This window comes from Achroia grisella, unplaced genomic scaffold (assembly GCF_030625045.1).
Source record: "Achroia grisella isolate CSIRO2021 unplaced genomic scaffold, CSIRO_AGI_Agris_v1 utg1867, whole genome shotgun sequence".
Lineage (NCBI taxonomy): Eukaryota > Metazoa > Arthropoda > Insecta > Lepidoptera > Pyralidae > Achroia > Achroia grisella.
In genome coordinates this window covers 158,027-284,941 of record NW_026712690.1, presented here as the reverse complement: position 1 = coordinate 284,941, position 126,915 = coordinate 158,027, and the positions used below count along the sequence as shown (strand labels likewise).

The window sequence follows — 126,915 nt, the reverse complement described above, 5'->3', positions numbered from 1 at the left end:
TCGTCATCCAGAATGGCAACGCTTTTTTTTGTCTATGGATGATAATGGAATGGCGTACCCGGCTGCGCTAACGGTTTACACTGGCGGGGCACCAGTGGAGGATGACAAGATGAGCATGAGGTGATATCAGTTAGCCGTCGTGACCAATTCAACAAGAATTTATCACGATGGTTTCCAGGGGGAACCGCGTGGTCAACCTGCCATGGTATATTGATAGCAATGAGATCATCAGTCCACATTACTAGCAATCCCTTTTCCCCACAGAATGGCAACGTTGGAGCAGCAGTGTCACAAGATAAAGTTCTGTTCGTTGTGCTACAAATGTATATATGTATATACTTCCGTAATATAACAAGGAATTCTTTAAAATATATGGAAATAGTAGTTTATTACTAATCTTACATATAAAATTCTCGTGTCACAGTTATCGTTCACATACTCCTCCGAAACGGCTTTACCGATTCTCATTAAATTTTGTAAGCGTATTGAGTAGGTCTGAGAATCGGCCAACATCTAATTTTCATCCCCCTAAATGTTAGGGGTAGTCCACCCCTACATTTTTTTTTTATTTTCAGGCAAAACAACGTTTGCCGCGACAGTTAGTAATGTATATATACACTCAGATATTACTGCTGATCAGATTTGGGTTTTGATTCTTTTTTTTAATTAAATTATTGTGTAAATAAATTAATAAATAAAGGGTCGACCTCCTCGGTTCCTTTGGAAAAATTGTGCATTGTAATTGTTAATTGTTCTAACTGACCGAACTTCATCATAATCCTGTCATCCACCACGGGAGCTGGTGATGGATTGTCGTGAAAGACGAACACATAGCAATAGTAGTTCAATAATTCCACTAGGTAGTAGTTATTAAAATACTCGATATAGTCAACTGATAGTCTATAGTCAACCACTTTACATTAGTTGGACCTTCTGTCTGTATGTATTTTCAGTTACATACAAACACAAACGTCGGTCTATCTGTTCCTCTAAGTATATTATTGAAAAGACTATTCACTTTTAAGCTAAATGAAATGTAAAATCCAATGTACATATAATATTTTCTATTATGCTTAACTTATTCAATATCCACCATGCAAGTTTCAGTATTAACCAGCCATTTAAAGAAGGTCACTTAATAAGGAAGTGTCGATGTAAGCGCGCCGCAATCAAATTTCGCCGTGTAATAGCAGAGAAATGATCGTTTGATACATCCGCGTCTCAGGAGAAATACTTTAATGTTTAAACTATAGTGTTGGGCGTATAACACTGATATCGATATAAAAGTAGTTATTGTTATATCGATTTAAAATAATCATATCCATTTATAACATGGTCCGCTCCGACTTCGTTCGTGCGATCATTACTTCTTGAGTTTTGTATATAGATACTAATGTAATATACAGTATATATACATATGTCATTATATTGTAATGATAAGAAAGTAAATTTCTCGATTCTATAATTTTCATTACTCAGAAGAATATCAACATTGTATTTTTATAACATCGTTGTGTATATAGATCTAAGTTGCTAATTGCTAGCAATAAATTATTCCCTGGATAGTTAATCTTCATGTCTAATTAATCTAACTCCAGACTCATCTTAGTGTGCACAGGCGGAAAACAAGTGGACACTAGTTTACCGCCTGTGCACACTAATACCCTGTAATGCAAGTTGCCGCACCATTGTATAATTATATCTCTCAAAAGATATAATTTAATTATGTTTCTCACTCTTTCTCATGATACAAATGAATCTATTATGAGAGAGATAGACATATTAACTTTTGAGAGATATAAGTATAAAATAGTGCGGCTCCTTTTATTTAATTAATTATTATATCAATATTATATTTATATAGTTTATATCGATAAAGTAAGACGTGCAACACTAGATGGGAGGGGACGAGAGCGCGAAATTGGAGGAAAACTTTCGTAAGGGGAAATGAAATGGGATTGATAAAAATTGGAACCAAGCCGCCTGCCCAGGGGAGGACTTGGCAATTATTTATATATTTACGACATAACTTTTTCTGACATAATTTCATTTGCAAATAAAATTATAGCATGTAAATACTAATGTACCTATAGAAGATTTTTGACCATTTCTTGGACAACCTATTAACGCCATCAATTATTAATTATCGTTCAAAGTGTGAGTCAAATGTATTGTATATATACTCGTACTTTAACTAGGACACATATTTACAACATAACTTTTTCTGACATAATTTCAATTGCAAATAAGATTAAGGCATGTAAACTAGTGTATAATTTTTTTTATCATTTCTTAACCAATCAATCAATGCCATTGTACCTGTCGTTAAAAGTGTGTGTAATGTATTTTTATTGTATCCATATATTTTTTAACAGGGACATATATCATAGTGGAGTAGTGATTTTACTAAAAGGTATTTGCTTAATTGCTTGCTTGCTTGCTTGCGTGTTTTGTATATTTCTAAATATATATATATAATATAAAAAAGTGCCCGTTACTATATAATTTCATTGTACTTTAATCAATCTTAACTTTAGTAACATATAAATATTATACCAAATAAATTTAATACTTACTTTAATATCAATAAAAAATGTGATTAATTATTTATTTATTAACACACTAGCTACCTGCCCCGGCTACGTAAAGATGTAAAGATGTATTTTTTTATAGCTCATATGTGCTTTGTGTTTGTAATTGATTAATAAAAAAATGACTATCTATCTAAAATAATAATAATTATTTAATGGTAATACTATTTTCCATTCTACTTGATTAGTATTTATATATTTTTTAACAATAATCATTTATACCTAATAATATATTATAATATAAGTCAATATATAAAGACGATTTATTATTAATTTTTATTTATCACACGACCGAAATCCGGCCCAGTGTTTTCCGAGGGCTCGAAATTCACTTAGCTTCGTTTGTCGAAGCTTTTCGCCTCTTGAAACTTTTCAATAGCCCGGAATCGAATTCAGGCACCTCACCATCTCCCCTGCCCTTCAGCCACCCCTCGTCGACACCTGCAATGTGTCGATCATGTATGTAAGTAGGTACTATGTTTAATATATAATAAATGAAACGAATGTAAATATGTACATCCTGTATTTATATTAATTTGTGAATCGATTTTGGAGGGGTAATTATTTTTACATTTATTTTATGTGTTTGTAAGAGCGTCGTGGGTTTGTGGTTTATAAATCTGATTTAAATCTAAATTTCATGAATTCAAATCTGACCGAATGAAGAAACATTGTATATTAATTTTTCCATTAACTATTTGGTGATGGTAATACTAATAACAAACCCCCAAACTCAATAAAGGGGGAGGGGGTTGGAAATAATGTGAACCGTACATATATGGTGCGAGTGGATTGTTAGTAATGTGGACTGATGTCCCCATTGCTAGCAATGTTCATGTCAGATTGGCGAAACTATGCTGATAAATTTTGTTATGATGGGCTAACTGATAATGCATTGCAATAAGATGAGCATTGTTGCTCATCTTATCATTCTCCACTGGTGCCCCGCCAGCGCAAATCGTTAACTCAAGCGGGTTCACCATTCCATTATCATCCATAAGAAAATAAAGGTCTGGCTACCTTGGAACTAGATGGCGCTGTCTGAGATCTACAATATTAAATATATTTAGCGAAATGTGGGCGTTAGCGCAGGTGGACGCACCATTCCATTGTCATACTTTCGCATTTCCTAAAGAATCCAAGGAATCATTCCTCCCAGATACATCGTCCCAAGGAAATCTATTTTTTATACACATACCTATGTCGTACTTGTATATATATGTATGTATATATACATATATCTATGTACTTTTAGTTATTAGCTACAACTTTCACTGTACAAAATTCATCTGTCCCCTTAATTTTTTTTGCGATAATAGAGTTCGAATTTTTAGAAGATTTGTTCGGTCGTGGAATGTTAATAAACAGATAAATAAACAAATTTTTGTATTATTTCGTTTATTGTTACCATTTTATTATTAGCAAGTATAAATTGTATCGCAAATATAAATACATCTGTTAGATATAAACAAGCAACAAAAGAAAATCCACAATAACTCGAAAGGCGTATAAACCGAGCAATGGTCATTTCATGAACATTTTTTGTTCAGTCTAAGAATAGGGTGTCCAGCTATCTCGAAATTGCAAGAGTCTTCCGGAATTAAGTGCTAAAAATGTATATTTTCTTTAATTATATTTAGAAAGCGGAAGGAAACAAAATTCTCGGAAATTATTGAAGTGCGCAAAATTTTTAATACTATCATTTTTAAAACTTAACTGAAAAGTATTTTTTTTTCAGTTCCAGACCAAAGATTACGTTCAAATAATATATAAATAAACAATAATTTCCTAATAAAATAATATAAGACAATTTAAGAATAAGACCATGTGTTTTGGAATATCAATGGAATGCAAACTATCACATTGTTTTAAATTGTACATAACAATTCATAATTCCAAAAAAAAAATGTTAAATGGTTTATAAATTTGTCAGTTACAGGCCAATTATTTTAATATAAGTTAACGAAATTAAAATATATAGGTCCTAAATAAAATAAAAATATAGATATATCAAATGATATTTTATCCTCGATTTATATAGTCCAAGAGGTGGCAACACTAGATATTCCCCGCATTGTGTCTCACACTTTCCAATAGTAACTGGAGACGCTTGAAATTTAACACAAAACCGAAACAATGTTTGCTTATTGTGAACTTTTTGTGCACAGTGGTCAGCTACTCGATAACTGTGGAAAAAAATTGTTCTAAGAAGTTTTCGGTTCTATTAGAGGTTTTAGCTTTTGTATTGAATATAAAAGGATTATCCACGTTTATTAGGTCGGCTCTCGACTTGCAGATAGATGGTACTTACCTACTTTGTTTGAAGGTGTTAGTGGTAATCTTCAATTTATAAGTATGTCGCATTATGTTCATTGTATGCTTTCTTACATACATAACACTATAAAAGGAAGATATTTTTATATCATACAGTGATACTATACAATGTAATAATTTATTATAATGACTATCATATGATTACACTAGCTGACCCGCGTAACTTCGTCTGTGTTATCATTATATTTTGCTGAACTTACGTATATTTTTAAATTTTAGCCTATGTGTTATTCTTACATAATTTTAAGCTATATTACTGTAATGTTTCACCAAAATCCGTTAAGTATTTTTTGCGTGAAAGAGTAACAAATGTCTATACTCATAAACTTTCGCGTTACAATATTAGAAAGATTAAAATTTATTACGTGTATAGGCATATTATTTCTTGCTTTATTTCATTAATTGTGGTCAGCGCAGGTCGGTATATCATTTTATTTTATCACAAAGCAAAAATAATTAATTCATTAGGTATAGTTTAATTAAAATAAACAGAAATCCCGGTAAGTTCAATACAATGAATACCAGCCAGTAAGTGATGCAAGTCCTAGAGACCATATTTTGTTTAACATATTATGTTTTTCTCTTCCATTCATCCCTGTTCGAAGTCACTTCGTTATTTACTTCCTTTCTTACCATACCATCTATCGCACAGTCCATCCATATCATTTTCGACCTTCCTCTGCCCTAAGCTACAATAATATATAGGTCTTAAATCATTTTTATAAACAATTTGCGATTCCACGAGCCTGGGAACTAAACTAGGTACGAAGTCTATATCTCATTAGAATTTGAAGTTAAATATAAATTCATTTATAATTTTTTTGGTTTCCTTTACATTCTGTAACTATGTAGGTTACCGAAAATACAATACAATATTCTACAGATGCGGTATACTTATGTCACATAATTACAATCTACACATTGTTAACAAAAAATCAACGTCTAAGTATCAAAATCCTGATTTCAAACATAGATTGCATTGCACAAAGCCAGTAATACCGCTCCTTAGTGACGCACAGACGTAATCTCTACCTTTCTTTGTATTTGCCGAAACGTATAGTTACGACGGTAATATAATACTTTCAATAGAAATAAATACATTGAGTAGAAAACAAATTTGTGTTACAATGTGTTCTGAAGTGAAATTCTCATTGATGAGTTTTGTGGACATGTAAAGAAATTGGCAAAACACCGTCAACAAATGTTCTTATTTGTATAACAAAAATATTAGACATAATAAACTATATTAAATGAAATGAAATCAAAAATCTTTGATTCATGTACTTACCTTGTATTCTACCTTTAGATGCTTAAGAACGTCAATTCTTTTATGATAATATTTTTTTTTCTTACCGTCCAGTTCAATGTACAGATTCAATTGAGAAGAACTGGCAAGAAACTCAACCGAATTTCTTTTTTTTTCTAGTTCATAAGATTCCAAAATACTGTTTGCCATTCCCATTATATAAAAATAACAATAAAATCTTAATATCAGTTAAAATATTTTTGCAAATATCGTATCAAGTTACTATTCTCGTAGATTTTACGCAAAAAATAACTAGTACTATTTTGTTATACTTAACATGACAATCTTTTCGCATAAAGTATATATTGAAATTAAGCCTTTCACCTTAAATATGTTATTTATAATATCTATATTTATCCTCGAAAAGACAATTACTCAAGGTTAACAATACTTTTGTATTTTTTATTTACAAATTTCTACTTTTCGCATTATAAAAAGTTCAATAGAAATGATTCGATCAAAAACCAAACTAGTTTTCGCTTCGCTCCCTCAAAAAGCGGCAATTTGCGCCAATTAAAAACAGAAAAATACAATTCCTCATCTCTCTGGCACCATATTGGGTGAACGCCTCAAACAAATGTCATATTTAACAAATAGCACCAAATTACTCGTGTATCTGTTTATGCAATATTGAATCTTATGTGTAAGCGATAAGAGTGGTTACAATGGAATTAATAAATGATGTCCATGTGTATTTTTTATTCTATTTTCTGTTATTGTATTACAACGTTTATTCGTCGCTAACGAGTCTGCGGGGAGCCAGCGCAAACGAGAGCACTTTAGAAAAGGACAGATGTATGTAATATGATTTGTTTTGTTACACTGTGGTATGAGATATAAAAAAAAAGTGAGCGAAATATTTTTTTATTTATTTTTTAATTGTGACCAGAGTGTGCTGAAATGGTACACTGTGCTGTGTACATGTTCACTGTAGTCAATTCAATTTTTTTATTTCAGATTCCTTTTTTTATTATTTAAATAAGAAATAACAAGTTAAGTAGTTCGTTTATGTATTTTATATTCCCTAAGATAAGTTAGGCATACTTATCTTAGGGAATATAAAATACATAGTAAAATACAGTAGGAGTATTTATATTATAATAATAGCTGTGCTCGGGGTTTTACCCGCATGAAATTTATAGCCTATGTGTTATTCTGATGTATAAGCTATATTTCTGTAAAGTTTAATCAAAGTTCGTTCAGTAGTTTTTCCTTGGAAGAGTAACAAACATCCATCCATCCATTCATACATAGGTACTAACAAAGTTTCGCGTTTACAATAGAAATTAATAATGAAAATGGTAGAGATAAACAATTGAAATGTAATATTTGTTTTAACATTTTTGCGTATCACATGCAATTGTGCTGCTAGTCTACCTTATGTCCTTTTTATATAATTTTTTACTTGTAAAATCTTACAATAAGGTAGAAAATGATGTATTCTACCTTATTGTAAGATTATTTTGATAGTTTTTTTTGTGTAGATAATATTAATACAACTTGAATTATCACTTGGTTTTCTGAAAAAATAGTACATTAAAACTTCTTCTAGCCATATTCAACCTTTATTTATAAACAACTAAATAATAATTATCATAACAACAGTAGGTATTAATATAATAATATAACTTAATGATTTTAATACCAAATAGGATAGCCAGAGGTAACTCAAGCCTGCAAACAAATTCTCATTAAAGGTATTAGTAGCGACCCGACTTCTCACGTGAATTTTGATTAATTTAATCAAAATCTTAGCAAATATAATTCGTATCTATCTAAACCTTCTAAACCTTCCTCTGAAATCACTCTGTTCATTGATGTAAGCCGCATGAAAATGCGTTCAGTAGTTTGTCTCATCCGATCGATCCCCGTCAATTCAAACGGGGATCGATATTACGACGGCCTAAACCGAAGTTCGAACCCCTAGCGGTGCCCTCAGACTACAGTCGTATACATCAGGCGGGAGTTGGCCTTCAGCCGCTCCATAAGTCCTTCCGCGGCTTTGAAGTGCCATCTACACTCGCCCCCTACCGTCCGGAGAAGCTGTAAAGGCCAGCTGCAGCCGACAGCAGTAGAGTAGTCCGAATAAAAAGTTGTTTCTGTGACAATCGCAGACATACAGACAGACAGTAACCGTCCAAATAAATTGTTCTATGTAAATCAACAGAGTAATTAAAGCAATAAATTGTATATTACATTATCATCATACAAAGGGACTAACTCTGAGATGTTATCTCAACAAACGTTCAGCATCCCGGCCGGATTGTTCAAAGGGACGCCTGTTCGCGGCAAATTGCGCGCAATTTCTAGTAAGATCTCAATGATAACATCTTAATTGGATGCTGCGTGTATTAAGAGCTAATATGGTTGGGTGCTTTGTGTGTTAAAGATTTAATTTGTAATAGATTTTGAAATGGTAAGATATATTAAAGAAAATTGTATATTCTTGAAATTTTTATAATGATTTAAATAAGCAATACTAGTTATATTATCTTTTATAAAACTATTTAACTTGCCTTTTATTCTTTTATTACATTTTTAATTGTCAGTATATTTATAATTAATATATATTATAATAACAATATATAATACATGTAATAAAAAAATGCTTTTATATGTATACATGCCACACTAGCTGGCAGGTATATATATATAATAAAAAGGAGACTTTGTCTAGACGTATAAATTAATATCGCTATTAGTAGTTAGTAGCCGATTCTCAGACCTACTGAATATGCATATAAAATTTCATAAAAATCGGTCAAGCCGTTTCGGAGGAGTGTGGTAACTAACATTGTTACACGAGAATTTTATATACAAGATATACATTAGACAGAGCCATCTAAACTATTGTATATAGGCAGAGATAACATTGAGAGTGTAGGAACTAAGCGAGGACGGATCTCTATGAGAGATATTTTAAACGAAAAAACTGAAGAAATAATACAAGGAACTAAAAACTATTACTTTAAGCTTATACAATTAAATTGTATAAGCTTTTTACTAATAGTTTTTAGTATATATACGATTAAAAATTAATTGTTTAAATAAAATATATATAAATAATAATAAATTAAAATAGTAATTGTTTTTAACATTCAGTCCGTCTTTTTACTATTAGTCTTTAGTATATATACGATATACTAAAATATACGATATATGAACTAAATCTAAATATATATAACTCAAAGGTGACTAGTCAGTCACCTTTGAAAGATATCATCGCATAACCCAAACCACTGGACGGATCGGGCTGAAATTTGACATGCAAGTAGATGTTATGACGTAGGCATCCTAAGAAAGGAAACAAAAGTAAAGCTGCAAAAACTATACCTAATTAATAATAATACTTCTTAACGCGAGCGAAGTCGCGGGTAAAAGCTAGTTTAAATATAAAGTGTAATATCCCCCTACAGAAGTAAAGACTATTTGAATCGAAATAGTTAATTTAAATTTGGTTGTAATACAATAAAGTATGGACGTAGTAGAGTTTAACTCGAACAGTTTATTGGCCCCGGGATATGATCACAATAACAGTATTAGTACGACATAAAACACGGGTAAAATTCGAACCCGTGCACTGCCACCCGCTGGCGACATCCCGTCTGCAATGCTAGTGGAACTGAATATTGCTATTTGTATTGGTTCCGTATATCATTTAACTAATATAGCATTGTGAACAATATGACGATCTCTAGTCGGTGTCGGTCTAGTCGGTGGTCTAGTATACCTACCGCTTTACGTCCGTCCGTCGCGGGTTCGATACCTCGCACAGTACAAACATTTGTATTTATGAGTATAATGATTTGTATCGGTCTGGAGGTTTTCTATGTATGAATTACAAAATATATCTATGTAAATACATAGAAATATCAGTTATCTAATAGGTACCCATAATACAGTTTTAGCTAGCCTAACTTGGGTATAACTTGAAATTATTATTATAGTTACTACAGTTACGCGATCTTAAGTTTTATTTTTTGTTTTTAAGTATGATAATGGACATGGACACCCTCCTGCGCTATCGGTGTACCCTGGCGGGGCACCAGTGGAGGATGAACTAAGAATGAAATAAGATGAACATGAGGTTAGATCAGTTAGCCCATCGTAATAAATTCAGTAGGAATTTATCACGATGGTTTCCAGGGGGAATTGCGTGGAGGTGAATCTGACATGGTACATTGCTGGCAGGCAATGGTGGTATAAGTCCACATTACTAACAATACCCTTCCCCCCGCTCTTAAGGTTTGTCCTGTACGATATTTAACGTTTCGTTATAGTTCGTGTATAGTTTAATACTCTCTTACTAAAAAAACTAAAAATCCGTATCTATCTTACGGGTCAGGTTGATAAATCTATAAATATACGATTTTTTTTATACCACGTAGATGGCAAACAAGCATGCGGCCCATGATTTAGTTATAATCCCACGGTACCCTAAAAATTATAACAAAAGAATCACAATAAGTTGTCGCACTAACATCCCGCAGAGCAAAATACGTGTTTCATGCGCGTAATAATACGTTTGAATCATTTTGAGGGTTCCGTTGTATTTGTTGTGTACAATCGGCCGGAATGATCTGATTGAGAATGTATCGTGTAAACTTTTTAAGTGGAGTCTCATTTATATACTAGCTGTACCCGCGACATCGCCTGCGTGGAATATAACTTTATTTTTCTAAAATAAAAGTAGCCTAAGCTACTCCTTATTACATCAGCTACCTGCCAATAAAAGTCCTCTCAAAATCCGTTCAGCCATTTCAGAGATTAGCCGGAACAGACAGACAGACAGACAGACAAAAACTGTAAAAATGTTATTTTGGTGTATGTACCGTATTTATATTCATATGCATGTAGTAAAAAACGGTTATTTCAATAATACAAACAAACACTGCAATTTTATTTATATCTATAGATGATTACAAAACTATATACCTATAAAATTATCGACGTGTGTTTCTGTTTGTTTCTCTCCAGACAACAATACTCCAACACAATGAGTAATAAATAATGAAGAGAATAATAATGGCAAATATTATATATATTTGCCATTTTTTTTATTTGTATTATAATTTTATAGAAAAACACTTTGACGGTCTCAGTGCTCAGTGGAGTAGCGATTTAGTACATCTATGTAATAGTAGGGTACTGGCACCAGTAGTCAGCCTTTTAGTGGTAAGTCTGGGTTCAAACTTATATATTAAAAGAAAATATTAGAAAGAGTAAATTGAAAGTCTTTTGTATAATTTAACTTACTCATTTATTCAACTTTGTTACAAAATTAACAAAAATTACAAATTTATCCTTTAATAAAGTGAAAAATACTTTTTAACAAAATAAGGCACTTTTCACCAGTGCTCAGCCGCCAAAAACTAGTACTCAGCCATATTGCCACCAGTGGTCAGCCTCTCTTAAGATCAATAGTTTCAAGCTTAAAGATTAAGAACATTAATAAATAATTAGTCCGGTCATAGAACCTAAAAGGACTTAACTGTGCCCTAACAATCACAACAATCAAATACCTATCTAACTTATATTTAAATCAGTCGGAAATTTCTTTAGTAACATCAGTATTTAAAAAGATTTCAAGTTCTTCTTCTTTCTAAAAGTCGCCAATTAACAATTTTTTTAGGAGCGTATCTTCCTTACAGGTTTCTGTGTCAGGAGTTTCAGGATATAGAAGTTTTTAATTTTTATTTTGTTTTGATTTCCACTAAATCACAGCATGTCTTCTTTGTGTATTTTACGCTCAATTCCTTATCATAATCATAATTTTTCTTCTTTGTAGTCTCCTTCACTTTACTTTTGGTAGAATCTAGAGCTTTTTTTTGTATAAAAAACCATATAAAAAACAATTTAAATATGGACGGTTGAACACTGGGTCTAGTCACCAGTACTCAGCCATGTAACAAACTCTAACTATTTAAGTGGCCGACTTTTGGGTTTTTGACAAACAGCGTATATATCAGCCAGGGGTTTTAGATAATGTATATAAAAATGGGACCCAGTAGTCGGCCACTTCATTATTTAATAATTCTTAAGAAAAACATGATACTTTTCATTGATTACAATGCCAAAAGTCTTAATTAATGTAAATTTTAATACAATGTGGCCTAAAATTAACAAAAAAATGAAATAAATTACCATTTCTGTGAACGCTTCTCACTAATAAAAAAATGGCGCGCACGCCGCATGTCGCCTCGTCAGCCGATGACTTCGAAATAGATTCATATTTAATGTACTTCGCAGCCACGTAGCTATTATGTTTGGATTTAATTCTAGCAACGAGAAGTCATAGAAGCTATTTAAAATAATTTGATTAGGTATTTTCTGTTATAGCGCTATTCCTATTGGTTTTAAACCGAAAAAGGCTGAGTACTGGTGCGGGGCCGAACTAGTGCCAGTACCCTATATGGTTCGATTCGAGATACAAACGTTTAAATTTGTTAGTATGATTGTTTGTATTATTCTTGATGGTACTATGTATTATTTTATTAAATAAATGTTTAGCTAGTAGTATCCACGAATAATATATATTTTTTAAAACATAGGTTAATTTTACTTCAATATTTTCGTGACTATGTACTGGCCGAGATGCTATGACGTATGCTTCGCAATTATTTTGAAGGAAGTCAAATAATTGTCGCGAAAGACAAAAATAATAAATTAATTAAATTCCAGTAGGTACTTACATAGTTTGACGGTTCGATAGTATAGCGGTTGAACACACAACTATATGTACTTCCGATGGTCGCGGATTCCCACGGTATAAACATTTCATGAGTATTATTACTTATATCGGTCTGGGGGTAATTTATGTATATTATATATTTACATAAAAATGTAACTAAGTATTAATATCAGTTATCTAGTGCCCATAACATAAGCTCTACTATGCTTCGGACTAGAAGGCGTTGTGTGGATTCTCTAGTATTATTATATTAGTTATAAAAATAGTATTGTAATATTTTATCTACAAAAACAGAGTCGCGTGTAATCCAATCTTTGTTTATTGATGTGGAGCGTCATCGTATTACATAATTTACTTTGCCTGAGGGGACTCCATGCATTTCTATATTCGCTAAGTAACATAAAATGACAAAAATTGCTCGCCAAATCACTGGCGTTTTTTAATAATTGTTTTATGCTCTAACAAATGAGTTTGAAATTGGATCGGGCTCCGAGCGCTTACAAAAATGGATGCTTAAAACGATTAGAGCGAGAGGGACGCCGATATGTGTCGAAAGGAGACGAACTGATCCCTGTTTTGTCCGATGACAAACTTTATTTTTGTGATTCTCGCTGTTAAAAATGTTAATTATTAACCTTGTTATGTATTGTTAAAGTTGTTTAACGCAGTTAATGTTATATTGAAGTTATTATACGAAAATAACAATTTGTGAATTTTTTAGAAGTAATCACAGGATCTGACTTTTTAATAGGTAAGTAGAGTAGTAGTTTATGGTGAAATGAGAGGGAAGGAAACAAATTTATGCTTTCCAGTAAACTGATTAAATACTGGACAAATCCAAAATACTAAACTGAGTCTAAATCGGATTTTTTTAATAGGGTTATGACTGTACAGAATTATGAAATACGAATGCATTATTTTGATTTAATCTTTGATCTTTTCTTGGCTTGTACTAAACTATAACATGCTTGTATTATACATATAAACATTCCTTTTAAATCACTCTATCCATTGCTGGAAACTGTATTAAAATCCGTTGCGTAATTCAAAAGATATAAGCGAACAAACAGGGGCTGCGACTTTGTTTTATAATGTGTTTTATTTTATATGTATAAAAAATCTGAATAAGATCATAAAAATGTAACGGTTACTTCATATTTAAAACTTTTAAACATCCTTCAAATTTATTGATTTTATTTAGTCTTTTTTTATATTTGGGACCTTTATTATTCTAATTTTGTAGATTGTAAAGTTAGAAGCGTTTTTATTACAAAGGAATGGTGTAAACTTTATCTTAAGTTCTTCGTTTTTAAATCAAATCTTTTCATCCAAAATAATAGTTACATTACCACCGCCCATGGATACTCGCAACACTAGAACAGTGGCGAGTGCATTGCCGGCCTTTTAAGAAGAAATAAGTTCGATTCCAGAAGATTTAAACATAACGATTGTGGCAAACTAGCATGCGGCTCATCTGAATGTTTCAAAATAACCGACATAAGTGTATTGCAGAAAGCAAGTGTGCATCAAGTAAATATTAAAGTATTTAATTTATTAACAAGTATTTAATAGAAATAGAAATAGTCTTTATTCAAATAAACTTAATGTAAGTTATTTTGAATAGTCATATTTTTTTTTATTCTACCACTCATTCTAAATGCAGACCCATCACAAGAAGAACGGGTACTAAAGTTGCGTGTTACTCTTTTAAATTATTTAAAGTAAATACAGATTAATAAGAAGGAAGCATAATAATACCTAATATTTAGTAAAAGCGTTAGAAATATTAAATTACTGTTAATACATTTTTCTATGAAATTGCAAAAGGTACTATTTAATAGGATTGCCGCCTTAACAGCTGCGAGTGGAATCTCAAGGCGTCAGTAATTACCCCCTCTACACCCCCACCGGTCAAGGGTGAGACGCGGGGAGGCAGATTATATTGTTCCCACTTAATAGGCTTTTTATTGTTTTATATTGCGATGGGACACTGCTGGGTTTATTTCTGTTTTGTAAAGTTCGAATCGAGTATCTAAATTTAAAAGTGTGAATTATAGCTATTCATGGTATGATCTTACCTGCACTAATGGATTCAATCATTAAAAGAATGAGGATTATGTTTAATAAGTGATTAAACATAATCCTCATTCTTTTAAACCTATAGTAATCAATTTTCTAGGAATTAACTCCGGCGGTTTCCGAACAGCAAATTTGCAGTTCTCATCGTCATCACTTCAAATCATCCTTTTCTCCACGATGATCGGTCCTGCGCTGCTCGCATCGAATGCCTTTCAACGATCTTCATCAGATCGTCAGTTCACCTTGCAGGAGTACTTCCCACGCTGTCCTCCGGTTCACAGCCGCCAACTTGCAGTTCTCAAATAGTAAAAAATAAATAAAACGCTCCAAAGTTTCTTTTACAACGACAGTTGTAATTACTATCGCCTTTCGCAAATTTAGAAGGGACATGATTAGCTGCCCGATTGGTCGAGCAGTCAATCTGCTACTGTTTAACACTATGCCATGTGTGTTTGTATGTGTTTAACATATTCTCATGCTCTATGGATTAGTATAGTCGTTCCAACTCAACTTAAGAGAAGGATACTATGAATATGATGTTCGTCCAGTTTACCTAAAAACTATAAAATTAAGAAATCCATGCTAATATTACTGTATATATAACTGCGAAAGTGTATTTATATTTTAATTACTTTTTTACGACTAAATGGCTGGACCGATTATAGCTATATTTTATCTATAAAAGCAAACGAAGTCGATGACAATAGCTAGTATAAATAAATAAATAATTGTTATATTCAAAATAGTATTACCGAATGCTACCCATTTGGGACGCGCCCTAAAGCTCTTTTGCTGAGCAATTGTCTACAAATTAGTCTGTGCTTTTATAAGATTAGAGAGAGATGCTCGTTCATTATAAATGTCATTATCTCGCGTCTCCCTCGCACAGCTTGTCTTACCTAATTTTCAAACAAGTACCTACAGAATTGTGCGATTCTGGTGATTTTATTAAATTGTTTTATTTATATTTTACTAGGTTCTACTACTGTACTACACTACTAGACGTTATTTTATATTACACTTCAAAAGGATGAATAAAAAGTGGCATATAGGCCACGGCCATCTTCCTGATACGTCACGTCAAATATTCAGATTCGTTTATTAGTGAAAATGTTACAGACAGACTGTTGTTATTATTATAGAATAATAATAATTATCGAGACAATTAACACAGCATATTGCGCCATCTAGTCCCAAGTTAAAGCTTGTGTTATGGGTACTAGACAACTGATACTAGAACATTTAAATAATTTTTATTTGTGAATACATATATTATACATACAATATATACTGGCCTCGGTGGTCTGGCGGTTTAAGACACCGATGGTTACGGATTTGATGCCTCGCACGGCACAAACATATGTATTCATGAGTATGGTTGTTTGTATCTGTCTGGGTGTTTTCAATGTTATTAATTCTATTTCTATGTATATTGTTATCTAGTATAACTATCAGTTATCTAGTACCTGAGCTTTAGATATCATAACTAGAGTCTAGATGGCGCTGTGTAAATTGTCCTAAGATTATTATTATTATTATAAAAAAATCGTAGACCAATACAAACATATATTAATGTAATACATGTTTAAAATATGTTATTCATAGTTAAAACCAAATGAAGAGGTTTTTCAAAACTGTATATTAAGGATTTTTAAATTCAAATTCAAAAATCATTTATTCATGCAGGACATTTTAGCCACTTATGAACATCAAATGGGTCGGCAATGCGCATGAAACCCCTGGTGTTTCAGACGTCCATAAGATACGGTAACTGTTTACCATCAGATATGCCATATTACCAAATGCCACCTTCATGGTATAAAAAAAATATTAAAGGTATATTTAATGCTGAGTGATAGAAAAATAGGTTGTACGCATTATTTGCTTGTTGCCTATTGAGAATTTCTATCGAATTGTACACAAAAAGGGTATACAAACATTCATTCAATAAGAAAGGATTATAGATCATTCATTTCATTCAGTGTTACGTAGAAATTATTCATTCACAATAAATGTATGTCGCGAAATGCGCAGTCCCATACAACAAACAAAATCTTAAATATATAATGCTGAACAACATCATTATATTAATACGTATGGCAAAAACTTTGTACCCCTTTTTACGAAAATTGTGCGGACGAAGAAGTATGACATTTTGCTCACTTATACTTTACTAGCTTTTACCCGCGGCTTCGCTCGCGTTAATTTATCCCCTTAGGGGTTGAATTTATCAAAATCATTTCTTAGGGGATACCTACCCCGATCGGTTTAAAATTGACAAACTTTCATCTTCTATTTTATCCCCTTGGGGGTAGAATTAATCAAAATCCTTTCTTAGTGGATGCCTACGTTATAACATCTACCTGCATGCCAAATTTCAGCCCGATCCGTCCAGTGCTTTGGGCTGTGCGTTGATAGATCACTATGTCAGTCAGTCACCTTTGAGTTATATATATTTAGATATGAGACGGAATGCAGAATGAAAATATTGTCCAAAACATACATATACATAAATTAATTAATTAAAGTGTGAATAGTAATATTTATAAAATTTTACTGACTACATTTAGTGTTTTTTTTTATATACTTACGCCCTTATTGATGATTCAGGAGGAAGGTTTATATATATAATCATGCATGTACACCCGTGTGAAGCCGAGGCGAGTAATAGTTCTATTATATATCGCAATCTTATTAGACGCATTTCCTTTATCTCCGTATTTATCCTCATAAAACCCTCAATACCTCTCACTCATCAGACGCATCAGATACCTCCGCTTCACTTGTCATAATTAAATAATAATACTAAAGCAGGACAGTTCACACAGCGCCATCTAATCGCAAGCTGAGCAGCTGAGCTTATGAGTACCTACTAGACAACTAATGTGTACATACATTAGTCAATAGTTCAATACTTTTTTGTCAATACATGAATACAAATATTTGTACCGTGCGAGGAATCAAACCCGCGACCATTGAAAGTAAATTGATGTGTTAAACCACTAGACTACCGAGACTGTCTATAATAGTTTTTGTATAGTGTATATTGTAAATAATATGAATGAAATGAAATACACTTTATGTTTTATCGAATTATAAACACATTTGTTGAGATGTCAGCATTACGCTGTTATGCCATTAAGCCTTTATATACAGGCTGTTCAAAAATATATTATTGTCTTTTTATACTTTTTTATATCTTGGTATTTATTTTCCAACAAATAGGCTCTATAATAACGAGTTTTTAGTTTTTAGGGTATCAAAAAAGGAAGGTACGAAAATTTTTGTAGATTTTTTAGTAGGTACATAAAATTTATTGAATTATGGAAAAACATAAGAAATATATTTATTTTCCATTGACTTATGTACTTATACTTATTTGTATACAATTATTATAATTAACATTTAAAAATATAAGTCGATAAAGTCTACTTTTTAAATGTATCAGTAGTATGGTATAAACGTTTTTTTATTCAAGTCCAATGACAAACAGACTGACGACATCGAAAAGTGGTAACCAAAAAACAACCCGATATATTTGCTACAGTGGTTGGTAGGTTGTTTTACTCCCCCGAATTCTATACATCACTGATGCACGTATCCGTCAGGCGGGAGTTGGCCTTTAGCCGCTCCATAAGGCCTTCCTCGGGTTTTGAGATCTGCACTCGCCCCCTATCATCCAGTGAAGCTGTAAAGATCAGCTGTGGCCAACAGCACTAAATTAGTCCGAAAAAAATCAGTGATGCAGTTCTTTCCGGCATTATGGCTTCAGCCGCTCTATAAGTCCTTCCTTTGGTTTGGAGTGTCATCTGCACTCGCCCTCTATCGTCCGGTGAAGCTGTAAAGGCCAGCAGGCAGGCAGCATTAGAGTAGTAAAAAAAAATGACGGCATCAAAATCTGGCAAGCAATAGACAATCCGACATATTTTTATTATTATTATGGCTTGAAAGCCATCTAATTATATCAATCATATTATATCAACCTGTATATTTGAAAAAGTATCTCATTAAACGCGTGTTACTTGAAAAAACAAGCTGCAATCATGGCGGCTTTCGGAAAAAACTATAATTTAGTACTTTGGCACTCAGGCGATCGTGGCCCACTCGTTGAGTCGTTTTAATTCGATTGTGTTTGTTTTTTATTCTGTTTCATTGCTACAATGCTAGTTACCATACTCCTCCGAAACGTTTTGACCGATTTTTGATGCATATTCAGTAGATTTGAGAATCGGCTAAGTTTTAGCCAGCCCAGTAACTTAGCTGTGTTTCAGTTACAGGCGGTGAAATTACAGGATAAGAGGTATTTGCATTGTATACCTCACAAATGGCAACATGCGTTGCCATTCATGTAGGACGAGGTGGCCATTATAATTACATAAAAAGAATTAAAACAATGGCACTAGTTTTTGTTTCAAATATACAGCATATCTTTTAGGTCCTAATAGATTTAAAAGATAGAAATTTTTAATCGCGAGAAACCAAATAAACAGATATACTTCAGGATTTATTACATTAGAATGGATATTAATTTACATAATTACACATTGTTATATTTCAATAAATAAAAAAATGAAATTTATATAATTATAAACATAACACTGCATTTCTAAAAGCACTTTAGATACCATTCGAAATAAATAATTTTGTTAGAAACAATCCGAAAATTAGCATAACTAATAAGCCTATATTATATCAATCCAACGCGACTTGACCTGTTAGTTTCATTTACGAATATTTAGATATGTATGCGATATTAAGGACCAAGATATGGTGGTGGTTTTTTTTAAATCCATTTTTGAGTGGGCAGGTATTAATTTGAGTGGTGGGTTATTATGATCCATTGTGATGGATTGGATGAGTAAGCGAATATTTGTTTTGAGTTTTTTTGCCGTTATTGGTCAAATGTTGGTCGATGAATGTTGGAAGTTGGTAGTATTATTGGTACTAACCACTAATTTGTGAGCCGCCCTGGCTTCGTCTGGGTTCTGATAACTTTGTACAATTACTGAGAATAATGCCATATACAATTCTCTATCAACTAATCATTGGGTAAGAATAGAACGCGGCAGAACTATAGTAATAGAAATAGATATAATCTTTATTCAAATAAACTCAATACAAGCACTTTTGAATAGTTATATTTTTTTTATTCTACCACTGGTTCGGAACGCAGCCTCATCACAAGAAGAACGAGCGAGAAACTTGTGTGTTGCTCTTTAGAATAAATGTTATTTTAAATAAATACCATACTGTAACAAGTAAGAGGCATGCGATAATAAACATAAAAACCACTAAGCACTTATTCTTAGTGCAATTAGATAATATTGTCAGTACTATGAATTTTAAGTTTTTTCTACAAAAACATTATCATTATTTACAAACTATTAAATTTTGTAATAAGCTTATTTTGTGTGTTGGGAAAAGGTTTTTTTTAATATTTACCTAGCAGAGGTAAATATTTCAATACTAATATGCTTACATAAATATTAGTAGTAGTAGTTTGAAGAATTGCGAAACTGAAGTGCAGGGCAGGACACATAGCTCGTAGGACAAATGGCCGTTGGGGCAGTAAAGTCCTCGAGTGGCGACCGCGGACCGGAAGATGCAGTGTGGGAAGGCCTCAGACAAGGTGAACCGACGATCTGGTCAAGATCGCTAAAAACTGTTGGTTGCGAACAATCGTCGTGGAATTATTTGGAGGGGGCCTCTGTTCAGCAGTTGATGTTCTCCAGGCTGAAATGATGATGATGATGAACAATAAATATAAGTACTTCAAGTCGTGTAAAAGCTAGATCAAAAGACTATCTACGGGTAAGTACGGGTAATCTATCTATCTATCCCTATCTTTTACTTTTCTTATATCCTTACTCCCCGCTCTTATCATTCATTCTCTGGTTTCACTAAGTACGTGTTTTTATTATTTACTAAAAAATCTTACTTATAAAAAAGTTTTGTTTTCATAATTACAGGTCCTCTAAGTATATCTCCAAGGTATCTTAAGAGCATAAAAACGTCTCCTCTACTTTACAAAGTTTTTGTCCTTCTAAAATGGAAAGTGTATTTTTTTATTTGATCGTTATCATTTCACTTATGATATTAGCAAATGTTTAATGTTTTGCATGTCATCTCGTAGGCACGAGCCTTGGCGAGGGGATTTTGTTTTATTTACAAAATATATTTTTTTTGGCCTTGAATGACAAACGAATGGTAACCGCACATCGGTTACAGATGATAGCAGATCTGTTTTTTTTATACTTACTAGTTGACCAGTCAAACGTCATTTTGCCATATAAATAAATATCGCTATTAAAAATAGGGGAGGGAAAAAAAAATTAGGAGTATATGTATTTTTTAATACCACATCATAAAAATACACATATTAAAAATTTTATCAAATAATAAAAAAATAATTTAGGGGTGGGCCACCCTCATTACTTAGGGCATATAAGTAGATAACAATCTTTTCTCAGACCTACCGGGTATACATGTAAAATGTCATCAAAATCGGTCAAACCGCTTTGGATAACCATCTTGATAAATTTATCACGATGAGCTAACCAAAATTCCGTCGGCCAGTTACGTGGCCACCTATCATCCTCCACTGGTGCCTCGCCAGAAGGGAATGTAAATCGTTGATCTCAGCAGATGCATCATTCCATTATCATCCATAAAAAAATTTATCACATGAGCTAACCCAACTAATATATCCTTTCATCCTCCACTGGTGCCATTGTAAACTACAGCTAACAGAATAAACATTTTATATCAGTATGACATTTTAAACATATTGAGGGAAAGATAGAAGGAAAGAGGAGGAGAGGAAGATCAAGACACAGCTACATTGAGCAAATTAAAGACAGAGTTGGAATCCTGACGTATCACCATTTAAAGAGTATGATGGAAGATTGTGAAAAGTGGCAAAAGCTTTACCGACAAGAGCGTTGCTTTGAAATCTTATTAATATTATAAGTTTTTTTTTATACTACTATGGTGGCCAAAAAGCATACGGCCCATGTGATGGTAAATAGTTACCGTAGCCTATGGACGCTTGTAACACCAAGTATGGATGTTTGTTACTCTTTTGCGCAAAAACTACTGAACGGATTTCAAACTTTACTGTAATATAGCTTATGCATCACACATAGGCTATATTTTTTATTGAAATTTATATACCTACTGAAATTTAACGTGGGTGAAACAGGTTAAAGTGTACGCGGGCACAGCTAGTTATGAATAAATGAGATTTTATTTCGTTATCACATCATTACAGTTTCAAGCAAATTGTATTCAGTTACAGCACTATGGCACAATGGGAAGCTAACTACACGGCACGGCGGCAAGCTACCTGCAGTGGTCAGTTTGTTACCACTTACTTGTTCCACGTCTTGTGATTACGTGTTCGAATTTTACAGATCAACGCAAAACTTCAGATGCTGCTATTCTCATGACCTATCTTGTACGAAATGGATTAACACAATCTCTGGACAATTCACACAGCGCCATCTACTCCCAGACAGAGCTTGTGTTATTGGTTACTAGACAACGGATATAAATACTTAGATATATTTTTAAGATAGATAGGTAGGTTAATGCGTTATTCATGAATTACAAACAGCATAACAATTATCAATTATAGCATATATGAGATATATAAATTTTATATATTAAAAAATGGACCTCCATTTTTTAATATGTAAAATTACATACATAAAGCAACCTGGTTTTATGTGTCGCAAAAAAGAACTCAGCATATAACTGCAGATAAATCTGCAGGGCTGATGTTCCGTTGGTGCCTATAATTAAATATGTATGTATGTGTTTGTATTACACTTCGAGCTCTTTAATAATTTTGACTGAATAATTAAGTGCTATGGTAGTTTGTATTCACACATTAAAAATGTAATGTTACAACAATAATTTAAAAGAGCAATATGCAAGTCCCTTACTCGTTCTTCATGTGATGAGACAGCTTTCCGAACGAGCGGTAGATTAAAAAATAAGTATGACTATTCAAATGTGCTTCATATTAAGTTTATTTAAACAAAATATTTTCGATTCCAGTCCTATTCAGTTCAAAGAATCATCTAGAAGGGGATGAAACACGCGGTCAAAGATGGTGTAAATAATTTATCTGTTTATTGCAGGTACTCTGTGACGTGTCCTAAGCCGGACAGAGTAACTGTGTCATAACTCAATTGTAAGTCGAGATAGCCTGCACATTGGCAGGGGACAATCTTGCAAGACCATCACCGAGATGAGATAGTTCAATATGCTGTTAATTGGAGATTTGTTCGTATATTGCATTCGACACTCGTGGTTTAGTAATTTACCAGATGGTTGCGGGTTCGACCCTCACACAATACCTATTCACTAGAATAGAGTAGAATTTATTGTCACGTATTGACATAACAATAATAACATAAAAAAATAAAGAGCAATGTAACAAATAAGTTACAAACAAAAGAAACAAACATATTATAAAACAGAGTCAATGTGTATCGTAGCATAATTCTAGAATCTAGTTATATATATCCAGTATTATTAAAAAAAAATCAAATTGTCACTAGATATCTAATATTAAAAATACGAAAGCCTGTCTGTCTCTTTATTACATTTTCACAACTAAACGGCTGAACAGATCTTCATTAAAAATATGAAGATATATTGTATTAAGAAAACAGACATAGGTCGTCTTTTATCTAAAAATAAGTAAAGTGGGATGTAACATCTAGTCCAGAATATACTAACAAATGAATTGAAACGGTTGCTTACAAAAATAATAAAAGATAAAGATAAAGCGACCGCTGGTGTAATTAATAACATAGATTGCTATTTAATATTGGATACAACAGAAGGCAATGCAGTGGCCACACGTTCTGTTTGTTCGGGACCGGGACAGAACCCGGAATAATTAAATCCGCCGCTAGTGGAAGTTTGTATGCCTTTGTCCTACTAATTCGATTAATTAATCGTTAAAGTGACCGAAACTACGATTAACTGTGTGATAATTAATTGAATACTGACCGTTTGAATAATTGTTATTATTAATGTGATTTTTGTAATTGACTTGTTTTTGTTAAAAATTTTGTTATTCATTTGAATTTGTCGTGTTTTTAATATAAAATTATTTACGTTGTCAATCAATATATAAATAAAATTTAATTAATGTAATTAAATTTGTTGGACCAACACAACTTTTGTGTTGGATTGTTTAAATAAATAAATTATAATTTATACCTAATTAATTATATTATAATTCATTTATTAATGTATTTTTGTGTATAAATCACTATCATAAACTCCAATATTTTAATTATCGACATTGAAACCTTCACGAAAAGAGCTTACTATCATTTCCTATTCTTGCTGTGGGTGTTCATGGGCGGAGGTACATACCATCAGGTGAGCCGCAAGCTCGTTTATCTCCTACGGTATAATGAAAATATAACAGGCATACTAAAATTACAGCAGCATTAAATCACTGTACGTTCTAGACCAGTGATTCCCAAAGTGGTCTATACTGACCTTCAGGGGTCTATGACAAACTGTAGGGGTCTACGACAGCGGTCATCTTGTTGTTTTTACTGTATGATTTTAACACTAAACTTTAGTACAATTAGAAATTTAAGTTAGAAAGTTAGGAAAAACTCAATACCAGGTAAGAATGGAGGTCTGCCCAAAACCGAAAAATATGGCAAGGGGTATACAATACAAAAATGTTTGGGAACCTCTGTTCTACATATTTAAATTACTTAATTAAACCGTACTTTCCAATAATTATAGAAAAAATAGTACATATAATAAGACTTGCGTAAGACTGAAATGTCATGCATGAATAAATACATTTCGAATTTAAACCTAGTATAATATATCTGCTAATAGCAATAACTATTTCAACAGCGCCATCTAGTCTCAAGCTAAACACAGCTTATGTTATGATTAGTAAAGACACCTGAATAGACAATACATATAAATACTTAGATTTCTTCTTGTAAATACACACATAATATACGTAGAACCCCCAGTGCGAGGAATCAAACCCACGATCATTGGACGTAAAGCGATGAGCTAAATCGTTAGATCGGCGAGGTCGTGCGTCGTATAAAAACCTTAACTTGCATAAAAGACGAAAATGTCCTACATTAATAAATACATGCATTAATAAATAAATCTCATTTACAATTCGATTTAAAATTCGTAACTAAAAACAACATTTACTTCTTGGTCGTTCTTGCAATGGGTCTGCATTCTGACTGAATAAAAGAATCAAAAATTTTGACTATTCAAAAGTGCTTCTATTAAGTTTATTATAATAAAGATTATTTCAATTTGAATTGAGAAATATTAACAAAATATAATGAGCATGGTCACCCTACAATATCTGTCCTTGTCACACTTTGATCTCAAATTAGCCTTTAGCCAACAAATCGTTATCAGACCGCCCGCTCATGATTGTTAACTACTAATAGCCGTTTAACGTTATCAAAGGGTTTAATTTCACGTTAATTAACGTTAACGGTTATGAAGACTGTATTTATTTAGAACTTAGTCTGAGAGATGTCTTTTATAATTCATTTAGATAAGTCACCCTACATCTTAAGTTTTATCTTAAGAGTAGTTACTCATCTTAAGAGTAGTTACTCATCTTAAGAGTAGTTACTCATCTTAAGAGTAGTTAATCATCTTAAGAGTAGTTACTCAACTTATGAGTAGTTACTCATCTTAAGAGTAGTTACCCATCTTAAGAGTAGTTACTCATCTTAAGAGTAGTTACTCATCTTAAAAGTAGTTACTCATCTTAAGAGCAGTTACTTATCTTAAGAGTAATTATTTATCTTACGAGTAGTTATTTATTACTCTTACCACTCTTAGCGGTTTCGCATACCGCCTTACTTTCGACAGTCACAGCTTCTATTCCTTGTACGGTACAAACATTTCTACTCAGGAGTATAAGTGTTTGTATCCGTCTGGGTTTTCTCTATATATAATATGTATTTGTAAAAACAGTATTTATATCAGTTGTCTAGCACCTACCCATAATACAAGCTCTTCCTACCTTGGAACTAGATGGCGCTATGTTAATTGTCCAGGTTTATTATTATTCAAGAATATAAAATAAATAAATAAATATTAATACTAAACCTGGACATTTCACCCAGCGCCATCTTATCCCAAACTAAGTAGTTTATGTTATAGGACAACTGGTATAAATATTTAGATACATTTTTATGTATCTAATTTTGTTGTTTATTACCTATTACACACGCGCTTCTTATATTGGGACTAGATGGCGTGGTGTGAATCGTCTAGGTGTCTTATTATTATATAAAAAAATCTATATTGTAATCTAGATAAATTTAGTATTTTTATATTGGCTACCTATAGGTACTAGATCCACAAGGCAAGCCCTTTACCTCGGAATTAAGCGGGACCGCAGGGGGTAATGGGTGCGGGTGTACGGCGAGAGGGGGAGGGGAGTTCAAAACCAATCAATGTTGGTTAATTGGCGCTTTAATGCTGCCTCATTCAACAATTACAGAGGTCGCTGTCAACTCTGCCAGTTGGGTAGTGATGTGCCGACATGATATCTATAAAAAAATCTTATTCGATACAAATTAAAATTGAAAAATCTAAAATTCATTATATAATTTAAAAGTCGATTGGATTCTAAGAATTTCGGTAAAGATTCGGCAAGTACTTGTATACTACTAGATATTATTATTGGAGTATTAGTGATTTATTGCTGCACTGCTTGTACGGACTGGTCTGTTCGGGTTACGAACACTTATTAGACTATTAGCTTTTGCAATAGCATATGCTGGTGGTCACTCTATTCTTCCAAATTTGAATTTAAAATAGAATCTGTGTTATTGTAAACATGTACCTACAACATTTATTTAAAAAGAATACGAGCTAAGTTTCTTGTCAGTTCTTCTCATCTCGAAATCACTCCGAACTGACGACGGTAGATTTGACATATCATAAGTCTGTGATAGACCTACATGAATAAAGATATTTTTAATTTGAATTAAAACCAGGATCTATTCATAAAATGTTCTGGTATATGTCTATCTCATTTCTAGGCTCCATTTTTTTTTGCTAAGGGATATATAAAATTTTGTTTGAGATAGACTTTGGCGTAGAATAAAATCATCGATATCGATAAACTGCATTAATGTTAACATTCCTATACACAAATTGTTGTATGGTCGTAGTAGATTAGCGTGTCCACCCTCTCCCCTTCCCCCCACTTATCCCAATCAATCTCGAACGCAAACTCGCTTAATTTAGCGATGAATTTCCAATTAACCACTCGTTATTATATCATCGGTGCTCGCTTTTGATCTCGACTGCGTCTTTAAAGGGTATAATGATATTTCATTACGTTATTGCTAATTGTTTTTCGTGTATCGATAAATCGATATAATTATGAAATAATTGTGGAAATCCCTTAATTTAAAATTGTTTTATTGACACTAATTATTTTGATTCAACGTAAAAAATATTACTATATCAGCAAGTATATTGACAATAGTATTGTTTCCATTATAGTAAATATACGAAACGGTATATATAAAGCCAATTGTTATTTTAAGTATCATAGATTTACTTATTTTATTATTATTACACCTATGATGGCAATCAAGCATTCGGCCCATCTGATGGTAAACGGTTACCGTAGTCTATGGACGCCTGAAACACCAGTGGGTGTCACGTGCGCGTTGCCGACCCTTAAGAAACTTAAGAGTGTAAAGTAAAATTAGTTGTTTAATGTGCCATTGAAGTAAAAACAGAAAGAAACTTTGATATATCCTTCTTGAAAACCCCATTCTGTAGTCTCTTGAGATACTTAAATATTATTTCTATTTCTATTATCTACATGTAATGTATGTAATTTTTATATCTTTATATATTTAAATTACCTACGTGTCATATTGTTTATCCGCGATGGACTCCTATATTACTTTGATTAGCACATTGTGTGCAATTTGGTCCAACTTGAAAGACAGGATAGCTTACATCTCAATTTATAGTCGCAATATTATTTTATTCAAGAACCTTAGCCACGGCACCGCATGGCCGGGTCGGCTATTATTATTATTATATCATTTATTTCGGATATGTAATGTTAATAAACAACTTATAAACTATGTTAGTAAATTACAATTTTATTCATTTCATTGATATATTTATGTCTATGGCCACGTTCAGAAGCCCTGGGTCCGCAGCAATGCAGCGATATCCAGTGCCCCTGGAGTGGACAATCCGACATATTTAATATGGTGTTTAGGAGGTTGTTTGCGCTCCCCCGAATTCTACACATTAGTGATGCAGTTCTATTTCGCATTATGGCTTCAAAACCATTTATCCGCGCTGCTGCAAACATCTCTGATGCGCTACAGAACCGAGAGAGCCCAAACAACATCCTAAACCTATTATTATATTGTACGCGAAGAGCGTTGTATGCCCTCTGCTTATATAACTACAATATACATACATGGTAGATATTTACAATAGATGTTAATTTATTACATAAATATAAAAACTACAGTATACAGCGGGCCCTACAATACATATACTAAACAACGGTGCAGTAATACATTTACGTGATTGCAGCGTCCACTGAATATTTAACGTGAACAGACAATTAAATCGAAAAACTGTTCACATGTTTGTTGCACGCTAGTCGCCAGAATGGGTTTTAATTATATGTTAACTTTTTAAAAGCAATTCAATTTTGTAATGTAAATTTTTCATTAAATATCTGATATTCGTGTGTAGTGCACTGTACTTTTTTATGTAGTATTCTTTATAGGAAAATGCTTAAATTTATTATTTTAATCAATTTGATTTGAGGAGCTGGTGTTTGAAATAGATCACCATTGCCTTGCCTTTATCCCATTGTTTGGGGTCGGCGCAGTATGTCTTTCTCTTCCACTGCTCTCTATCGGTCGTCATATCTGAACATACTCTACTATTATTCATATCATCTTTCACACAATCCATCCATCTTTTCTTAGGGCGTCCCCTCCCTTTACATCCATCCACATTCATGAAATAGGTATAATCTGTAATACACATTACCAGGCCCCCAACCGAAATGTGATATAAGTTAAATAAATTATGATGTTTATAATACACTAAATAAACTATATATACAATGTTTAGAGATAATAATGTAATTATAATAATATTTATTAGGTAGAATTAATGTTACTAACATTATAAGCGCGAAAGTTTTTAAGTATTGATGGATATATGGTCGGATGGATGTTTGTTACTCTTGAATGGATTTTAATGAAACTTTACAATAATATAACTTACTAGCTTTATTTGTGTAGATCTTTTCATTTGCATCACACTTACTTGATATTTATATGTATCATATTTAGATTTATATATAAAATTCTCGTGTCATAGTTTTCGTTCCCATACTCCTCCGAAACGGCTTGACCGATTCTCATGAAATTTTGTGAGCGTATTGAGTAGGTCTGAGAATCGGCCAACATCTATTTTTCATCCCCCGAAATGTTAGGGGTAGTCCACCCCTAAATTTTTATTTTTATTTTATGGCAAAACAACGTTTGCCACTGGACATTGGACAGCTAGTATTTAGATAATATTATTTTTATTGTAACCTAAGCTATACTACTGTAAAATTTAATCAAAATACCTTAAATAATTTTTGTCTGAAAGAGTAACAAACATCCATCTATACTCACAAACATTCACATTTATAATACAATATTAGTAACATATATCAGAGATGGTAAGGAAAAAAATATAATATAAAAAAAATTACGTTCATAAGCAGCTAACATGTCCTACATGAATAAATGATTTTTTTTAATTTGAATAGAATAACTCACTCTATAAATTTCACGCGAGTAAAACCGCGGGCAAATAGGTACCTACTAAAAGTTGACAAGCCTTAGTTCTCCAGACTACATAAGAGGTATTAAAATGTCCGGGATACTGTTCCTGTAGGTCTCGATTATGTACGTAAAAATACCACTTTCCACCAAGTGGGTCGCCAGTTGAAATCTGTAAGACTTTCGCCCAAATCTTATAGATAAATGCAAAATATGTATTATTAATGCGAATATATGTCTGTGTGTTTATCACATTTTCACAACTAAACAGCAAAGTGGATCGTACTGAAATTTAATATTTGATACTATATTTTAGGTATATCAATAAATAATCTAGAAAGCTAATAAATAAGGATTCAAAGTTTGTGCAGACCAAGTCACGTGTAACAGCTAGTATTATATAAATTAAATAGATACAGAAAAAATTAAGTTATCATAACTTAGTTATCTCATACAAAAACCAGTAGCTTATTCTAAAGTTAACCCGTCGACTGCCGCTGCTAACAATCACTGAATGTGAACGCTCCAACAAAAGAAACGTAACGACAAAAGAAATCGCGGGAAAAGAAAAAAAAGAAACAAGCCACGCGATTGGTCGATCTGCGCGTGACGTCACGCTCGCCCCGCCCCCTAGCAACGGTCGCTACACCTGAGATGAGAGTGAGTGAGATAATCGTAAGTGCGAATAAGATAAACTTATATTGACGATGGGATATGTACGTTATAGAACGACACATGTCTCTGTTCTCTCCTATTGAAAATGAATTCTTAAATACATTACCGAAAGGTACAAATTTATTTGTCAAAATAGAGTGGTTTGTGATTATTATTGATGTTGAAGTGGTCAGTTGGAAAAGCTGTTATTGTTTGGTTACGGGTTAACCGATTTGGTTAAATTTGTGTGTTAACAGGCAGATGTCCGGTGATTCTCTGTCTCTTTTTAACTTACGTATGCTAATTGAATGACCTCTTGATTGGGGTATTGATTAATCTGATTAATTTCTATTGAGTTAGTTAGCTTATTAACTAGCTGGCCCGCGCAACTTCGTCTGCGTATTCTGGTCTCATTTTTCAATGATGCTTCATATGATATATCTGTACAATAAAGAATATATAAGAATATATATATAGTTTAGCTTTCCTTGAAAATAATCTATGAAATAGAAAAAAAATTCAATTCGAACCAATAGTTTCAGAGACATGCACGTTCAAACAAATAAAAAACTCTTTAACTTACAACATTAGTCTAGATTTAAATTAAGTTACCTATTCAGTTGCTTTACTAACATAGGTAGATAATAATGTCAACATCATACAAGAAGTATTTCCGAAATAATAAAAATATAAACTACTAGACTAAATAAAACCTTATTTCTAAATAAGAAAGAAACATTCAAAACCCCGAATAGATACAACCATCACACAAAACGTAACAAAACTGATAAACTCCCTGAGTGCCCTCAAAGAAATCGCTAACAACTCCCGGCAAAGCTCTAACACCTAGTACAATCGACCCAATCAAACCGAAAAAAAAAACTATTCAACCATAACCTCTCAATACCGCTCAAAGAAGTTCCGAGGGGAAAATGCTAATACGCTGCTTCTTGGTTCTTACCAAACAAAATCACTTCGCGACCCCAAATTTCGCACTTTCAATGGGCAATTTCGTTTACCCCCCTTTCTTTAGGCCCCGCCTCCTCGTCTACCCCGTACGGGGCACGAAAACGCGCGGCAGTGACGTACGAGAACCGAGTCGTCATGGACGCGTCCGAGGAACGTTACTTCGGCAACCAAACGCCGGATCGCTCGGAAAGCAACAGTCCGCGATCGCAAATGAGCAGTCCAAACTCAACGTCATCAATCAATGTGACTGATCAATCTATATCGTTGACACAGCATCAGCAAAATTTAGAGACGCTAAACCGTATGGGAATGTTCTTTCATGCACAGCAGATGCATCTTAACCAGAGTTTCGACGCCGTTAAGTCTAGATTGGGTTTGACACAAGTGCCTACAAGTGTTAATCAGGGACCGAGGCATACGATAGACGCTATATTGGGACTGAACGGTGGACGGCAAGTTAGTAGAGTGCAGAGTGAGTTTGAACAGAGAAGAGAAGAGAGGGAGTGCGAGGCGGTGCCAGTGTCGCCGGGAGCTGTGGAAAGTGCTGGTAAGTAAATTATCGTTTAGATAAGCAGAAGTATATCGTATAATAACATATCTGATTTGACGGCATCTGTGATCTTTCGGTTTAGTGCACTACTTTACTTCCGATAGTCATGGGTTCGATCCCTCGCACGGTACAAACATTTGTAGATTATTTATATAGGTATAAGTGTTTTCTATGTATATTGTATATTTATTTACCTATATATAAAAATATGTCTAAGTATATCTATCAGTTATCTAGTACTATTAACTCAAACTATACTTAGCTTTAGACTTTTTGACACTGTGTGAAAAATCTCCAGCAGGGATATTTTATTATGATATTTATAAATACGAATAATTCCATAATTACAAATAATTAACATATAAAAACCATAACATATACCATTAAATTTGATTAAACATCTTTCTCACTCTACATTTCAAATGTAGTGTCATACAACATGTAGGTATATATTTAGGTTAATTTTATATAGTTATTTTTAATTATTATTTAGATATACTACTAATATTATGACTAAAACCCACAACTAAATATTTTTCTCACATTTCATACCTACTTGTGGTGTGACTCTATCATACCACACGTAGGTATGAAGTTGAAGGATTCTATCTAATTTTCGTAGATTATTTTTCCAATTTCCGCAGTTTATTTATACCTACTAATATTTTAAATTATAGTATAAGTTTATACCGAACTACGATTAAATATTTTTCTTAAATTACAAATGTAGAGCCATACTACACGTAGGTATAAAGTTCCCGGTAATTTTCCAATTTCCACAGTTTATTTATTCCTACTAATATTTTAAATTATTATCTAGGTATATGTCTATCCACTAACACAGGTACAGTTTGTCTTAATATATGTAATGGAGGTCATATAAACCTTCTAGAAGAATAATCGAATCTGGGTATAATAGTAAAAATATAATATTAAAATCCGTCGCGAGGTTTAAAAGTAGTAAGCAAGGAAATAGATGACAAAGTAACGATTCCATTTTTTACTATTTATATTATATGAACTAGTAATTATCATAATATATGAATCTTAAATTTTAAAGGATTCAAAAACTGACAATATGATTTTTCAAGTCTTGCATTGGCGACTTTTAATTTGAAAGAACTTGAAACTTCAAATAACTGATTTATATGTAAAGAACATTTAAAAAAATACTTATCTATGTATTAAATATCTAACTATTATACTTATATTAAAAAACAATTTGTCTTCTTTCATAAATATATATTTTTATTTACATTTAAACTAGTCCGTGTTATTTAAAAAAAAAATCTATTTTTAAAATAATTTGACCCGTTATGTAGTTTATAAAAATACTTATTAGAAATTACCTATCCATATTTTTTCTCGCCAAATAAAATATATATGACTAAACTACCTAGTTAGTGTGATTTATCGCTAACTACACGACGGGAGTCAGAAATATAAATCCTAAGAAAAAGCTGGGATAAGTTCAATTTTCTTTTATCATGCATTTAAAGTGAATATAACATTTATACGTTTGTTTTTCTTTTTGTATATGTCTTTTGTTTTCTTGAATATTTACTGTATATTTTAAATAAATTTGCCGAAAGCATCTCGATTCTCGGTTTAAGTTACAGTAAAAGTGGCCGTAATTTTATTTATTATATGTTTTTGTACTTGTATAATAATTAAATTTAAATAAAAATATGTCATACCTATTTTTTTTTCTGAATTGACAATAACTTTATTTTGTAATAACCAACAAAATAGGGTCATGTATCTAGCTGTGCTCGTGATTTCACCCGCTTGAAATTTATAGCCTATATGTTATTCTGATGTATAATGCTATACTGCAAAGTTACATCAAAATCCATTGAGTAGTTTTTGAATGAAAGATTAACAATCATCCATCCTTCTGTACATTCATACTCATAAACTATCGCGTTTATAATATTAGTAAGATAATATAGAATTATTAACTATTTGTTAATAAAATGCCTATATGTTTATTATGAATTGAAAGTTATAGATTAATATTTTATTCAGGTATTTCAGACGGCATCCTACGACTACTTATCGCTATAGTATCACTTTCGCGTTTATTATACTAATAAGATGCATCTGTGAATCTGTGACATGCAATTAGTTCACAGACAGATAGATTGATTGATGCAATTTCAAGTTATTGTACACTTATTTTCTAGTTGTCGAAAGAATTTAACCAAATTTATACGTCGGGCTTTTAGTATCATTGTACTGGTTTGTGATATGATTACCCACATCGCTTATATTTTTAATGTAATTGGAATGGCAAGCATTAAGATGGCCTGAATAGAAAAAGAGATAGAGGATATGGACGACTCGTTTTAGAAACAGTAAAACGAATATAAAACCTGAACGTAATGACAAATAAAAAAACTTCTATATTTTTAAAAATTGAGATGTAAAAAGAAAATTAAAATTAAACCACAATAGAGGACGTCCTCCAGTTGCCTGGTAGAGCAGCGTGAGTAATCTTATTGCGACGGAAAAATTGCCCAACTCTAAACCCAGGACAGATTGGTCTGGAGACGCAAATTTAGGAGAGTCAACCTCACATAAAGTGCAACACTTCAAAGAAGAGAGATAGCTACTTAAAAAAATGACGCGGTCATTATTTATACGTATAATTAGTAAATAACGGGATCTCACCACGTTTTATATTTATTGAGTTCCCGATATTTCGGCATTGTTTCAACTACCGGATCACGGGTAAACTGTTTACCCGTGATCATGGCGATTGCTATTTATACGTTTAAAAAAATGAGTATCCGTATATGTACATCAGATATATCCGGATAAATCCGTCGGAGCTATACCCGGGCGGCGGGCTACACCGGGCGGCGCAATATCCGTACCGCCTCTATTCCACTTATTTGATCTGCCTACCTACCCACCTACTAGATATGTGTGACAGTATATACATACTAGCGACTCCCCCGGCTTCACACGGGTGCATTACAAATCTTTGACTTTCTAGGTTATATACTATACAATATTATATATACAAACCTTCCTATTTAATCGCTCTATATATTGCTGAACTGTATTAAAATCATAGTTGTTATTATTTTGAAAAGAAAAATTTACCTACTGCGAAAGAAATACCTTCAAAGTGGAAAATTTAAAATAATATTCAAAACTACGGAGGTTTGAAAATTATATTAAATTTTCCATTTTATTGTATTATTCTGTCATGTGATCATTTTGGTATGAAGAATGCAAGAATTACCTACTTTCAGATTTGCACTTTCCGTTTCTTGATTAAAATTTTGTACTTTCATGAATTATTGTAAACTTTACGACTAACCTTGTACAATAAATACTATGTTAAACTCAAGGTACTTTAACAACACGGTGATCTAGCAGTTTAGCACACTGCCTTACTTCCGATGGTGGCAGGTTCCATTCCTCGCAAGATGCAATTTGTGTTCATGAGTATGATTATTTCTCTTCTATGTATATTTTCATATACATCTATGTATTTACAATATATACAATAAACAATCGGTTACCTAGTACTCATAACACAGCTTTGCTTACCTTGGGACTAAATACATTCATAATCATCCTTACATAGTATAAAACAAAGTCGCTACTGTCTGTTCGTTTATAGCATTTATATTACTTAACGTTTTTAAATACAAGATATACTGATTCAATAAGAAGGTTTAAATGTATAATACATGCGTGTAGTATAAAATAAATCGAGAAATTAAAAGATTTATAATGCACCCGTGCGAAGCCGGGTCAGGTCGCTAGTGTCACATAAAACTCGCTGGCTGTATAGACATCGTTCTGTCTTAACTATGAATATTAAAATCGCATTAGTATAATTAAAAAAAAAATTCCATAAATACCTTCTTAATTTTAGAAAAACTTTAAATCTATAGCACTGACAATATTATCTGATTACATTAATAATGACTGCGTAGTGACTTCTATGTTGATTATCGCATGCCTCTTACTTGTTATACTGTAATTATTTATATAAAAAAAAAAACATCTATTAAAAAGAGCAACACACAAGTTTCTTGCTCATTCTTCTTGTGATGAATCTGCATTCCGAATGAGTGGTAGAATCAAAATATGACTATTCAAAAGTGCTTGTAATGAGTTTATTTGAATAAAGATTATTTCTATTTCTATTTCTTTCATAAGAACCTTTTCCTCACAAATAAAAGAATTTTTGAAATCGGTCCAGCCGTTCACACGATGCCATGACCAAGGGAAATAATAATCTTTATATATCATCAACATCATCATCTTCTTCCTTATCCCATTTATTTGGAGTCGTAATATATTTTTCTCTTCCATTCGTCCCGTTCGTAGTCATCTCGTTATTATACTCCCTTTCTTACAATATTATTTTTATATATATTAGCTAGTTTATATATGTGGGATTGGTATGTAACGGAACGACTGTGTCAATTGAATGATGTGGATGAATTGAAACGTGAATGACGAGAGAATGGATATATAAGTGAAGGGAAAAGAATGAACGAGTGAGTTGAAAGGTAGAAGGAACGACGAATATTTTTTTTTTTACTGTTCACACAGCGCCATCTAGACCCAAGTTAAGTTAGCTAAAGCTTGTGTTATGGGTACTAGATAACTGATACATACACATAGATATTTTTTTTTTGTAAATACATACATATTATACATAGAAATTATCCAGACCGCTACAAAAAATTATACTCAGGAATACAAATGTTTATGCCGTGCGAGGAATCGAAACCGGGACCATTGGTCGTAAAGCGGTGTACTAGACCGCTAGACCACCGAGGTCGTCATATTTTTTGCTGGATATTAGTGCTTTCTTGTAATATCTGAAATTAAATTCGTAACGCGCAAAAGTTCTATTATTTCGACTGTCCGAACCTACATATATATAAATAAAATCAAATTTATTTGCGATCAACATAGGTATACGTAGGTTATAATCTATACATATAAATAAAATTGGAGTGTCTGTTTGTAATATTGAAATAACCGTTTTTTACTACATGCATCTGAATATAAATACGGTATATCTGTCTATCTGTCTATTTGTTCCGGCTAATCTCTGCAATGGCTGGATCGATTTTGACGAGACTTTTATTGGCAGGTAGGTAATGTAATAAGGAGTAACTTAGGCTGCTTTTATTTTAGAAAAAAAAGTTAAATTCCACGCGGACAAAGTCGCGGGAACAGCTAATTGTAAAATATAATGTCTCATTGTGTTTTGGCTCATTATATAAAGATTATTTCTACTATGATCAAAGCTATAGTATTCATTGCACAATACATAGACATCAACAGAGAATCCGTTACGCATTCATATTTTGCACGATTAAAAAAAAAACACAAGAAACCTAATTACAGTTCGGCAGTAGCCTAAAAATGAAATTAAAAAAAAAGTTTAGTGATACTAATAAAGCATAATGCAATAATAGTAATTCCGTAACCGGATACACGATCTATCGATAAATCAATCGGTAAATCTATCGATCAATCTCGGATACCGATCGAGTAATGCGTTGATCAACACTCATTGTGAATGATTCGTTTCACAACAAATCAATATTGGAAAGCTACTGATGATGGACTGGATCCGGTGCTGTGAATCATTTTAGGGTCCCATATACAAATGACTTAAGAAACTGTTGCAATTCTATTCTTCTATAGCTATTTAATCTGCTTCGTTTTATTCTCTACTAGCTTTTACCCGTGGCTTCGCTCGCACTGAATCAAAAACATTTGCATTATTTTTAAATAAAAAGTATCCTATGTTCATTCTAATGCAATCTGTGTACAAAATTTCATGATGAGCTGTTCAGTAGTTTTTGCTTTCACATTTATAGGTAATATTATTAAGGATTAAGGATATAATATAATTATTAATGTATATATTATTTATTAATATATTAATAATATAATAAGGATAAAGGATATAATATTATTATTTAATGGATTTGACAGCCTCTGTAGTCTAGTTGTTTAACGGATCCAATAAAATAATACCACTTCCTTTCATCCACTAGTGTTTAATATTAATTAATTTACAAAATAAAAAATGAATTATTAATACGCCATGTTATGGTATCAAACTTTTGTTACAATAATTTTCAAATTTCGAATTTCGAATCATTACGTAAATAAAAAGTAAAATATACTTAGATGGCCAAGGAGGTTTTATATTCATATTTAATCATACCGCCCACCAAGGACAATATGGCAATATTATCCTTAATTCCGCCCACCATGAGTATATATGGGACCATAACTACATAACAATAATATGATGTAACTTAGATTAGGTTAAATTATCATAAAATATCTTAACAATAGCTAAACAAATAACAATAAAAGTTACAAGTAGTTCAAATCAAAAAGTTTTAGTACACTTATTTAAGACAGTTAAACTATATTACAATATTTATTTAGTCAATGGTAGGAAACAAAGTTTTGAGACAGTCCTTTTTATTATATTATTTTTACATCGTAAACTGACTACTCGAGTAATACCGTCCAATCCAGGATGCTTTTGAACCACAATACCATAAAGCCATTTTGCAGGAGGAAGATCACTCTCCATTACTAACACAATATCACCTATTGAAGGTTCTGGTGTCTTATGAATCCATTTGTAGCGATGATGAAACTGAGTTAAATATTCACGAGACCATCGTCTCCAGAAATCTTGAACTAATCTCTGAGTAAATTGCCATCTTTTTAACATAGTAATTGATGATTTTTCATAATTAGCATCTGCAGGAAGCAACAAAGGCTCCATTACTAAGAAATGTCCAGGTGTTAGCGGCATCGGATCTTCTATGTTATTAGTAATTTGAGAGATTGGTCTAGAATTGAGGCATGCCTCAATTTGTGTCAGGACAGTGGCCATCTCTTCATATGTCAGTGTTGTGTTGCCGATAATTCTTCTTAAATGATGTTTTGTAGACCTTACTCCTGATTCCCATAACCCGCCAAAGTGAGGGGTATGCGGAGGGATAAAGTGCCAATTGGTTCCATTGTTGGCCAATGCATTTGCAATTTCACTTGTCATGGATGACATTTCCTTGCCATACAGTGTCTTTAGTTCCCGTGATGCCCCAACAAAATTCGTACCATTATCGCTCCACACATCAGCACAATGACCGCGACGAGACACAAAACGTTTGAAAGCAGCTAGAAATCCTTCTGTCGATAAATCGCTCACTGCTTCCAAGTGTATTGCTCTAGTAGACATACATATAAATAAGCATATGTAGCCCTTATAAGAACGATGTCCTCTACCTTTAGAAACACGAAGATTGATTGGACCCGCATAATCTACACCACTTTGATAAAAAGCACGATTGACTGCAGTACGACTTGATGGTAATTGTCCCATGAAAGGATTTTTAATTCGACTTGAAAATCTCACACAACGTACACATTTATGAACATACTGTTTAATTAATCTTTTGGCACCCATAATCCAGAATTTTGAGCGTAAATAATTGAGCATCAACTGAGGACCTCCGTGTAAAGTTTTTTCATGAGTATCTCTCAACAATAATTCGGTAAAATGCGATTTTTGTGGTATAATGTAAGGATGTTTTATATCTTCACTAATCTTAGTACACTGCAACCGACCTCCTACTCTTAAAATTCCTTCTGAATCAATCCATGGACTCAAGGAGGTAAGTACACTTTTTTTATTAATCTTTCCCTTTTCTTTCAGATTTTTCAATTCATCGTAAAGGTAAGTCTCCTGAATTATTTTTATGCATGTTTTTAAACTAATTTCCTTTTCAGTTCTTGATATAAATTCTATTAACACATTTTGTTTACGACAACGATATAAAAATCTTCTACATAGTGCAACAACACGCAACAATCTATTCAATGAAGAAAATCGCAGTATCATTTCATTTTCAACTCTGTTTTCATTTTTATTTGTACAAATATGTGTTAAATGTGTTTTCATCTTCTTTTCTTCTAACTTAGTTTCTCCTACAGGTCTATCAAAATTTATAATTTTATCTTTTAGCCAAGAGGGACCATATTTCCACAGACCTTGATTTTCTAAATCCATCACACCACGAGATGCGCAATCAGCAGGATTATACTTTGAACTAACATGAGCCCATTGACTTGGTTCCAATGAAGTGATTATCTCTGATACACGATTCGCTACAAATGTTTTCCACCTAGTAGGTCTGCTATTAAGCCATGCTAGTACGATGGTTGAATCCGTCCAAGCATATGTGTTTGTCTTATTTAACTTCATAATCTCTGCTACTTCAATTAGTAGACGTGTTAGAAGCACTGCTCCACACAATTCTAAACGCGGAATAGAAATTTGTTTTAAGGGCGCTACTTTGGTTTTTGATGCAATTAACATAACTTTTATTTCACCTTGTCTATTGACTACACGCAGGTATACTACAGCTGCATATGCTTCATTGGATGCGTCGCAGAAACCATGCAGTTCTTGAAGTAGATCATCGCTGTGAGTGTTAATCCATCGTTCAAACTTAATGTCGGTAAGTTTGTGTAGATTTTCTCTGTACAATAGCCACTCATTTAACAGGTGTGTAGGTAATTCATCATCCCAGTTTATACCAGAAAGCCATAATTTTTGAATAAATATTTTTGCTCTGATAACCACTGGAGCTAACCATCCAAGTGGATCAAAAATACGAGAGATGTCAGATATAACATTTCTTTTGGTTACTGGTATCTTCAGTTGAGGTAACTGTACAACATATTCGAATTCATCACTACTTCGATTCCAAGTAAGTCCAAGAATTTTCATTATACTATCTACATTTAACTGTATATTTCCTTTCAAAGCTATATTTTCTTCACTAATTTCTTTCAATAATTCTTCACTGTTACTACTCCATTTCTGTAATTCAAATCCTCCTCGCTGTAATAATTCATTCATCTGCTTATAGATTTGTTTGCCTTCTTCGACAGATTCACAACCAGTTAGCATATCATCCATATAAAAATGATTTAGAACTCTTTCTGTAGCTAGAGGATAATTAGCGCCATCATCATATGCTACTTGATGTAAACATCGAACAGCAAGATAAGGTGCGCATGCTGTACCAAAAGTTACTCGTAGTAGTTTTAGATGCTTTAAATCACTGTCCGGATCATCGCGCCAGACTAAACGTTGAAAATTAGTGTGTTTTTTCTCCACCTTTATTTGTCTATACATTTTTACTATGTCAGATACAAGACATATTGGATAATAACGCCAACGCATTAAGAGATGACGCAATTCTGGCTGAAGAGTTGGCCCAATTAATAAATCTTGATTTAATGAGATGCCATTGGTACCAGGACAACTCGCATCGAAGACAACTCTTACCTTTGTGGTAGTTCTATTTTCCCGCACTACTGCTTGGTGTGGTAAATAGACTGCTTCAGGATCGTTATATTGATCTATAGGTATTTCCTCCATATGTCCTAACTCTATATATTCTGATATAACATCAGCATATTTCATTTTTAAATCAGAATCTCTCAGTAATCTTTTTTCCAGATACAAAAACCTTTTTATTGCTATATCTTTAGAATTTCCATATTTACAACTAGGATCATCACTACGGAAAGGCAGATTTACTATGTATCTACCTGAATCATCGCGCTTCGTAGTGTTTGTAAATATCTCCTCACATTTCTTATCTTCGTCAGTTAAATGCTTGTTTGAATCTAAACAAGTATCAGCTTCTAATTCCCAAAATCTCTTTAATAACTCATCTTCATTTACATGAGAAATGTGCATACTTATTGGATTTTTTGTCATTGATGAACCTATATTTACAGAGCCAGAAATTATCCAGCCAAGAGAAGTTCGCTGAGCCATAGGTACACCTGGAGGTCCTTTAATTACACCATCTAACAAAATCTGACTGTAAACATCAGCTCCAAGAAGAATGTCGATTTTGTTTGGTTTCCGAAATGATGGATCTGCTAGTTCTATGTTTGAGAACTCCGACCATAAATCTACAATAATTTGCTTTTCAGGAAGGAATGAAGTTACTTTACTCAAAACAAAAGCCTGTACTTTAAATGTAAAGTTGGAATCAAGAAGTGACTGTAGTGTAACCGAAACCATAGACTTAGAGGTCAACGAATGACCTTGATCACTCCCTAATCCTGTAATAATGCTTTTGTGTGGTACCTTCCTTATATTAAGCAATTGTACTGCAGATTCTGTAATAAAACTAGCTTGAGAACCTGGATCTATTAAACACCGAAGTGTGATACCATTACCTGATTTCGACTGTGCGCTTACTAATGCTGTTGCAAGTAATACTTGACAGTTTGAGGTCGAAAAACAGGCTGTGACACTAGTGGCTTCATCTTGAGATGATGATGATGTGGACGCGTGTGCTACGACGTCTTGTTCAACCGATTGATTAGCAATACCTGTAGTGTCGGTTGAATTATGATTGGTAATATTTTTTGGATGTAGCAACGAATGATGCTTCCGCCTGCATAAACGACAACGAGAAATCTGACGACATGCAAATACCGAGTGCCCTAAACCTAAACAATTAAAACATAAACCCTGAGATTGAACGAAATTACGCCTAGTATCTGTTTCATCATTAGAGAACTTTTTACAATGTGACAAACGATGATTTTCAGAACAGTAAGGACAAATAAGTGTGGCTGTATGATATACTTTAGGATTACTATGAACAATATTACTCTTATGTACTACATTGGACTTAGACAATTTTGGATCTATAAACTCAAATGCTCTAAATCTAGTTTCTATGAAGGCTTGAAATTGTTTCAAAGTAGGTAACTCTTCAGAGAACTCGCTGATTTTTAACTCCCATTGTTTCCGAGATTCTCCGTCTAGTTTTTGGCATAATATATAAATTACAAGCACATCCCAGGTACTAGTGTCTATACCCAAATTGTTAAGACCATGAAGACATTCGTTAGTAGTGTCTAGCAACTCTTTTAATGCACTGGCTGACTCAGTACCGATGATTTTCTGACTCATAAATCGTTTCATAATACAGTTCGATAAATATTTTTTGTTGTTATATCTTCTCTCCAACTGTTCCCAACAATTTTTATAATTATCATGTGTGATCGGTACATGTCGAAGCAGTTGCTCAGCTTCCCCAATTAATAATCCCTTTAGGTAGTGTAGTTTTTGTACTTCATCTAAACGTTTATTGTTGTGTACTAACGATATAAAGAGGTCTTTGAAGCTAAACCATTCAGAATACTTGCCCGAAAATGGTAAAATAGAAATTTTAGGTAAATTAAAACTACAATCAATATCTTTACTGTCATTATTTTGTCCGGAACAACTTGCATTTTCAATACTATTCTGCTTTAATTTACTCAAACATTCTTTTAGTAGAAATTTATACTCTATATACAACTCTTCAGTGGACTCATAGATGCTATTACTGACATAAGAGCTAGAATTTAAAACTTTTGTGTCTGTACTTTCAATAAGTTGTATATGTTTTGAAGTAAAAGTTTGCCATAATTCTTCTAAAGCTTCTAATCTAGTGTTAATATAATCCAAAGAACGAAGTCTCTCCTTTGGTGACTTTTTAAAATTAGACTTTGCTTTGTTAATTCTCTCATTTAAATCAAGTTGTACTTTTATATATGAATCCATTGCAAATGTAAGAAAGTCACAAAATAATTTTATGTAGTATAAATTTCGTACTTGTATTAATTAATAATTATAATAAATCTGTATTCTTCTATAATTAAGTAGGTATAATGTACTCACAGTTCAGCAGCACTTATTACTCACAACAATAATTCCAATACTGTTCCGATATCTTTACGGCACAATTACAATGGCGTCGCTATTTACTCTTTACAAAAAAGGTTTACTTTTGTCGTCAGTCCTCGATAATCCGGCTCGAAGGACCAATATGTTTAACGGATCCAATAAAATAATACCACTTCCTTTCATCCACTAGTGTTTAATATTAATTAATTTACAAAATAAAAAATGAATTATTAATACGCCATGTTATGGTATCAAACTTTTGTTACAATAATTTTCAAATTTCGAATTTCGAATCATTACGTAAATAAAAAGTAAAATATACTTAGATGGCCAAGGAGGTTTTATATTCATATTTAATCACTAGTAGTTTAGCACACTGCCTTACTTCCGATGGTTGCGTGTTCGATTCCTCGCACGGCACAAACATTTGTATTCAGGAGTATGATTGTTTGTATCGTCTGGGTATTTTCTATGTATAATATGTATGTATTTACGAAAAAAAATCTACGTATTTGTATCAGTTAACTAGTACCCATAACACAAGCTTTAGCAAACTTAACTTGGGACTAGATGGCGCTGTGTGGATTGTACTGAAATTATTATTATTATTGTTTAGTTGTTTGTCATACTAATCACTATGACTGATTTAGTCTTATTTACTTACTCAACCGGTCAGTTATGTATATATTATTTTGAATTAATTAAATAGTGCTAGTTGGTAGTTTGTATTCACACATTGCTACTTAAAATATAAATTTCAACTAGGTATATTATTAAAAAGAGTAACAGAAAAGTTTCTTGCTCATTCTTCTTGTGATGAGACAGCTTTTCGAATGAGCTTAGACTAAAAAACTATGTAATGACTATTCAAAAGTGCTTAAATTTAAGTTTGTTTAATAAAATAATTGTCTATTCTATTCTTTTATACATCATGATTTTTTAACTACTCCAGTTTAGAAGAAGTGGGAAAGCAAATATGCTTGTAATATTTTCTCCTGCCTCCCTTATTCCCCTAAATAAAATTCGGGCTACAACCATTCTTATCAGTCATGAAAGACTAAGATATCTAAATACAGGTTTTAAATACTGAACCGTTATCTGCGCATCTCTGATAACTAATGGACCCGTCCAGTCTCTAACTTACACGTATACAGGATGTACTCAGTTTTGATTAAATTAAGGGAACAATATAAATCCGTTATTTCCACCTTCAGCTCACATACAATAAAAAGAGGAAATCATAATATACCTATAAGAAACTGTTTAAATAATGTAAAAACTAAAAACGAACTTTTATCGGAAAAATTTTCTCGTAACAACCTGTATATTATCAATTGAAATTGAAGTATAGATGCTGAATAGAGCGGATTCTGCTATAATTAATTTAAATTATTATAATCTAATTTTGAAATAATAAATTAAAATATCAGTTTTCTAGTACCCATAACACAAGCTTTATCTAGCTTAACTTGGGTCTAGATGGCGCTGTGTGAATTGTCCTGAGATTATTATTATTATTGTTATATTTCTGACTATTAAATTGAAATTTATTTAAGAAATTGATTGAGTAGTTTACTTTTTAAATCATTTCATAGGACATGCTTCTTACTACAAATTTGTAATGGTAGAAAAACTACTTCAGTTTGGTTATTAAATCCAACCCTAAAAATGTTTCATTCATTGCTATAATAATACAAGTAAAAACTTTGTATATAGTTCCCAACTGTCTTCTTCCAACTATATCATGAGATGATGAAAAATAGTGATGAAACCATGGTAGGTAACAGAAGTCTATAAGGAATACAGTCCGTTGTATGTATGTAGTGTTTTTATGTGTTTAATTATATTATACTATCTACGGGCATGTATTATACATATAAACCTTCCTGTTGAATCACTCTATCTATTGACAAAAATTGCATTAAAATCTGTTGCGTAGTTTAAAAGATCTAAGCGAACAGACAGCGCAAGTGTATTCATTTTATAACGTGTTCAGATGTACATATATTGTAGTGCTATAATCCTAACATACCATATTTAAATGCCTACTTAATACCTTTAATAGGTCGTTTAAACATATTGTTATAACGTTATTACTATATGTAATGCTCGTAACATATAATATATTGTATATAAATGTAGTAAATTCGACAAACAATATGTTTTTATTACTGTTCTCATATTAATTTTACTGGAGGTAGAGATTCTTATTTTATCTAAATACTAGCTGTGCCCGCGGTTTTACCCGCGTGGAATTTATAGCCTGTATGTTAATTTAATGAATAAGTAGTAATATATTAGTGTAAAGTTTCATCAAAATCCGTTCAGTAGTTTTTGCGTGAGTAACAAACATCCATACTTACAAACTTTCGCGTTTATAATATTAATAAGAAAAGATGTTGTAGTAAATATTTCATTTATACCTACACACTGTACATCTTTACTTTTAGTTTGTTAACGATGTTACCATCATTAGAAAGTCAGTCTGTTTCAAATAGTTTTATTTTATTTCTACTTTTACAACGAGTTTTTTTACAACGAAATTGGCTAACAAGCAACATATGATGGCTGAAACAGTCGAGTCTGTGGTACTTACTCATACAGATGACTAGGCCACAAATCAAAACTGAGTGATTCTCCACACTGAGCTATGTTCCAGTTTTATATTGCTGTAGCACACACATGCAGGTTTACCCTTACTGTATTATTTATTATACTTGTTATGTAACGTCATAATAGAAGTTATATAAAAGTTACTATGTATCTATATATCTGTCTAAAACATAAAATAAAATATATCTAAATATGTAAAATGTAAAATATATCATAAAATGTATCTTTGCATTGACTGTGTGTACTAAGACACAAAATAAAAATTGTTATGTGTGTTTACATCTAAATAAAACATAAAACAAGGCAAAAAATATGTATCGTTGTTTTAACCGCCCCCTGTATATGCGTGCCAGCCAGTAGCCACTTGTCTTTAATGCAAGCCTCATTCATTCCACAGATTACTATCATTAAATGTATTTCATTATATATCAATGTTTATTTTCCATTTCACATTTCAATATTATTGCGATTGGTCATTCTGTAGTCTATACTTTATTATATTAGTAGATATATTACTAGATACTACCAAAGATCGGTTATCTATCTCTTTAATTCCCTTGTCTAGGCCTAGGTGGTCTAGTGGTTTAAAACTCTGCCTTATTTCCGATGGTTGCGGATTCGATTCCTCGCACGGCACAATTTTTGTATTCATGAGTATGGTTGTTCTATGTATATTACGTATATATTTACAAAAAAAAGTATCTAAATATTTATTTCATTTGTCGAACGCCCATAACTAGCTCTGCTTATCTTTGGATTAGGTGACGTTGGAAATATATCGGTACCTATGGAATTTCATTTTTGTTTGTGTTCATCTGGGTGTATTCTATGTATAATATGTATGTATTTAGAAAAAAAAATCTATGTATATGTATCAGTTATATAGTACCCATAACACAAGCTTTAGCTAGCTTAACTGAGGGCTAGATGGCATTGTGTGAATTGTCCTGAGATTATTGTTATTCTTTTATATATGTTTTATATATCTTCCTTTTTACGGGGGTAATACTTTCATTACCTATTATTTTTATTATCCCCGTCATATCGCTTCCATTGTAGAGCATTGACAATCTATAAAAAAATTACCAAGATATAACCACTCACTATCACATTGTGGAATCATCTTCCACCAATGGTATTTCCGAATCGATACGATATTGAAACCTTCAAGAAATGAGCTTAATCCTTCTTTGAAGGCCGGCAACGCATTAGCAGACCGTTTTTGATTATTCTTCTTATATGCTTACTAAGTTTTTTTTGGTCCATACTGAGAAACTGAAAGTATATGCTTTTTCTACCTACGACGTATTTATATATTTATATATTAACGTATATACTATAATTACATTTTGACTTATATCTTATAATTTATTTATGTACTATTTATGTATGTCTATTAATTCTTATAGTTAATATTATTAGAACAATATTTTAATATCTCCTTTTTTTCGTACACGTACGTATGACTATTCTAGTTAATACACTACAACATTTTCTAGGTTTGCTGTAAGAAATCTCGTTTTAGAGATAAGCTCGCCCGTGTACATTACATATATTGTATTACTGTTTTTTTCCTATGTGTGTGCACAATAAAGAATATTTATTAAGGTATTTATTATTCCATTATTCCATGCGTGTTAAATATTTATCACAATAATTTGAATTTCGAATTGAACAATCGCTATAATAATATTTAAAAATGGAATATAAAATTAAACAACTACTTCATTAACAAAGAAAATGTAAATTACTTCACAATCCAAACCTGAAAATAGTGACCGAAACTGTCGTGTAAGCATTCAAACTCGCTCACGTGAACAGTAAAAATCTGATTAATAAATAAAACAGTACAAAATAAGGCCAGCCCGACTTGGAGGTCGTTATAATTTGTGTGAAATTATTAATTAGCTAATCGAGTTACTGAGTTATCGCGGGATCTCTAGCGTGCCGCATACAAAACGCAGGCCGAAAGTTGTAAACAAAATGTGTGCCCAGCATTGGCTGCGTGCAATTCAAAAATGGAACGTTTGATATTGTTCTAAATACAAATAAACGTGCTGTTAAGAATATGGAACACAGGTTTGTAATTTCTTTTGTGCTAGGTAGGCTAAGGAACTATTCTCATACAGCTTGAATGGAACCTTTAAATTTCTATAAGCATGACATTTGACTTAGATTCAGTATATCCATATAAATAATGAACTATTTGTTACTTTATTAGTATTTAGTTCTGAGCTTGATTTCACTAAGAAAAAATGTGATATAAACAATCTTTCTTATGAATACAAATGTTTGCGTGCGAGGAATCAAACCCGCGACTATAGGAAGTAAGGCGGTGTGTTAAACCGCGAGACCGCCGAGGTAGTCAATAAAATAAAATAATAATCAGGGCTACATAAGTACTTAAAATGCAAATAGATCGTGTCTATAGGTAGAAATACCGTAGAAGCTATTAGCAGTGATCGAATGATCATTCACCGCGGTCAGCGTACAGTACAGGGGGGCATAATCGAATACTCGTCAGTAATAGCGATTGCGAATCGATTGTAAGCCACACAATCGAGTTGTCGTCATCGAGCGGTCGTAATGAAGTTTCCGATTAATTCCAATTTGCAGGTTTGTTTGCCGTTGCAATGCAATGTTTTTTTATTTATATCCTGTTGTAATAATGTATTTTAACAACTGTTTCCCCAGATGGGGTAGTCAGAGATATTGTCAATTATATATTTGAATGAGCATACTCCCATAAAAAGTACTAATTATGGTTAGCTGTAGACGTTTTTATCAGCGTAGAATCAGCTAGAATTACAAATTGTGAAAAAATGTTTGTACCAAATTTGAACCCACGACCTTCGTTATCATTTAAAAAGTACTCGTAACTAGCATCATGTATAGTAGGCAATTATCAATTTCTATATACTTCGATTATAATATAATATTTCGTAGAATTCATAACGATAGAGAAGGTACGGTTATCTAAACTGAATTATAAGCTTAACATATATTCCAATTATTGATATACGCAGGAGAAACTTAAAAAATATTTTTATATTAATCAATAAATATATATGGCGGCTTCAAAACTTACAGGCTGTATGATGTGATATCTTGCCTTTTCACTCACGGATGATATATATTTTTAATTTTATATTTAAAAAATAATTTTCTTTATTAATTAATATATATATATTCATCAATTAATAGATACATATGGCGTCATCAAAAATTATAGAAGATTAATTTTTGCTGGAGGAATATTACTATATTTAAGTTATTATAATATTGAAATAAAAAATAGTTAGAATTTATTGTACACTGAATTTAATAGTGACGTCACGGAATGTTCGAGATTCTTCTCGAACATTCCGTGGCATAGAGTTGGAAAAATGTCTATAAAGTAAAACAAAACAAGATCGATGTCCATGCGCGACGTTCCAAATTTGAATTTTATTTTTAACTATATTATATGGCTATTTGCGATCGCAAACTATTATCCGGTACGACGTTTCCAAATTTGACTCGATTTTTAATAAAACCTACTATGCAGGTACGTTTTAATAAACATCTACTTAACCTACACATGATACGTACCTAATTATATTTTCATCTAAATATCACACTACATTCTAACAGAAATCAATTTACAATCTCAATTAATACCACACAATGAAATTATGATTAACATATCGAGTCATTAAACTGTCAAAGTGAACGCATTAATCGATGCGCCGGCATTGGCAAAAACAAAATCGACTTAATCAGTACCAATTAATGATCGAAATCCATCGAACATGGCCGATAAAAAACTCAAACAATGTAGCCACCATTTTGAAAATTCATTAAACCCGCGAAGAGCTTTAATACGGGCCAACACACCAAATCTGACACGTGATTAGGGTTGCCACATTGAAAAAACAACGAGACAAGCCATTATGGACGATAATGCTCGCGAGTGTTGCTAGATTATCGATAATTATTACAAAAAATAACCGCTGCCTGTAGATCATATCGCGATAAGTGTAAAACGTCTTAATGCGTTGCCCATAATATTTTTATTTGTTTTGTATGCCAGCTTGTAATCTGTTTCTGTAATCTAAATGTTGTCTCTCTCTTTTTTTATATAAACTCTTGCGTGCGAGAAGGATGGACGTAATGTTATTAGTCTTGTTTTGACTTTTGAACGCTCAATCCTCTATGACATGAGTTGTACAATGAAGGTACGTTTTGTCACTTTTGTGTATCGACATTTTGATTTCTTAATCGTCTTCCCGAATGACAGTGACATCTCGATTAAATAATTCTTTGTTTGTAATTTGTTTCTTGATACAATACTGGGTTGCTTTTCTGAGAAGAATCGATAAGAGTGAGGAAGAACTACCTTTTAATGTTGTCTAATGGAATGACTTGGAAATATCTAGAACTGGTTTTCAACTTTAGCATGATTGATCAAACAGTAGCCTTTAAAAGTTTACTAGCTTTACCCGCGACTTCGTCTTCGCAAACTTTCATCCTCTTATTCACCCCTTTCAGTTTTTTGTAGACCTTTGATCCAATAAAGATGAGGTTTTTTTTAGGTAACAGACAGCCTGTGTCCATCGTAACGTTATTTATTTAATTATTTAATACAATATAAACTTACAGCTAATTACCAACACTTTATATTTTAAAACTATTCTATATTTATACACTTATATTTTAATATATTATACTTAACTATATAAAGACAGAAACTTACTTATTTCATTTATTATAGAAGGCAAGGCTTCTGTGTACACGTAAGCATCTTGGACGTTACTATCTTCACGTTAATTGTATAACGTGTAGCTTTGTAAGCCCAGTTTCGATGAAGTTATCTCAATAAAGAAGTGAAATGACAGGCTATGGAGTTTTGACATTTTTATCTTTCGAAAAGGTATTGCTGTTTTGTTTTGTTCATATATATAGGCGATGGTTACCACTTACCATCAGGTACCCTGTCAGCTTATCTACGGACCATACTAATAACATAAAAAACTATATGAATGTAATAAATGCCTTTTATTACATTTACACAGTGCTTCGATCAATCACGCGGCGTGGACAAAATAATGAACTTGATAAATGCAGAGTTTCCGCAAACAATTAGCCCCCTTTGATTCCCCTTTGCGCGCCTTTAATGTTCTAATAAAATTCCCTAAGCCATTTCTACTTAAGTTTACAATTCTAAGTATTAAACAGCTGATGATTCAGCTTTTAACACTTAAATAAGTACTTAATATAATACATTTTGATTTTATAGTAGCCCATTTCAAGTATGACGAGTATTTCATATATTATTTGTTTTGTAATTAAGTTATTATTTTGATATATTTAAACTTACTATTGGAGAGCGTCAATGTTTAGTGTTTTTTAATTTGTTTATTTATTTAAATTTTCATCAATGTACAGTTTTGATGGAGTATTGACTCCCAAACTAGTGTAAGATGTACATCATCCGTTAGTTTTATCCCGGCTTATTGACGAATACCGATGTAAAACGAAAAAATATATATTAGTGATTTTTCTTGAGGACTCACAGGTGATGACTGAAATAAATTTATCAGACGAGAGATACGTCTTCAATCTGACTGTTCAATTATACTAAGTGAATAGGTGTATGTATGTAGATAAAAAGGTAGATAGGTAAATCATTTATTTGGGTCCTTAGCACACATACAACAATATAATACAGTAAGTGCTTTAAGTCTGTTATATGCATCTTTATCTATATTATTGTGCATTAAAACTTTTATGTAGTAAATAAAAGATGAAAATAAAATATACACCAAAACATGTCAATACCATTCACAATGTCAGCAATTTAGAATACCTCTGACTACTCATTCTGGTATTATCGTCGTGAAGATAAATTTTATTTAACACTATTACATTTACAAATGGACAGTCCAACAAAACAAATAACGGAAAGCCGTAAAATGATAGTCGAGGAAGTCCGACGTTGGCTGATGGTGCGATACGCGATGATCTACGATCCAATTATAAACATACAGTATTTATACGAAATGTACTGCTTTTAACTTAAACCGTAATATATATGGTTTTTATGGTGATGTATACTTCGTAGGGTTGTGGGTAATAATTGGAAGAGAAGGGCTGAAGAGTGTGCCTTGAGAAAGGCCTACGTCCGCCAGTGCTCTGATGTTGATGATGATATTGTGTGTGGTAGTTCTATTTTATTTGTGTATAGGTAAAACGAAAAGACTAGGTAGACGTATTTATAAAACTATTGACATAACAGATTGAAGTATAAAACCAAGAAAGTAATATAAAAGAACTGTAAATTTAATACAAATTTGGAATAAAAAATATATTTCTGATTAGCAAGATACAACACTTTGTTAACAATATTCTTAATTTTATGTTAGAACTAGTCATACATCATGATCTCTTAGCGATTTAACTACTACTTCACAGGTCGATGGTCGCAAGTATTCATGAGTATGACTATTATTATTGTATAGGTTTTGTAAATGCATAATTATGTTATGTACTTAAAAAGTTGATTTTGATTATACTTCTAAGTTATTTAAGCCTTTCTTTATATATACCTAGTAACTTTAAATAGTATAAGGTCTGCTCGATTTGAGATTAAATGTCTCTGTATAAAATATATATATATGCACGTTGATTTTTTATTAAATCAATCTAAATAAATATTTATAATTTATTTTGACCAGCTTACATAGCCAACCGCAACATTGTGTTAAAACAATGCTAGATTTGAATATAATTGTGATATCCTCAACACGTTTGCATCGCGTATATTTGCATAAACAAATACACAAATCGCCCACTGTTTGATTTATTGCTCGCGGATAAATGCTGTTTGATAGTGATATAAATTCAGACGGTCTCGGGTTCAATTCCAGTACAGTAAAAATATTTTTCTTTATTCATTGGTCTGAATATTTTATACGTACCTTCATTAATACATATCTACCTAGTTACTATATTAGCTTTTGCCCAGTGTTCGAAATTTTATCATAATTAATTCCAGTTATATATTTAAACATTACTAAGGTTCTATTATTAAAGTTTATATGTATGTGTGTAAATAAATGGTAGTGTTTGTAATGTTTTTTTACTGATTTAATATATTATTGATGCATTAGTTAAAAAAATATTAACATTCTACACTCTTTCTTTTATGTATAAGTGTGCGAAATTTCATACTCAACCGTCCGTGCAATTTTCTTAAAAAGGGTACTAAGTTTTTATTCATCTATATAGATATTAAAAATATATATTTGCGTATTTCTTTACCTTGTTTAAAAACTCCATAGAAGAACCGCTCCACACACATTTTTTTTTTATTTTGACCAACTCAAATAAACAACCACACCACTGTGGTTGCTACAGAGCTAGATTTGAATATAATTACATTATCCAATACACGTTTGCACCGCGCATACTACAGTATATTAGCATACACAAACACACAAATTGCGCACTGTTTGATTTATTGTTCGCGTTTCCATGTTCCTGGCTAATTGCTGTCTGTCTGTTGGTCATATAAATACCGTATATGGCTACGTGTTATTGTAATACAGTACGATAAATACTAGTATTTAAAGTTATATTACAAAGAGAAAGGATTTGATTTTTAACTTAATTACTTGTAATTAAAGTAAGTTTTGGTTTTGTCTAACTTCAAAGTCCATCGCTATATCGTTTTTTTTATTTACGTCAATCAATATCAATAATAATCAATTGTTCAAATTAAATAGTTGTTTTTTATTATTATTTGTAGGCATACTTTATTGTTACTCTTAGTCAGGTCAGCTAGACATCATTACCTACATAGTACAAAACAAAGTCGCTGTTGTTGTCTGTCCGTCCCTATGTATCCTTAAATCTTTAAAACTACGCAACGGATTTTGAAGCGGTATTTTTTAAATAGATAGTGATTCAAGAGGAAGGTTTATATGTATAATACATGTACACCTATCCGAAGCCCGGGCGAGTAGCTAGTTGTATAATGTAAGATAGAACATTCTAGGTTAGTAAATGATTTTGACGCGGTCAATAAAAATGGACAAATTTTGTTTGTTTGTTTGTAACACTTTATTGTACAGTAAATACATTTAAATTAAATAAGGTTATAACGATCTTAAAATTGTACAATAGCGGACTTATCCCAAATGAGGATTTCTTCCAGTCAACCTTTGAATGACTGAAAGGAATGTCAACTTGTATAAACCAATGTTAACTATTGTTCTAGCAAATAAAATATTCTATCTCTCAAGGTTAAATATCATAAACTACTTTACTGCCTTATGATAAAATCTACAATTGAATACTATCTTTCCAGGTGAAGGTTCCTGTAACAGCAATGATGGGTACAGCCAAAGAACGCCGCCAGATGACAAATCACCTCCTGGTAGTGACGATGACACCCCAAGACCAGGGTCTGCAGCAGACAAGAAGAAACACAGAAGAAACCGAACTACTTTCACGACATATCAGTTACACGAACTGGAGAGAGCGTTCGAGAAGAGTCACTATCCTGATGTGTACTCCAGAGAAGAATTAGCTATGAAGGTCAACCTGCCAGAAGTTAGGGTACAAGTAAGTGGCTTTTTTTCTCACACTTTATCTTCTTCTTTGTACAATAAGCATCTGTGTCTTCTAATTTTGTTGCGTAAGACTCTTGCCATTTTCCACAATCTTTTTTCAATTTCTTTGGTGAAATGGCAAAACTCCACTGATAAGAATGCGGCTCTTAAATTATAAATGTATGTATTTAATACATACATTTATAATTCTACCTTGGCATGGTCAGATCAGAAAATTAATAGAAATACAATATAAATAGAAATATAAAGAATCTTTATTCAAATAAAGTCAATACAAGCGCTAAATAATTACACAACAACAAGTAAGAGGCATGCGATAATCAATATAGAACTCATTCTTAGTAAAATCAGATAATATTGTCAGCGCAATTTTTTTAATTTATAAATAATTGTATGTAATAGTAATAATATATAGAAATAAATCAAAACGGTTAAGTCGTTTCCGAGTTTAGCATGTACAACCGCAAAGGACAAATTAACAAAAATTCTAATACTGTTTTTTTTTACTCCGGTAAGTACAGACTACTTTACTAGATTTTTTTATATTAATGTTTACATAGGTATATTACTCGTAATTTTCAGTAGGAATTTATCAATATGGTTTCCGGGGAGGACCGCATGGAGGCCAACCTGGCAAGATACATTAGTAATGGGTTCATTAGTTCACGTTAAAAATACAATTCCGCCACATAGATACATTATATATATATATAAGACACACAGACCGATACGCATATCTATATAGTGATCAAACATTGAATTTCTGCATATATTTATAGAGTTACAATTTCATAGTTGTTGACAATTTAATTAACATAAATAAATTTGTTAGTATGTGTTTGAATAATGACAAAAAGTAACCATGTAGGTATGTTTGTTAACTATAATGAGCCACTTACCAATTTCTCAGTTTGCCTTATGCTTGACTGGTAGAGAACGCCCTTTGGTGTTAAGTTCGCCATATTCAAATATATATATTGCAGTTTATTTATTAAATACAATTTAATATTTAATTTTTATATATTCTTTATAAATAAATAATGACTCAGTCCTGCTACTACCAAGTAGATCAATAGTTTTAATATAGATTCAAATCAAACTTAACAAAATTTCGCGTTACTGAAATGAGAATGTTCGCAAACAAAACGAAGGGCCCTTAGAAAAGGGTAAAAGGACAATAATGAACCCAAAGGGCTTATGCCACTCAATTCCCTACAGCTTCGCGAGACGAACATATGTCAGGCGGAACGACCAGCTTACAAAAACCTTCGCACCCCAGTGTTTATATAACAAAACGAGATTTTGCAGTATAACTAAGAGTTATACGGAGGTCTAGTTAAATTTGTCGCTTGCTAATTGCTTTCTAATACGACAAAAACGTTTTTAAGTAAAAAGAAATTGTTTTGGTTTTAATTAGGTTCATAATAAAGATAGCATTGTCTACTTTCCAACTTAGACCAAAATGTCTCAGTTGAAATCTGGTCGACATAAAAAGTAGTAAGTTTTATTATTATTAGTATTATACTGTACCTAATATTTTATTTTACGTTTATCTGGCAACCCGTCGAATAAAATATTTTGATGGCAATACATCGGTGAAAGCTTAATTCAATTCCATGCAGTAGTGTTGTTGTGATACGTCGTACAAACGATGTGAATATTTGTATTATACATACAATCTTTTAGACATACAAACAAAATATAATATTTTTTACTTCTCTCTTTTACGTCGTATAAAATAAAGAAATGAATTATATTATATGTATAGATGTCCTTAATAATTAAAACCTAAACTATCATTAGAAATCTCTATATTCTTTTATGAAAATTCCTTCAGCAGTTTTTAAGATTATTGTGAATATACAGATATACGCAGCTGAGGCTTTCTTTTATAATATATTAAAGACTAGCTTTTCCGCGCAACTTCGTCTGCATCACACTTACTTGACATTCGTCATGATATTTTGCCCAATTTACATAACATCTTTTAAAATTATAGCCTATATGTTATTCTTATGTATAAGCTATATTACTGTAAAGTTTAATTTAAATCCGTTCAGTAGTTTTTGCGTGAAAGTTTGTGTGAAAAGTGAAAGTTACACGCATTTATAATATTAGTAAGATATATTTTCAGTTCGTTTTGCAATATATAACATATATATACATATATTTTGAGTCAATGACATTACGAACAAAGGGAACATTACGAATCCAGAGTATTTGCGGAACATTAGGAAATGTTATGTCAATTTATCTTTTCCCTTAAAAGACATTTTAATCAACCAACCCCTTTTGTAATTATCTTGCCATTCGGCGGTCATCAGTTTATCTCCCACGGCAATATAATCGTACTTACATATAAAAAAAATAAGTAAACATTAGACGTATGTCTATAGCAGAATATATGAAATTTAACCGCAATAATAAATATAAAATCTTCAGTTTGTACTATAAAAAGGAATAATATACATATTTATATATGTACATAATAATCACGACGGCCTCGGTGGTTCAACGGATTAGGCACCGGGTTACTTCCGATCGTCGCGGGTTCGATTCCTCGCCCATTCCAAATATTTTGCATTGCAAGTATAAATTGACAATCTATACATATAAATAAAATTGGAGTGTCTGTTTGTAGTATTGAAACAACCGTTTTTTACTACATGCATATGAATATAAATACGGTGTATACATTAAAATAACATTTTTTACAATTTTTGTCTGTTTGTTTGTTTCGGCTAATCTCTGAAATGGCTTTACCGATTTTGACGGGACTTTTTTTGACAGGTATCTAATGTAATAAGGAGTAACTTAGGCTACTTTTATTTTAGAAAAATAAAGTTAAATTCCACATGGACGAAAACGCGGGTACAGTTAGTACGAAATATTTGCAATGTCCGAAGCCAGAAGAAAAAAAAATTGGCAATGCAACTGTTCTATAAGTTCCATTTTTGAAATTCCTTTTTTTTAATCGGTTGCAACTTTTTTTTAATCTACAAACGTTGGATGTGCTTGTAAATTAAACGCGTACCTTCATATCGAATCTCGTACCTCGTATAGGTAGGTTACGTCTACTAGACGTGTTTAAACGAATTACCGGCCGCTTCCGTTACAAACGGTAAAGCCTCTAACGATAGTTCCAAATGAACTAGACTTGAATGTAGATAGTTCTATTGCAAAATTGGTTTGATCATAAAAAATATTTGTTTATGATTCATACTAGATATAATTTATTAAGTAACTAGCTACTCATCCCGGCTTCGCACGGATGTACACGTATTATACATATAAACCTACCTCTTGAATCACTCTATCTATTAAAAAACCACGTTTAAATCTGTTGTGTAGTTAGTTTAAAGATTTAAGCGTACATAGGGAGTTAGGGACGGACAGACAGCGACTTTGTTTTATACTATGTAATGACTAGCGAAGCAAATATTTAGCTAATTAAATATTGCTATAAATAACAGAGTTAAAGGGTGAAAATCTGAATTTGTATGTATTTTTCAATGCTAAATTATAATAAATTAAAAATAATTCTCATTATTTTTAATTTATTAATAAAATTGTCAAAAATGGGCTCCTCTAAATAATGTAACAAGTATAAGAACACACATGTATACCTAGTTTTTTTTCTGTAACTGTAGTGCCATATTGGACTACAGTATACTACCCGTATTTTCCGTTAACACTTAAGTAAAAAAAAGGTATAAAATGTAACTCTTCAATCTAATCGCAAAACGATCCTATCTGATCAGCTACAATTAATCTATACCCGTCTTTATAAAGGCAGTCACACATAAACACTTCACTATTGTCACCGCATGTTTTATAAAAGAACCAGTATAATTTGATCTCTTGCAGCAAATAATCTCATATAAATGATAGTTCCACAATTGAATGTCACATTTAGATTAATTTAGAGCTGTACAAAAAAGTCCAGTTTAAATTGATATATGCGATGTGTTGAAGTTGTTTGGCTAGAGGGTTCTATTGTGTTTGGACGTAATACAAAGCATAGAGTCCATTAAACGGCGAAGAGACAACAATGAGAAAGTGATGGTAATCGAATTCGCTACGTTGGACACGTCGGGAAAGATGTAGGGTGACTATGAATTGGAATAGAATTATTTAAAAATGGAACTCCATTCAAATATTGATAATACAATGGATTTAGCAATAATGCTTTTATTCTAATTTGCACCATGCAGGCATATACTTAATGCTTACTCTAGCTTGAATGACCTCTATGTTGATAAGATCATTTGAAAGTGAATTAGTATTGAAACAAAACATTATAATTAGTAGTGATGGCCCAGTGGTTGAAATTCGAACGTTATTATTTATCTGAGTCACTGTTCATAGGCCGCCATTTTGTGCCTCATTACTCTAGAAAAACCGGAAGTGACAACATAAGTTCTCTAACTTATGTTTTTTCTCTAACTATGTTTGTGTGTGTTTGCCAAATACTGTACTTTGTGTAATGTTTTTTTTTACTCATTGAACCTATTTTTTATGCATTATTTAAAAAATAGTACTCTTTATTCCTTCTCTATATAAATTAAATATATAAATATATGTTTGTGTGTGTGTACGAAATTTCATATTTTTATATATTTTACCTATCTTTCATTCCATAAATCTTCGTTCAAATAAAGTTAACATAATTACTTTTGAATAGTCTTCTAATAATACATTTATTTTATGCTACCACTCATTCAAAATGCAGACTCAGCACATGAAGACCAAGGACAAAACTTGCCTGTTGCACTTTTCAATAAATATAGCGGCCAATCAGTAGAAATTATGCTTTTCGTCATTAAAATAAGATAATTCTTAAATAATTTAAAAGACAGCACTGTCCTCAATAGTACGTCACATGTGTACACCGTAGTATTCAATAGCTTGTCACTTATCAGCGACACGCTCGACTTGCCGCAGAAATGTGCTAATAAACGTTTTTGTACTAACACGCCCCGTCTGTTACACCCTTTATATTTTAAGTATAATGCACTGCAATTTGAACATTATCGCGCATAGAATAAACTTTAGATTTCTCTGCAGATCATATTTTATATGAATCCTTAGGTCGGGAGTAAATTTTTTCTGTTTATTTAGTAGAATAACAAATAGTGTATTGTTATTCCGCTGCAGTAATTTCAGCTAAATTAACTAGTATAATATAATAATATTCCTGAATAATTCACACAACGCCATCTAGTCCCACGGTAAACAAAGCTTGTGTTATAAGTACTAGACAACTGATATAAATACGTAGATACATTTTTATTGTAAATGCATACATAATATAGATAGAAAACACCCAGACCGATACAAACAACCGACTTATGAATTCAAATGTGTGTGAGGGGAATCGAACTCACGAATATCAGATGTAAAGCGGTGTGCTAAACCGCTGGACCATTGATACCGTTACTGGACCCTAGTAAATACATACTAGTACTATAAATGCAAAATTATCAGTTAATCTTACCTATTTCTTAGAAAGAAGATTTCTTAAGAAGAATATTACGCTATTTTTAGTTGTAGAGATTAGATTAGACAGTAAAATTACAGGATAAGAGAAATAAAATCTAAGTCCGTTTTTAAAAATATATAAACGAATATATAGAAACGACCAATGAATGTAATTTCATACCTATATGGCAACTGGCAACCCTAGTGCCAGGCCCATATTTAAAAAACCAGAATTGAAAGTTCAAAAAACCAGGACTACCCAGTTTAAAAACAGAACGCAGTAATAGTGTTGCAATAGTTATATTAATGTGTAGTAAAATTCAAGTAATTAATATAATCATTTTAATACATTATTTATTTAACTTTAATGCACAAAAACAAAGTCTACATATGACGGACTTAACACCTTGCGGCCTTATCTACCAGGCAACCATGAGTGGTCCAGAGAAAGACCGTATTATTGCTTTCTTGATTCAATTATTTTAGAAATATGAGAGCGTAGCGGTTTTTGTATTGATTGCCGCATGCATTCTTATGTGAAATGTGAATAATATAACCATCAGATGGCAATTGTGAGTAGCTATGACGTGGTCTGGTGTTTTGAGTAGTCATGCTCACTAAAAGGTCCGGACTTGTAGCGGCGTGGTGGGCCGGGTCATTGGGCTCCCTAAAATATGGTCGAGCGCAGTGGTGGCTGGCTCATCCGTCATACTCGTGAACGGGTGCTGCTTGTGTGGACTGGTCTGCTCTAATCACTATGACTTATTTTCTCTTATTAATTGTTTAACCAGTTGTTGTATATTGAATGTTTTTTCTATTTTATTATTTCATTGATTAGTGCTAATCGGTGGTTTGTATTCACACACTTAAACTTAAATTGTAAGTAAGAATTATAAAAATAAAATATTTAAAAGAGCAACACACAAGTTTCTTGCTTGTTCTTCTTGTGATGAGACAGCATACCGAATGAGGGGTAGATTAAAAAAAAAATGTGATGACTATTCAAAAGTGCTACAATGTAAGTTTATTTGAATAAATGATTTTCTATTCTTTCTATTCTATGTATGCTATTATATTAATACATTTGAATAAAAAGTATTTGATTAAATTATGATGTATAAATCACGAATTAAGAGGCGCGCATATTTTAAAAGCCCAGCACGCAGCCAAATAACTATTCAGAACTTTCCAGGACACTTCGAAAACTAGGACATGTCCTGGGAAAACAGGACGGTTGGCAACTCTACCTATATCCAACAGAATAGAATAGAAAATCATACTTTTATTTAAGTATTTTTAAATAGTCATAACATTTTTTTTATCTACCGCTCATTCGAAAATCTGTCTCATCACAAGAAGAACGAGCAAGAAACTTGTGTGTTGCACTTTTAAATAATCCTTGTAAGTTCACATTTACAAGTCGAAACGTGTGAATACAAACTACCAAGCAGCACTAATTTGTTAAGGTCAAATATAAATATACAACAAGATTAAACCAGTCCCTACATACAGCACTCGTTCACGAGTATGACGGATGAACCAGCCATCACTGTCTTAAATAGTCTTAATACACATAAATCATTTAGTATGAAAAACCAGACAACAGTATATTAGTAGCAAAAACGTTACTAATGACCGAAGTCATTTACCCTTTCTTGACGAAAGGATAATTATTGTATTTCAACTAAATTACTTTTCTTTTGTCTAGTGCAACTAATCATGTAATTAGTTGTACGAGTCTTCTATCTCTTTCTGTCGATTATTCTAGAAACAAAAATTGATAAAGTTCACATTTCAATCTTATTGTAACGTAATAAGATTATTAATCTTTACATAGTATAAAATGTAATTAGTTGTAAGAGTATTCTATCTCTTTCTGATTATTATTCCAGAAATATCAAATTTCAATCTTATTGTAATGTAATAAGATTATTAATCTTTACATATGTAGTATAAAATGTAATTAGTAATAAAAGTATTGTATCTCTTTCTGTTAAACGTTCCAGAATAAAAATTGATAAAGTTCAAATTTCAATCCTAATGTAAAGTAATAAAGTGCTTTATTGAATTATAAATAACTGGTTTTGACTACCACTACTCACGTATACTAGTTTGCGGGTTTAGATAATCATTTAATAATAATAATATCTCTGGATAATTAACACAGCGCCATCTAGTCCCACGGTAAGCAAAACTTGTGTTATGGGTACTAGACAACTGATATAAATATATAGATATTTTTTATATACACATGGAAAACACTCAAATCGAAACAAACATACTCATGAATACATTGTACGTATGATATACATACATGCAGAATGTTAAACTACTAGACCAGCGGGGCCGTCAAATAATATCATATATCACGGTCACATCTATAATAATAATAATAATATAATAACGATAATAATATATCCTCAATAATCGTTTAATGCGTATAATCCGAGACCGCGACGGATCCTACACATTTCCCGCGGATTATGGACACCCTAGCGTGGCGGCGCGAACAACAGCTGTTCTGTCCCATAGAGTAACAAGTGACGTTCCTTATATCTATCATTTAAATAAGCAAATACATCTATGTAGATATATCAGTATAATTGAGAGTATAAGTGAGATTAGTGCGTACACTCGTGTTCCCCATATATCTCTACGGTGCGGAGACGTGGACCCTGCGGGATATAGAAAAGAAAAAGATAGACGCTCTGGAAATGTGGTGCTGGAGAAGAATGCTTCGGGTATCATGGACCAAATTTAGAACAAACGTTTCTATACTCGAAGACCTGAGCATTACACAGCGTCTATCAGCAACAACACAATCACGCATTATTACCTCCTTCGGTCACGTTTCACGTAAAACGACGCATCCATAGAGCGACTTGTCATACAGGGTAGAGTTGATGGTACTAGACCCCGTGGACGATCATCCATGCGATGGACCGAGCAAATCAAAGCAGCAATAGGCGGTCCACTCCACGAGTGTACCAGAATGGCAGACAGTAGAGACAAATGGCGAGCTGTCGTGCGGCGGATGATATCAGCCTCACATCCCACTACATAATGATCACGACCGTTCTGACAAGAACGAAGCGAATAAGAAGAAGAAGAAGAGATATATCAGTGGCATATCATGGACGGATAGTAAATTAGATAAATTTTAAAATTATTTCTGAGTTAATGCAATTTATTTATTTTAGGAAGAAATACAAAACGACAAACATACATACATGGCAATAGTTGTTTATACACGGGATTTTCATTTTGACATACATGTTTGACATACATAGATACCTACGTAGGTAAACAATGGAGAAATACTGGCTATTATAAAAAATCAGTTTAGTTTCTTGCCAGTTTTTCTCAATTGAATCTGTATACTGAACTGGACGTTGGGGAAAAAATATGTATAGAAATTTGACGTTCATAAACGGCTAAAATGTCCGACATGAATACATGAAAGTCATCATTCATGTTGATTTATTGATATGACTTGATTAGATTAACTATATAATTTTACATGTTACCGAATGGAAACGGCAACGCATGAGCAGTGTCACAAGTGTCATAGGATGACATATAACATGGCACTCTTCTTGACGAAAGTTACAACTTATCATCAGGTCATCCGTCAGTATAATTGTCAGTCTAATTACATTAAACAAAATTATATAAAAAAAGTACCAATTATAAAACTGCCAAAATCCATAATGGAACAACACCATAATGACTTAACGGGGTATGTCGACATTCGATTAGCGACGCGACGCGACGCGACGCCAGCGACAATCGAGTTAGAGCTCAATTAATAACTATTATAACTTAATCCCATACGCGCTAGCCGACTCTTTGAACTAGAAAATATACTAGAAGTGGCTGCAACGGAACAACGTCCACCCATGGAGTTCTATTTTCAAATCCTATTTTTTATTAAATAATTTGCAAATGGAATTTCAGTCCACCAGTAGAGTTCCATTTTCAAATTATATTTTTTATTAAACAATACAAAAATGGAACATGTTTGATATTTACCACAGAGATTTTAATATCTATGTACTAAGTTTTATAGGAATTGGCACCTATTCATTGTCAGAAAAAAAACACATTCAGTTATTTCATTATACACTCATATATTACTAGCTGCGCCCGCGGTTTTACCCATTACATTTATAGCCTATGTGTTATACTGATGTATGAGGTATATTATTGTAAAGTTTCATTAAAATCCATTCAGTAGTTTTTGTGTGAAAGAGTAACAAACATTTAGCCATCAAACCACACTCACAAATTTCCACCTTTATAATATTAGTTCAATTATATTAAATTCAAAGAATCTTCCAGAATGTTCTCAGTTTATTCCGCGTTTATATTTTATAGTATTAGTAAGATTATATTAAATTCATAGAATCTTCTAGAATGTTCTCAGTTCGAGCGTGGAACCCGTGAGTTCATGTAATTCACTTAAGTGTGTCGACTAACCCGGTGTTAACTTGTGCCTCGCACTGTACACTGCGTTGCACTAAAATAAACATCATCATGTCTAGTTTTGAAGTTTTAATTGTATATGCAAGTTATTAGCAATTTAACATCAAACTCTACAACTCAAATGGCAAAAGTTGGTCATATCTCACGGGTTAGTGATGGCAGATGGACAATCAAAACTACAAAATGGAAAGGACCAGAAGGAAAAAGCATTGTATCTGGCTAATAAGATTTTTTTAATTCTAAATTTATATTTCTTTAAATGTACATTCTTTTATATGCTTTAAATTCTGTCTTGTCAATAGTTTATATAAAATAAAATTACAACAAAAAGGAAAGTTAGAAGACCAATAAAGCGGTGAGCTGATGATATCGTGGACTATATAGAAGGATAATATTTTAAGGAAGGTGTTACATATGGATGTGGATGGTTATAAGGGCAGAGGAATAGAATAGTATAGAATAGAAAATCATTTATTCAACACTTTTGAATAGTCATAATTTTTTTTTATCTGCCGCTCGTTCGGAATGCTCTCTCATCACAAGAAGAATGAGCAGGAAACTTGTGTGTTGCTCTTTTAAATAATCCTTGTAAATTTACATTTACAAGTCGAAACGTGTGAATACAAACTACTAACCAGCACTAATTTTTTGGGTCAAATATAAATATGCAATAAGATTAAATCAGTCGTAGTAGCAGACCAGTCCCTACAAGCAGCACTCGATCACGAGTATGACGGATCAGCCAGCCATCACTGCACTCGACCATATTTTAGGGAGCCCAATGACCCGGCCCACCACGCCGCCACATGCCTGGAAATTTTAGTAAGCATGACTACTCATTCCACTCGACCACGTCACAGCTACAAAAATTACTATATGGTAGTTACAGTATTCGCACTTTACATGAGGATGCATGCGGCAATAGATCATAAGAAAGAAAATATGCTGACCACATTTTACTTTTATTTGCAAAAATAACAGATGATATGGAAATAAAAAGGCTTTTATTATTATACATGTATAACTTACATATATTTTGACCACTGAATGTTACAAGTTTGACGTGTCTGTGTAGATACACATGTGTGTTTGTGCGTTAATCTGTAGCATTGTAGCTCCAAAACCAATAGACTGATTTGAATGCGGTTTTGATGTTGGTAAGCTGATGGAATCGTGACAGACCTATGCAGGCATTTCATCTCATGTCATCAACTTTTTTTTTAGGTTTACATGTGTCGGTATTTATTAAAAACCTAATAATTTCTTATTTGTTTAATCTAAATATTTATAATCACACTGCTCAATTTAAACCAATTACGGATGACTATGATATATATGACTATGAATAACCAATGATTTTCAATAGAGGTTCGAAAAATATTGAAACACAAGTAAACACGATACGCGTTCACTATCATGACTTATGCTTAATTGGAGCCAATAAAACAAATATTTTTATTGTATTTCATTCATTTTTCTATTTATATTATTCATCTATTCAAAAAGCAACAGACAAGTTCCTTGCTCATTCTTCTTGTCATGAATTTGTATTCCCAATGAGTGATAGAATAAAAAATATGACTATTCAAAAGTCGTTATGTTGAGTTTATTTGAATAAAGATTATTTCTATTTCTTTTCTTACTTAGATATACTTGAAGTTCATTTATACATTACGCTATGTTAGATCCAACACAACATAAGACGTGTGAGAGTCACCGAGTGTCTACAATTTGCGGCACACAACCGGGAAATTGTGTTTATTGCTATCACATCATTTACCGCCTCTTCTCATTTCATCCCCTCCCTTCCGCTCGATAATGTCGTTTGTGGTGAGACGTTTTTTTGGCCCGATGTGTACGATGTCGGGTCATTTTATTAGTTTACGGTGATAATCATTTTGAGGACCCAACGTAAGATATTTATTTACTCTTTATTTTTTATTAACTGTGCTATAGACTTATATGTAACATTCTTCTGTCATAATGTTAGTTACCGTACTCATCCGAGACGGCTTGACAGTTTTTTTTTATATTTTATATGCTTGTTTAGAAGGTCTGAGAATCGGCTACTATTTATTTTTCATGTCCCATTTTATTTTTATTTTTTGGACAATTTTTAGTTCTTTCAAAATTAAAAAAAAATTAGAATATCTTGAATTTTTTAATGTCTATTGACTCTTATATAAAATTACCGTCAGTTCGGAATGATTTCGTGATAAGAAGAACTGACATGAACTTAGCCCGTATTCTTCTTTGTAATGTGGCATTAAAAATACATACAACCCTAAATTTTCATTCTTCTACCACCAACCCTTTTTTTAATAGCGTTTTTAATTTATATGTCAAAACAACGTTTGTAGATTCAGGTAGTATTTGTATTATGATGGTTATAACTATAACACACGAAGCGGAATTTCATCTCGAGTCGAAGGCGACGGCCATAATAGAGCTGAGTGTGTTTCCGCACGTACATCGTACCTACAACGTTTTTCAACACACTTGATATTAAATAAACTCAACCATAAAACTGTAAACCACACTGTTGCATTCCCGCCATTTAACTTTTTTAAATCAGCGCACTGCCTACTGGCTGGCGGCGCGCGGCGGACAGTTCGAAATTTGAAAATAAAAATATCAAATAGTGCGGTTATAGAATATAACTTCACTATTTGCGTTTATATACACGTGTGTTTTATAAGTTGCTTTATATGTATATTGAAAACCCGCGAAATTTGATCCACTTAATAAACAAGTGTGTTGGTAAAGTTTTAAACCCAATGTACGAGATATAAAACCTCTTCCATATTTTGAATTTGGAATGCGTAAAATTAATTTATTTTATAAATAAAATTATTATTACAAAGATGTGAAATTACCGTCATGGCGTTTTTATTTGTTGCCACAATTTAAATCTATGATTTATACACGCAGGACAATTCACAGAGCTGTATCTAGTCCCAAACTAAGCAAAATTTATAATATGTGTATTATAAAGTGATAGATATACCTAAATGTCTTTTTGTTACTACATACACAATATACATACAAAATACCTAGACCAATACAAACAATCATACTCATGTTTGTATTGTGCGAGGATTAGAACTTGCGATCATTGGAAGTAAGACGGTTTGTTACTAAACCGCTAGACTCGTGATGCAATATATCTACATTAAATTCAATTTAAATTAATTACATTTAAATAAATAAAATTTAAGTATAAAGTAGATAAAATTATGACACAAAAAATATAAATATACCAGTACAGTTTCTTGCCAGCCGAATTAGCTAGCTTAAGTGGTGTAACACCAATGTTAAAAATATAAAGATAAAATAATAATCCTATCAAAAAATACTCTTGTAATAATTAGGTTTGGGCCACTCTTATCACTCATGGATATTAAAAATAGATAACAACCTATTCTCAGATCTACCGAATATAAATATAAAATATCATCAAAATCGATTCGAAGAAATATACCAAGTATACTTATACTAACACGAATAATTTTTTGTATTAAATGAAATACATACCTATAATAATTATATTAAATGGACTTATTAGTGAATTACATCTTTGAATGCGCCATACAAAACCCATAATCAATAATAAAAGGGTCTAATAGGACGTAATCATAACTTACGTCTATTGTTATAGAATAATTTGATTAAAATTTGACATCTCCTTCCTGTTTAAAAAAAACTTGAACAGGAAACTGAACTATAAGGGTAATCGAATTATAAGAGTACAAAACCATTTTAAGTTGACCGCTCAAAAGTTAAATTATAATATTGTTTGTTTAATGCAAGGGAGTCGAGTTATACTGGTGGTAGCACAAAGAAATTTTTCTATAGTTAAATGGGGTTCTTTACGTATCATATCGGTGTTGATTACGAGATTGGCCGGCGGAACCCTATACATGATATTTCCGTTTCACTTTATAGGATTTATTGTACACTAGCTGTACCCGCGACTTCGTCCGTATGAAATTTAACTTTATTTTTCAAAAATAAAAGTAGTTAGGCACTTACTTATTACATCAGATACCCACCAAAAAAGTCCCGTCAAAATCGGTCCAACCATTTCAGAGATTATCCTAAAATTGTGATTTCAATATTACAAACAGACACTCCAATTTTATTTATATGTATAGATTACGTACATTTGTCGATTGCAAAATCGTTTAGGTTCAACATATTAGAAATGTTTAAAGTTGTCTAAACATATTTTCCTTTTTTTAATACTGGGACTTCATCGTTGAGTCGAGGAAATTCCACATGTTCGCGTGGTCACTGGTGCTGACGCCACTGGCGCCACTGGTGCCCCGTCAGCATATACTGTTAGCCTACGCGGGTGCATCATTTCATTATCATCCTTTAAATATATGTGCATATAGCCTGAATTAAATTGCTCATCCGTCATACTCGTGAACGAGTGATGGTTGTAGGGACTGATCTGCTCTAATTACTACGACTGATTTATTCTTATTTAGTTATTCAACTAGTCGGTTGTGTATTCAATATTTTCTCTATTTGTGTATTTAACTCTATCGAATTAGTGCTAGTTGGTAGTTTGTATTCACACAGTTCAACTTAAAATGTAAAGTTACAACTAAATTATTAAAAAGAGCAACACTCAAGTTTCTGACCGTTCTTCTTGTGATGAGACATCTTTCCGAATAAGCGGTACATTAAGAAAATATGTGATGCCTATTCAAAAGTGCTTCAATGTAAGTTTATTTGAATGAATGATTTTCTATTCTATTCTATTTAAAAAAACAGAAGTATGTTGACATTGTCACAAGTTCACACACACACATACTGCAAGTAAATGGTGATAAACTTAAGTTAATATCTTAATTGATTGTTTTTTTTTTCGTAATATGTAATTCCAGTAATTGTAAATTGTTAGAGAAGGGAACTGGTGCCTAAAATGCAAGTTTCTACTTAGTATATTTATACGTGTAAGTACAAAATACAGTGAAACTTGCTATTTCATAAGACCTTTGTAACCTGTACTTCAGAAATAAAAGAATCATTACATAGTATAAAATAGTCGCTGTCGCTGTACAGAGAGCGACAGCGACTATTTTATACCCTATGTATGCTTAAATCTTTAAAATTACACAACGGATTTTGTAGCGTTTGGGGAACAATTCAAATTGTAAATAATGGATGCAAAATAAAAATTATTATTATTATGACTACCTCATTTAGAATAAGAGTCGTGAAGATAATGTATTTAGCGCCATTACTACGCCTTTTTGTACAATAGCGCTTGCGCAAGGCCAAAGAGATTATCCATCCAATTTAACAAACAATCGACTATACGATTCGATTCAATTCAATCGAGTTACATTCAATTCGGCATCGAGTGTCGGCTCCAAAAAGCTCTCAGATTATCACGTACTAAGAATTGCGTACGGTTAATAATGAACTTTGTGTCCTTAAGAATAGAGTGTTTAATTAAATAGTTCGTGTTGTGGATCTGTTCTTTGAAATTTGAGACTGTGAGTGAGACGTTTTCGTTGCATTTTTTGTGCATTTGTGCTGAATATCAAAAGATTTAAAGGTAATATTACATTATCATCCCTTCTAACGTTAAAAAAATTATCTAACTTAAAAATCTAACTATATTCAGTATAGATAGATGGAATGAGAAATCTCTACAAATAAATAAAATTGAAACGTCTTTTTGTAATTTCAAATTAACCGCTTTTCACTGAATCCATATGAAAGTATATGGTGGTTAAAGCGAAAAAAAAATTTTAAAAGTTTTTTTGTCTGTCTGTTTTATGCTAATCTCCGAAACGGCCGGATCGTTATTGACTAAATTTCAGTCACAGATAGTTAATATTATAAGGGTCAACTTAGGCTACTTTTATTTTTGAAAGTTCATTTATTTTAATAAAATAAAAGTTAAATTCCACGCAGCTATCTTGATTTAAAAAAAATGAGGCAAACGTAAGCACATTTCTGAGCACTTTGTGTTGTTCTGACAACTTCCAAACCTGACCAAGCGACTACCGATGGTCGCGGATTCGACTCTTCACACGGTTTTTCGCACATTTATATTCATGAGTACGGTTGTTTGTGTCGGTCTAAGTGTTTTCATTGTATATTATATATGTATTTACAAAAACAAAATATCTATATCTAAGTATTTATATCAGTTGTCTAGTACCCATAACACAACCTCTGTTTACCGTGGGACTAGATGGCACTGTGTTAATTATCCATATATTATTTCTATTACACCACCTTTTGTTATTAATATTTTACTTACTGTTTTTCTTCTATAAAATATGTACAATAAAGAGTTTTTTATACATTTCAGATTCTCGAAATTCGGTATTATAGGTTAGAGTTACGGGTCATATTGACTAAGTACTATTTTTATTGTTTTGAACAATAATAAAAATACACACCAGCATTGTAAATCATCACTTAATTACCTAATTACAGTAATTAAGCCAAAACCCGTGAATTAATTAACGTCGTCGCCGAGATCGTTTAATGAGAACGCGCAAATGAAAGATTCAGAGGCGCAAGTACCCTCTTGTATTAAGAGGCCGTTTGACTTCTAATTTGTTATTTAATTACATTATTTCTATTTCTATAAAACGTAGCGCAAAATTAAAAATTATTACAATATACGTATAATAGGAATTAACGTAAACACCTACATAATATGTTAAATCTGCTCTTAAAAGTGAAACAGTTACATCAACTTTTCTTGTGTCGTCCAATTGAAATTATGACTATTATTTTGTGAAGTGATATAGTTCATCCACTAAGCATATATAGGTTATAATAACAATAATAATAATATCAAGAACAATTAATACAGCGCTATCTAGTCGCAAGCTGAGCAGATTGTATTATGGGTACTAGACAACTGATATAAATACTTAGTTTTTACTTTTTGTATATACATACATAATATATAGATATAGAATTATAATATTATACAGTCAGAAATTATTAAATCAAATCAAATCAAAAATCATTTATTCGTTTGAGACATTTTTGTCACATATGAATTAATGCCAAGTTTTTTTTTGTATTAATACTTTTTTCCCTACTTTCCACTTTAATTTACATATTCAGTATATATATAATTATATATTATACTATGTTATTATACCATATTAAAAAAATAGTAATTTAATACATCTTAGGTAGGAATTCTTTTCATCAAATTCCTCTCAATTTTTATTCCTTAAAACTAACTAACTAACTAATTATAGGTATAAAACATGAGAGATTTTTGATACAGCATAGAAATCCATTTTTACTATTATAGCTCTGTACGTTTAGGTAAGGAGAAAACAGCTTGAAATTTGAGAACGGTATTTATTATAGCTAAGTATTAAACGTTTAATATTAAGTAAAATTGCAATCTTGCAATTACTTTATTTTAATATTACTAATCTAAGACGAAACATTTCAAAAATATATACATACCTACTTTGTTCCTTGACCTGTATTATATGTAGTATGTTTTAGCGATATTTATAAAATAAAATCTGTAAATAGATAGGTATGTAGGCTTGTATTTTAATAACCTAAATGCTAATTAAAGTTATAAGAACAATTCCTACCTACGCCATTTTATTACGATCAAATATGAATTCTACGATTCCTAGTATTAAAATGTTCAGTCGTGACCTTAACGCTAATGAGAAGTAAAATTCACTTCGACATAAATTTGCTGATGCAAATTGAACTTTAAATCGTGCTCTGAAAGTTTATATTACCAGACCTGGAAATGGTGGTTAGAACAATTCAGTCGTGTAATCGTTAACTGACAAATACTAAATTAAGCTCTTAGCTAGGTAAGTATGGCGATGGAGTTGGCGTTAGTACGAAATTTAATTAACAATTCCTTAGTTTGGGCTAATTATTTATGGATTTAAACTGGATTGACATCAGCTGTCTAGCGGTTTAGCATACCGCCATATTTCCGATGGTTGCGGGTTCAATTTTTCAAACGGTACAAATATTTGTATTAATGATGGTTGCTTATATCAGTCTGTGTGTTTTTTATTATATGTAGATTATGTATGTATTTACAAAAAAATGTTTTCAAGTATTTCTATCAGGTTTCTAGTACCCATAACACTAACTCTGTTTTGTACTCGATAGTTCCGCAAAATAACACCTAATTCGATTAAATATAAACTCTGTTTAGCTTGGGACTAGTTGGCGTTGTGTGAATTGTCCTAAAATAATATTATTATTTCTTATAAATATAGATATTGAGTTTCTGTCGTATACATTCATAAATTTAAGAATATTTGTTTATTCTTATATCTGTATTAAAATAATGTAGGTATGTTAAACGACTTATATATTGTTTAAACTATAATTATACTTATATCTACTTATTTTTTATACCTATTACATTTATGCTATTTGAACTTGTTATTACAATTACAATCAAGCATAAAATTTTCTATCTTTACTATACTTGCGTCTTCATTTATTCATTCATATATAGTTAATGTGTTGATTAAATGGATTAGGAATGCGTGATTCTTGCAGGTACATAAGCCACTGATACCACTTACCATCAGGTTGGCCATTAACTTAGTTCAGTAACATAACAACCTGACCTACCTTATTAAATGTTTCACATATTTCCTTCTAGAATAAGCAAATAGATTCTAGCGTTTTGCTTTGCCGTTATCGAGTAAAAATTAGTTAAATATTCAAATAAAGTTGAATTAATGCAGTGAGTTACTTCCATACTTTTATAGCCCGGCATGAGCAGATTAAACAAATTAGCAGGCCAGTGCCAGCACAATTTGTGTTTTTTTGTCTTTATTTCAACGATTCGCTGCGCCCGCGTCTCTCTATCTCTCTATCTCACTCGCGTTAAATTTCAATATAAAATATAGCCTATGTGTTCCTCTGATGCATAAGTTATATTATTGAAAGTTTCATCAAAATCTGTTCAATAATTTTTGCGTGAAAGAGTAACAAACATCAATACTCACAATATTTCGCATCTATAATATTAAGATTAAAGTGTTTAAACATGACCCTAAAATCAGTAGCGATATGGGAACACGCTGTGGTTGAGAACAGTAAAATATTTCTAGAAAAATTCAATGTGGAGAACCGCAATTCATCCAGACTATCAGAATAGTATTTTAGTTCCTGGCGGGTACTACGACGTGTCTATAGATACCTACTTATACAGATATACGTACAAGTAAACTCCCAAGACAATTCGTAATTGAAACTCGATATTGCAGTGTTGTTACCAAATTGGCCAGCCTGTATATGACATCGGGTAACTTCGACAGCTCTCGGCTGCCATGTAATTAGACTGGGTCACGTGACCGCCACGTGGCCGCCCGCCTAACGTAATGCGGAGCATGATACTGTTTCTCAATTCGAACAGAGGAATTTAAAATTCGAAATTTAAACTTTGACTTGTAACTATAAAACGATTGATAACTACGAAACGATTTGTAACTATAAAATACTAGTGGAGAAAAATATTTGTATACTAGCTGTTCCCGCAGATTTATCTGCATAAAATTTATAGCCTCTGTTATTTCGTTGTATAAGCGATATTATTGTAAAGTTTCATCAAAATTTGTTGACTAGTTTTTGCGTGAAAGAGTAACAAACATCCATCAATCCATCTATCCATCCACACTACTAACTTTCGCATTTATAATATCAGTAAAATTATAAAAAAGACAATGAGGCTATTTACTATAAAATGTATGTTGCAATGAATTATTTTTGATTAGTAGATAATACGTCGTAACCTAGTGATTTATTACCTTAAATTACGTCCAAGAGAGAGGTCACAAGTTCATATCATAGCCAACAGACAAAAAAATGTGTGTCAATTATATGACCAGTGAAATGAATGATGAAATAACAAAGAGAGTATGTATTCTTTATTCCTGACCTTATATAGACATAGATCAACGGGTAGGTAATAATATAATGGTATATATAAGGATCTTAGTTGATTAATATAAATTAATCTATATTATAGATAGATAACTCAAATTTAGATTCAAAAATCATGTAGTACATTTTAGCCGCTTATAAACGTCAAATTAAAATTATATTTTTTTCTCTACCGTCTAGTTCAGTATTACAGATTCAATTGAGAAGAACTAGCAAGAAACTCAATTGAATTTCGTATTGTTTTTTTAAAATGCCAGTTTTTTACAATGTTTATTTATATAGGTCTAACATTAAAAATTCTAATATTCTATTTTTTTTAAACTCAGTTTATTTACAATGTTTATTTATATAGGTGTCTTTTGTTTTCTACTATGTAATATATATATATATATGTGTACATATATATGTATACTAGCTGTTCTCGCGACTTCGTCCTCGTGGAATGTAACTTTATTTTTCTAAAATAAAAGTAGCCTAATTTACTCCTTATAACATCAACTATAACTTATCGAAAAAAGTTCCGTCAAAATCGGTTCAGCCATTTCCGAGATGATTAGCTGGAACAAACAGACAGACGGAAAAAAATCGTATCAAATGTTATTTTGGTGTATGTACCGTATTTATATTCATGTAGCAAAAAACGGTTATTTCAATATTACAGACACTCCAATTTAATTTATATCAGGATATATAGATAAAATTTAAATAGTAATAACTACCATTGGATAGTCTGTTAATTATTTGATGATCATTATTATTATCGGGACCTTGTTATAGAGAGGGGGACGTTCTGGCTAATAGTTAATGTGGATGCGGTGAGAACAAATTGCAACAATGGCTGCATACATGAATGGAATCGTGTTTGTGTCACGTTTTTCGTTTACTGTTACACTATAATTAGGTACGAAACTTGTACTTTAAATAATTATGTATAAAACCACATTTAAAGAAGCTCCATATATAAACGATACATCCTTTTTGATCATTATGATAGATAGCTGAAAAAAACTGTTCTCAAATAGTTTTATAAAACGAAAATGGAAATATAGGAAGTTAAAAAATATATATAAGATCATAGAACATAAGATATGAAGTATATATATATAAATAAGCAATGAAGTATGAACGAGTACTTAATTTCATTAACTACTCATTTGTACTTAAATATCATCATAAATAATAATCACTCATAACCATTCATAACAATATTATCTACAAAAAAAAAAATCAATTCCTACTTAGAGTATCTATAAAAGAATCAAGAATCAATGATCTTTTAAAAGTAAGTTTAAATGTACCTATTGAATTTAATGACAATAAACAATGATGGTAGACTTTCTGAAATGAGCAAATATATGGTTGTTTCTTTTTCTGTAAATTTGCTAACCGAATATCGTTCATAATTAATTTCCCTGTACACACATCGTTATTTCAATTCAGACTTTTTTTCAATACCAACAATGTTGCTAACGATTCAATTTTGTTTGCTGTAAGTAATTTGTTTTCGATTGATTCACTCGTTTCATTGAAAACTCACCGCATTGTCGCATGAGGTTATTAACTCTCTTTACACTACACGTGCTTTCACGCGCGATCAATTTGTTATTCTATAAGCATTTTATCAGCTCATTACACTCATCGCTTCACTCAAGGCACTCGTAGCGTCTAATATAAAGTTCCAACAGAGCTATCGATCCTGTATTTCTAAAATCTAAAAAAACCACTAGTGCCTGTTTTACCTCCATCCCGCTCTCGAGCATGTGGCGCTGCAGTCGATATCGAGTTTCACAGAATACCAATGTACAATCTCAACGCGAATTTAACTTTGTGTTCACTCTTTCCCGCGTGATAGCGCTCATGTTTCATATGATTTCACTATCTTTAATAATGTTATTATTAATTCACAGTCCAAAGACGTGTTTAAAATTTATAAATTATCAATAACTCTATAATTATGTCTTTGCTCCATAGTCAAATGTCCGCCATTTTGCATTGATAAATAATTTGTTACAAAAAGGCGCTAAAGAACGCATGATTGTAGAATGCGAGAATGCGCTCACTGGCGGCACTCGGTCTTTCTCGTTCCCTTTGTCTACATTTGCATGCACATTCTTTCCCGCGTGAAAGCGACTCGCGTGAAAAATCGTACGCTTTACACATACATGTAAAGGCAGCTTTTCGATTAATGTGGTTTCGTCGGGTTTTTGTGACGGCTCAATTTATTGTGCTCACCTATCGGTTTATAATTTACTTAGTACTAATTTATTGCTAGCTGCTTGAATTGAATTGGAATTCGATATCAGTAATAGAGTTATGTAATTTCAATTTTCAATTAATTTACTTTTTGTATATTACAATGACAGGTACGATTTCGCTTTGTAATGTTTTCTTTATAACTTATATAATAGTTTGTTACACGGCGTTGCCTTAGTTAAATGACCATGCATGGCAATGATTGTTCATGCACGGGATTTTCATGTAATGTTAGACAGGGATAGTTATATAAATACATAATGTAAATAAACTGACTTTAAAAAAAAGAAATTCAGTTGAGTATCTTGCCAATTCTTCTCTATTGAATATACTGACCTGGAAAGGAAAAATAGTTAATACAAAAAACTTCGTTCGGCTAAAATGTCCTAAGTACATGAAGAAAGATTTTTGATTTAATTTGTTTTAGTAAATAAAAGGATCTTACTTATATGTTTGTCTAGGATTCGAGAGCATCTTTTATGTATATAATACATGCATAATATAGTGCAGTAAAATATTAAAATTACAAGATTTAGAATGTATACTTGCGAAGTCGGTCAAGTTATAATAATATGAAAGTAATACAATGTGATAATTTTACAAAATCCAAAATTGATGATGTAAAGGAAGATGTAGAAGATTTTTTATATCTGAATATTATTACATTTCTGGGCATCATGGTGGAAAGTAAAATTTTTTGTATTCTACGGAAGTTAAATAGGTCTATAGATACATCTCATTATATAAGAAACTGTGTTTTCTATCTTATTAATATTAAACGCGAAAGTTTGTGAATTTGGATGGATGTTTGTTGCTCCTTCATGCAAAAACTACTGACCGGATTTTGATGAAACTTTACAGCAATATAACTCATACATAGGCTATAAATTTCATGGCACAGCTAGTCCTATATAATAATTAAATACATCCAACCAAATTAAACATGAAGCACCAAAATTTAAAAGTACGAGGCACCCTCCGTACAGATAGCAAACAAAACACGCGTGCACACAAGTTAATAGTTCTCATATTATCCAGCACGCAATTACTGGATCTGATCCTTTGTGCAAATAAATAAGTCGTTATTAAGTAGTCGGGCGCACTCTCTATAAACAGAGGGCGCCACCCTCGGCCCGAGACTGCCGCGCTTACCCTACGTTTTAGATGCGTTATGCAATAAAGGCCTATAGAGGTTTCTGAGTTCTGTTTGTTTATTGAATTCGATATCTATTCGATTAGTTTTATAAATTTTTAATCATATGTTAATATTATTTACTGAATATATTACAGTACCCGCGACTACGTTCGCGTGGAATTTAACTTTATTTTTCTAAAATAAAAGTAGCCTACTCCTTATTATATCAGCTGCCTGCCAATAAAAGTCCCGTCAAAATCGGCACAGCCATTTCAGAGATTAGCCGGAACAAACAGACATACAGACAAAAATTGTAAAAGTTATATTTTGGTGTATGTACCGTATTTATATTCATATGCATGTAGTAAATAACGGTTATTTTAATATTACAAACAGACACTCCAATTTTATTTATATGTAGGTATAGATAAAGGCCCATAGAGTATTGTAAGCTCTATTTGTTTATTGAAGTCGATATCTATTAGATTAATTTTATAAATTTTCAATCATATGTTAAGAATGTGAATATAATTATTAACTTCTTAATAATTGCTATAAAGTTAAGGTTACTACACACTTTCCATGAAATGTAACTGAACTGTTATGTTATTCTTCTTCTTCCCCGTGTCTTATTCATCATTGTTATTTATTTTAATATCTACCTATATATTAATGCGTGAAGCAAATATGTTGTACCGCTCGAAAATTAAGCGGATGATGGAAAATGAAATTTCGAACAGTTATAGTTTATATAGAGAATACTAATGTTTATTTTAAAATTCTGCATAAAAATATATTAAATCATGAAAAAAACATTACATAAAGAGTATGTATATGTGTGTCTGTTAAATATACAGCATCCACGCATATTCTTCGCTCTTTTATTTACTATTGAAGTCTGTGGTCACATTGACAAACAGTTTTTGAGAATATAACCTTAATAACGTTCAAACATATAAATTAAATTAATTATAGTCAAATTAAGACTACTGGGCGACCACTCTATTTCATCTACATTTGTTCTGTATATTTTATTTGTATTGTATGAAAATTAGTAACTTAAGCAGCTCGAATAATTTTATAGCTTATGAAATGAGAGCTGACTGAAAATCAGCGCTGTACAGCGTACGTGTAAACGTCACGCTCACAGCATTAGCTGAGTCAGTCCCTTTTGCTCAGAATATGCAGTGAATATACACTAGTATATATATAGCAATGGTATATACTAAAATAAGATTTAGTATCTAAACTTAGACATTTTACGATTCCATCTGAGCGAAATACAATGAACCTTATTACCAAGAACATTACACCTACCTATGATCTTTAATGTATAGGACAATTTAAACTCCGAAAGGTTACAAATAAAATTCGATAGAAAAATTGCAAGTCTTAAATGTCACAGAATAATTATGCTTTATTGCCAAGGTGTACAGTTTAAATTACGCTGTCCTCAATGAATTACTTACGTCGCTTACAAACTGTATAAACACTAAATGATGTGAAGATAGAATGAAATCAAGAGATAAACGAACACTTCATTTCTAGAGTAAATCTTACGCCACCGACATAAAGTCCTTTTTTGAATTAATAATCTCCCCCAATACTAAGAGGAGCTTATTTGAAATTGGACTTTACTGAGTTAAGTTTAAGGACTATAGTTGTCCGTATAAGGTTTATGTTAAGGGCGCGTTGTCGCTTGTTTGTCGAGAGTTAATTTAGTTGTAGATTAACTCAGTTTGAGTGATTGATGTTTTTCGGTCCGCTTTTGATGCGTTTTGCGGGCGTTTAACGCTTTTGTGGACTGTACTCGGGTGGATGGCTCGAAATGAGATAGTTTAACGTTCAATGCGTGATTTTATTAAAGGTTCTTTGAAATTATCGAAAGTACAGTTGAATACAATTAATTAAATTGTATTTAGGTATGCCTTTGTAATTGTCGATTACAATGTTATCTCAACATTTAAAAAAATAGAAGTTGAGATTCGACTGTATTTTTTGAGATATAATTTAATATTGCTAGATAAGAAATTAAATAATTTTAGTTATTGTTGGTCTATTCACAACGGAAATGAAATATTGGAAACAATATTTTTATTTTCTTTGTAAAAGAGCTTGGAGTCAGATGTTAAATAAGTGTTTTAATTTTAACATCAAGAAATAAATAACGGGTATTTTACATTTCAAAATCAATTTCTTTTGCTAAGTATAGCATAGCATAGAATAGAATAAGTAAGTATAAACGGTTTATTATCGCTTGTGTCTTTACTCACAATATTCTAAATGCTGTAACTATATACTATTAACATGTTTTTTAACTAATCTATAATAGGTATTAATCCTAGAAATGCATGGTTTTACAAAAAAAGAAAAAAAAAGAGCGAAGCTTAGTCGCCCAGTTACTACGCATAATTAGATAAGTTCTTTACAAATTTGCACCCTAGTGTAAATATAAACCTTTGAAGTTGGTTAAATCTAATGAGAAATAGGCAACAAATACAATTTCAAGTTAATAGGCCAATATTAGAGGCCACTTCAAAACCAGACACCCATCACAATGGCTCCCTTCCCGGGCACACCGTCATTATCCGACGTCAAACCTCCCCTTAAGAACTTCCCTAACCTCTGACAAACATTATTATTAATTTCACCTCAGATGTTAAAAAAAATATTCCACTTTAATAACTATGTAACAAAGTCTAAATCACTTTGTCTGCTTAGTTGGATATACGCTGTTTTGCGTTGCACAATAAGAGTTATTGGCTAACTTCTGGTCCACGGGCTGCATCTAAGATGGCGATGTCTCCCCATCCCGTTTTCACACGTACAATTTGTATGTAGCTGTCCTTGTTGTTTTCTTGCGTAATGGAAAGAAGGCGAAGTACTTTTGTTCGTGTTTGTATAGGGTGTTAGAGGGAGAGGGCATGTCAAAAGTCAATTTCGTTTGTTGTATAAATAAAGAGGTATTGGAGTACGATCGATAGAGCTCCAATACCTACCTTTTTGGGTTTGTTGCCAATTTGCTAAATTGGTAAAAAAATCTTTCTTACAACAAATTAAAATGCCTTATTTCGTAGTGGCACTACCTACCACTAAAAATAATAGTATCACAAAAAATAACAAACATTAAAATACATCTGTATTAAAATTATATTCCAGATGATTATATAAGTTGATTTAACTTAGGATGTTTAAATCTAACATAGATACTACATATATGGGTAAATTAGTAACACAATAATAATATTATATTTTAGTGAATTGTCCTAAAATATAATATTATTATCGCGTTATCTAGTTTTAAGCTAAGCAGAGTTTGCGTTATGTATTAGACAACTGATACAAATATATAAAAAATTTTTGTTATGTGAATACATATAATGTACATAGAAAATACCCAGATCCATACAAACAATCAGACTCATGTTTGTACCGTGCGAGGATCGAACCCGCGACCATCGATGGGCCAACTGACCTGAGTTCATGCTTAACTTATCATACTCCACTAGTGTCCTGCCATTATCGCAGGCGGGTGTAACATTCCATTATCATCCACAAAAACTGTAGATTGCACCTAAAACAAAGTAACTAATAAAATAACACCCAACATCCTAGATTTCTACCTACATCTTAATATTTAATTTATTTATACCCGTTTATTTATTTATTTATTTATCCTTTTGCATACAGAAAAAGGAATAGGTATATAGCGGACTTAATAATAATAATAATAATAATAAGAGGGGAGATGAGATATTTGGAAAAAAAAAAAATAATAATTTTATTTCAGACAACCTAATCCATTTTGTTAGTAACGGATTAATGACATAACTTATCCTATGTTAGTAGTAAAATATAAAATAAAAATTTACCTTTTAACATATTACCTGTCCCACCCAGTGTCTTAGAATGGCACAGTCTACTTTACAAGCAATTACCTTCAGGACACTGTTGGAACTCGCCAATGTTAATAAACTCGCTGTGTTAATGCTTGATGGCATTCTCTATCAGTCAACCGTCGCGCTGATCAGAGATAAGGCGATGCATTTTAATAATTAATTAAAAAATAAAACAATAAAGTAGATACACAAAACTAGTGCGTAGCGGTTTCTATGTTGATTGTCGCATGCGCAATCCTTGTTGTTAATTAAATATAAGTAAATCAATATTTATTTAAAAGAGCAACACACAAGTTTCTTGCTTATTCTTGTGATGAATCTGATTCCGAATAAGCGGTAGAATAAAAAAACTTGACTATTCAAAAGTGCTTATATTAAGTTTATTTGAATAAAGATTATTTCTATTTCAATCTTATATACGTAGGCAAATATATAAAAGTACTAACATACCCGTATAAAACATATATGTTTATGGATTACATACAAATAAAATATAAAATTAAACTACATATAATAAATATTCATATAATTTCATGGAGTTATATCTTGATAGAAGTTTCGCTGAATACTACTAGGGAAATTTCGAATAATGTCCACGCAAGGATCTCTTCAAGGTGAATTTGGTTTGACATCTTCTGAGGCTAACGGGAAGTGCATTCCAAAGATTAATGTTAGAAATAGTGTAGGATTGAGATGAGAAATTAGAGCAATGAGAAATAGAAGAAGGAGAACAAAAAGGAGATTAGAAGAAGAGCGAAGATCACGAGAACGTGATCTACTGATTGTGAAGTTAATGTTCTTTCTTGACAGCCTTGGTTCGGTTCGAACCAAGGCTGTGAAATAACAATAAACATATCAGCTTGTAAGACATAGAACTTCTCCATTCGACTCTGTTTCTCTGTCCAACTCTTTTTTTCTCCCTGTTGGTCCAGCCTGTCTTTATATCATCCTCCCAGCTCTTTTTCTATCGCCCTCGTTTTTTTCATCTCTTAATATACAGATATTCAATTATTTCGGAAATAAAAGGTGAAAAAGTCCTTTCAATAAAACGAATAGGGTAAAAGTGACAGTTCTTGTCACAGCGGCGGGCAATTTGCGAGTCTGTGGCTTGAGGCTGACGTGTGACTGTGTACAGTCGGCACCCTATTTGTTATATACTCTCGGAGTTATAGCTTTATATTTACATAGATAGCTGGTAAACATAAGTGCTACTTAACACAGATTGGTCTGTTTTGATCATTTTTATTTATTTTTAGAAGGGTAGGTAAGTAGTAGGTATAAATAAATGAATAAATATACTAGCAATGACAGAATTATGGCCAGTATATTTATTCATTTATTTACTTATATATACATATACTTATATGTTGATAGACTTATAGCTACTTTAATTTAAATAACATTTTTTACTATTTTTGTCTGTCTGTCGGTCTGTTTGTTCCGGCTAATCTCTGAAATGGCTGGACCGATTTTGACGGGACCTTTTTTGGCAGGTAGCTAATGTAATAATAAGTAACTTAGGCTACTTTTATTTTAGAAAATGAAGTTAAATTCCACGCGGACGAAGTCGCAAGTACAGCTAGTAACGAATAAATTTACATAAGAATTGGCCTTTGGCCTCATTCCTTATACAAATATGAAGAAGTTTGAAAGTGGACTAGGCTGTACGGTCTAAGGATGTTCCATCATTGAAAAGGAGATGGACGAATACGGAAAAAAATCGAATGTTTATGTTTACATAATACCTTTATATAATACTAGCTGCACCCGCGACTTCGCCCGCGTGAAATTTAAGTTTATTTTTCTAAAATAAAAGTAGCCTAAGTTACTCCTTATTACATCAGCTACCTGCTAAAAAAAGCCCCATCAAAATAAGTCCAGCAATTTGAAAGATTAGCCGGAACAAACAGACAGACAGACAGACGGACAAAAATTGTAAATAATGTTATTTAGGTGTATGTACCGTATTTATATTCATATGCATGTAGTAGAAAACGGTTACTCTCTCTCTGTAGGCGGTAAACATAATAGTATATTTGCGTGTAATAAAATGATAGTGTGTGTAATGTTTTTTAACATATGTATTTATTTTTTTATGCATAATTTATAAAAAATATTAGCATTCTGTTCATTCTCCTTATACTTAAATTATACAACATTTCGTACCTATCCGTCAGCACAGTTTTCGTAAAATGAAGTACAATTTTTTTTAATTTAAGTTATATTTTATTAATATTATAAAAGCAAAATTAGTGAATATGGATGGATGTTTGTTACTCTTTCACGCAGAAACTACTAAACGGATTTTGATTAAAATTTACATTGATATACATCAGAATAACAAATAGGCTATAAATTTTATGCTAGTAAAACCGCAAGTGCAGCTAGTAAATAAATATTTTTAGTATTTATATTCCTCATAGAAATTTATTACATTGTCGATTCACTCCAGGTATACCACAACCTGACGTCACAAGTCACTATTTTCCACGCTGCATCTTTTTTTTTCAATATACCTTTTGCTTTTACTTCCATGACAGGCCATCATTGGACATGACAGCAAACTGTTGATTTGGAAACTAAAAAATGCTAACCACATAGAAAAGATACAAGTACCATGGTAACCTTTTGACGGCCTCGGTGGTCTCGCGGTTTAATGCACGGCTTTACTTCCGGTGGTCGCGGGTTCGATTCCTCGCTTGTTACAAACTTTGGTATTCATGAGTATGATTATTTGTATCAGTCTGGGTTATCATCATCATCATCGTCATCGCAGCCCGGAAGACGTCCACTGCTGAGCATAAGCCTCCCTCAAAGATCTCTACGACGATCGGTCCTGCGCTGCTCGCATCCAATGCCTTCCAGCGATTTTGACCAGATCGTCGGTCCACCTTACTGGAGGCCTTACCACGCTGCGTCTTCCGGTCCGTGGTCGCCACTCGAGGACTTTACTGCCCCAACGGCCATCTGTCCTACGAGCTATGTGCCCCGCCCATAGCCACTTCGGAGTCGCAATTCTTCGGGCTATGTCGGTCACTCTGGTTCTTCTGCGGATCTCCTCATTTCTGATTCGATCATGCAGAGTAACTCCGAGCATAGCCCTCTCCATTGCCCTCTGAGTGACTCTGAGCTTGTTCATGGGGCCCATAGTTAGCGACCACGTCTCTGTGCCGTAAGTCATCACTGGCAACACACATTGGTCGTAAACCTTCGTCTTGAGACAATGTGGAAATTTGGACGAAAAGATATATCGGAGCTTCCCGAACGTTGCCTGGGTGTTTTTCACATCATCAGTCTGGGTGTTTTCTATATATATTATGTGTGTATTTACAAAAAAATGTATCTATGTATTTGTATCTGTTGTCTAGTACTCATAATATAAGCTCTGCTTTGATTGGAACTAGATGGCGCTTTGTGAATTGTTCTGAGATATTATTGTTATTATTGTAACCTATATGCTTAGTTGCTTAGTGGATGAACTATATCACTTCACAAAATAATGGTCATCATTTCAATTGGACAACACAAGAAAAGTTGATTTAACTGTTTCACTTTCTAGACCAGATTTAACATATTATGTAGATGCTGAATTCTTGTTATTTATGGTAATATTTTTTTGGAGTTCGCTAGATTTAGTATTTAAGTATATCTATCTATCTATGTTCACACAAATCTCCGAAATATATCTCGTTAGGCATCGGAAGTGTCGGTGGCTGCGCCCCATCCCCCTCCACGTCTCCCTCCCGCTTGTATCCTCTTGTTTCCGATTTAATAAACGAAACTGTCCTTGGAGAGTTTAGGTTGAATTACGGAGCTGTAAGGCTTAGTGAGGTACAGTCGGCTTCATATTTTTATTATGCATATTTCAAGTGAGCGAATGACTGAATGACTGAATGTTAAAGTCCAATATCAATCGAGTGTTAGTTATAGGTTGGACATTTATTTATTCTGTTATGATCCTTTTTATTTTCTTATCTTGGTAGATAGAAACAAAACCCTTCAATTAGTTATATTTCAAGTGAGTGAATGACTGAATGATAATGCTCAATATCAATCGCGTGCTAGTATATAGGTTGGTCATTTTTGTTTTATTTCTTCTGTTATGATCCTTTTTATTTTCTTATCTTGGTAGATAGAAACAAAACCTTTCAATTAGTTATATTTCAAGTGAGTGAATGACTGAATGATAATGCTCAATATCAATCGCGTGCTAGTATATAGGTTGGTCATTTTTGTTTTATTTCTTCTGTTATGATCCTTTTTATTTTCTTATCTTGGTAAATAGAAAAAAAACACTCCAATTAGTTATATTTGAAACTAGCCAACCCGTCTTTCTCTACGTCATAATTTCCCCGTTTTTATATTATTTTTCAATGATACGCCATCTTTATTTGCGCATTTCTTGATAAATGGTATGTTCAATATTTATATAATTTTTCAATTCGATTCAATAGTTCTTGAGAGTAACGTATTCAAATAAATAATCAAATTTGTTAGCTGTATTATATGTATGTACCTAGACAATATTTCAAAGTCCTAGGAAATACTTCATTTTAGAAATTGCTTGTTTAACATCATGGTGGTTTACCTATAAAATATATTTTTATTTAATATAAGTAACTTTCGTATACAATATGTCAAATTACAATAATTTCTCATACATGTAAAGTATAAAATAACTAATATGATTCTAAACAACAAAGCTTTAATAATTATAACTAATAATTATTTTTTATACAATTAATTACATTCCAGTATAACAACATAAAACACACTAAAATAACAATAGTCACACCATATCAACTGTAACGCTAAACTTACATGCGTGTGCCGTGGGACCAATTAGTCTAACAATTCTAAGCACGAACTGTTTAACCGACTTAATTTCACCCCAACAACACGTTAATTCACCCCTCCTACCACCTACAAATACCTACCTATAAAAATATTTTTTACAGAAAAGAAAGTCTGCCAATTTAAGTACGTAATTCTATCAAAGACAATATTAAATTAAAAGAAAACATATATTTATACCATTGAAACCATTAACCACCTGATGGTAGGTGGTAACTGGTCCGTGGATTCTAATAACAAAACAGCAACAACAATTTTAAAATATATATTATTATCTATGGTAATTAAAAATTTTAATTATTTACGGCTGTATAGAGGCATCATTATGCCTTTCCCTGAACCGAGAAAACCGAACTAAAAAAAATATAACTAAAAAATAACACATTACCATGTTCCATTTTTAAAATCTATTTCCGTCAAACAAAAACATTGTACAATCATATTGTACTGCCAACTCAATTCATTACTCAATGGATGCTAAACGGCATGTAAAATAATTGTGTTTTAATCAAATATAACAAACAGCGGGCTTCATTCGAGATAATCGAATAATATTGAAATCAAGTGGCATCGACCAATCGCCGCGCGCGATCCGAGAAGCGCTCCAAATCTGACATCTGTCATGTTTGCGCGCCATTGTTGTGACATTTTGTTTTTTTTATTGCGGAATGGGACAGTTGGCGAGGGCGTTTCTTTATTATTCCGTTTTGTTACATTTTATTCAATTAATAACAAATAAGACAAACCGTCATATCAAATAAAAAGTAAAAGTCTCGTGATTAATGCAGAGTCACAAGGGGTCGTTTTCACTTGTCTACATTAATATGTTTCGTGCCGGTCTAGTGTAATTTTCAACATGGGGTTTGTTTGATAAAGACATGTTTATCTTGTTAATTATTAATTATAACTGTATGCAAAGGCTAGTTGACCGTGAACTGTAAAAATAAATGTGAGGTTGTACACTTTAAAACATTAGGTAATTATTTTTATTTATTTAAACAGTCAATGTATATGACATTGCCTGCGACTTCGTCTGCACAAACTTTCATCCTTTATTTCAACCTCTTTCAGATTTTTTTACGTAGTATGTTAATGATTGACTCTATGTGCGTCCTAGTGATTTATTCTATCTTCATGTAAAGTTTGATATTCAAAATAATAAAAAAAAAATTATTAGAATAAATTCATCTAAAGACAATAAATCGTATAAATAAATATATCTAATCTACATATGAATTGAAAATCTCCTCCTTTTTCAAAAATTTATCAATTTTAAACTGACTTCATTAAACTTGAACAAAACTTTAATTACTTATTCCATAAAAAATCAAACGGAATAAACCTACTTCAAGTATTGGTCTACTTTGTCATTTTCATTCCTGTTGTCCTTATTTGAGAGAAAGTGACGAAATATTGTACTTAATGGTTCACAAAATTTCAAAAGGAGATTTTAGCTTTGATTAATAAGAGGGTAAGTCTATTGTCCACGGAAACGTCATAAAACAAAAAGTATAATAGTTAATAAAATGTCACGTAGCGGTCTTTAACTCGATTAAAGTAATCAGTGTTTTTCAAACATTTTGAGTGTGTAACCCCATTGTTAGTTAAAAAATTTAGACTGATCTCTAAAGCCCTATGCTTAAATATGTATATCAGATAGTAGTGTTTAACCAAATTAAAGTACTATACATCAGTGTTTTTCAATAATTTTGAGTACATAACCCCATTGTTAGTTGAAAATTCTGTCTGGCCTCTAAAGACCTAAGCTTAAAGTATGATCTATATCAGACATGTTAGTGTTTAACTCGATTATAGTACTGTACATTACTGTTTTTCAAACACTTTGAGTACGTAACCTCATTATAAGTTGAAAAACTCAAGCGACCCTCTAAAGCCTTAGGCTGTCTGATCTATATGAGACATGTTGGTGTTTACATCTATTAAAGTACTATATGTACATCAGTGTTTTTCAAACATTTTGAGCACGCGACCCCATTCTAAGTTGAAAATTCTGGCTAACCTCTCAATCTGGCTTAAACTATGTTATATATCAGACATGTTGGTGATTAACTCAAAGTACAGTATATCAGTGTTTTTCCAATATTTTGAGTAGTCGACCCCATTGTAAGTTAAAAATCCAGACAAACCCTAAGCCGTAGGCTTAAACTATGATCTATATCAGAATTGTTGGTGTTTAACTATATTAAAGTACTGTACATCAATGTTTTTGAAACATTTTGAGAACGTAACCCCATTGTAAGGTAAAAAGTTATGCGACCCCCTAAAGCCCTAGGCTAAAACTATGATGTGTTTACCTCGATTATAGTACTGTTACTTCAGTGTTTTTCAAACATTTTGAGTACGCAATCCCATTGTAAGTAAAAAAGTCGGGCGACCCTCTGAAGCCGTGTCTTATCTATGTCAATGTTCTTTTCTTATTGTACTACCAATAAATCATTATCTTTTTTTTTTTAATACTGACATTAGACAAATACCCAAACTTTGAATAACTCTGGAATACATCATAATCATAAATTCATATCATTTCCAACACAAAGACTAATTAATAACACAGATAAGTAGTAAAAAATGTTATATTAATTCAAAAAAAGTAAAATTAAAGTCGACAGCATTAAATGGCTAATTTCAGACGTTTGTTTGTGATATAATAAGTTTGGGCACGCGAGTGAACGGGTCGCGACGCGGTGCCGGCAATTGGAACATTTACCCTACTTTTTCAATTAAAATATTGTGCTTAGTACATACATTTATTTATTTATGGATGATATTGGAACGGTGCACCTGTCTGCTCTAACAGTTTCGCTGGTGGAGCTCAGTGGAGGAACAGTGGAGGATAATAACATGAACATAAAGTCAGGGCAGTTAGGTCATCTTGACAATTTCTCTAAGAATTTGTTATGATGATTTCCAGGTGGAACCACGTGGAAGGTGACCTGATATAGTGCATTGCTAGGAATGGAGTAAAACAATCTCTTCCCCTAACTATTGCTATCACAACGTCAACATGTTCCTACCCCCTCCAGAAATACAATCGCATAAATACTAGGTGTATCTATGCGATTGTATTTCTAGATGGGGTTTTTAATATCTGTATAAAATATAGAATAAAATTGAATCAACAATTAATTAATAGTTTACGTTGAAAATTATAATGTTTGATAAATAGATAGATAAATGCTTCATTCATCAATTACAAACTAACAGCATATATGAGATACAGAAATGTAAATTTACAAATTAAAAAATGGAGGTGGAATTTATCACATTCAAAAACACAATATCAAAACCATTGGTCAATAACCACAAACTAAACCAAAACAATATCACCCAATTTACTAGACTAGAACTCCATCTAGACTTACACACGCATAGATATATACCTATTTTTAATATCTTATTAATATTATATATGTGAAAAATTATAAGTGTGGATGTTTGTAACTCTTTCACGCAAAAACTACTGAACGGATTTTGATGAAACTTTACCGTAATATAGCTTAGGCATCGGAATAATACATAGGCTATATTTTGTATTAAAATTTATATATTGCATCAACAATTTTCAACGTAAACAATAAATTGTATATATTAATGTATGCATTCCAAAGCACAATATCAAAACCATTGTTCAATAACCACAAACAAAACCAAAACAATATCACACAATTAACTAGACTGCACCGATATTGTATAATTCATTTAACAAACTTCATGAGCACGTTTAATTTGAATACAGTGAAACAATATTTTCGAATAACATTCTTGTTAAAATGGCGCGAACCGACCGACTTCATGGCACCGCCCGACACCATACTTCATGTCTTATTGCTAGGGTTGTCACTTGAAAGCTTTATTTAATTGAGCAACCGTTAATGTTAGTTGTATAATATATATGTTTATGATATTTATTTATTCATCCAAAACAATATAATATGTGTGGGATGACATAATAGCAACTTATACACAAAATTTTTGTCATAATAATAATTACATAGTACTCGTATAATACAAAGTCGCTGTCGCTGTCTGTCCGTCTCTATGTATGCTTAAATCTTTAAAAGTACGCAACGGATTTTGAAGCGGTTTTTTTTATAGATAGAGTAATTCAAGAGGAAGGTTTATATGTATAATACCCGAGCGAAGCCGGGACGAGTAGCCAGTTATATTATAATTCTTTTAGCCGCATTCAAGTATCTCTACACATCCCAAATGTTGACTGGGAGATTATGCTATAGTATTAAATACACATTCTGACCAATATTCGTGCTCAATATGGCAAATATGTAAATAAATAAAAACTTAAGCAATGACTCTCATAATGTCAGCTAGCATAGTGCAATAGGTCAACTGAAGTCTTTATTGACATCATTATAATAGTTATCTAAGGAAAATAAACACTTATTCAATAAAAGTATCCATAATCTAGTCTAGTTTAAGTGTAATACATGTATGAACTTGATATATTATATCTATATAATGCGCAAAACAAAAACCTTGTATCCCTTTATACGAAAATTGCGTGGACAGAAGAGTATGAAATTTCATACACTTATAGTTTATATAGAGATGGAGTGCAGAATGCTAATATTTTCTTTAGTTATGCATAAAAATACATTAAAGCAATAAAAAAAAACTTACACACACTAACCTGGATTGGACACACACATCCATGAAGCAAATGTTTTTAAAGAAGTAACAACAAAGTACTCTGTTCTTATTTCTTTTACTACTTGCCAAATAAATATATTAATTTTGAACTTTACTTTGTTTATCAGCAAAAATAAATAAGAACTATATTACCTACGTATTGACACTTTCTACAAAGTTTTAATTACAATTATATAAATTGAATATTTACAACCAATATCAGTGGATCCGTGACCAGGACTTTTGTAACAGCATCCAAATATAGCAATCTCATAAATTATATTCCTACTAAATATGGCATACCCATAATTATTACCTACCAAAGTCGCTGTCGCTGTCTGTCCATCCCTATGTATGCTTAAATCTTTAAAAATACGCAACGGATTTTGAAGCGGTTTTTTTTAATAGATAGAGTGATTCAAGAGGAAGTTTTATATGTATAGTACATCCGTGCGAAGCTGGGGTAGCTAGTTATTATTATAATACGTTTTATATAAAACAGAAAAATATACAACAAACTAAATTATAGAGTATGAAAATAGATTAGGCGGTCTTATCGCTTAAAATGGCTTAAGCGATTTCTTCCAGACAACCTTTGGGTAGATGAGAAAATACAGAAGGTGGTGGATGGCGTATAAATGGAATGTAAGAAACGTAAATAACATTAACGCCACACCACGCCAAAAATCCACGCAATTTTCATAAAAAGAAGTACATAAAAAAATACCATCATCATCATCGCAGCCCTGAAGACGTCCACTCCTGGACATAGGCCTCCCCCAAAGATCTCCACGACGATCGGTCCTGCGCTGCTTGCATCCAATGCCTTCCAGCGATTTTGATCAGATCGTCCACCTGGTCCACCACAAAAAAATATATAATTATAAAAATATATTCATAAGAATGAAAATAAAAATAATGTAGGTAGTATTAACTCTGCATAAAATCTCTCTAATAAAGTGAACCAACAAAATATTTGTATGACTGAACCGAGAATCGAGACAGAATATTTCCTGAACTATTTGATATTACCACAAACAGACAGACGGCGACGGCAACTTTCTTTTTTATTAAGTGACAATAATCACGCGACGAAACTAGTAAACAACTGTTGTTATGACCAAATTAATTTATCGCTTATTGCTCAGTTTAACTTTGTTCATTATGAGTTTTGTTTAACTATTGTTTAATTTATTGTGAAAAGAAGTTTTGCCTTTTATGTTTGGTACCAATTAATTGTTGTTAAAGTAGGCAATATAGTATAGTGTCTGCCTATATTGTATAGAATAGAATAGAAGAGAATAGAAATTGTAATAAAAGGGATGAAAGTAATTACAAATCGTTACTAATAATTCTATTTTATTAAAATACTATTATATATTTATGTAAATTACATTAGATATAAGTCGACGGCCTCGGTGATTTCGGTTATCACACTGCTTTACTTTCGATGGTCGTGGGTTCTATTCCTCGTATGGTATTTACAGGTATTCATGAGTATAATTGTTTGTGTCGGTCTGGGTGTTTTCTATGTATACTATGTATGTATTAACTAACACAAACTCTACTTAACTTGGGACTAGATGGCACTATGTGAATTGTTCAGGGAAATTATTATAAATTTACTTAGTAATTTACTATTCTAAAGGATACTTTGTAATAGGAAGTTTGTCTTTAAATTTGATATTAATGTTGAAATATAATGAGCGAATTGTGAGCATACCAGATGTTGCGTTCACCATATCAGCCACAGTTAACAATGTCTCTGACTACCTCATTTAGGATAAAAATCGTGACTGTGTGTCTTTTGTTTTAAAGAGAAATATTTTATGGATCCTTTCTAATTAATGTATCACCATTTATTAAAGTATCCAACTTTACAACCCCCAGCCACAATAAACCTCTAAAAGGTTTACGCTCAAACAATAAATCAGAGAGCACGTCACTTCTAAACAGTTCGTAAGGCCAGACATAACAAAACTAACTTTGAATACTGTGAAGCATGAACATGAACGCAATCATAGAAAACGGTGTACCATTATTGTACCATCCACCCTGTTACCCGAAATAAACAGCGGAATATCGTTTTTATTGTTATCAACGATATAGTTTATTTTCGATCGCCGATGTAGCAGATACATGATACAAATGTGGTGTCAGAATGTAGTGTGAAATGATATATTCAGGGGGGTCGGTAGAACGGTAAAAATACGTGGAGTTCGCGTGATCACTTCGATTTCACTTCGGAGTCAGCAGGTTAGGGACATGCAACATTTGATAGCTTACCTGTCACAAGTATTAAATATGTTCAACAATAGAAACGAACGAGCACAAAACAGAGACATTTTATGATGAATTCCTCGAATATAGAATGACGAACGATCGCAGTAAAGATTGTCTCTAATAATAATAATAATCTCAGGACAATTCACACAGCGCAATCAAGACCCAAGTTAAACTAGCTTGGATAACTTATACAAATACATAGGTTTTTTTCGTAAATACATACATATTATTCTTAGAAAACACCGACACAAACAATCATACATATGAATACAAATGTTTGTACCGTACGAGGAATTGAACCCGCGACCATCGGAAGTAAGGCGGTGTGTTAAGCCGCTAGGCCATCGAGGTCATCAAAGTCTTCATTTGGCAGACTGTTGTCACAGTTTTAGATATATATGTTCAATTAAATATGCAAAAACTAAAAAAAAACATATCCAATAATGTAGAATGTTAAGTAATATTGCATAATTAGACCATTATAATCATTTCTTAGGCGTCAATAGCAACATCTCGCCAGGTTAATCCAGCATTTAGTGACTCCAACACCATCTAGTCTCTATGTGACATCAACGACAATTTATTTAAAATTCAGTAAGACTATAGACAAATAATATTAAAAGCAAACAATATTAATCTATCTTCGAGTCTGTGGTCAGACTTTAATAATAAATAAAAGAGTTGTATGTCAAATACGTTGTATTGTGTTTATTGTTTTTGTTTTATTGATTTAATGTATTTTAATGCACAACTTTAAGAATAACTAGCATTCTTCTCTCTTTCACTACATAAACTATAAATGTGCGTGTATCTATACCTACTACTTAACCCGCGGTCAATTTAGATCCAATTCAAAATAACCAGCAAAATTTAAGCTTATCAAATGAAATATTGAGTTCACCACGACGTCAATAAATAGTAATGTTTCCGATCACATCATTCGTGATAACAGCCGTGATGGTGTGTTTTTTTGTTAAACCTACAATGCCAGTGAGGGCAGTTTTGTATATTCTTTTATCCATATTTAAAATATGATGTCCTTTATATACAATTCGTGAACGTGAACGAGTGCTGCTTGTAGGTACTGGTCTACTCTTATCACTACGAATGATTTAATCTTATTGTGTTTTTATATTTGAGCCTAAATAAATTAATGCTGGTTGGTAGTTTGTATTCACACGTTTCGACTTGTAAAATGTGAACTTACAAGGATTGTTTAAAAGAGCGTTTCTTGCTTATTCTTCTTGTGATGAGATAATAAGCGTCTATTCAAGCATCTCTCTATTTGTTTTAAATATCTCTCTTAAATATTTCATTTATTTTTAATGTGAATCGAATCTAATAACCTGCTTCTTTACTTCCAGGTATGGTTTCAAAACAGACGAGCCAAATGGCGTCGTCAGGAGAAAATGGAGGCTGCCAGACTAGGTCTGTCAGAGTATGGCTGCGGAGCTGGGGGAGGCATACCCCGCCTCAGTGGTCTTGGGTTACCAGTAGACCCCTGGTTGGCGCCACCGCTACTAACAGCTTTACCTGGTAATTTTTTTTCTCTTAATAGATGATAATGGAATGGTACTCCTGTCTGCACTAACGGTTTACGCTGGTGGGGCACCAGTGGAGTATGATAACATTAACATGAGGTCAGATCAGTTAGCCCATCGTGACAAATTCACCAGGAATTAAAAAACATGATGGTTTCCAGGGTAATCGCGTGGTAAACTTAACATGGTACATTGCTAGTAATGGGGACACCATCCAGACACTCTTTTTTGTAAAAAAAAAGAATATATAATAATAATAATAATAATTTATAAACTACTCTTTTTTTTCGAAATATCTCAAATAATTTGGAAAGTATACACTCTATCCTGAGGAGATAAAAACCATCGCTCTTAAGAATGTCCTTCAATTATTATCCCTGACGGGCATAAGGTAGCGAACTTTGAAAAAGGGCGAGCACAATAGATTTAGGTGCAGGTTGCAGTCTTAGCAATAGCCCAAAAACCCCAATAAAAAAAATTCTTCGGTGAAGCTGTAAAGGCCAGCCAAGAATATTACCATAGTTCAAGATTATCATCAGCCCATATAATCAACAATTTTAAAAACTGTTTCATTGTTACAGGCTTCTTAAGTCACCCACCTTCTGGGTACCCAAGCTACCTCACCCCACCGGCACCAGCGGCGCCTGCACCACCGGTACCCCCTGATCCTCGCTCCTCATCCATCGCAGCACTAAGGATGAAGGCAAAAGAACATGTCGAGAGTCTCAGCAAAGGTCTTCAGATGGTTTAATACATAAAGATAGTAATTAGAATAATGCATTATTAATATATTTAATTAGGTCTTAACACGAATTTACCTCTCTCAATTAGCTTTTGATCTCAGCTAGTGCAAACTATTTGAAACGTTGCGAAAGGTAAATAATTTTATTTACCATAAAATTATTCGTGTTATAACCCGAATAACTATATACTAATGTGTGTTATTAGACACAAATGTTTATTATAAATAAAATAATGCAATCATATTTATGAACGAGCTTTAAACTCTCGGGCACATTTTTCTTTGTTACAGTATATGATGCACAAATGCATATAAATGTATATTATGAGTATTATTTATTTTTACTTTTTTATTCTCGAAAATCTTATTATTATTATTATTATTATCATTTACATATATATCCCGTTTTACGGGGGTAATACATTCAAACTTTGTCCTGTAGTTAACGAAATACTGTGTGAAAGTTTTATCCTAATTTTTCCTGCTGTTTTTATAAAAAAACCATGATACCATGTCACATGATGACGCGAAGTAAATGGTGCTGTTCATGTATATAGTCGATGGTGACCACATACCATCTTGTGGAATACATAAAGGAAAGTCGTTCGTAAATATTGATAGGCATTTTATTTCTGGCTAATGTGCTCAGATATTCTGGAATTAGTTCTGTAAGATTTACAACTGGCAACACTTGCTCGTTGCCTATATAAAAAGCAATAATTCTGTACATATATCTATATATCTATTCATAACATCTGAGTATATTGGTTTATTATATAATGTAATTAAAATTTATAGAAATCAACACAAAACTTTTATAGATTTAATAAAAAAACTGATTAATTGTAAAATGATAAATTACATAGTTTTTTTTCATAATTTCTATATTTTTTTATAAAGTATATACCTACTTACGTATTGTACTATAACAGATATTTCAAAGATTTAAGAAAAAACAATTATTTGTTCAAACAATAAAAACATAAGAAAATAATATTTCTGTAAAGCTCTGACATTTTCAAATATTTTTATTCATTTTTCCTCATTTTATCCTTCGATAAGAACTTAGAAAAAGAACATAGAGTATTTTAAAAAACACAAAAAGAATTAAATTCTCTAAAGTTGAAAATGTCTTGAATGTTGAGCTATGATGTGACGAACGAAAATACGGATTCATTTTTATATATAAACATGTGAATAGGTATATACTTTAATAAGATATATAAATCCATATTGACTGAAATTTCTAAGACATTTTATATTGTATTTTGGTCTTTCTATAAAACAATGTTACACACCTATGCAAAAAATATTTTATTTATATTAAATATAATTTTATAAATGTTTTCTCACTTTGTTCCATATGTAGTTATTTATTATAATAGTTTACAGCATTCTCCATATAAAATATATTAAAAAAACTTGTAAAAATATTTCATTAATTTAACGTGTGAAAATGATTTTCCTATAAGATATTATAATTTTAAGATTTATGTAATTGAACTGTATTTAAGGTATTAATTTAATTGTAAATGATGTATTTATAAAATGTACACTAGTAGATAGTTCTTATATAGTAAAATGTATTTATTTCATTATTTCATATACTTTATGGTAAACTTGTGTCCTTTTACATACGAAGTTAAGAAAATACATTACATAAATAGCTATTCTTTTTTTAAATTTTATTGAAGCTGGCAACAACAATCTTTGTCCACTTGGAATTTTGTTATCTATTATAGCAACACCTATTCTAATTATTTATTAGCCCAATTTGTGTACTGGGCTAAGACCTCCCACTCACTACCTTTGATTTTATATCTGTATATATGTATTGTAATGGACTCGCTACATAAGTTGGTATATCTCTATTTAGATAATTTGAAAGTAAGTCACAGAAAAAGTATTGTAAAATTCTCTTAACAAAAATAATACATTTAAAAGTTTTGTTTTTGTTTCCAATAAAAGCATATCAAATTTTATATAAATTAAAAAAAAAATTTAATAAAAAATTACACTATTATAAATTTACGCTATACATTTTAATGTAAACAGTTCTTTTGGTGTTCCTGTTTAGTCAATATTCTTATTATTTTATTTTGTAAATAGATATAAATGTAAATAAAACTAAATTATTACTATTATATAATTAGTAGATATTCTAGTGTGGTTCATTGATACATACTTTTTTTAAATAAGTACTAATTATATGAGGCATTTAAATGTTTAAAATATTACTTTAATATATATACTTTCTATTACTAATTATTCTACATTCTATTTATATTCTACACGACCTTCCCCTGGCTCTATCATAATCTGAACAACTGAAATCAGAAAGTATACTTTCTTGAATCCTTTTTGATTTGATTTCAAGTTAAAATATAAATAAAATGTAGTTTAGAATAATTCCGTAATGTAAGTACTTACTTGACTTATTACTTGCCTCTTGGTAACATGTTTATGGAGTGTTTTTATAAATTTTAAATTTAGCCATCGTTCTTTTATATTTCACTTGTTATGAATATAAAAGATTTTCTTAGTTTTATCAACGTGCGCAAGACACGTCCAATCCGTTCGCGCGTTGCTCGTGAAATGCCTTTTTTGGTCCGAGTCACTCACTGTTCATCCGCCATCTTAGGACCCACTACTCTCGAAAAACCGGAAGTGAATACATTGCTAAATTATTATTATGTATAGAAAAGATAATATCTCCATTTTTTTTTTATAATATAAAATAAATAAAAATATTATTTTATCGATTTTTAATTTCTCTAACATGTGGAATATCATTGCGTAACATACCTAATTATATTTTACTAAAAAATATCAACACAATAATTACATCGATGCGAATGCGAGGCGGATTACTAGTTTAGAAATTGAACATATTTTTTTTATCGTCTTAAACTAAAGTAATTATAATACTCATTTTTTATACTGATTAGTACTTAATTTAGGAGATGAGTACGACCGTTACGAATGCAAGTTATTTTATTTATTTTTATTACGGACTGCAAATTATTTTAACTTGAACTTGTTAAAAATAAATGCCTATAATTTTTGTTAAAATTACATTTTTTTCGAACTATTCTAATGCTATTGGCCGCAGCTGGCCTCACCGAACAATAGGGGCGAGTGCAGATTGCTATCTGCATTCCAAGACTGCGGAAGGACTTATGGAGCGGCTGAAGGCCAACTCTCGTCTAACGGATACGACTTTAGTCTGAAGGCACCACTAGGGGTTCAATCCTTGGCTCAGATCATAATTTCGATCCCCGTTTGAATTGCACGGGGGATCGATCGGAGGGGAAAAATAACTATGTTTTTAAATAATCATAATTATGGTATGTTCTTCTATTTATTTAAAGGACTGCCTTTAATTCGTGTTTATTTTAACCGACACTGTGATGTAAATAGTATAATGTAATTTATATAAGGACTGTATATATGTGAGTGTACGTAGTTCATGTATAGTTGAGTATCTATACAGATAACTTGTATAATAATGAGAGATTAATAAATGTGCCCTTTCATTAATTTTTTTTTATTATTTATCAACCTGTATCCTCATTACTTAGAAAACATATTTTCCACACTGTTATCCCAGATGGTAGAGCACAGATAGTTTTGACTACTTTATTCATATATTTTATTTATGGTAACAATTGGTATATACCATACAGGATGTCCCAAAAGTCGACGATAAACCTAAAGCACTAGATAGAACAAGTCATCACAGCTATCAGAAAAATAAAAATATTTTTTAATCTGTGGTTATGAAGCAAAAGTATTTAAAAAAGCTAAAAATCAACATCCAGTGATGATCATATGAACCTTGTTGCTACAAATAAAGGGGGAAGGGAATTATCAGTGATGTAAACTAATAAACACATTGCAAGCACGTCAGGTTGATCTCTACGAGGGGTTGGATTCACCAGAATTTATCACGTTCCTAGGGGGAACCGTAAATCCTGGTGAATTTGTCACAATGGGCTAACGAACCTAACTTCATTTTCACAAAGCGTCATTTAGTCTAAAACTAAACCGAGCATATGTTACGGATACTAAACTACTGATATAAATATATCTTTTTTCTTTTTTGGACTAATCTAATGCTGTTGGCTTCAGCCCTACCTTTACAGCTTTACCGGACGTTAGGGGGCGAGTGCAGATGGAAATCCAAACCCGCGGAAGAACTTATGGAGCGGCTGAAGGCCAACTCCCGCCTTGGATTGTAAATATATACATATATAATATACCTACATAGAAAACATTCAGACCAATACGTACAATCATACTCAATAATAATATATATGTGTATGTCGTGCGAGGATCGAACCCGCGACCCTCGGAATTATAGCAGTGTCTAAACCGTTAGGTCAGCGAGGAATTATACAAATAAACTGAAAATTAATAATGTCTGAAGTTGAGAATTTCTTGTCAGTTCTTCTCATCTCGACATCATTCCTAACTGACGGTAAATTTGACATATCATAAGAGTCTGTAATAGACCTATGTACATGAATAAAGATATTTTGAATATGAACAATGTCTACGTGTGGGTAGTTGAACTAAAACTATATGGGCGGCAACAGACTAATAATCAAATATATACATTATTTCGTGTAATTTGTTTGGTCGTTATTTGCATAAGGGAGCGCTTAGCTTTAACTGAATCAACAAATTAACTTGAACTGTAATAAGAATTATAATTTTATACTCCTGGAGACATGCTTAGGTTGATTATAATATTTAGACTTTGCATAAAACCTACGTAGACTTTGAACAAAGTCGTCAGGATTATTCATATACGTTATTTATATTTCATTGTCTTATTCCTTAAGCACTATTACATATTTACTATGTACCTCTCTTTAATCTTACATGGTAGGACGCACAATTTAAAAAGTTTCTAATTTGATTATTGACACAGTTTCTAATTTGACTTTAGTCTATTATTACCGACTGAATTTCACTTTAAGATATTCGTTTGATCTTATATTATAGTCATTCCTAATACTTAAGCCAAATCTACCGTCAATTCGGAATGTACGACGAGAAATACTTTTTGGCGATATGGTATTAAGTTCATAACAAAACCAGATTAAAGCACCAAGTATGTGTTTATTATATTTTAATGTGAGGTCACTAAGTACCTAAAGATACACAACAATACATATATAAGTTAGGATCTCAACAACTTACAGTTAATATCTGGTATGTGAGTTACTCAAAGACACAATATTGTATAGTAAATATCTTTAGTCGCTTTCTTAGACACATATTTTTATTATGCTCTAACTCTTTCTATGTGTATGATAATGATAGTCCATGATTATAATTATAAGTATACATATAACTATATAAAATTCGAGCTGGTATTAAACATTAGCCTATCTGTCTATTAATCATTAATCAATAGATATATATAAAATTTTATTTATTAAATTAATAAAATATAAATACTCTGTACTCTGTCCCTTAGACTACGTGAGCAGTTGGTAATTATACTGAACATGACTGTAATCACGAGAGGCGCGCATTAACCGTAAACCGGCGTTAATTAATCGCTGAAATTTGTCTAATTTGTAGAAAACAAAATAGTATGTTTCCAGACAATAAATATTACGAATGGCCAAAGTTTGTGAACTGTGCCTGCTATAATTAACTATTGTAAGTTGTATTGACGACCTTCGTGGTCTAACGGTTAGCACACCGCCTTACTTCCGATGGTCGCGGGTTCGATTCCTCTCACAGCACAAACAGTTGTATTCATGAGTATGATTGTTTCTAGCGGTCTTGGTCTTTTCTATGTATAATATGTATGTATTTACGAAAAGAAACCTATATACCTGTATCAGTTGTCTAGTACCCATAACAGCAACTACAAGCCTTAGCTAGCTTAACTTGGGTCTAGATGGCTCTATGTGAATTGTCCTGAGATTATTACTATTATTGCAGGTACCTACATCTGCCATAAATAGTAAGTAGTAGTTTTAAGGTAGCTATGATTTTACAAGTTTCTAGATGATGGTAAAGTTCTTCTTTGAATAAATAAAAGATTTCCGTCATACTCGTCAACGGGCTCTGCTTGTGGGGACTTCCTCAGGTTACGAACACTGATTAGATTTTTTGTTTTTGCAATAGCAAATGCTGGTGGTCACTCTATTCTCCCAACTTTGAATTGAAATATATATGTATTATTGTAAACATGTACATTTGTTTCAAAAGAATACGAGCTGAGTTCTTGTCAGTTCTGCTCATCTCGAAATCATTCCGAACTGACGGTAGATTTGACATATCATAACAGCCTATAATAGACCTACACGAATAAAGATATTTTGAATTTGAATTGAAATTGAATAATATTTTAAGATTTTTAGTGTTGCAATTTCTATTAGCGACATCTGTTATCGAATAGGCTTAGTTAAATCAAACATGTCATATATAAAGATTAATTGCCATTGTAACTCGTTAATTTAAAATAAAAACATGTATGAAAATAATATCTCAGTAATATAAAGATTTAATTTAAAATTAAAATTCATTTGTAAGTACTCAAGTAAATCAGGTTCGTTGAATATTAGTACCGCTACTCGCCGCTGTAGCGCTACAAGAATGTCTGATTTTTAATTACGCCCGTGCCCCCGGGCGGCGGTGGCGGCGGCGGGCGGCGTTGACAATTTGCAAGTCAAAGCCGCTGAAAAAACCCTAAAACACCCGACACACAGCCCTTTGGCACTCGGTTACGAACAGAGGTGGCCGTGGAGTTGTCCAAAATTTATGTTACAGCTTACAGATGTTCAAAATGATTGAAAATAAATAATTTCAGTCCAGACATTTTAATATGTAATTTTACATTTTTTAACAATAATGACTAAATACTATTGCCAAATTAAGAGCATCGCGGCGTAGTGCTTTGATATCACGACTTAGATCGAACGGTTGTGATAGAAAAACACAAATTCTTTGTGTACCAACCTTTGTGAACCAATTCACGTTCCTGATTGACTTCCCGGTGATGGAAACACAGATATCAAATAAAATCAATCAGATAGTGAGCCGTAGATTCGCCGGGTGCCACGTTTGATTGAAATATACCGAGCGAAATGTGGCCTTCAACGCAATTTCGACAGTTGCCAACTCCATCCGGAATAACATTAATTATTTTTTTTTAGTTAGTATTGTTGTTATAATTTATATTATAATTATTATTAACAGGCTGTTTCCAGCGACTGCATCATCTACTTTTCTTAAGATAAAAGCCCATATACGCACTCGGGATACTTTGAAGCTTCGTGCAAAATTTCGACAATATCCGTTCAGTAATTTAGTAGTAAAACATAACAAACAGACTGACGAACACACTACCACTATAAATTATAATATTAGTGTGGATTATTATATAAAGAAAAAAAATAATGCATCTAACAGAGTATCCATAGCACTCATGTTCCGTCCTCCGATCTCGCTCGGAGGTGAATTTCGTTAGCTCTCATTTGTTTTGCAGTAATTGCTCGAGATATGAGGGTTTATTGAGGCACCCCCCTCCCCCGCGACCCCGCCGCGCCCCGCCCCGCCCCGCCGCGTTATTGGATTGCTTTATTGGCTACAGAGGTGTAACCACTTACTTCATCTTAAAGATGCAATGACTCTATGCAATCTCATTTGATTTGTCTTATTTTAATTCGACATCTTACTTGTTCTTTTTCTTATAAATGAAATTGTTTACGGCCTTGTTGCTCTCGCAGTTTAGCACACCACCCTACTTCCGATAGTCGCGGGTTCGAATACTCGAAACATTTGTATTCGTGAGTATGATTGTTTGAACCGGGATGGGTGTTTTCTATGTAGACTAAGTATGGATTTACAAAAAAAAAATATTCTATGTATTTATATCAGTTGTCTAGTGCCCATAACACAACCTCTGCTTAGCTCGGTACCAGAAAACGCAGTATGATATGTCAAAATATATTTGAAAATTGAATAGAGAGAGCTAGTATTCTATGTACTGTATATTAATGATTTAATTGAAATAACTACAAATAAATGCATTGTCTTTGCAGATGACATTTCTATTATAGTAACTACTGATAAAAAATATAAAACATTGAAAGACCACGAAATTGATATAAATGAAACTATAACCCTAATAATTAAATGGCTTGACATGAATAATTTGACAATAAATGTAAATAAAACTAATTATATTAATTTTAATAAATTGAAAAATGAAATCTGTCATCTTAATGTTAACTACAGAAATATACAAATTGAATCAGTTAATGAAACAAAATTTTTGGGTATAATGATAGATCAACAACTTAATTGGACAAAACAAATCGAAAATATTAGTAACAAAATTAATAAGTTTATATATGCAATGAAGCGTGTTAAAAACATAACGAACAGAAAGACTGCACTCACTGCATATCATGCATACGTGGAATCTGTACTGCGTTATGGACTATTAATATGGGGAAATGGTACAAATATTAATAGGGCATTCATTGCTCAAAAAAAGTGTATTAGAGCATTGTGTGGTCTTGCACCGTACGAGTCATGTCGAACACGTTTCAGAGAAGTTGGACTACTGACACTTCCATCGCTTTATATATATGAGGTAGCTGTTTTTGTAAAACAAAATTTAAATTCATTTACGAAAGCAAAGGACATTTATCCAAGAAATACTAGAAATCCTAATAGATTGGTACTTGCTAAAACCCATACAATGACACAGTACACAAAAAACTGTGAAAATATGTGTATAAGAATTTATAATTGCATTCCTGAGACATTAAAGACGAATAAGAAAATATTATTTAAGAAGACATTACGAGAATGGTTAAAAAATAAGGAATTTTACAGTTTAAACAATTTTTTTGACAATGTATAAATACCGACTAGAGAGATCCTATTTAACTATTATTATAATTATTATTATTATTTCTTTCTGTATAGTTAATTATGCATAATTTTAAACAATACTATTTTGCATGCCATTACTATGGCAAAACACATGATACTAAGTTTTAATTACCATCTTTTATACTGTGTTTTTTTAAGCAAATAAATTATTATTATTATTATTATTATTATGATTAGTCAGGCCAAATGTGTCTGTTCTGCTTATCTATGCTTTGTAAATTGGAATATTCTATCTATTAATGCAAAATATATGTGAACGGTATTTAAATAGATACGCGTGCCAAAGCAAGGCGCCTCTATATATCTACCATAATACATAGATCGAGTAATTATAAATAATAGTAAGAGATATGCTTTCATACGTTTACGTAGAGTGTAGTGACTGAAATGTAGGTACCTATGTATATAAAAATAAATAGAGTTATTTGTGAACTCATTTTGATGAAATTTTGTATCTATACTCGGTAGGTCTGGGATAAGGTTGTTATCTATTTTTTATATCCCTAAGTGCTAAGTAAAGTGTGAGTGTGTTACTCAAACTCAAAGAAAAAATAGTTTTTGTACAAAATAATTAGATAATTTTAATTGATTTTTATACCCATACCAGCTGACCCGGCAAACGTTGTTTTGTCTTATAAATTAAAGTACCTACTAATATCGCAATTAAAAATAGTAGTTGATGGTAGAATGGTGAATATTGGGTTATATAAATTTTTTAATGACTAATCATAACAATTTTAAATAAAAAGTATGTCAGTGAAATTAATAAATCTATTTTGGAGTGAGCCACACTTATTACTCAGGGTTTTAAAAATAGATAACAGCCTTTTCTCAGACCTATCAAATATACCTACATATAAAATTTCATCAAAATTAGATCACATATAACTCTATTGTTTTTATATATACCTACTTCTGTTTTGGTTTGAGAATAGGTTGTTATCTATTTTTATTGCTATATTTATTTTTATATCTATTTTACACAACAATGTGTTACAAATATTGTAACACATTGTTGGATTAATGCCACTAATACTGTGACAAGAAAATTTCATATAAAACTATAATATACGATAATCATTATTTCTAAATGTCAAATTGCAACCATAATAAGAGCAATATATATATATATATATATATATATACAGTATATAACAAAAAAATACAGAAAAAAGCATATAACTTACAATTTTTACAGTTACAGCGTAGTTAGCAGCGCCATCTAGATTTTTTTTTCAAATACAATAGAACATCACGAAACAGCAAGTGGTTTGGTGTTAAATTACCGCCATCTAGCGCTGAGTAGCTGTATTGTAAAGTACTTTGTTCTATACATAGATGGCGCTCGTATTAATAGTAAGATATTTCATTTCCAATATATTAATATTCTGACATAATGGCACATATTCAGATGAATTTGGATACTTGTTTGCACCTTAGCTACTCAAAAACTGTAAAATCTAAAGACGTTTCTGAAAATTATTGGGTTAAAGTTTACTGGTGTAGCTACCTAATAAAATTAACAAACAACACAGGTACTTTTTATTTGAACGAATCTAGTTCCCCATTTTAGCGTCGGAGAATAAAAAGATAAATTGCAAAATATATTAATTCATTTAGATTTCTGTGTAACTAGTAACTTTCATTAAATTTCGTTCCGCTGATGTTTTTATGTCCTCACCTATTTTTGTAAAACAAATTTCTTGTCACTTTCTCTATTAACAATTGTTTAAACCTAGCAAATAAGTTGTAAGTTTTAAAAGTATAGGTAAATATGGATTTATCTAAACCCAAATTAATTATAAAAAGTAGGTAGTGAATAAAATTATAAAAACAACCATTTTATATTTTTATTCACTACCTAGTTTACCTATTATGACTATCATTAAATTTCGACGCAAATTCAATATTATACTAATTTGATTCCGTAAAAAGTCGCCGTGTAGACTAACTAAAGCACGCCCGATCCAGGGTTGCCAAACTTAAAACACTTGGTCTAGGATGACATAAAAAAATATTTCAAAATTCGTACATGAGCTCAATCTGCCTTTTCTTCTTCTAATTCTAAACTGATTATATATACCGACCTATTTTCGTAGGTCAAAATCTCGTATAGTTCTCTAACCCAAACCTCGTAAATAACGTAAATTACAGTATTTTGACCAATTTTATTAGGTCTTAGTCCTTTAATAATAATAATAATATAATTTATTTGCTCAAATAAATTATTATTATTATTATTTATTTATTTCTATGGTCTGTACGGCTTTGTAACCTCGTAAATTACAGTATTTTCACCAATTTTCGTAGGTCAAAATCTCGTACTACTTGTATCGACTGTAAAAGTCTTTGTACCGTAGATCAAAAATCTCGTATATCTATGTACGGGAATCTACGTGCTGTTGCCATCCCTAATCCTCTGCTTTACCCCGTTAATAAACAGAAAGACCGAACTGAACATTTTTAATTACGAAGTTGCTTCATTTAATGCAATGAAATGCGCACAAACTCATTATTTTGTTTTGGTGTTTGTTTAACATGCGGATATGGGTGGGGCACATGGAAGGGAGATTTAAGACCTTTCAATACCGAAGGCGAGGAATGTCATATTAATTAACTATTATATTTTATATATATATATATTCATACGTGAAACAAAAACTTTGTACTCCTTTTTACGAAAATTGCGCGGAAGGAAGAGCATGTCTCACACTTATCGTTTATATAGAGAGGGAGTGCAGAATGTAGGAGTACAGTGCAATTGTGCATAATAATAATATTAAATTAATATAAAACATTATACACACACACACTCATAAACAATGGAACATTAAAAATGATCAAACTCATAATTTTAATTCATTATAATCCAATTTCGACCACTACTAATAATAAACTCCACTACTAATAATAATAGTTCACACATTTCTTTTATTATTGGGAAAAACAGCACATGGAGAAACCTGGACAATTCTCACAGCGCCATCTAGTCTAAAGCTAAGGAGACCTTGTGTTATGTATACTAGACAACTGATATAAATATTAGTTATTTGTATTTACATAACATTGAGTCTAAAACAAACGACATACTCATCAATACAATTTTTCGTACCATGCATGGAATCGAACCCGCGACCGATAGGAAGGCGGAGTGCTAAACTGCTTGACCACCGAGGCCGTCAAAGTATTTCATAATTAGAACTCATCATGATATATAACGAAAGGCATATCTATACTGTCTACTATAAAATAATTATCTATCTATCTATCTACTGTGATACGAAATAAATTAAAAATAACGTTGCCGTGTAAAATAAACTTTACGTTACAGTCAATTCTTAATAACGTCCCGTTGGAAGAGCTCAGTGGCCGAGTGCACCCCGAACTCGGCATTCGGCTCCCGCTCAGTGTTGCCACCTTGACGATTTTAGCATTATAAAAAATGATGAGCGGTGTCGAATAATAATATTAACCCTGTGTCAATGGGAGAAAGGGATGTTATTAATGTGGACTGATGACCCCGTAGCTAGAAATGTACCAAATCAGGTTGACTTCCACACGATTCTGTCTGGAAACCATCGTGATAAATTCCTCATGAAGGGTTAGGGACTTAACCTCATGCTTATCTCAACATTCTCCAAAGGTGATCTGCCAGCGTAAACTGTCAGCGCAGGCGGGTGCACCATTCGCTCTGGGTGGTAGCGTAATAATGCCTTCGAGTATCTTAATGGCTAATAGCCCGATGTGAGGAGCGCTGTAGGCTGGGTCAAGTGATCCGGAATCCGGGAATGAGTCCCGGTTCATGCCGTGACTCTGCCTGTTGTAGAGACACGTTCGGAGCGGCCTAGTCTCTGTGTGACTGCCAGTCTCAGGGGTTCAAGTATGCCGTCTACAGAACAGAAGCCGAGATGGGAGAAGGCGCCTCCCGTATTCCGGTGTCTCTCCCACGGTGGGCGGCGGCGAGGAAACTATAGAGGCGTTGAGTAGGCCCCGTTTGAGGGCAATCGTCGCTAAAGTAGCGATCGATTCTGAACTCGACACTGCAACCCCGGCACTATAGCAGCGAAGGGTTTTTAGTGAGTAGGAGTCTCACAGTACCCGTCCGTCCAACCCCTAAAATGAACGAGTCTCCACGAGGGATCTTCTACACGTAAAGAAAAAAATCGATTTGAACTATCGCACAGCACCGTCTCAGAGGTTGGACGGACGGGTCTTCACGAGGGATTTTCCCCACGTAAAGAAATAACGTGGACTTGGGCTAACATTGTTGGCAACACTGCCCCGGCGCTCGGCGCTCGGCGTTGGGCGCTCGTGGACGGTCGTGGGCGCTCGGCTAATGCGGCGACCCTAACGACAATTTAATAAAGTAAGCTAAAGCGGCGCGCACACCGCCGCACGACAGTAATAACGTTTGTAAAAATATATCCGCAGACACGCCGTTAAGGCCAAGTATCGTTTTACTACTTAGTATTTTTAATACATGTTTTTTTTTTAAATAGAGTATGATGAAGTGGTGCATCCACCGGCACTAACGGGGCACTAGTGCAGGATGTTAAGTTGAGAATGAGATCACGGCAGTTAGCTCATTGTAGCGACAATTAATAATCCCTTTTCACCATCATTTCATAATTTATGTAATAAATTTATATGTCATATAAAATAATAGGAAAAATCAAAAGACTCTTACGATATGTCTAATCTACCGTCAGTTCGGAATAGTTTCGAGCTAAGAACTCATGAAACTCAGCTCTTACTATTTTGAAATGACATGAGCTTGTACTTGTTTACATCGATAAATATACCTTTTTGAGCAAGTTGCAACATAACATCGTCATCTGATAAATTACAGCCTCTTGTACCTCTCCTATACTGTCATTCCTGAGGAGTAAACCCCAGTTTTTTTAATTGTTTTTAAGATGGCATTGAATCCAAAATGAAAGTCAAACTGAAAATCAAATGTTTATTTTTGTATGATTTTAGCACTACCGTCTAGACTACAGTTTTAGTTGATAATGCCTCTGACTACCCCAACTGGCATAACAGTCGTGATGGTAAACCATATGTTTGATAAATTATTCATATTTCGTATAAATATATTTAAACACATGGTAGACAAAATCTGCAGATTTTGCCAAGCTGAAGAGAGAACGCTATTACACATGTGGTTGTATCTCACTCACAAACGAAACGTCTCTTTTGGAAAGTTTGCACTGGGGACTATCCTGGGGAGATAAAAATCATTGCTCCTAAGAATATCCTCCAATTCTTGTCCCAGACGGGTCTAGATAACGAACTCTGAGAAATGCGAGCACAATAGATCTTTGTAGGTCGCAGCGCTACACGTCCAAAGCACCTGACAATAGCCCCAACCCCCCCCATAAAAAATTAGAAACAGAAATAGAAATAATCTTTATTCAAATAAACTCAATACAAGTACTTTCGAATAGTAGTAATAATTTCGGAACGCAGATTCATCACAAGAAGAATGAGAAAGATTCTTGTGAAAAATTGTCGGATAAAGTTGCGAGATGGATCACACTTCGCCTTAATAACTCAGGGATGCGGTCTCATACAGTTTTATTTGCACGTCGCCTTAACCCGCGCGCGCTCCAATATTAAATTCTACCCTCCCCCCCACCCCCCCACCACAGACGACAGAATTACATTATGTTTACTAATGTACGACTTAATAGTAATATTTAGCACTCATACTTACAGTTTAATGTGGTTTAATTTGGAGAAGACATTGTTAGTAATCGGGTTTATTAAGACTATTACAACATCTTAGATTGGCTTCAGTTTTTTCAATTAACTATAGTTAAGTTAATATATTGACAGTTTAAAAATTTGCGATTACACCAGAAAAAGCTTGCGTAATAACAACAAATTAGTTTTACCTAAGTTGACGGCCTCCTTGGTCTAACGGTTAACACACTGCCTTACTTCCGATGGTCGCGGGTTCGATTTCTCGCACAGGACAAACATTCATATTCATGAATATGATTGTTTGTGTCGGTCTGGGTGTTTTCTAAATATATAGAATATATATGTATTTACGATGGTATATATTAAAGATAAAATTACGAGGATTTTGAAGAGATAGAGTGATTCTAGAGGAAGGTATCTATATATAATACATGTACACCCAGACGAAGCGGGGCGAAAAATATAATATGTATTTGTATCATTTATCTAATACCCCTAAAACAAGCTTTAGCTAGCTTAACTTGGGTCTAGATGGAGCTGTGTAAATTGTCCTGAGATAATTGTTATTATTGCTTAGTGCTATTTGACGAAAGATAGTAATTCGTGTTATGGAAATTGCGGAAGGTTTTACAACAAACTGCCAGAGTCTGTCCTCAATCTGCCAGAAAAATATTCAAAAGTCTTATAAAACTCTTTCTTTGCTATAATGCTTAATATAAAATTGAAGAGTTTATAAATAATAATAATGTTTTTGTAGAAAAAATACATAACTATATAAACAATCATGTATAAACAGATTTGAAAAGAATAAAAGCTGAGTGTCTTGTCAGGTCATTTTAGCTCGTAAGCACTCCGAACTGACGATAGATTTGACATATCATAAGAGTCTGTAATGCAAGACATATGATTAGGAGTAAGACAGATAAATGGTCTAAGGATATTACAGATTGGTGCCTGAAAGAATACAAAAGAAGGAAAGGGAAGATGATATTAAAAAAATAGCGGGTATTAGCAGGAAAAGACAAGCGCAGAATCGAATTCGATGGCGTACTCTAGGAGAGGCCTATGCTTGACAGCAAGACTACTTTCAGATACCGGTGTCAAATAATGAAATAAGATTGTTGTAACCTTATATTGTAAAACAGATTATTAATTATAGGCTGGTATTATATATATATATATTAATTATTATTATATATACATATTAATTATTATTATATTCTGTTTTTCACAGCTTAAGCTGGTGACTAGTGCCGAGGACGGGACATGCCAAGTGTCTCGTTACTTTATTTTGCTGGGTGGCTCATTCTGTGGCATTTAGAAAGCGACAGACTATTGTACATGTATCTAAGATAACAGCTTTTTGTAGTGGAATGTAGATTCGTTTATTTAATTTCAGATCGTCTATTGCTTTATGTAGTGTTATTATTATTATTATTATTATTATAAACTATTATTATATATATTAACACTATTCTTTATTTATTTTAAATTATTCGCGTTATAAGTTAGAGTTACGAGTCGTGCAATGTAATACTAATACGTTTAATAAATTGAGGAAACTGTATCTTTCTGTAAAAGGAAAGTGTTACATATGAATGTGGATGATTATTATGGCAGAGGAAAGCCAAAAAAGAGATGGATGGACTGTGTGAAAGACGATGTGGTAATAAAGGGAGTAAAACTACAAAATGACTGCGAACAGAGATGAATGGAAGAGAAAAACGTACACAAATAAATGGGATAAGAAGCAGATGATGATTTTCCTGTAAAAAACTTACGCACGAATCGACATGTATTTAATAATGCTGCTAAAGTGTGTTACACGAATAAAAAAAAATTAGTTTAGATTAGATTAGATTTGATTTGTAAGGGACAGTCAAACTTCTTAACATTCCATGGATTCACGGTGCGGGTGTCGGGTCCATCGTATGGCAGAGAGGGAAATTCCGAGCAGTTCCCGGGACTTGTGACCCGGGTGTAGGTTTATGGGGTCCCCGACGTACATCAACAATCACCTTATTTTTACTACTTTTCTAACTCGGTTTGACGGCCTCGGTGGTCTAACACAACGCTTTACTTCCGATGGTAGCAGGTTCGATTTCTCGCACGGTGCAAACATTTGTATTTATGAGTAAGATTGTTTGTATCGTTTTGTGTTTTCTATGTATATTATGTATGTATTACACAAGCTTCGCTTACCGTGGGACTAGATGTCGCTCTGTTAATTGTCCAGGGTTATTTATTATTTATAATTATTATTATTAACTTATATAAAACATAGCCCATAACACCTGTAATACAATAAATACATATAGGCAAAAAAATTAATAAATCTCATACCTGAAAATGTTTCATACCACTTTATAGAGAATTTTCTGTTTGAACTTTGAACTGAAATGGCTATTGTGTTAGTGTAAAAAAGATACAACAATGGCAAAATTGAAATCTAATATTGTCAGTAATAGTTCAAGAGCTAGACTGCTTTATAAATAAACATCAAAATAAAATATTATCACTATCATTTCTTCACTGAAAAACAGTGTCACGATTATAGGCAGGGTAATTTCTTCATCTGTTTACTGTGAACGTTGTTATTGTTGTGTCGTGAAGTGGATTGTAATAAATACATAACAACAACAAAAAAATCATACTTCTAGATGAATTTACTGTTCACCATCAAATATATAAAACTAGCTGTTTCTCACGACTGCTTTTATGAAAAAAAAAGTCTATGTCCACGTAGGTGTAGCAATTTATCTTCCTGCCAAATTTCGTTAAAATCTGTTTTTTTATTGGTATCCCCCCAATAATGTCAGATACTAAGACCTGTAACACTGCGACCTGCATAGATCTATTGTACTCGCCCTTATTAAAAATTCGCTACCTAGACCCATGAGGGACAAGAATTGAAAGATATCCTTAGGAGGGATGGTTTTTATCTCCTCAGGATATACCTAGTGTATACTTTCAAAGGAGATATTTCATTTATGCATGAGAGGACTACAACCACATAGGATGTGTAGTGGCACTTCCTCTTCTGCTTGGCAAAATCTGCTGATTGATGTTAAGCTAACGCCTAATTTCGCCATGTCATGATGCCTATATTGTTTTTACTCAATAGCAATAGTTTATTAGAGTATTGATTCGAGTAGCCCGTTATTAGGGCTTTTGAATGTACTAATCCTGGTATATTCTGCCAATGATTATCTAAGTGCTTCTCGTTTGGTTATTATTATCCCGGGGCACTCAAACATTGAAGGCAACGAAAATGCTGACCAACTGGCAAAGTTAGGGGCAAAAACTGCCCAACAGGGCCCTGAACCCATCTGTGATGTTGCCTAAAACTGGGACATCTCAAATTAATATAACCACAAATCTCAATCTCTCTGGCGGTATCAAGCCACTTAGTTTGAGGCGAAACTTCGCTTCGCTTTCTGTGTTTTACCGATTATACAACGGACTGTGTTCTGAGGAATTGTTCGACATGATGCCTACGACCTTTTACCATAGCTCGCCATCGACAAGGAATTCATTCCCACACGCTGGAACCTAAGTGGTCTCGGACACGGTTTCAGAGGAGCTTCCCCCCGCGTACACTTAGATTGTGGAATGAACTTCCTGCCGAGGTTTTCTCACGAGACTACAGCATGGGGTTTTTCAAGAAGGGCAGATTAAGGTTTCTTAAGGATCGGCAACGCGCACGTGACACCTTTGGTGTTTCAGGCGTCCATGGGCGACGGTAACCGTTTACCATCAGATGAGCCGTATGCTTATTTGCCACTATAGTAGTATAAAAAAAATATATAACTATCATCCATTAAAAGAACTTCGTATGTGTCTCTTGAACTAAAAGTTATTAAAGTGCGAAATTAATAAAAAGCGGCGCATGGCTGAGCGGCTTCGAAAGAGCAACATCACTGACTCCACGTAATGGGTCATATTGATTCCATGTCAATTAAATTCGTCTACGGTTTTCGTAGGGTCACCACACTTTTTGGTATTACCAGGATAATCCTAAAAACACTAACGGATTAAAATATTATAGCAAAATAGAATTCAACAAATAGATCTACGCCTCACCCCGCTAAACAAATAGATTGTTTTGTAAGAAATGTTACAGTGTTTTTTTTATTTGTTTAGGTCAACAAACAGTTCTACATTTTCGACCTCGGTGGTCTAGCGATTTAGCACTCCGCCTTACTTCCGATGGTCGCGGGTTCGCTCGCACGGCACAAACATTTGTATTCATGAGTATTGTTTGTATCTGTCTGGGCATTTTCTATGTATAATATGTATGTATTTACGAAAAATAATCTATGTATTTGTATCAGTTGTCTAGTACCTATAACACACGCTAGTCCTATAAGTTGTCTACTACCTATAACTAACGCTTTTGCTACCTTAACTAGGTCTAGTTGGCGCTGTGTGAATTGTCCTGAGATTATTATTATTATTATACATATGCCTTAGGGCTATTTAAGTCCTAATCTAGAATGGCAATGTATCAGTGGAATCACAGCCATCACATGATAACGTGATATCCGTTGTATATAAGCGACAGTTACCACTTGCCATCAGCTGAACCGTGATCTGTATATAAAATAAGAAAATTAGTGGCTTAAATATCAATCATGAAAAAATGTCGTAGAGCACACTGCAAATTTATAATAATATATGCCCCTGGGCAATTCACACAGCGCCACCTATTCCCAAGCTAAGCAAAGCTTGTGCTATGGGTACTAGGTGACTGATAGATAATAAATAAATAGATATAAATACTTTTTTGTTATATAAACATATATAATATACATATAAGACACAAAGACTGATACAAACAATCATACTCATGAATACAATTGTTTGTACTATGCGAGGATTCGAATCGACGACCATCGGAAGTAAAGCGGTGTATTAAACGACTAGACCACCGAGATCGTCATTAAAACAGAATCTTCTTATTTTTAACTAGCCGCGTTAAATTTCAGTAAAAAAATATAGCCTATGTGTTATTCTCAAGCAGAAGCCATATTATTCTAAAGTTTCATCAAAATTAGTTCAGTAGTTTTTGCATGAAACAGTAAGAAACATAATATACTTATAAACTTTCGCGTTTATTAAGATTAGAATGTCCCGAAAAAATGTACCAAAGATATGGTAACCAGAGCATTGAGTGAGCATTCCGGCACCCCTCATCCCCGGATATCTCCCCCAGGTTAATAATGATTATTAATATAGTTTAGTAGTCGTTAGGTCTAAATGAAGCGGCCGCGAGAACTTGTCTAATATAGTCGGGGGTAAATAGCGGTGGTTGTTGATAGACCAGGAGATGACTGCAAGAAGTCTCACCTTATTAAATATACCATTAAAATAATTCATTAATTGGCTAAATTATAATATTTTATACGCTTTTTTAATATTTTGTTATCTCAGTAGTAGATATTCTTGATATAATAATAATAATAATCATTTATTCAGCATAAAAAAGAGTACAGAGTAAAAAAGAAAATTTAAAAACTAATAATTCGCTACTGAAAAGGCTTCCACTCAGTTTGTAGCGCAGCGTGTCACTACAGCGCTGATTTTCAGTGGAGCCACATGAAAAAAGAAATAGCATTCGTGATGACTTTTAAATATATAAAATGAAGCATCAGTTAAATGGATGAATTATAAGTATGTGTGATAAATAGAAGAAAAATATATAAGGATAAAAAAGTGTTGATAGAAAGACTTTTGTGTAATATAATATATCTCGAATATATTTATTTATTTAATCAATATATATGTATATATGACTGCTGTATTTATCTGCCACGTTTAAGATTTTTGTACTATTAGTAAATATTTTTTAAAATGATGTTTAAAAGTCGAAACTGACTGAATAGTATTTTGAATCGGGGGTGGTAAATTATTCCAGTATTTCGTGGCAGTATATGATTACAGATATACTTTATATATATAGGTTTTGAAAGCCTAATCGTAAAATTTCATATTACCGATTTTTTTTTATTTAAGTTATTTATGTTATTTATATGAAATTCAGCTATATCAAACAAATTAAGTAGAAAATGGGAGTCGTGACGTATCAAGAATTAAAGAGTCTGATGGAAGATCGTGAAAAGTGGCATGAGCTACACCGACAAGAGCGTCCCTCTTAAATTATGAATGAATTAATGATATGAAATTTTAAGAGGACATCCAGATATTCAAGAATGAATTCATCGTTGAATATTTGGGTGTATGTTAGCCGTTTTTTGTAACTTCTGAACTGTATTTAATGAAATTTGGTGAATAGATAGATTTTATGCCGGATTATTCCTTCTGCTTTACCTTCGAGTATCGTACATCATCATCAGGCTGGATTATCATAATGCTACGTACTGCACTGTGTATAGAGAATATAAGATTAAAAAATATAAACACATTTTCTTCTAACTTATGAAGATGATGTAATACAGTAAAATAGTAATAATAACCCAGGACAATTATACAACGTCATCTAATCTCAAGCTAAGCAGAGCTTATATTATAGGTACTAGACAACAAATAAATACATTTTTTTTAATTCACGGATAATATACGTAGGAAACCTGCCTATAAATAATGCTGCCTAAAATATGATATTATATTGGTTATGGCCACCCAGGCCTATGCAAACAATCATAGTCATGAATACAAATGTCTGTGACTGTGCGAGGAATCAAACCCGCGACCACAGAATAAAAAAATAAAAAATATGCACCTACCTCAATTTTTCTGTACCCGTGACCATCGGAAGTAAGGCGGTGTATAAACCTCAAGGCCGTAAGGTTTACATAGCATAACTATGAATATAATCTAGAGGAAAATCTGAAAATTATATTACTTAAGAGCTACCATGTGGGTAGTCCTGTTAGTAATGTTTAAATTATTAATACATATTATAAATTTACTGCAAGTAAAAAAACTATATCTATGTGTTTATATCAGTTATCTAGTACCCATAACATAATACATAACACAAGCTTTAGCTAGCTTAACTAGAGTCAAGATGACGCTGTGTGAATTGTCCTGAGATTATTATATTATCTTTGCCTTCTAAAAAGCAGTTGAAGTCGCTGTTAAACCCTAGTATAATAAGAATACAGCAATTTATAATTTGATTTTATTAAATTACTAGCTACTCGCCCTGGCTTCGCCCGGGTGTACATGTATTATACATCTAAACCTTTCTCTTGAATCACTCCATATATTAAAAAAACCGTTTCAAAATCCGTTGTGTAGTTTTAAAGATTTAAACAAACATAAGGACAGCGACGGCGACTTTGTTTTATACTATGTAATTCATATATATTATATATTTGCTGCAAGCTCTTGTTCTATACACAAAGAGTGTCATCAAAATACGGTTATGAGCCGCCTTATGGAGCTATTTCAATTATTCCACCGCCAACTAAGGACGGGCGCCGCCCGCCCAACAATCTGATTACAATAACCATCACAATATTAACACAATTGTTACCCTTAATAACATATTTAGTAATATTACCAAGCATTTAAAAAAAATATATCTAATTTATATTAACATCATAAAGAGAGCAGATTTTGTTACGAAGAAAAAATCTTAATGTGTACTAAAAGTGTAGGTATATTATATTATCTGGATTATTTGACTGCCATATTTAAATGTATATGTTGTATATACATAGTATTCATAGTATTACGAGGAATGATGAATGATTGAATGATAGACTATCGACGGTCTCGGTGGTGGCTTAACTAGGGACGGGCGCCGCCCAACAATCCGATTACAATAACCATCACAATATTAAGACAATTAATGCCCTTATAATGTATTTAGTAATATGACTAACCAACTAAAAAAACCGATATCTAATTTATACTAATATCATAAAAAGAGCAGATTTTCTTACTAGGAAAGAAATCTTACACAAAAATGTGTACTGAAGGTATTTATTATATTACCTGCAGTATTTCCAGAGTGACCTTTGTTATATATCGTTTAAATTATATATGTTGTATAGTATTATGGGGAATGATGAATAAATGATTGAATGTTAGGCTATCTTTCGACGGTCTCGGTGGTGGCTTAACTAGGGACGGACGCCGCCCAACAATCCGATTACAATAACCATCACAATATTAAAACAATTAATGCCCTTAATAATGTATTTAGTAATATTACTAACCAATTAAAAAAACCGATATCTAATTTATACTAATATCATAAAAAAAGCAGATTTAGTTACTAGGAAAGAAATCTTACACTAAAATGTGTACTGAAGGTATTTATTATATTACCTGCAGTATTTCCAGAGTGACCTTTGTTATATATCGTTTAAATTATATATGTTGTATAGTATTATGGGGAATGATGAATAAATGATTGAATGTTTGTGTATGTTTCGAAGTTGTCTGTTGTGGCTTAACTAGGGACGGACGCCGCCCAACAATCCGATTACAATAACCATCACAATATTAAAACAATTAATGCCCTTAATAATGTATTTAGTAATATTACCAACCAATTTAAAAAAACGATATCCAATTTATACTGATATTATAAAGATTTGAAGAGCAGATTTTTTTACACTACCAATACTGTATTATACATATATACTGTGGAAGGTGTCTGAAAAAAGCATGAAAGTAGGAATGTTAAATCATCGTGGTCAATTCCCCAGGAATTAAGCACTACTATTTCCTGGTGAGACCACGTTTCCTGAGAATGGTGTCACTAACAATATACATTACTAACAATCTTCTCTCTCTAACTGATAGACATACTAAAGGTATATATATAAAATATTAATTGGATTATATATCTGCAGTATTTCCAGTGTGACCTTTGTTATATATCGTTTAAACATACATATACATTGCACATACATAGTACTACGAGGAATGATATAGCCTCTCTTTTGACGGCGTTGGTGGTCTAGTGGTTTACCACACCGCTTAATTCCGATGGTCATGAGTTCGATTCTTCGTACAAACATTTGTATTCATGAATATGATTGTTTCTATCATTCTGAGTGTTTGCTATGTATCAGGGATGTTAAGAAGCTCCGTAACCGTAGCCGAATCCGAAATAAAAAGTTTCGGATAATATTGGATAGGGACGGAACCTAATTGAGACACGTTATGTAACAACTTTATTAGCTATTTATATTTTAGTTTTGAATTTCCTTAAAATTTGTTATATCTGTAACCGAAAATATCCGAAACTAACGGATGATTCGAAATAATTTCATATCCAAAATCCGTATCCGTTAAATTATATATAATAATCATTGCTATATCTGAAACCTATCCGTATCCGAAATTTTATATCCATAACATCCCTGCTATGAATAATATGTATTTGTTTTCGGTTGAAATATTATGTATCGATTGATGTAACGACTTCTTTGAACCAATAATACAAAGACAAATGACGGTCGTAAGCCTGAACCAATCCATCACAATAACAAACTAGACAGTGTTTAGTTTGAACTCATGCCAATTGTTACATTGACTGTCTTCTAAAACTAAATCATTTTGCATTTGTTTACGATCAATAATATTATACTTATCACCCATTAACATAATTATAGAATGGATCTCTCTACATAAAAAGTGGAATGTATCTATACAAATAAATAAAATTTAAGTGTCTGTTTGGAATTGTATTAAATTTCTAATTAACAGCTTTTCGCTAACAAATATACGGAAACAATTATTTAATTTTTTTTTTGGTATCTCTCTGTTTGTTCTTGCTAATCTGAAACGTATGTACAGATAACACATCTGATTTTTTAATAAATGATCTTCCATTATCTTCCCACCTTACAAAAGCAACGATTCACGGGCATAAAGCAGTAAAATTACAGTATAAAGGCATGAAACCTTAATCTTCTGGAATGGCAACGCAAATATCATAGGCGTGATAAAGTTATCACGTTATCATGTAACAGCATTAGAGTAGTCCGAAAAATACTTTATTTACTACTTTAATGCTGTTAACCGCAGCTGGCCATTACAGCTCCACAGAACGATAGGGCGAGTGCAGATGGCATTCCAAACCCGCGGAAGGACTTATGAAGCGGCTGAAGACGAACAGTTGGTCTTGGTTTAGTGCTTGGTTGGTTTAATGGGTGTGGTCGACTTTAGTCAGAAGGTACCGCTAGGGGTTCGAACCTCGGCTCAGGCCGTTATAATTTCGATCCCCATTTGAATTGGACGGGGAATCGATCGGTGATAACTGTAATACTATTTATGTATATAGACGACAGTTACACGAGTTTACCCGTCAGTTTCTCAACCATTCCAGTTACAAAAAACTGTACATCTATAATTAGTGCTTTCAATACAAATACGAGAGTATTCTTGGCTTCGTCTTTTATAGAATCATGTCAATGTGCCAACTCTGCAGGTACTCGCTGACCAACTGATAACAGTTGATTCACCATCTTATTATTAGAAGCCACTTAGCGGGAGACGTTCTGAAAATCCTAGTTTTAAACAACTATTCCATTACGTGACGGTCTCGGTGGTTTAGCGGTTTAGCATACCGCTTTACTATCTGATGGTCGCGGGTTCGATTCCTCGTAAGGTATAAACATTTGTATTAATGAGTATAATTGTTTGTATCGGTCTGAGTGTTTTCTATGTATATTATGTATTTACAAAAAAAATTATCTAAGTATTTATAGCTACACACAGTCTGTAATATATAAATAACATTTTTTTCTATACCGAGATCGATAAAATACTGTCCGTATTTGGAAGATAAAGATTTACCGAGATTTATTCTCTGAATAAGCTTTCTGGTCTCTGAACTTACGACCTTTTCATATTGCTGCGGATCACATATTAACACAAACTTGGTAATTTTATATCGAACTGTGTATTGTTCATATTTATATAAGTATAATTGGTAACAATAAAAAAACACATATCTATCTATCTATTATAGAACAACATTTCTTTAAAAAAGCAACATCAAGTTTCTTTCTCATTCATCTTGTGATGCGTTTGTGTTCCTAATAAGTGATAGAATCAAAAACATGACTATACTAAAGTGCTTATATTAAATTTATTTGAAAAGTATTTCTATTTCTATCTATCTAGGTATACAATAGCTTATAAATATTTATATAAATACATAGACACAACTTTATTAGGTACCTAACGTTTGGAACATATGGGAGAGACAAACATTCATATTATTCATTAGCATCTTGCAAATGTTTAACAACGTTGTAATATACTTTATTTATCACATGTTTTAGTACCTTATAAATTTAATAATCCCATTTCTAAATATAGACAGAGTTACACTGAACATTCAAAGAACATGTCTTAAAGAAGATATTGAGAAGTAACATCTATATATCAAAAGAGATAGAGGATGACCTAAGAACAGATGGACAGAATGTGAAGAATGAATGAAGAAGAGTAACTTCAACCAGGGAAAGAAAATAACAAACTGCATAACTCCAAATAGATACGTAATGTCATAGAAATGAGGCAAAAAAGACAACAGCATTCGTCTTACGTCCATAGTCATATCTAGTCATCTATCTATACTATCTCAATACTATAAATAATACTGAAAACTATATACAAGAACTCAATAAGTACGTAACCAGTTATGATCAGAAATAAATATGCATAGCACACACATTTCACAAGTTTATGAATGAACATGAAGTGATAAGACAAATTGCTCTAGTAAATGGCACTATAAGATTCGTAGTCCATCTAAAAACGCAAAGAAAAAATACAAATAAACATGTAGTAACAGAAAAGAGCCGAAATATTCCTATACCCTTCGCTCCGTATGAGTTCATTAAACTACTGACACAGAACGTGTATTATATTACAACTTGGATGAGCAGACAAACATAATTTTACATTCTAAAAGCGTTCCTCTTTACAAAACTCGGAAGAATTTTGACAAGACATACATACTGGACATTCTAAAAATTCCTAATCTCCACAAGACAGGCGTCAAGTTGATGAAGTAATAATGCTCTAATTATTTGCTATTATAAAAGTTATAATGCGTAACTGTAAACAAAAGATTAAACAAGACTCAATCCCACACATCGCCGGCGAATGAGGGCTGGGCGGTCCGGGAGTCAGGGTATTTATAGAAAAACCAAGCATGGCTTCTTTCGCTACGCTCTGGTATTTACGGAAACACGTGTGTACACACGAAATCTAAACGTATCGCCTGTTAACTGGGTTCATGTTTCTGTGGCGACAGTGCCCGGGAGAACTGGACGGGATTCCGATAAATTTAGAAAATGCTTTACTCCGCGGGTGCCGTCTTTACTATTTATGGTAGTGCACCCGGTGGCTAATTTTGACTCGTGTGTGGTACTCTCTACGTCTAATTTCGTATCTACGAGCAGCTTTCTCGATAGAGGGATGTCTTGTTCATATGTGACGATGATCGCCTCTCGCCTGTCTACAGAATATGGAAAAGATCGTAGGCGTCATTTGATTGTAAGAATGTTGGCAGCATGTCTGACCTACTTATAGACAGGTGTGCCGTTTATGATTCATAATATTTGTATATGTAATCTTACACCAGGTTGTCATGCGGTCAACAAGGATATAGGGTTCAGGAAACTTTTATCAAAAGCCAAAGCCAGCGTATGTATAAAAAGAAATAATGTAATTAAAATAAATAAATTAACCGTTTATTTATTAATTACATTGGCGTTGAGATCCATAACGATCCCGTGTATATAATAAAAATAAAAAAGAAAATTAAATTTATATAAATTTTACAAATAAATTACATTACAATAGATGGCGTTATATTTAGATGTTCAGTTCTGTCAGGTATCACTACGTACAACGTACAAATGCTTGCGTTCCGAACTCGTAACGAGACAACACAACACACAGCACTATCACCCCGCAGCGGCTGCAGAAACTGCACCACCGCTAACAACAGCAGCACGCTTAGAAGCACTTGCGGTGGACAATGCCAGGGCCAGACTCGTCGTACTCCTCCTTGGAGATCCACATCTGTTGGAAGGTGGAGAGGGAAGCCAGGATGGATCCACCGATCCATACGGAGTATTTCCTCTCGGGGGGAGCGATGATCTTGATCTTGATGGTGGAGGGAGCGAGGGCGGTGATTTCCTTTTGCATCCTGTCGGCGATACCGGGGTACATGGTGGTACCGCCGGACATGACTGTGTTGGCGTACAGGTCCTTACGGATGTCAACGTCGCACTTCATGATGGAGTTGTACACGGTCTCGTGGATGCCGCACGATTCCATACCCAAGAAGGAAGGCTGGAAGAGGGCTTCAGGGCAACGGAACCTCTCGTTACCGATGGTGATGACTTGGCCGTCGGGAAGTTCGTACGACTTCTCGAGGGAGGTGGAGGCAGCAGCGGTGGCCATTTCCTGCTCGAAGTCCAGGGCAACATAGCAAAGTTTCTCCTTGATGTCACGGACGATTTCCCTCTCAGCTGTGGTGGTGAAAGAGTAGCCCCTCTCGGTGAGGATCTTCATGAGGTAGTCGGTCAAGTCACGGCCAGCCAAGTCCAGACGGAGGATGGCGTGGGGCAGAGCGTAACCTTCATAGATGGGTACAGTGTGGGAGACACCATCACCGGAGTCAAGCACGATACCGGTGGTACGACCGGAGGCGTACAGCGAGAGCACGGCCTGGATGGCGACATACATAGCCGGGGAGTTGAAGGTTTCAAACATGATCTGGGTCATCTTTTCCCTGTTGGCCTTAGGGTTGAGGGGGGCCTCAGTCAGGAGGACTGGGTGCTCCTCAGGGGCGACGCGCAGCTCGTTGTAGAAGGTGTGGTGCCAGATCTTCTCCATATCGTCCCAGTTGGTGATGATGCCGTGTTCGATGGGGTATTTGAGAGTCAGGATACCTCTTTTGCTCTGGGCCTCATCGCCTACATAGGAGTCCTTTTGACCCATACCGACCATCACACCCTGGTGACGGGGGCGGCCCACGATGGACGGGAACACGGCGCGGGGCGCGTCGTCACCGGCGAAACCGGCCTTGCACATGCCGGAGCCATTGTCGACTACGAGCGCAGCAACATCATCGTCGCACATGTTGGAGGTTGTGTGTGTTTCGGGACGCGCTGGAAGTTGACTCTACGGCAGCGAGACTGCGAGTGCGGTGGAGAGAGGTGGCCGAATCTTATATAGGCGACGCGGGAGTCGACGCCGCGCTCCTTACATGGCGAGCGCGCCGGCCCCCGCGACCCGCGACGTCCCGTTAATCTCGAGCAGGTTTTCGAAAAAATGTACTCGTATATCCCTTATGAAGGTCCTGTAGGGTTAATCGATTGATAAATCGATAGCGTAATGGCTATAAATCGATTATAGTACGCGGCCGTATGAGGCGCGCCGCGCGGTGTCCGCCTTGCGCCATTTCAGGAGTTGGGCGGCCGTACACTACGAACTAATTATGAAATTTGGTTTATTTAATGTTATCTTATTAAACTGAATAGTTTATTAAGATATGTTATAGTTACCACAAATATTTTAATATAAATTATTTAAATGTTACAGATTTAAAGGAATTTAAGTTTCAGGATGATGTTGAGAATAGCAAGATTCTGCCAGTAGGTAACGTAAGTACATAGATCCTAGCGAAATAAAAAACAAATTTATTACATGATGAACAAAATCAAAAATTGGGTAACATAACATAAGTCATAATCTATCAGATAAATAAAATCTTACCGATTTGTATGATTATTTATATCATTTATCACAGGAATATAATATATTTTAAGTATACAAGTAATTTAATTAGCATTGTGATAATGATAAATTATCATAACAAGCACCTACAATTATGTTTAATTACGTTATTAAATATATACATAATTTTTTCTTATAATTGTTCATTAAAAAAGTATTATAGATTTCACAAAACTTTTAATGGAATAACATTCCAATAAACAAAATTTTAGTATTTCAGAATTATTTCTCACTTTTAAAGATAATAGAAAAACACCGCACTAAAATCTGTTATAATGTGTGGTTATTTTATATAAGTATTTATTTCTAATTTACTTAATTTTTTATTCGAGAAATCTGAACTATTAGACAGTCATATTTCATGGCAATGATAATAACTGTGATATTTAAATTAATTAAATAAATTAAGTTGTTTTACCAGAAAATTTAATTCGCTAACAAAAAATGTATAATCAACTGACATGTTTAGATCAGTCTATCATTATTGTATATCATAACATTATAAATAATAATAATAATAATGTCAGGACAATTCACACAGCGCCATCTAGACCCAAGTCAAGCTAGCTAAAGGTACTAAATAACCGATACATATATATAGATATTTTTTTTTGTAAATAAATACATATTATACATAGAAAAAACCCAGACCGATACAAACATCTAAACTATGACAAAACGTAATTATATATTTTAATTGTTATAATATTCGCTTTGATTTCCTTCTATTTTATAATTTTTAATATTATCTTATTTTATATCAATTAACTTTATGTAATCTAAAAAGAGTTCAAGTGTTATAGAAAAACTGGTTAAAATTCAATGGACACAAAAGACTGATTTCAGTTTGCACTTTACTTTACAGCAAACCCAATATATATGTATATATATAATTAATTATAATTATAATAGTACTCAGGTTCGAAGATAGGGCATATCAATAAAAGAGGAAAGTAAAATATTTTACGTTTAATATATTTTTTACAATAGATTTTTTCTTATCTAACCAAAAAGTTCTTAACACTAGGAATTGAAAGTACTATTTGTAAAAATATTTTTTTTAAATTGCATGCTAATATGCTCTTGAGTTTCTTGACAGTTCTTCTCAATTGAATCTGTATACTAAATTGGACGGTAGGGCAAATAAAATATTAATAAAAAAACCTAATAAACATCAATAAGTTATT

General features: G+C 32.6%; 2 protein-coding genes across 2 annotated transcripts; one reads left to right on the top strand and one right to left on the bottom strand.

The window, feature by feature from the left end:
• Positions 1–31,632: 31,632 nt before the first annotated feature.
• Positions 31,633–96,440, top strand: LOC131841661 (retinal homeobox protein Rx1-like). Its single transcript, XM_059189986.1, has 4 exons — positions 31,633–32,044; positions 54,796–55,052; positions 95,425–95,596; positions 96,183–96,440. The coding sequence occupies exons 1-4, from the start codon at positions 31,633–31,635 to the stop codon at positions 96,350–96,352; spliced, it is 1,011 nt and encodes a 336-aa protein (XP_059045969.1). The 3' UTR covers positions 96,353–96,440.
• Positions 96,441–123,626: 27,186 nt separating this feature from the next.
• LOC131841648 (actin, muscle) lies at positions 123,627–125,149 on the bottom strand. The gene has a single exon (XM_059189973.1). The coding sequence runs from the start codon at positions 125,069–125,071 to the stop codon at positions 123,941–123,943; it is 1,131 nt and encodes a 376-aa protein (XP_059045956.1). The 5' UTR covers positions 125,072–125,149; the 3' UTR covers positions 123,627–123,940.
• Between the last annotated feature and the right edge of the window lie 1,766 nt (positions 125,150–126,915).

Excerpts from the sequence above, each read along its gene's own strand:
- LOC131841661 (XM_059189986.1), top strand. The coding sequence starts at position 31,633 with ATGGACGCGTCCGAGGAACGTTACTTCGGCAACCAAACGCCGGATCGC. Across the intron at positions 32,045-54,795 it reads GGGAGCTGTGGAAAGTGCTG|GTGAAGGTTCCTGTAACAGC; the intron begins GTAAGTAAATTA and ends CTATCTTTCCAG. Across the intron at positions 95,597-96,182 it reads GCTACTAACAGCTTTACCTG|GCTTCTTAAGTCACCCACCT; the intron begins GTAATTTTTTTT and ends TCATTGTTACAG.
- LOC131841648 (XM_059189973.1), bottom strand. The coding sequence starts at position 125,071 with ATGTGCGACGATGATGTTGCTGCGCTCGTAGTCGACAATGGCTCCGGC.